The sequence below is a fragment of the Gopherus flavomarginatus genome, chromosome 1, assembly GCF_025201925.1.
Source record: "Gopherus flavomarginatus isolate rGopFla2 chromosome 1, rGopFla2.mat.asm, whole genome shotgun sequence".
In the NCBI taxonomy this organism is placed as follows: Eukaryota; Metazoa; Chordata; order Testudines; family Testudinidae; genus Gopherus; species Gopherus flavomarginatus.
This window is the reverse complement of record NC_066617.1, coordinates 11,957,217-12,101,395: the sequence shown is the minus strand read 5'-3', so window position 1 is coordinate 12,101,395 and position 144,179 is coordinate 11,957,217. Positions and strand designations below refer to the sequence as shown.

Below are 144,179 nucleotides of genomic sequence, written 5' to 3'. Positions count from 1 at the left end.
TGCTGCCTCCCTCTAGGTATCCAGACTCCTAAGACTCAGCTGGCTCCACTAAGCAAAGGAAACTAGGCATGCCACTGTCTATCTCACCTGTGGAGCCCAGTCTGATAGGCAAGCTCCGAAGCGGCCTACCAGCTCAGGTCCCATTTGGCCAGAGGTGGTGCTGGCCACCTTCTAACTTTCCACCCAGTAGTTAGCACATTCACCCAGGATATAAGAGCCCCAGGTTCAATTCCCCCCTCTGCTTGATGGGGAGAAAGAATTTGATCAGGGAACTGCTACTTCTCAGGTGAGTGCCCTAATCATTAAGCTATGGGTTATTAGGACGTGGGGCTCTCCCACAGCTACATATCACATAGTCCACTGTCTAGGGGGTGCTCCTGAGCGAGGGGGGAAACACCTGTTCAAATACTTTCTCTCTGTCAAGCAGAGGGGCAAATTGAACCTCGGTATCCTACATCCTAGGTGAGTGCGCTAACAATGGGGCTATAAGGTGGACAGTGATGGGGCTTGTAAGAACCAGCTTAGATGCTTGATTCCAGGAGACGGGCTCCAGGCTGTAGTTCACAAGCAGAGAGAGGCAGTTTTCTGCAACCTCAATTCAGGGTGCTGAATTCCCCGAGGGGGGCAGGGCTTAGGAGACAACCCTCTCAATCAGCATCTCCCATTGGCTAGTTTAGGTGACTCTCTGCTCAAGGGGCTGGTTTTTGTGAATTCCATTCTTCCAAGCCTCTCTCTCCCTGTTCATTCTATAGGGAGCCTGGGAACTTACCCCCAGTTTGTGACTCCCAGTGATTTTCTGCACATTGCAACAGAGTCAGCACTAGGCATAAGCAGATTAAGCAAGTGCTTAGAGCCCCAAGCAGGTCAAGGGGTCCCCCCATTTGCTTTTTATTGTGTTCTGTGGGGTGAGGGATATTCCTGCTTAGAGCCCCCAGTGGGCTAGCACTGCCCCTACATTGCAACATTGGCTACGTCCATACTATGAGCTAGAGGTGTGTTTTCCCTGCTCATGCACATTCCTTGTACTAGCTTTCATCAAGTTGCACAAATAGCCCTTTGGAGCACATACCCACCAGTGTCAGAATGCCATAGCAGCACTGAAGATGGGAGGGTACAGATGTTACCACGCATCTACCAGCCTCCCAAAAAATCCAGATTGCAAAACTGGAATACTGCCCAGGTGACAAATCTACACATTCCAGGGGTCAAATTGCCCTCAGGAGCCTTGGGCCATGAGGGTCAGGTGTTCAGGTTTGTTTACTTGTAGGTTCTTTTCCAGTAGTTTAAAACGTCTGTAATTACATTATCCCACTGGCTGGCAGAGGTTCTTTCATGGGCTTAGCAACACTAGCAGTGCACAGGAGGTCGTTAAGCAAAGCAATTGCTCTACAGCAGGGCAAGCACAGAGGTTGGGTTTTAGTTTTGCCTGCAGAAAACCTCATTTGTTTATTTGCAGAACCATACCCCGTGGTGGTTCAGAGTGGAGTCCTGAGTTAGCCAACCTCCCAAAGTGCAATGGGGTGGGAAGGGTTGGATAAATGGCTCCAGATGTGATCAGTCACATTGGACAGATCTACAATACAGCTGGGATCCACACTCTGAGATCGATCCACCAACGGTTTATTTAGTGAGTCTAGTGAAGACCCTCCAGATCAACAGCAGATCGCCCTCCAGTCAACCTCTGTACTCTGCCCCCAATGGGAAGAGTAGGGTAAGTCAACGGGAGAGTTTCTCCGATCGACCCCCTGCAGTGTAGACCCCTTGGTAATTCAGCTTAAGGTATGTTGACTCCACCTACGTTATTCACATAGCTGGAATTGCGTAGCATAGGTGGACCTACCTCGGTAGTGTAGACACAGTCTTTGTCAGCAATGCTGAACTGAGCTCACCTAGCATCACAAAAGTCCAGGCAATAGATACCAGTGCTTGGATCACATTGGACCCCTGATATTTCCCTTCAGCATTTTCTCTGGAAACTCCTCTGCAGTGAGCTGTAGCCTGTTCAGGTCTGTGGGACCCATGAGATCTGATGGTGTGCATGTATATCAAGCCTCTGAGAGGGCAGGAGTCTGGCCTGTGAGCTACTCCAGCACTTTGGCTGCTCATGGCCCGCCAACATTGAGACTGAGAGAAAGTTTGCAGCTGTGCAATCTGTGCATTGGCATCTCCATTTTACCCTGACCATAAGCCATGAGGAAGGTATTTAAAGAGAAGTAGATGCATGTTTGCAGAATCAAGGCCTGAGCCACACGTCCCCCCCCCCAGCCCCTTTTTTTGTGTTCACAAACTGATCCTGATTCCTATTGACATATTCGCTGACCATAAGCATTAAATGAATATGAACATATTCCAGCCTACTGGTTTTTGCAAATTACCCATTTTCCCTTCGACTATCCACGAATCCCTTTTGCTGGTGTGTGCTGGTCTGTGCTTGAATAGGTAACTGGGACTTTTTAAACAAGAGGATAATGAATGATACTTCTGGGATTCACAAATATTTTCACTAATACTGGTGGTGATCTCTAAAATAGCTGAGTCCACCCAGGACCGTAAAGTTAAGGACCTAGTGTTGGACTGGAAGCCATTGAAAACAGCAAGGCAGCGGTGTGATGTTCTCAACCATGTGCCCTACCTAGAACGTGTGCCCCAGTATTCTGAACCAGCTGGTCTATCTGCTTGGCCTTCAGGATCATCCTCAGGTAGAGTGAATGGCAATAGCCTAGAGCCAGATCTCCATAGCTACGCCACAGCATGGAGCAGGTGAAACCTGTTGGACAGCTAGAAATGGACACAAGCATTTCCGGCCACCACCCTATCTGAGAGTCCAGGGGTAGAAATTATCCCAGAAAAATCCCCAGGCAGGACACCACCTTCCAGATAAGAGGATGGATGCACCCTATTGTGGGTCATTAGAAAAGTCTTTTCATTGGTAAAATTATATGAGACACAATTTCTTCCTTTCTCAGAGTAGAGCTTCCATGGGTAGGTTTATGAACTATTGAGTAGGACCAAGTTAGACCTACATTTGTTCTGTTTAACTTGAACATAGAGGGCCAGATTCTGCTCTCCCTTATGTGAGTGAAAGTCCAGGGTAACTCCATTGACTTTGGTAGAGCTAATCCATATTTACAGTACTGTAACTGAAAGTAGAATTTGACCCAGAGCTAATGGCTAATCCATTTGCACCACACTTCTTACGTCTTTACTGTTCTTTCTTGAACTTTCCTTTTATTTTTCAGCACATGAAACATTTTGGATCAGATAACAGATTAGCCAATAAACTCAAAAACAAATTACCAATGCTCTGGATATGTATCATCTGGCTCAATTTCCCTCTGACCTTCACTAAATTGTGTGAAATAATGTTGTGCTGACTGAAGGGGCTAGCCTGTAGCCAAAAGTAGATTAGGAAGAATGGAAGCATGGTGGCTAGCAATGTTCTTTTGTCCAGCTTTTATTCATTACCAGACAACAGTATTTCATTCTTCCGATAATTACATTTTCCTTGCCTTTCATTTTCTGTGAATTTCGTAAGGCAAAAGGTGCCAGCTTATGATCCCCAGAGACTCTGGTCCTCCATCCAGAGTATAGGAACAACAGAGCTGCAGCAGTCAGTCAGTACAAGTTATCCTACACATTTTCCTGCCAATGCTTCTTAGCCCTGGAGGTGTTGAGAGAACTGTAGGGCTACATATATGTCAATAAAAACAACAAGGAGTCCGGTGGCACCTTAAAGACTAAAGATTTATTTGGGCATAATTTTTACCCATGAAAGCTTATGCCTGAATAAATCTGTTAGTCTTTCAGGTGCCACCAGACTCCTTGTTGTTTTTGTGGATAAAGGCTAACACGGCTTCCCCGATATATGTCAATAGTGGCTCCAGTAGGGGGTGCTCAAGAATACATTCCCAGGCTGGGTAGGACCAATAAAACTTTTTGTGCCCTGCTCTTTATATGAGCTCTGTGCAGCTCTTTATACGAGCTCTTAAGAGGGAGAACCACCAAGAGGGTGAGGGCGAGTGTACATTCTCCATGGCCCATTTAATTCTTGACCTCTCTGCATTTGTCTTGACTAGGAAGACTGGTTGAGTTATGCTGGGCCTAGCTAAACCCAATCTAAACTCAACTCTTGTCCCTAGGGTAGAGGCAGGATGTAATACTTTGTACAGGGGAGTCGCAGTTTACACAGGGGTTAGGTTCTGAAGTCAGCACGTAAGGCGAAAATTGCGTATAGTCAAACGCTCATTGAGTGGAATGGCGGACGGAATCGCCCACACTACAGATACAGTATTTAAATTGTTTTTTTCTCTCTCTCTTTTTTTTTTTTTGCAGAACATGTATATTTAAAATTGCGTAAGTTAAATGCGCCTATGATGCGACTCCACTGTAATTCCTGCCTAAAGTAGTGCCTGAACCCAGCAAACCATAGACCACAGAACATCAACTGCTTGTCTTCACTTTCAAGGCCTGTCACAGTCAGTCCCCAGCCTACTCTATTATCTCCCATTCTCTGTAGAGCTGTCAACGCTCACCTCTGATTGGCTCACGATGCCGGCCTCCATCACTAACTTGTGACATTTTCAAACAAGCATTTTCGTGCTTTCTTCCATGCTGCCCCACTCTCTTGCGGGACATTCCCCATAAACATCTGCAAAGCTACCTTACTATCCACCTTCAAAGCCCTCCTGAAATGTCTCCTTTGCCATGAACCTTGACAAAGGTGAGGCTGCTGGTGTGGTGAGATCACCGCCTATCAGACTGACTCCTTATACTTCCCTGTTTGCCTGCATCCATCTATTGTCTCTTGTCCTATACTTAGATTGTCCTTAGCTCAATATAAATAATAACCAATCAATGAACAGCCATGTCCTAGTTTTCTATATGGAGGACACATGTACTGCCCACTCCACCTTTTTCTGTATCTCACTCTACCATTTCACTCCTTCAGGACATTTGCTGGAAGGGTTCAATGCTAGCTATAAGGGGGAAATAAGTTAAACTATTCCCCAGTATATTATGTCTATAGCATCATCAGTGTGTCTGGTTCTCCTAGAACTGCAGAGAGCCAGCAGTTCCTGTGAGACTGTGCAGGAGGTAGGTTCAGATTGATAGGAATTTGCAATGACCTGTGTGTAAATGAGGTTTCAGGACTGAGCAGTCAGTCACCTGATTATCTGGCAGGACGTGCTGTAGCTTATCATGAGATCCTGCTGCACTGGGAGAATAACAACCCTGTGCTCAGTAGCTCTGATGGTTTGGGGAACAAAGGGAGGCGGTTTCTACATTGTCCTGTATTATCTACCTGGTGATGGATGCAGCTCAGGGCTGGAGACTTGTTAGAAGCACTGAATTGACAGAACAAGGAGTAATGGTCTTAAGTTGCAGTGGGGGGAGGTTTAGGTTGGATATTAGAAAAACTTTTTCACTAGGAGAGTGGTGAAGCACTGGAATGGGTTACTTAGGGAGGTGGTGGAATCTCCTTCCTTAGAGGTTTTTAAGATCAGGCTTGACAAAGCCTTGGCTGGGATGATTTAGTTGGTGTTGGTCTTTCTTTGAGCAAGGGGTTGGACTAGATGACCTCCTCAGGTCTCTTCCAACCCTGATATTCTATGGTTCTAATTGTGTGGCAGCCTGGCTCTGTGGGTCAGTGGCTGCATAACATGCTTACAACATGAGGATCCAGGTTTGAGTCAATAAGGATATGTCTACTCTGCAGCAAAAAACCCTCAATATGGCCATGTCTGGCCCAGATCAGCTGACTCAGGCTCGTGGGGTTCAGACTGAGTGGCTATAAAAGGAGCTGCAGTATTCTCCGTTGACCTGTCTTCAAATAGATGATGTCTCTCTGGTGTCTGCAAAGTGATCTTAGATGCTTGGAAGTAGACTGCTCTCTTCATGCAAAGTGTTAGCATTATAAACATGATATATGTCTAGTTTAAAGTTGATCTATAAATACTCTCATCATATAACCAAACAATGGCAGATCACTAAGGCCTGGTACCCCAAAAGTCTGAGGAACCATCTGATATCAGCATAGACCCCTATCCACAGCGCTTCTATGGGTAGGGATGACAGCTGTTTTAATGCCTCTTTTTTATGACCTGTGAGCCTGTTATTCCCCCTTTCCTGCCCCGTTACCTTTTCACCCCCTAATCCATGGAAGTAGAGCCACTCTTGTCGCTAGGGATGAGCAAACAGCCCTTGTCCCCCTCAACACTAAGAGCTGATCTACAAGAGAAAACTGCACCAGTGTAGCTTGAATCAGCTTTTTAAATAGATGAAAACCTCTCTGTTGACACTGATTTAATATAAAGGCATGTTAATTTGGGTTAGTTTTAAACCTGTTGCTAATTGGCTGAAACTAAACAGAAGTAAGCCACTCAAACCACGGAGAGTGCCCAGGTGGCCTTCTGAGCCGATCTGACTTACTGGTTTAAATTCATACCTGAGTTATGGGTTTACATTCACACAACGAGTTATACCAGTGCAACTTTCTCAGGGAGATTCGCCCTGAAAGTCCAATCTAAGTTCAAGCTGCGTCTAACTAAGGGCTTGGCTACACTCGAAACTCCAAAGCGCTGTCGCAGGAGCGCTCCCGCGGCAGCGCTTTGAAGTGCGAGTGTGGTCACGGCGCCAGCGCTGGGGGAGAGCTCTCCCAGCGCTGCATGTACTCCACCTCCCCGTGGGGATTAGCTCCCAGCGCTGGGGCACTGTTTACATTGGCGCTTTGCAGCGCTGTAATTTGCTGCGCTCGGGTGTGTTTTTTCACACCCCTGAGCGAGAAAGTTGCAGTGTTGTAAAGCGCCAGTGTAGTCAAGGCCTAAGATACTCGTTCTGTTAAGCCAATAAGGCAGATACAGGTTCACTGAGAAACCCCCTGTCCTCCGTCTTGCATGGCCCTGCAAAGCACCTTCCCCTGTGCATGGTTTATGACCTTCCTTGGCCCTCTGGTAACTCTTTGTCATTCAAGATGTCAAGGGCCATCATTACCAGTTTAAACAGGAGCTCAGACTTCTCACCAAGTTTGCTTATCTAATCACCATTGTCAACATTTTAAATTCAGTTTTCTCAATACAAGGGTGTTCCTCTAAACACTGGAGGGATCAAAGTGTACTAGTTCCTATCTCAAAGGATCTGTGTGTGTCGTTCTCCCAAGTGCTGTTTCACACCTCTGTATTTCATCCGCTGCAGCCTTTTTGAGTAAGGGTCTATTAGCATTTATAGGGCCTATCAGCCCAGGATATGTCCTTTGGTTCCACAGCTGTATCATTAGCCAGCAACAACATTTAATTCCTCTTCTTAGTGATTACAATTAGATGGGTTGATCAGTGTTTAGGCCTGGCACAGATGTAACCATTAGGGGACGACAATGGATGAGAAACTGGATATGAGTCAGCAGAGTATCCTTGTTGCCGAGAAGGCTAACGGCATATTGGACTGCATTAGTAGAAGCATTGCCAACAGATCGAGGGAAGTGATTATTCCCCTCTGTTCGGCACTGGTGAGGCCACATCTGGAGTATTGCGTCCAGTTTTGGAAAAATTGGAGAGACTCCAGCAGAGGGCAATGAAAATGACCAGGGCTGGGGTACATGACTTACGAGAAGAGGCTGAGGGAACTGGGCTTGTTTAGTCTGCAGAACAGAAGAGTGAGGGGGAATTTGATAACAGCCTTCAACTACCTGATGAGGGTTCCAAAGAGGATGGATCTAGGTTGTTCTCAGTGGTCTCAGATGACAGAACAAGAAGCAATGGTCTCAAGTTGCAGTGGGGGAGGTCTAGGTTGGATATTAGGAAACACTTTTTCACGAGGAGGGCGGTGAAGCACTGGAATGGATTACATAGGGAGATGGTGGAATCTCCATCCTTAGAGGTTTTTAAGGCCCAGCTTTACAAAGCGCTGGCTGGGATGATTTAGTTGGTGTTGGTCCTGCTTTGAGCAGGGGGTTGGACTAGATGACCTCCTGAGGTCTCTTCCAACCCTAATATTCTATGTTTCTATGATTAGGGTTGAGCATGTGATTTTTTTTTTTTAACGGTGTAGCTATACTAACACAACCCATTGTGTATGCAGTTATCCCAGTGTAAAGGTGCCTTTCTTTGGGTATGTCTACATCTACAATTTTGCAGCGCTGGTTGTTACAGCTGTATTAGTACAGCTGTATAGGGCCAGCGCTGCAGAGTGGCCACACTTACAGCAACCAGCGCTGCAAGTGGTGTTAGATGTGGCCACGCTGCAGCGCTGTTGCACACCGCGGGGAAGGAGACCTGCTTGGAGGGGGGGTCGGGGAACGCCAGAGCACACCGCGGGGCTGGATACCTGCTTGGAGAGGGGGTCGGGGAACGCCAGAGCACACCACGGGGCTGGATACCTGCTTGGAGGGGGGGTCGGGGAACGCCAGAGCACACCGCGGGGAAGGAGACCTGCTTGGAGGGCAGTGGAGTTTGCCTGATTACCAGAGAGGCTTCCTCAGGTATGCTGAGATACCTGCTTATTCCACGGAGGTCAACAAAAACGCTGGTGAGTGTCTACACCTGATGACCAGCGCTGGTGATCCAGCGCTGGATCCTCTACACCCGAGGCACGACCGGGTGTACGGCCAGCGCTGCAAACAGGGAGTTGCAGCGCTGGTAATGCCCTGCAGGTGTGTACACATCCTAAGTTGCAGCGCTGTAACCCCCTCACCAGCGCTGCAACTTTGTAGTGTAGACAAGGCCCCAGTGTTGTTTATACCAGTTATACAGGTATAACTACACCCATACCAGGAGTTTTACCACTTTAACTATACAGGTAGATTATTATTATTATTATTATTTATTGTATTATTGTAGCACCTAGGAGCCTTCTTCATGGTCCAGGACCCTTTTGTGCTAGGTGCTGTACAAACACACAACAAAGAAGACGGTCCCTACTCCAAAGAACATAACATCTGAGGCCTGGTCTACACTAGAGACCTATAGGAGTATAACTACATCACTCGAGTGTGAAAAATACACACCCCTGAGCGACAGTTATACCGACCTTAACCCCGCATGTAGACAGCACTGTGTCGGCCGGAGAGCTTCTCCAGCTGACAAAGCTACTGCCTCTCGGGGAGGTGGGCTAGCTACGAGCTGTCTCCCCTCGGTGTAGAGCGTCTTCATTACAGCACTACACCGGTGCAGCTGCAGCAGTACAGCTGCGCCAATGCAGTGTTTTAAGTGTAGACACGCCCCCTGTAGTTAAAGCGGTACAACTTTTGTGCGTAGGGAAGGCCTCAGATTGTAGCAGATCCTCTTTCTAAAATATCCCTGATCTAAAGAGATGAGGGCCCTAGAGCCATAGCTAATGCTGGTGCCTAATGCTGTGTGTGTGTGTGTGTGTGTGTGTAATGACAAAGAGAAAAATGTAGGATTTGGGTGGACAAGTAACTCCCTCCATTTACTTCACACCCAGGGCTGCAGCCATATCAAGTGAGCCTCCTTAGCTGTTGCTGGGTTTTTGGATCTTTATCAGCTTCCAGGTTTGTGTCGGGTTGAACATTACAGATCTGTAGGAACTTAGGATCCAAAATCCAGCCTGTGCAATAGCAAAGGCTGCTGCTCTTCCAGCCCTTCCAGGGCAGCTGGGGAGCAATGAAGCAGAACAGATAAATGAGTGATGCAGAGAGAGGGACAAAGGGAAAGTGTTCTACAAATATGGACTGCGTCAGGCTCACCTCTGCAGGAGGAAGAAGAGAGCGTGGGGCAGGCGATCTGAAATAGAAAAGAGGTGTTAACAAGGCTCCACCTGTGTTCTGATACTTACTCAGGGCTGGTCTACACTACGGGGGGAAATCGATCCTAGATACGCAACTTCAACTACGTGGATAACGTAGCTGAAGTCGAATATCTAAGATCGGAATACTCACCCGTCCTCACCGCTCGGGATCGATGTCCGCGGCTCCCTCTGTCTATTCTGCAACTCTGTTGGGGTTGGTGGAGTTCCGGAATTGATATAAGCGCGCTCGGGGATCGATATATCGCGTCTGGATGAGATGCGATATATCGATCCCCGAGCAATCGATTTTAACCCGCCGATACGGCGGGTAGTGTAGACGTAGCCTCAGCTTCCTGGCAGCAGGGGAATAAGCAGAAGCTAAACCTGCAGTAGGTCACGTCCTCCTTTTCTCACCTCCCCCCAGAGCCAAAGCAGCCCTGGAGCAGGAGGGAGAGACAAGGGATGACTGACGGTCCAGTGTCTGACAGCCTGGCTTCTATAGGATTACTAAAGCTCTAGTCTCCCCATAGCTGCTCAAACCAGGGGCAGTGTTCTTTCCCCTTTCACTTAACTCTGTACGCACTGTGTTAACAGGTATCGATGGTCCATTTAATTGTGTAATTTGCGTAACTAAGAGGCACTTCCCTCGAAGAGTTTTACGAGCGTTGGCCCAGATGCATGGCTGGTGCGACTGGCTCAGCAGCACCAAAGTAACTGTGGAGTTGGCCTATTTTATTGTATTGAGATCTTTCCCTATGATTTATAAACATGCCCATTGCAATGTGAGTGGGCACATCCATACAGTAACTGAGGCTGTAAGTTCATTGGGGTAGGGATTTCTGCTTCTCCTTGTTTGTGCCATGCCTGGCATAATGGGGCCCTGATACTGGTTGGACCATAGGCACTGCCATAATAAGCATGGTTAAATATGAGTGGTGGGAGGAGAGCTGGTGGGGGTCCCTTTTGGCCTTGGAATCTATAAATCCCCCTGTTCGTTCCCTCCCTTCCTGGGCCACAGCTGTAAGTGTTGAACATGTTGAGGGCAATGCTGGCAATCCTGTTCTCCCAAAGCCAGCAGTTCTCCTCCCTCTTCCACTCTTTACCCAGTCCATTCATCCCTCCTCCCCTAAACCCTTCACCAGTCCCTCATGCATAAGCCAAGCTCTTCTCTTTGCTTTTGCTGACAAGTGCAGGAAGGGATGCAAAGCTCAGGGATGCAAAGCTTACCCACCCTGCATAAGAAACTGAAGATTTAATTCAGTGAACAAGCCAAGTGGCTCTGAGATACTTTGGCTAAGTTACCTTTGTTCTCAAGGCTTGTTCTGACCCAACTCGCTTATTTGAAAGTAGAATCAGCTCTGTTTACTTTGTATGGAAGTTATTACAAGATAATAAGCCTGCAAGCTTGCAATCAAACAAATTTATCACCAGGCCTAACTACTATGAATATTTACAGAACTAATTAAGAAAACATAATTATCAAATCAAGCTCACAAATTGGAATCGACTCAGTAAATCAGTAGATTAGCAGTGATAATGAATTGAATCACCAATTTGTCAAGTCATCAATTAATATGTTCCATTATCAAAAGCATAGAATTAATACAGCCTATTGTCAGTTCTTACAAATACCAATCCCGGGAATTTAAGGAGGCAGTTGTCTGTTTGGTCTCATTTACAGAAGCTCACTCATGGCAAGGTAATCAATGGGACCAGTGGAAAGTTTTGGATTCAAACCCAAACTGGTTTAAGGGCTTGTCTACACTTAAAATGCTGCAGCGGCTGCAGCGCATCAGTGAAGACACTGCCTATGCTGAGGGGAGGGGTTCTCCCATCGGAATAGACACTCCACCTCCCCAAGAGGCAGTTGCTAGGTCAATGGGAAAATTCTCCCATCCACCTAGCACCTTCTACACCAGGGGTTAGATCAGTTTAACTGTGTCGCTCAGGGGTGTGCATTTTTCACCTCCCTGAGCTACATGGTTATACCAACCTAGTTTGCTAGTATAGACCAGGCCTAACTTTGCTAGGAGGCCTGAGTGGTAGGCTCCTTCTGGAGTTCATGCTTACTGGGGGTATGTCTACGCTACCCGCTGGATCAGTGGGCAGCGATCAATCCAGCAGGGATCAATTTATCGCGTCTAGTCTAACTATTCTGACAGTCAGGAAGTTTTTCGCAATGTCCAACCTACATCTCCCTTGCTGCAATTTAAGACCATTGCTTCTTGTCCTGTCCTCAGAGGCTAAGAAAAACAATTTTTCACCATCCTTGTAACAACCTATTATGTACTTGAAAACTGTTATCATGTCCCCTCTCAGTCTTCTCTTCTCCAGACTAAACAAACCCAAGTTTTTCAATTTTCCCTCATAAGTCACGTTTTCTAGCCCTTTAATCATTTTTGTTGCTCTCCTCTGTACTTTCCCCAATTTTTCTATATATTTCCTGAAATGTGATGCCCAGAACTGGACACAATACTCCAGCTGCGGCTTAATCAGGACGGAGTAGAGAGGGAGAATTACTTCTCGTGACATACTTACAACACTGCCATGCTAATACGTCCCAGAATAAGGCTTGCTTTTTTTTTTGCAACAGCGTTACAGTGTTGACTCTCATTTAGCTTGTGATCCACTATGACCCCCAGATCCCTTTCCACAGTACTTCTTTCTATGCAGATATTTCCCATTTTGTATGTGTGCAACTGATTGTTCCTTCCTAAGTGCAGTATTTTGCATTTGTCCTTATTGAATTTCATCCTATTTACTTCAGACCATTTCTCCAGTTTGTCCAGATCATTTTGAATTTTAATCCTGTCCTCCAAAGCATTTGCAACCCCTCTCAGCTTGGTAACGTCCACAGACTTTATAAGTGTACTCTCTATACCATTATCTAAATCATTGATGAAGATATTGAACAGAACCGATCCCTGTGGGACGCCACTCGATATGCCCTTCCAGCTTGACTGTGAACCACTGATAACTAATCTCTGGGAATGGTTTTCCAAACAGTTATGCACCCACTTTATAGTAGCTCCATCTAGGTTATATGTCCCTTGTTTGTTTATGAGACGGTCATGCGAGACAGTATCAAAAGCCTTACTAAAGTGAAGATATACCACATTTATCTCTACCCCCCATCCATAAGGCTTATTACCCTGTCAAAGAAAGCTATTAGGTTGGTTTTACAAGATTTGTTCTTGACAAATCCCTGCTGACTGTTACTTATCACCTTATTATCTTCTAGATGTTTGCAAATTGATTGCTTGATTATTTGCTCCATTATCTTTCCGGGTACAGAAGTTAAGCTGACTGCTCCATACTTCCCCTGGGCTGTCCTTATTTCCCTTTTTATAGATTAGTACTACGTTTGCCCTCTTCCAGTCCTCTCCCGTCTTCCATGACTTTTCGAAGATAATCGCTAATGACTCAGCTATCTCCTCAGTCAGCTCCTTGAGTATTCCAGGAGGTATTTCATCAGGCCCTGCCGACCTGAAGACATCTTACTTGTTTAAGTAATTTTTAACTTATTCTTTCCCTATTTTAGCCTCAGATCCTACCTCTTGTTCACTGGCATTCACTGTGTTAGATGTCCAATTGCTACTAACCTTTTGGTGAAAACTGAAACAAAAAAAAGGCATTTAGCACTTCTGCTACTTCCACATTTTCCATTATTGGCTTTCCCTCCTCATTGAGTAAAGGGCCTATCCTATCCTTGGTCTTCCTCTTGCTTCTAATGAATTTGTAGAATGTTTTCTTGTTACCCTTTGTGTCTCTAGCTAGTTTAATCTCATTTTGTGTCATGGCCTTGTTAATTTTGTCCCTACAGGCTTGGGGGAGGAGAGGGAGGATTATACTCATCCTTCGTAACTTGATCTAGTTTCCCCTTTTTGTGGGACTCATTTTTGAGTTTCAGACCATTGAAGTGCTCCTGGTTAAGCCAAGGTGTCCTCTTGCCATACTTCCTGTCTTTCCTACAAAGAGAGACAGTTTGCTCTTGTGCCCTTATTAATGTCTCTTTGAAAAACTGCCGACTTTCTCAAACTGTTTTTCCCCTATGGTTATGTCTATTTTACAAAGATAAGTCGACCTATGTTACATCGACTTACGGCCACTGCATTAATTACTACAGAGGCAGTTGTCCACACTACCCTCCTTCCGTTGGTGGCACACATTATGAGCAGGAGCACTTCAAAGGACTGAAGAGGGGCAGTGTGGGGGATTGAGAGCCAGGGCTCTCAGCTCCGTGCAGCTCCCCACCAGGAGCCCAGCTGCTCCGCAGGGCTTCTCGCCTCCTCTCTCCCAGCCGGGAGCAGGGGGGAAGCTGCCTGGGGTTTCTCACCTCCAGAGGGGAAATCCACACCTGCAGTCCGGTTGGCTGCTATGCACCTGGTGGCGAGCAGGGAGCCGGACCCCGGAGGCAGCAGGGTTCTATGTGAGGAGCAGGGAATCTGGACAACAGCCCAAGCCAAAAGCCTGGGTGGCAGCCCGGCTTGGAGTGGATACCCGGCAGCAGCTGCTTTCTTGTCAATTTCACGGCACCTTGGCAGCCATGAAATTGACAAGAATGAAAGCCAACAGCCCATGTAAGGAACAGAGCGTCTCCACAGACACAGCATCACTGTTCACCAGGGCCAGTGCAACCATTTAGGCGGACTAGGCGGTTGCCTAGGGCACTGAGATTTGGGGGCGCCAAAAAGCACCCCCCAATTTTTTTAAATGGTTGAGCAGCCGCTGCTGCTGGGACAGAGAGGGAGTCTGAGCTGCTGGCGGCAGCCAGCAGCCCAGGGTGTCCCCTGGGTCAGGGCGCCTCCGCGGCAGCCCGCAGTCCAGGGTGTCCCCTGGGTCAGGGCGCCACCGGAGGGGCGGCAGGCAGCTCCCGTGGAGCTGCCGCAGTGGTGCCTGCAGACGGTCAGCTGCTCGCGCGGCTCCGGTGGACCACCCGCAGGCACGACTGCGGCAGCTCCAACAGAGCCGCGGGACCAGCGCGCAGGGCGGCGAAATTGCCGTCCGCCTAAGGCGCTCAAAACCCTAGCGCCGGTCCTGCCATTAACTACGCTGATGTAAGCCCTGCGCCTCTCATGGAGGTGGTTTTATGATGTCGGCGTAGCAGGGGAGTTACATTGGTGGGAGGAGCATCTACACCTCCACTGTTTTGTCAACAACAGCTGACTTTTAGTTTTGTCGACAAAACTAGGTAGTGTAGACAAGACCTTGGACACTCTTCCATGAGATCTTACCTACCAACTCCCTGAGTTTGCTAAAGTCTGCCTTCCTGAACAGGGGCGGCTCTAGGGATTTTGCAGCCCCAAGCGCGGCAGGCAGGCTGCCCTCGGCAGTTTCCCTGTGGAGGATCCGCTGGTCCCGCGGCTTCGGAGGACCTCCCGCAGGCGTGCCTCCGAAGCCACGGGACCAGCGGACCCTCTGCAGGCAAGCCGCCGAGGGCAGCCTGCCTGCCACCCTCACGGCGCTGGCAGAGCGCCACCCGCAGTTTGCCGCCCCAAGCACACGCTTGGCATGCTGGGGCCTGGAGCCGCCCCTGTTCCTGAAATGTATCATCTCTATTGTGCTGTTTTCCCTCCTACCATTCCCTTAGTATCATGAACACATCATCTCATGATCACTTTTAGCCAAGCTGCCTTCCACTTTCAAATTCTCAATCAGTTCTTCCCTATTCCTCAAAATCCAGTCTAGAACAGCCTCTCCCCAGTTGCTTTCTTCACTTCCTGAAACAAGAAAACTGTCTCCAATACATTCCAAGAACTTGTTGGCTAATCTGTGCCCTGCTTTACTATTTTTCCAGGAGATGTCTGGGTCGTTGAAGTTCCCCCTCACCACCAACTCCTGTGCTTTGGATGATTTTGTTAGTTGTATAAAAAAAGGCTCATCCACCTGGTTAGGTAGTCTATATCAGATCTCTACCATGACATCATCCTTGGGGGCGTTTTTTAATCCCTTTTATCCTTACCCAGGGCAGGACATCTCCTTGGGAAGGCACAGCTCACATTGCTTTTGCTTGCAGTACAACAGGTTTCTTTTGAGGGAAGCTTTTATTTCCCTGACATTATAAAACAAGCCTTCAAGAACCTCTGTGCAAAATGACGGCCATGTAACCGTGCAGTTTGCCTGCTTCCACTGCAAACCAGATAGTTATGAGTGAATCTGGTTTATGATTTTGCATCAAAACCATGTGAAATTGGCAGTTTCTTGGGCCTCAGACTTTCCAGGCAAAGCTGGGTGAGTCTTGACTGCTATGACCTGGTTTCACTTTGACTCTTGGGGTTGGTCTGAAACTGAAAGTCAGGGCTTGGGTGCGTGTGAATCTGCCTGTACTGAAAGTGAATCAGGCATTAGCCTGAACCTTAGCAAACTGGAATCAATGGCCCTACCCTCCTATGCCAATTCACAGCTTGCTCCCTTTCCCATCTAAATCAGAAGGTGGTTTGTCATTGGCTTATATGGGGCGGGATTGAACCCTCAGCCTGTGATACAGTGACTGACATGCCACTCCCCCTCGGTCTTAGCTGCTTTCTCTTTAGGCTGAAAAGCTATAAAATGTGTATTAGTGTTGGGGCCAGGAAGAATTCTGTAACTGACTAATCCAAGTTAATTTTACTGGATCCTTTGTACATTTTTCATTGACCTCTCATAGAATTAGTTTAAATAAAAAGTGAATGGATTTATTGGGAGTCAGTATGTCTGCCTGTCGTGCAGCCTAATGTCTGTAGAGGTGTAATATCCTCATCCATCTTAACCAGTAATCATGATCGTTGAGATTAGAACCATGCAATTACAGGAAATTCTCCTGAAGTTCAACTAACAGGGACTCAGTTGTAAAATGTATCTAACAGAAAGGAGATGATCAAGGGCCCAATTCTTACCATGCTACTGGCATAGTCTTTACTACTTTCCATCATAAAACATGCATAGTCAACGGAGGACCGTTGCACCAGCCAGAGTGACCACAGTGAATGGCGTCGCACCTGGCATTGTGTAGTGAAGTTCCCAGATTTGACTCAATCCTGCTAATACACAAATCTCTGGGGTAGCCCCGCAAGCAGCGCCAGGTAAGGTCAGGACATACACTGCGTTGTGTGTCAGTTTGAGAGCACAATCTGCTGGGGTAGTTTGCTCCATCTTGGTGACACGCCCGAAAAGCGTGCCATGCTGCTTTTGAATATGATGAGCAATTGGAGGAAGGCCAGATCTCTGCGGAAATTTGACATTTCGTGCAAAGTCAAACCACCCAGGATTTGGTGCTGATAGCACATATGGATAGCCACTCCAAGAGGGTCCAGATTTCAGACCCAGAGAGCAATAGAGGTAGTACACAGGTTGGACAGGTCTCGAACTTTGTCTCAGCACAAAGACATTTTTATATCCAGAAGTAAGACATGGACTTTGTAGTCTTTACAACTGTGAGGGACCCCAGTTTAGTCAAAGGAGCTATCCATGATAGTAAAGCCCTCCACCTGGGAGTAGGGCCCAAATCCTCGAAGGTATTTAGGGGCCTAACTCCCATTGATTTCAGTGGAAGTTTGGCACCTAAATACTTTTACAGCTCTGGGTCTAAGTTTAAAGGACTCAGAGTCTACCTTAGGTCAGTGGATTTGGTGACATTCTTCAATGGCAATACAATTGCTCACAACGTCCAGTTGCTGGGATTGATCACTACCCGATGCCTCAGAGGAAAGGGAAATAATTATCCAAACACAAACGAAGTAAGGGCTCTACCAATACAGCAATTCTGTATTAGGGTTAAAATTCTGTCTTGATCTCTGCAACGATCAGTTTATGCCCTTACAAATACAATTTGATTGTTCATAGAATCATAGAAGATTAGGGTTGGAAGAGACCTCAGGAGGTCATGTAGTCCAACCCCCTGCTCAAAGCAGGATCACCCTCCTAGTGAAATAGTGTTTCCTAATATCCAACCTACACCTCGCTTCCCTGCAACTTGAAACCAATGCTCCTTGTTCTGTCATCTGCCACCACTGAGAACAGCCGAGCTCCATCCTCTTTGGAACCCCCCTTCAGGTAGTTGAAAGCAGCTATCAAATCCCCCCTCACTCTTCTCTTCTGCAGACTAAACAAGCCCAGTTCCCTCAGCCTCTCCTCGTAAGTCATGTGCCCCAACCCTCTAATCATTTTTGTTGCCCTCCGCTGTACTCTCTCCAATTTGTACACATGCTTTCTGTAGTGGAGGCCCCAAAACTGGATTCAATACTACAGATCTGGCCTAACCAGTGCCAAATAGAGGGGAGTGATCATGTCCATCAATATGCTGGCAATGCTCCTACCAATGCACCCCAATATGCACTTAGCCTTCTTAGCAACAAGGGCATACTGCTGACTCATATCCATCTTCTCATCCACTGTAATCCCCAGGTCTTTTTCTTCAGTGCATGGGATTCTTCCATCCTAAGTGCAGGAGTCTGCACTTGTTCTTGCTAAACCTCATCAGATTTCCTTTGGCCCAATCCTCCAATTTGTCTAGGTCACTCTGGACCCTATCCCTACCCTCCAGCATATCTACTTCTCCCCCCAGCTTAATGTCATCCGCAAACTTGCTGAGGGTGCAATCCTTCCTGTCATGCAAATCATTAATGAAGATGTTGAACAAAACCAGCCCCAGAACTAGTCCCTGGGGCACTCTGCTTGATACCTGCTGCCAACTAGACATCAAGTCGTTGATCCCCACCCGTTGAGCCTGACAGTCTAGCCAGATTTCTAATCACCTTATGGGAGCTGACCTTGTCTGTGATGACCAAGGCAAAAAAAACATTGAGTACTTCAGCTTTTTCCACATCATATGTCACTAGGTTGCCTCCTCCATTCAGTAAGGGTCCCACACTTTCCCTGACCACCTTCTTGTTGCTAACATACCTGTAGAAACCCTTCTTGTTACCCTTCACATGCCTTGCTAGCTGCAACTCCAATTGTGCTTTGACCTTCCTGATTACACCCCCGCATGCTCGAGCAATATTTTAATACTCCTTCCTAGTCATCTGTTCAAGTTTCCACTTCTTGTAAGCTTCCTTTTTTGTTTAAACTCATTGAATATTTCTCTGTTAAGCCAAGCTGGTCACCTGCCATATTTGCTATTCTTTGTGCACATCAGAATGGTTTGTTCCTGCACCCTCAATAAGGCTTCTTTAAAATACAGCCAGCTCTCCTGGACTCCTTTCCCCCTTCCAAGGGATCCTGCCCATCAGTTCCCTGAGGGAGTCAAAGTCTGCTTTCCTGAAGTCCAGGGTCCATATTCTGCTGCTTTCCTTTCTTCCTTTTGTCAGGATCCTGAACTCGACCATCTCATGGTCACTGCTGCCCAGGTTGCCACCCACTTCTACTTCCCCAAGCAATTCTTCTCTGTTTGTGAGCAGCAGGTAAGAGGAGCACAGCCCATAGTTGGTTCCTCCAGCACTTGTACCAGGAAGTTGTCCCCAACACTCTCCAAAAACTTCTTGGATTGTCTGTGCACTGCTGTATTGCTCTGCCAGCAGATGTCAGGATGATTGACGTCCCCCATGAGAACTAGGGCCTGTGTTCTGGAAACTTCAGTTAATTGTCCAAAGAAAGCCTTGTCTACCTCATCCACCTGGCCTGGTGGTCTATAGGCTGTTCATATCCAGCATGAATTATTTGCTAATAGTAGAGCTGGTCAGAAAGTGGCATTTCTGTTTCATGGGGAATTTCAGACTTACACAAAAATAATTCCAAATCAAAATTAAAAGTTGAAAGTTTGAAATTCCACATGGTGCAAAAATTCTGATTATTCTTTTTTTAATTTTGAACAGTGTAAATATTTCATTTCAATAATGGTCAATTATTTTGATAATGTCAAAGCATTTCATTTTGTTACAGAAAAAACATTTCATTTCGGTAACATTGATTCATTACATGTAGATTATTATATTATACTATATTATAATGTCTAAATAAAATAAATCGAAACAAAATATTTCAACATTATCAAAACAAAACAAGAAAGTAAAAAAACATTCTGCCTTTTCCCCCATCAAAATCAACATATCCTCAAGAAACATTTTAATTCTGACAAAATTGCATTTTTGATAGAAAACTGTACCGTAGACATTTTTGACCAGCTCTATTATTTGTCATAAAATGATCCTTTCATTTTAAAAATCCTTCCAACTCAGACTCCTGCAGCTGTGAGTCCCACAAGTCTCCAAATAGAACACATTCAAAGAAACAATTGTATGTAAAATGTTTGCATGGTTCTGCTGGATTTTTAACAGTGGTGAAGAAGAAAGGCTACAAGGAGTGGAAGATGTGGGAGATCAGCAAGGAAAGCTCCCTTACTGAGGTCAGAACCTGTAAGGATAAAGAGAGAAAGGCCAAAAGCCATGTAGAATTGGACCTTGCAAAGGGAATTAAAACCAATAGTAAAAGGTTCTATAGCCATATAAATAAGAAGAAAACAAAGAAAGAAGAAGTGGGACCACAAAACACTGAGGATGGAGTGGAGGTTAAGAATAATTTAGGCATGGCCCAATATCTAAACAAATACTTTGTCTCAGTCTTTAATGAGGCTAATGAGGAGCTTAGGGATAATGGTAGGATGACCAATGGGAATTAGGATATGGAGGTAGATATTACCAGGTCTGAGATAGAAGCCAAACTCGGACAGTTTAATGGGACTGAATCAGGGGACCCAGATAATCTTCTTCCAAGAATATTAAAGGAACAGATATATGAAATTGCAAGCCCATTAGCAAGAATTTTTAATGAATCTGTAAATTCAGGGGTTGTACTGTATGACTGGAGAATTGCTAACATAGTTCCTATTTTAAGAAAGGGGAAAAGGGTGATTCGGGTAACTGCAGGCCTGTTAGTTTGACATCTGTAGTATGCAAGGTCTTGGAAAAATTTTTGAAGGAGAAAGTAGTTAAGGACATTGAGGTTAATGATAATTGGGACAAAATACATCATGGTTTTACAAAAGGTCGATCGTGCCAAACCAAACTGATCTCCTTCTTTGAGAAGGTAACAGATTTTTTTAGACAAAGGAAATGCAGTGGATATAATTTACCTTGATTTCAGTAAGGCATTTGATACGGTTCCACACGGGGAATTATAAGCTAAATCAGAAAAGATGGGGATCAATATGAAAACTGAAAGGTGGATAAGGAACTGATTAAAGGGGAGACTACAATGGGTCATACTGAAAGGTGGACTGCCAGGCTGGAGGGAAGTTACTAGTGCAGTTCCTCAGGGATCGGTTTTGGGACCAAACTTATTTAATCTTTTTATTACTGACCTTGGCACAAAAAGCGGGAATGTGTTAATAAAGTTTGTGGATGACACAAAGCTGGGAGGTATTGCTAACACAGAGAGGGACCAGAATATCCTACAGGAAGATCTGGATGACCTTGTAAATTGAAGTAATAGTAACAGGATGAAATTTAATAGTGAAAAGTGCAAGGTCATGCATTTAGGGATTAATAACAAGAATTTTGGTTATAAACTGGGAACGCATCAGTTGGAACTAAGAGAGGAGGAGAAGGACCTCAGAGTATTGGTTGATCACCAGATGACTATGAGCCGCAAATGTGATATGGCCGTGAAAAAAGCTAATGCAGTCTTGGGATGCGTCATGCGAGTTATTTCCAGTAGAGATAAGGAGGTGTTAGTACAATTATACAAGGCACTGGTGAGACCTCATCTGGAATACTGTGTGCAGTTCTGGTTTCCCATGTTTAAGAAGGATGAATTCAAACTGGAACAGATACAGAGAAGGGCTACTAGGATGATCCGAGGAATGGAAAACCTGTCTTATGAAAGGAGACTCAAAGAGCTTGGCTTGTTTAGCCTAACCAAAAGAAGGCTGAGGGGAGATATGATTGCTCTCTATAAATATATCAGAGGGATAAATACCAGGGAGGGAGAGGAATTATTTAAGCTCAGTAGCAATGTGGACACAAGAACAAATGGCTATAAACTGGCCATCAGGAAGTTTAGACTTGAAATTAGATTAAGTTTTTCAACCATCAGAGGAGTGAAGTTCTGGAATAGCCTTCCAAGGGGAGCAGTGGAGGTAAAAGACATAACTGGCTTCAAGACTAAGCTTAATAAGTTTATGGAAAGGACGGTATGATGAGATAGCCTAATTTTGGCAATTAATTGATCTTTGACTATTAGTGGTAAATATGCCCAATGGCCTGTGATGGGACACTAGGTAGGGTGGGATCTGAGTTACGAAAGAGATTTTTTTCCTGGGTGTCTGGCTGGTGAGTCTTGCCCACATGCTCAGGGTTTAGCTGATCACCATATTTGGGGTCAGGAACGAATTTTCCTCCAGGCAGATTGGCAGAGGCCCTGGAGGGTTTTCGCCTTCCTCTGCAGCATGGGGCACAGGTCACTTGCTGGAGGATTCTCTGCACCTTGAAGTCTTTAAACCGCAAGTTGAGGACTTCAATAGCTCAGACATAGGTCAGGGGTTTGTTACAGGAGTCGGTGGGTGAGATTCTGTGGCCTGCGTTGTGCAGGAGGTCAGACTAGAAGATCATAATGGTCCCTTCTCATAGGCTCCGACTCTGTGGAAAAAAATTGGTGAGTGTTCAGCACCTACCAGCAGCTCCCCGTCCCACCACCCTGCTCCAGCTTACCTCCGCCTCCTCTGCGAATGCGCCGCTGCATCCTGCTTCTCCCCCCTCCCTCCCAGTGCTTGCGCCATGAAACATCTGATTTGCAGGGCAGGGAGGGAGGGGGCAGGAGGGGGAAAGCAGCGCGCTGAGGGAAGAGGTGAGGCTAAGGAGGGGATTTGGGGAAGGGATCCAATAGGGGCAGGGAGGGGGCGGAGTTAGGGTGAGGACTTTGAGGATGGGGTTGGAATGGGGCCGGGGCCAGGGACGGGGATAGGGTGGAGTTGGGGCAGGGGGTGCAGGCCGGAGAAAATTGGCACCTATGTCCCTTCTGACCTTAAAATCTATGAGTCTATGAGTCCTGAGCCCAATGTTAAGTGCCTGTAAATTGCATTTCACTTGGAAGTCAGTTTCACTGTTGCACATTAACATTTCAGTGTCTTTTCCTGGATTGTGTTTGTTTATTTGCTGCTCGCACTACTGCTGCTTTCTTGGTTCAAAACCCAGAAGTGATGCGCAGATAGGATGACTCGTTATTATCTGAAGGCAGCTCAGTGGCCTATTCGAAATGAATGCCATAGACTCTGTTTACTCATAGCAGACAGCTAACCACATCACAGAGAGTGTCAGCATTGTGTGCACTAATTGACCCTCTTACTGGGAGTCTGAGCAGAGGTGCCTAGGACAGACTGGGCTGTGGAGACTGAACTGCCCCTCAGATCAGCATGGAAACAGATTGGCAAAACAATGTGGAGGAAGCCAATACCCATGCTGCAGATACGCATCAATAGAAGATTCCAGACTCCAAAGCTGTCAGGCCAGCAGCCTTTGCATGAAAAGAAAAGGTGACTCTACATCAGTGATTCTTAACCTGGGGTTCACGCACCCCCTGGGGGTGCGAGATGCCCTTTCTGGGGGTGTGAGACGTGCCAGATTTTTTAGAAGGTAAATCATCGAAAACACAAATTAAGCACAGGTACACAAGTACAACTACTTTGTTTAATCAGACATATGTATTTATTAACATTATACATTTTTAAATTATTACTTTAATAAACAACCAAAAAATATATCTAGGTTTAAAGAACTGACTGACTTCAACCATTTTTGATAAGGGATGCGAGAACATATTTTGAGAACCAAAGGGGTGCAGGCTGCAGGAAAGGTTAAGAACCACTGCTCTAAATAAACTTGGAATACACACGCTCAGGTTTCCACCACCAAATCAGCTCTTCAAAGTCAGCCCAGCTTTTCAGCTGTGGCGAAGAGCCCAGTTCCTCTGAGGCTGGCTGGCTGGCATCCTTGCAGTTCTTAATCTTCTGCCTATCAGTCATCAGCTGTGGTCCTGTAGCTGACAGACCATGGTGCAATGGGTCTGACGATGTAGCAGAAACTGCACTAGCAGGCTGTGTCATGGAAAGAAAGCAGCAATGGGGTTTTATGCGTGCCTGGCAGGGGCTGGCATCATACAGTGGGGCATCTTTTCCAGCAGTTGGGAAGAAGCAATTAGCATTCATGAGGACCTGGCCGCCCCGGGCATCAAATATTCAGACACTGACATGCAATTGTGTACCGCATTCCAAAGGATGAATAGCATTGGCCTAAATTCCAGACACGGCTACTCAGCACTGACACCCGCTCCCAGAACACACACACACATTTCCCTTACAGCATGAAGAACTGTCAAAATTGTTAAGTCATGCAGCAGACACTCTCTCCCTGTCCTCTCTAACCCTCCCTCCACCACAACTTCACATGCTGAAATGGATTCTTTTTAGAGACTTACACATGCCACCCTCCCCAACCCCTCAGCAATCTATCTAGGGTGCCTAGATGCAGCAGTAAGAGGTGCCTTAGCAATACCATAGATCAGGGGTTCTCAAATGGGGGTCGGGACCCCTCAGGAGTCATGAGGTCATTATATGGAGGAGGTCGCGAGCTGTCAACCTCAACCCCAAACCCCGCTTGCCTCCAGCATTTATAATGGTGTTAAATATATCAAACAGTGTGTTTAACTTATTAGGAGGCGTCGCACTCAGAGGCTTGCAATGTGAAAGGGGTCACCAATAAAAAGGTTTAAGACCCACTGCCATAGTCCTTTATAGCAGGGGTCCCCAACACGGTGCCCGCAGGCACCATGGCGCCCGCCGGGGCATCTATGTGCACCCATGTACTGGCCAGCGGAAAAGCATCCTCCAAAATGCCGCCGAAAAGCGGCATCATCAAGAGGCTCATCGTCTGGCGGCCGCCATCTGGAAAAGGTTGGGGACCACTGCTTTATAGCATGTCCATTATCACCGCATTGGCGGTGCCTGGCATTTCGAAAGCACTTATCTCCTGCAAGAGGGCTAGTGTAGTGTCAAGCGGTCTGCAATGAATTACAGCTGCAGTCAAAGTAAAATCTTCGGGCGAATGTTAATGTGACCTGTTGTGTGGATAAGGGCACCAAAACAGATGAAGATCTTAATGAAACCTTTGTTTACAACAGTAAACAGTGACTTTGTGTGGGCCCCACCCAGCTTTAGTCATAAATGATTTCTGCCTTGCTCCCATTACTTACATCTCACTAGCCCATGACTTTAGGAGGAAACTGGAAGACTCCTTCTTACAGTACTTTTAACTTGCGCAATGCAACTTGTTCTAGTCCATTTGTCGCCTACTACAGCTGCCTTTTTTTACAGACTATTTTATGTGACCGACTGAATCAGACTTTTGTCATCCTGGACAACTTAGAATACAGGCCTGTGCATGACAGCTCAGCCCTGGAGAAAAGAAAGCTGCCTAATGGAAGATCTGAGACTGGCCTCTGTCATAGAACTATAAGGTTAAACGGGACCGCAAGGGTCATCTAGTCTAACCCCCTGCCAAGACGTAGGATTTCTTGTGTCTTTGTCGTGTCCATGCTCATAGGTGCTTGCAGTAAACCCGTGTGCTGGTTAAATAAACCTGGAAAGATGCCCCTGTTATTACAAATTAACAATGATGTTTAATTATTGTCTTATTATTTTATTACGTATTTAAGTAGCTACCAAAGTGTGCTAGACACCTTACAGACAAATGAGATAATAAAGTCCCTTATCTGAGGAGCTAACAATATAAGGGCCAGATTCTGATCACTTTACTCACAGTCATTACATATAACTCTCAGAGTAAAGTACTACTCAATGTGAGTAAGAACCCTAAATAGTGGCATTCCTTTATGGGAAACTCTGACAGAATTTAATCAAGATGAAACCAATAAGGTTGTACAGCAATTTATTAGGGTTCTACAGAAATTACTCTTCAGTGCCGTAGGATCTGATTGCCAGCTGGTGCATGCTTACAGTGCTCCATGGATGGAACCACGACAATTTACACCAGCTGAGGATCTGCCCCATAGGATTCAATAATGCATGAAATCCTTCCTCTAGGTCTTTTTGTACCATTGCCCCACTCCACTGCAGGAATGTAATTCGCTATGAAATCCTGTAGAACTTCACCATAAGGGCTTTGACTCAAGGGCTTTTATGATCTTCAGAAACCTAAAACAGTTTAATTGGCATAGATTTTAGTTCCATCGATTTTGGTCAAATTCACTAGGCGTTTGATTGGAGGGACAAGCTCGCCAAGTGTTGCCAAAGTGTAGTGAAAAGACAGACCTGTGGAGCATCTGTCAGTGGGTATGATACACCCAGGAGAGCATTACATACATTGTGTTTGGGGATTCATCCTCTGTGACATTCCTGCAACAGGCCATCTCTGCCATCACTCTCCTTTCTCCTAGGGTCCAGTATCGTCTTTCATCCTCATTCTTTGAGATGTCCTTTATGATTCCTGATAGTGTATGGGAATCTTTGTCACACTTCCTTGGAGAACATGGCATAGAAAGGATCTCTCTGATTCAATCTCTCCTTTGTCCCACTGGCTGCATAGTCACTCGTCTCTGGGGTTAGGCTGTGCTCTATGCCTCCCAAAATCCACCTCTAGCGTGCAGCCGCTGAGGATACATCTTCACAGCACAGTTAGCTGGGTGTTAGCCCTAACTCAACTCCAGCTAAACTCTAACTAGCTGACCCAAGCGATGCTGATGCTTGAGGCAGTCATGCAACAATTCAGCAGCGGCTAATCCAATCACTCTGTGCTGCTAATCCAATCCCGCTGTGTAACTCAAATGGTTGTTCTGAAATGTCCTTGGTCCCCCCCTTGAACGGGGCTGCAGTGCTGACTGGAGCTACCTGGTGCAGCGAAGACACGCCAGGTTTCTGTACGCATACTCTGCCTCGGAACAGGCAGGGCGACGTCTTTGCAGGTGCGGGAGGCATTTTGTTTGTGTGGGTGTCGATAAGCGAGGTGGGGATGCTACCCTTGTGGACAGAGCTGCGGAGCACTTGCTGGTGGTCTGCAGAGAGCTGGTTTGTCCCACGGTCCTGGGAGATGCTGCTTTGTTTTGATTGTATTGAGAGCAAGAGAACAATACATTCCATTCTGGCCAAATGTTATGGTTCCATGCAGGCAATTGCTGTGTCTGTCCAGGGACACTAGCCAGCTGCCCGTGGGAGCAGGAGGGCTGGAACAATTTGTGTAGTGTGAGTGCTCAGAGCCATTGAACCAAACTGTAAACTCTGTATATGATGGGAACCACTTCAAGCCAGGGGATGCGGCAGCACCCCTCATTCCAGCACCTATGCGTGGGAAGGAAGGAGGTCGGAGCGATTGCAAATCAGCAGGGAAGTGTGGCATCGTTGTTGAGCCAGGGCCTGCCCTAGGAAAATGTCAGGGAATGCCAGCTCTACAGGACCCACGACTGGGACTGACCTGCTCTACAATTAGTCCTACTGGAAAGCGAGACCTCCTGTTAGGAAGGGAATTTTATTTTTGGAAACGCTGGAAATAGTTCTGGTTGTAGCCAGGTAAAGAACCAGAGTGGATTGGAAATACTTTGCAGCAAGCTGAGCTTCAGGCATGTTGAAGAAGCTGCTCTGTAGGATCAGAGGGGCTGGAACAAGGAGTGCTGGGGGTGCGGCTGCACCCCCTGCCTTGAAGTGGCTCCCATCATATACAGAGTTTACAGTTTGGTTCAATGCCTCTCAGCACCCCCACTATACACATTGTTTCAGAGCTCCTGTGTATGATCAGAGGGATTTTTTTTTAACTCTTTCAGTGCCAGCAGGCTTCCACCACTTCCTTGGGGCCCGGGGCAAGCACAGTTCTGTGGGCACGCATGCCAAGCGCCCTTGTGAGGGCTCTGAAGACTTAATGCCATTCATCAAGTCTAAGATGGCCCTTCAAGACTTCCGGGTTGAGAACCGAGACAGTGTGGAGTTATGCCCTCCCTTCCCCCACTGCCCTCCCGTAGTCCATTGACCATGTAACAGGGAGTAAGTGGTGTGATTTAAAACACACTCCTTAGTAAACTAGGGCAGAGCAGGAGCCGGCACGGCTCCATTCTTCGGCCTGTTTCTTTCCTGCATGCAAATCCCCTGTGTCCGTGGTTTCTCTTCTTCACCTCGTGCAGCATCTTGCAGTGAGGCATCGCCTGATCTCTCCCAAGATCCAATTAGAATCCAGGCCCTTCCGCCCCACGCCCCCTTTGCGAAGGCAGGAGTTGTCCTCCTCGCCCTTGCCCGGCCCTTCTGCAGCCAGTCGCCAAGGTAACGGAGCAGAGAAACAAGCGGGCCCAGCTATTTCGGGCCAGCTCCCTGAAGGTTGGTCCAGCATCCATTAACCCTTCCGTGGCTGCACATTAGGTGGGCGGGGGACGCTGATGTTCTCTGGATACATTCCAACCTCTGTATCTGCCAGAGTGGTGGAGAGGGGTGTGAAAAGATACCAAGGACTTCACTTCCCCCTCCTAATTCATCCTGTAGAGCCTGCAGGCTCACTAACGTCCTCCCTATTTTTCCGACCTTTGGAATTTCCTTTTCCTTCCCTGTCTGTACAAAGTCAATATAGATTCGAGCCCATGCAAAAGTGCACCATCCCTGCACAAATGGAACAATCTTCCCTTTGCCTTCAGCAGTCTCGAGCATTAATTTTTTTTAAGTCCCAAGAGAGATCGCAGCATTAATAAACACCACTCAATGCGGTGGGTAAGGCCCCAGGTACTCAGGAAGGATGACCAGACAGCAGATGTGAAAAATTGGGACAAGAGGTGGGGGGGTAAGAAAAAGACCCAAAAATCAGGACTGTCCCTATAAAATCGGGACATCAGGTCACCCTATAACCATGGCAGAGGGGAAACCGTTGCATTATTAGCAGGGGTATGTCTGAGTGACTGACTAAAGGCACATCTATCTATCTAAGGTACTTAGAGCCTCCTAGGCCCACTGTATCTGGGCACTTTACATCCTTTAACAGTGTTCGCCTCACAACACCCCCCTGAAATAGGGCATTTCTAGCAGCCTTATGCCACAGACTTGCTCAGCATCACTCAGGAAATCTGCAGCAGAACCCAGGTCTCCTAAGTGCAACCCCGGGGCCCTGAGCACTAGCCCTCCTTCCTCCTTCTCGATACAGCCTGTGTGTGTTTGAGCACCACCAGCCCTCTAATTCAGTTTTTGTATTCAGCAGAGAGGAATCTGAATCAAAAAATTCAGATGTGGATCTCGGTCAACGTTTCTCAAATGCAGCCACTGTGGCTGCCACAGATGCTTTTTGTGCAGCCGTGACAGCCTCCTGTGTGATGATTGGTGGGGGAAGTGGGGGGCACAAGCCCATCCCCCTCCCTCTTTGTTGCTACTGGATGTGCCACCTCTGCAGAGAGGTGAGGCACAAGGCTGCAGGAGCAAGGTGGGAGGAGGGGGGTTGGGCAGCAGGCTCCAGCAGTGGGACTACAGGAACCTGGCCATAAGGGCCCGAGCTCCAACCGTGGGACAGCGGGTACTGACCCCCCCCCCCCGGCTCTGGCCACTTGGCCCTGGCCTCCAGCTGTGGGGCTTCGGCCTCCTGCCCCTGGTTCCAGCTGCACAGCAGCAGCAGGCACCAACCCAGAGCTCCAGCCACGCAGCCCCAGCCCCTGGCACTGATCCCCTGCCCCAGCTGCATGGCATCAGGCGCTGACCCACAGCTGTGTGCCTGGGCTCTGGCCACGCAGTGGTGGGACCTGGCCCTGGGTGCTGACCTCTGACCCTGGCCGCACAGCAGCGAGCGCTGGCTCTGGCCACGGGCACTGAGGCTTGGTCCTGGCTGCGTGGCAGCAGACATTAGGCCGAGGCTCTAGCCATGCGACAGTGGGTCTCATCCCTCATCCCCATTGTGTCTGGACCCTGTTGCCTCCCCCTGCCCTGTATCCATTCCCCACAACCTCTGGGACCCTGCTGCCTTCCTGGCCTTGCATCCATCACCCCCACTGCCAGGGCCCTCGCTGCCTCCCCCAGCCCCGCATCCATCCCACCATCGCCTCTCACCCCTGCTACCTCCCCCCTTTGACCTCCCCCATCCAGGGATTAAAGGGTTCTGGGGCTTGCTGAGAAACGTGATATTAATAAACATACAAGTATCACTTTTCTCAGCAAAGTGATGCTTGTATGTCTATTAATATCATGTATCACTTTTCAGAGCCTCCCAGGTAGCTACTAAGTATAGTGACCAGATGAGAGGGAGAAAATATTGGGACACATGGGGAGGGAGGGGGTCCACCAGTGGAGCAAAAAGAAAAAGAAAAAAAAAGGCCGAGTGCTGCCGGCGGAGCAAAATATCGGGACAAATTGCGTCCCGACCAAGATCGATTGGGACGTGGGACAAACACCTAGATATTGGGATGGTCCCGATTTGATCAGGATGTCTGGTCACCCAACTACTAAGTGCGCTGTGATATTAACAAATATATGACTATCACTTTTCACAGCAAGCCCCGTGACTCACTAAGCCGTGGATGTGGGGGCTGAAGTGGGAGGCAGCTAGGGTGACCAGAGGTCCTGATTTTATTTTGGGGTCTTTTTCTAATTTAGGCTCCTATTAACCCCCACCGCCTGCCCCGATTTTTCACATTTGCTGTCTGGTCACCCTAGAGGCAGTTTTATTTTTGTTATTGAGTCTGACAAAAACCCTACATATATACATTACAATGATTTGCCCAAATAAATGTGTTAGTCTCTCTAAGGTGCCACAAGGACTCCTTGTTGCTGTTAATGATTTGGATGTGAATCTGTGCATATTTAATTGTTTTTCCTAAAGTTAATTAAGTATTTTATTAAAAAAAGAGTCAGTGTGGCCATTGGTGAGAGTTGGTAGCTGCACTCTGAGGCCACCAAAAAACTTGTTGCGAGAACCCCTGACTGAGGTGCTGGAATGCGGGATGCTGGGTGGTGCTGCACTCCCAGCCTTGAAGTGGTTTCCATCATAAACAGCGTTTATAGTTTGGTTCAAGGCTCTCAGCACCCCCACTATACCCGTTGTACCAGCACCGTTGGATGTGGATTTCCAAGTTGGGGGGCTGGAATTCAAGGCTTTTGTTCTGTCCCTTCTCCAGAAATAAGAACAGAGGAATTGCCACATCAAAGCAGCGGTCTCCTTAGTCCAGTGTCCTATTTCCCACAGCAGCCAGCATCAGAGGACATGCCAGGAACCCTGTAATGAATGAGATGCCCAGAGGAAACTTTTCCTTTATCTCAGGCTATCAGTTGGCTCCTGCTCTGAAGCTTGAAGGTTTCTATCCCTTTTCTAATTGTGGATGTGCTCCTTAGTTGAACCTTTTGTTAATCCTACTAAGCTCCAGGCCTGAGAGCTATCTTGTGAAAATGCCTTTCACAGCCTAGTTAGCAGCTGTTAGCAGTTTGAAATGTGTTGCCTTTTGTTTCATTGCATGGCCCTTGAAAGCCAGGATGGGTTGAATGAAACCACAGCTAGGCCTGCCGGAATCACTTCCTCTACACCACTTAGTCCCTTCCATCAATCTCCCTAAATTAAATGGTCCCAATCGTGTCAATCCCTCCCTCCCTCCAGCAATCTTTCCCTGGCTCTGATCATTTTCACTGCCTGTCTCTGAACTCCTTTCTGTTATGAGGTAGGGAAACCAGTATTGAGATAATGGGCCTAATTCTGCTCTCATAACTGGAGAATTTTTTTTGATGGCAAAGGGTGTTTTTCTCCACTTTTAATTGAAAAATGAAATTTCCTGTCTGCAAATCATTGATTTTTGGAAATTAAAATATTTGGGGGGGAAAAAGCCTTAACATTCTTCAAAATGTTTATAATTTGCTCTAGTGGGAAAATTCCCACTTTCCTCTCTAGTGTATTTGCTTCCCTTCCCTTTTTTTCAAGTCGGAGGTGAGGGGTTAAGGGAAAGTAAAAATATGACAGGGGAGACCCCTGAAAGTTTAAAAAAAAAAATCAAAATTTTTGTCCACAGAGCTGGCTCAACTTGGGCAGGAGTAATCAGGCTCTGGTCCTGGAGCCAGCCTGACCTGGGCCAAGGGAGCCAGGCTCTGGTTCTGGACCCGCACAGAGACAGCCTGACCCAGGCAGAAGGAGCCGGGCTCTGGTCCCGGAGCCAGCCTGACCTGGGCCAAGGGAGCCAGGCTCCGTTCCTGAAGCTGCACCGAGCCAGCCTAACCCAGGCAGGAGGAATCAGGTTCTGGTCCCGGAGCCAGCCTGACCTGGGCTGAGGGAGCTGGGCTCTGTTCCTGGACCCACACAGAGCCAGCCCGAGCCAGGCAGAAAGAATCGGGCTCTGGGCCCAGAGCCCCAAGAAGCCAGCCCAATGTGGGGAGAGGCAGCTATATTTGGGTGGGCCCGTACGCTATGTGCGTGGCTCACAGCCCACCCATGGCTACACCATTGCTGTCTTCCCCTGCTAAAAAAAGTTAAACTGTCCAAACTATCTATCACAGGGCGGCTGTTTGTACTCCTCCAAGCGATGCCTCAGAGGCAGGTGTATTATGAAACACCAGTGGTGTAGGTCTCCGTGTGCTGTTACACGTGGGCAGGTTGTGGGAAGTGTGACGGTACCTGCCAGGACAAGCCGTGCGGGGTGCTCGCTGGCTGTTGCGTTGGCTCAACTCTTCCTGGCCAGGTCTTAGGAGCGGCCAAGGCAGGATTAGAATCCTAATGATTTGTGGGGTAGGATGGCGGTGTGGGGGCATTCAGCAACAGTTATTCCAACTCTCCAGGCTCTCTGGACCCTCCGGGAGAGTCTGGGAAGCGCCAGGGGAGCAGCAAAAGCTGCTCGGTTGTGGCAGTTAGTTTGTCTGGCTGCTCTGTTCTAACCCCTCTGTCTGACTTCATCCTATTTCAGCTGCACTGGCCCACAGCAGAGGTTACCAAAGGTCACGTTCAAAGCTGCTGATCCTGGTATTACAGAGCCACGTGCCTCGCAAACACAGGACAGGGCAGGGACACATACAGCCTAGGACTTGCTGGTTTGTTTTGCTTCTCTCTCTTCGGCCATCCTGTTTATTTTAGGGCCTCAAGAGAAGGGCATTCAGAATCTGTGGTGTAGCCACCCAAGGAGCAAATTTCCTCCAGCCTGTAAGCTGGCTCGGCTTCAACTAGGTATAAGATCTCTCCCTCCCAACTCAGGCATTTCTCACGCAAACGGAATGGATGGGAGTCGATGGTACATGGCGCAAGACCACAGTATCAGGCCCCAATTGAGGCATGAATAGCATCATTACTATTGTGCATTTGTAGCAGTCCCCTCTGCTGGCCAGCAGCAGCACTGCTCAACTGTGTGTCATAGGCCACCTAGTGCTAACAGCTGATGGAGATTCTCCTTTAACTCTCTCTAAATGCCAGGTTTGTATGGCACCTGTCATAATGACAGCTAAGTCCTAGAAGCCTGTGCTTCTGGAGCAGAAGGACTCGAGTGCTAGTCCTGCTGCCATGAAGTTCTGAATGGCCAAACATGCAGCATAGGAACAACTGTGAATCTCTAGGTGGCCACTGATTTGTTGCACTATATGGACCAGATCCTCAGCTGGGTAACTGATGCAGCACCCTTTCCTTTCCGTGGAGCTGAATGTTGATAAATGCAAAGTAATGCACATTGGAAACATAATCCCAACTATACATATGAAATGGTAGGGTCTGAATTAGCTGTTACCACTCAAGAAAGAGATCTTGGAGTCATTGTGGATAGTTTTCTGAAAACATCCACTCAAAGTGCAGCAGCAGTCAAAAAAGTGAACAGAATGTTGGGCATCATTAAGAAAGGGATAGATAATAAAACAGAAAATACCATACTGCCTCTATATAAATCCATGGTGCACCCACATCTTGAATACTGCGTGCAGATGTGGTCATCCCATCTCAGAAAATATATATTGGAATTGGAAAAAGTTCAGAAAAAAGCAACAAAAATGATTAGGGGTATTGAACGGCTTCTGTATGAGAAGAGAATAATAAGACTGGGACTTTTCATCTTGGAAAAGAGTTGACCAAAGGGGGATAGTTTAGAGGGCTATAAAATCAAGCCTGGTGTAGAGAAAGTAAATAAGGAAGTGTTGCTTGCTCCTTCTCATAACAATAGAAGTAGGGGTCACCACATGAAATTAATAGGCAGCAGGTTTAAAACAAACAAAAGGAAGTACTATATTTCTTCACACAACACATAATCAACCTGTGGAACTCTTTGCCAGAGGATGTTGTGAGGGCCAAGACTATAACAGGGTTCAAAAAAGAACTAGATAAATTCATGGAGGATAGGTCCATCACTGGCTATTAGCCAGGATGGGCCGTGTCATAAACAGATAAGTAAGAGTTAATAGAACAAAAGTGCTTCATGTCTCTTTTGCCTGGAAAGGGTTAAGAAGTTCAGTGAGCCTGGCTGTCACCTGACCAGAGGACCAATCAGGGGACAGGATACTTTCAAACCTTGAGGGAGGGAAGTTTTGTGTGTGCTGTTAGAATTTGGTTGTTGTTCATTCTGGGGGCTCAGAGGGATCAGATGTGCAATCAGGTTTCTCTCCAATCTCTCTGATACAGGCTCTTATAAGTTCAGACTAGTGAGAACTAGGTAGATAAGGCGAGTTAGGCTTATGTTTGTTTTCTTTATTTGCAAATGTGTATTTCAGGTCTGCACAACCCGTAAAGCGGCAAGGGCCACATTACTCCAAAGAAAACAGCTGAGGGTCGAAACCCCTCAGCCCCGCGGAAACACCCCCCCACCCCGGCCCAGCGGAAGCACTCCGCCCCAGCACCAACCAGCCCTGCAGAAACAAACCCTCCTTCCCCAGCGCCGCCCCACCAAAACAGCTGTGGGCCAAAAAGGAAGGTTGGGGGTGGGAAGGTGATACTTGATTTTAAATCAACCAGGAGCTCCCAGCTGAAGAGGTGGCTGGGAGCCCTCAGGGTCAAATTAAAGGGCCTAGGGCTCCGGCGGCTGCAGGAACCCGCAGCTTTGTGGGGCTGGGGCAGGGATTTAAAGGGCCCAGAGCTCCTGCTGCTGAGGGGAGCCCGAGCCCTTTAAATACCAGCCCCAGCGCATCCGCTGGAGCCGCCACCGGGATTCAAAGGGCTCTGGGCTGCCCATGGTGGCGAGGAGCCCTGAGCCTTTTAAATCTCAGCCGCAGCCGAGAATCTCTGCGGGCAGCTCAGAGCCCTTTGAATCCTGGCCGCGGCTGGGATTCAAAGGGCTCTGGGCTCCCCGCACCTGCGGGGAGCCCTGAGCCCTTTGAATCTCTGCCACGGCTGAGATTTAAAGGGCTCTGGGCTGCCCACAGCTGTGGGCAGCCCAGAGCCTTTGAATCCCGTCCGCAGCTGGCAGGGCCGGCTTTAGGAAGTGCAAGGCCCAATTCGAACATTTTCAGCGGGGCCCCAGCAGGGATGACTGAAAAAAAAAAACACATGTAAAAAAAAGCCTTTCATTTCTTAGCAACCGGTTCCCTATAAAAAGTTCTGCCACAGTGTGTATTTTTTGTACCAGTAGGGTTACCATATGTCCGTATTTTCCTCCTGGATGGCAATTTAAGATCCAAAAAGCCTAACATGTCCGGGAAAGTACAGATGTATGTTAACCTTACCTAAAGTTTGTTTTTAAAAAGATGTGTCTGAACTAGAAATGAGCTCCGCCATTCCCTGAGGGTGTGCTAGGGTGCAACGTGTGGGTCCCAGCTGCTCCCTGCCCACCTCATTGAAGCAGGTGTGCAGGGTTACTTCCCTGGGAACTACAGGGCACCAGTGCACATGGGGCTGGCTGGAGATGGGGGGGAGGTGGCTGGAGGTAGGGTCTTGTTGCAGGCTGGGCAAGGGGTGTGGAGCAGGCTGGAGACGGCGTGTGGGATGGGTTGGCTGGCTTCAGGCAGGGCCACAGGGGGGTGCGGTCCTGGAGACAAAGGAGTGCAGGACTGGCTGGCTTCAGGCAGGGGGGTGCGGCAAGGGTTGGCTGGAGACAGGGAAGCGGGTGCAGGGCTGGCTGGAGACGGGTTGGTGCAGGGCTGAAGGCAAGGCAGGGGGTGAGGGGCTGGCTGGAGATGGGCTGGTTGTGGGCAGCAGGTGCAGGGCTGGCTGCAGACAGGAACTGGTGCAGGCAGGGCAGGAGGTGCGGCAGGGGTTGGCTGCGGGAAACTGGTGCAGGTACAGGGGGTACAGCCCATCCTGTATGGTGAGTGCCCCCTCCTCGTGCCTCCCCCACCAGGGTAGCAGTAGCAACCCGTGGCTCAGGAGCTATTTAAAGGGCCTGGGGCTCCCCTGCTTCCACTGACCCAGCCCTGTAAATAGCTGCAGGAGCCCTGGGGAAGTGGTGGTGCTCCGGGGGCTATTTAAAGGACCAAGGCAGCAAAGGCATCTGGAGACCCCCCGCCACTACCCCAGGGCTCTGGGGGCTATTTAAAGAGCCCGTGGCTCCCCTGCTTCTACTTCCCCAGCCCTTTAAATAGCCGAGGGAGCCCTGGGGAAGTGGTGTGGCTTCAGCGGCTATTTAAGGACCAGGGCAGCAGAGGCAGCTGGAGCCCCGGCCCTTTAAATAGCCCCCAGAACCCCCCGCTACCCCAGGGCTCTGGGGGTATTTAAAGGGCCCGGGGCTTCCCTTCTTCTACCGCCCCAGCCCTTTAAATAGCCATGGGAACCCTGGGGAAGTGGTGGGGCTCCGGTGACTATTTAAAGGGCCGGGGCGGTAGAAGCGACTGGAACCCTGGACTTTTTAAATAGCCCACATAGACCCACAGCCCTACCCCAGGGCTCCAGCAGTGGTACTCTGGTGGCAATTTAAAGGGCCTAAGAGCCACAGACCTTTTAAATTGCCCCCTGGGGAAGCTGGGCCACCCCGCTACAGCGCACTGGCTTTTGCCGGTACACCGTACTGGGGCTTGGGCATGTGGCCCTCTTAGGGTCGGGCTGATTCAGGGGAATTGGATGAACTGGTATAAAGCTGGCCCTGGTGGCTGAGATTTAAAGGGCTCTGGGCTCTCTGTAGCTGTAGCAGCCCAGAGCCCAGAGCCCTTTGAATCCCGGCTGCCGCTGAGATTTAAAGAGCTCTGAGCTCCCCACCGCTGCGGGCAGCCCAGAGGCCTTTGAATCCGGGCCGGGGCTGAGATTTAAAGAGGTCTGAGCTCCCCGCCGCTGCGGGCAGCCCAGAGCCCTATGAATCCCGGCTGCGGCTGAGATTTAAATGGCTCTGGGCTCCCCACCGCTGGGGGCAGCCCAGAGCCTTTTGAATTCCGGCCGCGGCTGGGATTTAAAGAGCTCTGAGCTCCCTGCCACTGCGAGCAGCCCAGAGCCCTTTGAATCGTGGTCGCGGCTGGGATTTAAAGAGCTCTGAGCTCTCCGCCGCTGCGGGCAGCCCAGAGCCCTATGAATCCCAGCTGCGGCTGAGATTTAAAGAGCTCTGGGCGCACTCAGGGAAATGCGTCTCCATAACTGACGTAAGCCATCATCACTTACCTCATGGCTAATTGCCTTCAAGGGAGAGCAGGCCAGCCCCTGCGCCATACAATATTTCAGAGGCGCAAAGGAAAAGCAGCCGAGTGGCTGATACAGCTTATTGCCCACAAGTTCAGTCACTGACAACTTGCTGCATCAGTGCCGGGCTTCGGGAAACAGCCGATTATGTTTACACGGTTCTTCCAGGGATCATTCCTTTGCAGAGCAGCATAGAAATTAGAGACTGGAAAAAAAGCTACTAGCTCTTCTCATCCATTCCAGTGGGCAATGCAACACTGTGTCCAACAGTTAATTCCCCAGGGCTTTGTTCAACCTAGTTTTAAATGTCCAAAACTCATGGGTCTTCAACCACTCCCTTGGGAGGCTGTTTTACAGGTTAAGACATTTCATGCCAGGAGAGCGTTTTCCTGCTATTCAGTCTGTCTGTCTGTATCCATCTGTTGTCGCTTGTCTTACACTTAGACTGCAAACTCCTTCTGGCAGGGACAGTCTTTCTGTTCAGCATCTTGGACTATGGGGTCCCAGTCCATGAGTATGGATGCTAGGGACTATCACAATGCAAATAATACATTTTTTCCTTTTCTTAATTTCCAATTATATCCCCTTGGTGTACACTAAATAACTCCTTGCTGCACTCTATGTCTATAACACACACAAACACAACGAACAAAACTCTGGATCGCAACACCATGGCCCTGACGTTGGTGAAGGTTTCATCTGGGATCCAAACTTGGATCCAGATTGTGTGGCTGGTCTCCAATCTCTAAGATCAAATCAGTCCTGAACGTTGGGTGGTTAAAACACCAGGTGTGACTGGTAAGTGCAGCCTCTCTTAGTGGGATGCTTAGCTAAGCTCTATCCGTCTCCTAGAATGTTTTTGCTTTTCCCTCAGAAATCAATCCCTTTGGGCCCTCCGTTGACTGGAGCTCTTGTCACTCCCTCCTCCTGTTTGTCTATATCTTGCTGGTATTTGGGTGGCCAGAACTGAAAGCCAGATTCCAAGCACAGTCTCACCAGAGCTGCATAGCAGAGAGGGACTAGCTCATCCTTGCACTAGGTTGCAGGAACCACCTGATGGTAATGTCCATGTTGAGGGCTAATTTTTTTGCTCCTTTACTAGCCAAAAAATTTAGCCAAGTTTACTTTTCCTTGCCACAGAAGTCAAAACCCAAAAACTTGTCCCATGCCCTCAGCCGACAGGTGCAGCGAATCTAGAAACGTGGGGCTGGATGGGATCACAAGAGGTCATCTAGTCCAGCCCCCTGCACTGAGACAGGACCAAGTATCCCTAACAGCTGTTTATCTATCCTATTCTTTAAACTCACTAGTGCCAGGGATTCCACAACCTCCCTTGGAAGCCTGTTCCAGAGCTTAACTACCCTCATAGTTAACAACATTTTTCCTAAGATCTAACCTAAACCTCCCTTGCTACAGATTCAGCCTATTACGTCTTGTCCTGTTGGTCAGCATCCTCTTTATAACAGCCCTTAACATATGAGAGGACTGTTATCAGGTCCCCCATCATTCTTTTCTCAAGACTAAACATGCAGGGCTGCCCGGGGTTAGGGGGAGCAAGTGGGGCAATTTGCCCCAGACCCTGCAGGGGCCCCCATGAGAGTATTCTACAGTATTGCAACTTTTTTTTTATGGAAGGGGCCCCCAAAATTGCTTTGCCCCAGGCCCCCTGAATCCTCTGGACAGCCCTGCAAACATGCCCCCTTTTCTAAACCTTTTCTCATTTTTGTTCTTTCCTCAGGCCTCTCTCCAATTTCTTCAAGTGTGAGGGGTTTGAGTGCCTGTGTTCAGTCTAAGTAATACGTACTTCTGGAGGGTTCACTTGTTACACCATAAAGGTTCACTCCTTTGGTTTCATCCTTTCTCGTGTTACACAAACATAGCTCTACTAGCTGTGACGCCTTGCAGAACTGGCTCAGCTGGGATCTCTGTTGTAGTGGCACCCACAAGTTCCGTGGCTTTGCTACTGCTGGGGCAGCTTGCAGTGACTGGTGAACTGGCGAGGATTAGATTTTAAGAGCAGAGAAAAGAGCCTCCTGTCAGGAGTAACCTTTAAAGCTGCCCTGCCTGGAGGAACATCTCCTCTTTGCAAAGGTACAAAATGTACGTCACAAAGAAGCGAGTTGGGGGAGGGAGGGAGGCTGGATGCTTTGTAACACGTCCGTGTGCTCCACATGTGCAGGAGCTGAGGGCTCTTAGGCCAGACCAAAGCACCTTGGTAAGAGGTCTCTTTTGAGATGACTGTTCTGAACAGAGGTGGGCGAGGACCTCCCCAATACTTCCAACAATATTCAGTCCAGCCCATTGTGATCATGTCCCTTCCACTTCCTGCCAACGTTCGAGGCACCGAGTTAACTGGCAGGACTGGTCCTGGAAACAAGAGTCAATACTGGAGCAATAATCCAGCAAACAATGGAGACCACGCAAGAGAGATTATCAGGAGACTATACTGGCAACCCCCTGCTGCATCCCTGAGTCTTATAAGAAAGAGCAGCCATGACAGTTCCCAGGGGTGGGATTCACAAAGGTACTGTAAGCACCTAACTCCCTTTGATCTCCGAGGCCTCTCTACCCAGTGATGGCAGCAGAAATGCTCGATCTCTATGTGGTGGGGCTGGAGCAACAGGAAAGAGAATGCAGGAAGAATTTATGAGAGACGCAGAAGCCTCCTGAGGGGGCGAGACACTCAGGTGCTATCGCTGCTGTGCGTTCTGTTCTATAGCACAGGTAAGGATCCTAACTGGTAGAGACTTGAGCAAGGATTAGCCCCTTTAAACCAAGTCTGTGCCTCAAAAGTTCTCTCTCCTGCACTTACCACTGTAGATAAATCCCTGTATTAAGCTATTTTCATACAACTTTGTATCAGATCCCTATGTAGAAAAATTTATAGAAAACTTTGTGTTAAGCCTTGGTATAATGTTATAGCCCCTAAGGATAGTTAAAGTAGAAGAAACATGTCTTTTTGCTACGAGTAGAATAAGATCACCCCCCAACTCCCTTAATCAATTGCCCTGTTGAATGAAAAAGGTGTGAATGAGGAAGGTAGGAAGGCAGCACCTCCAGACAGCGGCAACCCTTGCAGAGGGGATGGAAGCCAGACCCAAGGACAATAAAACCTGTCAAGTGGGCTCATTAAAGACGAGCAGGCATATTGACGGCCTCGGGGGTTAGAAGCAAGCACCTTCTTTTGGAAACACCCTCTTTGCAGCATTGGGACAACACCCAGAAGAAAGCAGGACAAAGGACCAATGGACACAGACACAGATTTTGAATCTGGTACAGATTTGCATAAGAGGGAAGCTGCTATAAAGATGAGGTGTCTTGCAGATGAACCCGGGTCTCATCTTGTCAACCTAGGAGCATCGATCTGGATCAGCAGAAGCCTGGCTCCACCCCCACCCCCATCTAACTCACCTGGCCATTGCAGTGGGGAGCAACTAATTGGCAACAACAGGATGAAGTGTGCTTGTGTGTGTGTGAATGCATGAGTGTAATATATATATTATATGCATATGATACAGTGTTAATTACATGTATTACTAATAAATATGGAGTTTTGCCTTATTCTCCCTGAAAAGATCCTGTACAGTACTTTAAGTACAACACCACAGTAGCATGCAAATATCAGAATCTGTTACCCACAGGATGTATCATAGCCTAGATACACTATGAGAAGCTCCGGTGGCCCTCTTCTCCTTCCCAAGTAGATGACTTGCTGTAGAAACAAGAGGGCATGTATCCTCCAGTAGCAGAATTAGATCCTTGCTGGCTGGCACTGGAATCTCCAGCCGAGCCACCATGGGGTTAACACATAGACTTTTCTATGGTGGCTTCGTCATGAGTTGGGCTCTGTTGGAATAACCCCATTGGCACAGGCAGAAATTGGTTGTCGATGCTGTCACACGTGTCTCATTAACCTTAACATGCATGACAGGCAGTGACCAGTGTAACACGGAGAATGATGCACCAGAGACTTCAGGGCAGCAGAAGTTTCCCGATAGCCTTGAAAATACCCTGATCCCAAGTTATGCTTATGCAAGCAAGCTTATCTGGGTAAGCAGAGCAAGGCCAATGCTATCTGGACTTTCTGCACAGCTCCTGCTTGTCTGGTAAACAGGGGAGGCAGCATGCTCATATGTTATGGCTAATGGCTATTATTAGCTTTGGATAACACATACGAGCAAGATTGTTTTTTTTTTTTTTTAGGACAGCTCCATCCCTCCCTCCACTGGTGTCTCAAGCTGGAGACCATGGTCCTATTTAGCCACAGAACAGGTAACAGGCAAGTTCCCCGCCATCTCCACATCACCTTCTGCCCAGGTGCTTCAAACCTGCATGGAGAGTTGGTGTCCACTTGGGAGTTTGGTCTCTGGGCCCGTTTAGGCTTCTATGCAAGAGGCCACAATCCTCTGCTGGGATGTTTTGCAGGAGACCCAGCCCACCCCAGCCAAGCAGTTAGGTTGCTGCTTCCTCTGCTTCTGAGTGGGGACCTTCCTGCTACCCCTCAGGGAGGATCCCTTCCCCCCATGCTGCTGGCCCTACCACCACCACAACTCCAAGGGTGGAGGGAAGGCCCCAGTGCAGGAGTGAAGCCCCAGGTACATCTGTGTTGCAGTGTGCCTAGGACCCTGGATTGCCTTAATCCAGGCCCATGGATGTGGTGTGTTCTGGAGCAGGGATTTATAAAATGCAGAACCCTCCAAAAGTTCAGAGATTTAAACTACAACCAAAGCATCAACATGTTGCAGTTTGGCCCGTTTCAAAGAGCTGCTCTAAACTGGCCCAGTTAGGATGGGGCGGAGGCTGAAGCCTGACTTGGACTAACCCATTCTGCAAAGCCTAGTTATGGGGTGCACCAGCTCAAAAGTATAGCAGCGGTTTGTGCTGCATCAGCCAAAGGGTTAATTAACAGAGATGAACCCGAACCAGCTGGGTCCAAACCCTCCTGGGCTGTGGAGACATTCATAGCCACATCCAACCTTTGCAACTGGCTCCCGTCTGCCCAAAGGCCCAACGCGATGCCCCCACGTTGTGGGGAAGCTGGAACCAGAACTTGGCTGCTCAGGCCTCTCAGTAACAGCAGCTGTGGACTTTAACCTCCCGTTACTTTGAACAGGACAGGTTCACCAATCCACGTCAAAGGGAACAGAACAAAGCCATAGATGGGGAGGTATCTCCTCAGTGAAACTAGGGTGACCAGATGTCCCGATTTTGGGGTCTTTCTTATATAGGCTCCTATTGCCCCCCTCACCCTGTCCTGATTTTTCACACTTGCTATCTGGGCACCCTAAGAGAAAAAAAGTATTCTTTGCTTACTGTTCTGCTGAGCCAGGAAAAGCCCTTGTAGGGGAGGTAACCAACAACTCTCTCCTGCGGTGTTCCTGCTCTCTTTTGTTTTGGCTGATGGTCTCCAAAGAAAACCGCATGACCGTCCTCTGACTGCTTTTAGCGCAGAAAGAGAAAAGAGGGCTCAAGCTCAAAAACGTCAGCCACCTTTGAACACATGCTCTATGGCAACAATTCATCCATTTCACATTCAAACCTGCAGCGCATGGGGTGCGACTGGTCTTAGTGACACCTCTTTAAAGAGGCTGGGGCCACTAAGCCGTGAGTCCTAGATATTCAACTGAGAAATAAACCCAACAGGTCTGACTGTCTCTTAAACCCAAAGTCAGCCACTAGAAAAGCTGCATGACTGAGCTTTCTTCCTGCTCTCCCAGTGCAGAGGGATGTCCATCCAGACTGTGATATTTTTAGGGGCAGAGGCTGTATATTTTTATCTCACACAGCACCAAGCACACACCAGTAGCGGTCCCCCAATAGCAAGACCACTTCCGTTTTACAGGGAGTTTCTATTGCACTTTAAGCTACATAAAAGTGGGCCAATTTACAGTGCTGCTGTGCATCAGTAGCTTCCGTCATAACTCCACTGGAAGTTGCCGCTGTTTAAAAGGTCTTAGACACCGAAGTAGAAGTGGTCTGATTTTTAACATCTGTCTGGATCTGCCTAACTTTAGACGCCCACCTTTGAAAGTTCTGTCCAGTGTGGGTGCTAAGGATTAAAAGTAGTTTTCCACATGGGCTGGATTTGCCCCCTGGCTGTGTCCACTACTCCCACCATTCTGCAGTATGCTGGTTGCCTGCCACTCTCCAAGTGACTCAGGGTATGTCTACACAGCAAAGAAAAAGCTGCACTTGGCCCTTGCCAGCCGACTCGGACTTGGACTGCAGGGCTGTTTCATTTCTGTGTAGACTTCTGGGCTTGGGAGACCCTTCTACCTCATAGGGTCCCACAACTACACAGCAATGAAACAGCCTCGCAGCCTGAGTTGGCTGGCATGGGCCAGCCATGGGTTTCTCTTTGTTGTGTGGACATACCCCTCAGTGACAATCGCCACCATAGCTTGCAAGGCCAGCACCCCTGTGCTAACCACAATGGGGCGCTGTACAGGTCACCCCCTGTGCAGCTCACACTTTGTAAGGCACGGAGTTGATCTGCGCATGTACAGTAAGTCAAACATTATTCGTATTCAAGGGGTGCTTGTCGGTGCGTTAGGCACAGCAGGGAAACCATGAATGAGAAGGATTCCGTTGCCAAAGGAAGGATCACGCCCAGTGTCTATTTCAACAAGGTATTTTATTGGTCCAGCAGCTGCAAAATATACAAATTTCTGAAAGGCATACCCTGTTTTTAAACTGGCACAGCTTTCATCTCAGGCAATTATTCCAGACATATATACAGAATACAAGTAACATACCATAAGTCAAAATAAAATAAATCCCAAAAGACCTACCCTTCTCTCCATGCTCTGCAGCACACATTAAATAAATAAACAGCACTTCGCTATAAAATTATAAAAAATAAATTCAAGTATCACAAAAACAAACAAACAAAAAGTCATTGGTGTGGTTCAGTTAGCCCCTTCTGCCCACCCACCCTGTGTTATAATGGCATGGCCCGTGCCCAGTATTTGCTGTTTATAGAAATAGGAGAATTGGTGTCAAGTTTCCAGGGGAACACGATGGACAGAACCAAGCCCAGAAAGCCCCTTTGCTTGCCTAACTCCTCCTCCAAGCCACCACCTCTCTGCATTGGGCGATTGGTTTGAAGCGATATTGCACCCCTTTCCCTTTCAACTAAACATGCTCCTTTTCAGACAAAGTCCCAGTTTTTGTAGGCCCCACCAATAAGAAGTTATTTTCAGAACGGGAGATAAAGTTTGTTTGGACTTTTGGGTGTGTGTAAAATGGATCCCAGGCCTGAATGTTTGCGTTTGCTGCGTTATCTTTCTGTAGCAGGGGGAGAAAGTTAAACTTCTCGGGAAGCAGTCCAAAAGATAGGTCACTCACTGTCTAAAAACTAGTCTCTCTAAAACAAATGAAACTAAATGGCAGACGTAAAACACGCAGGCAAAAAGGGAACTCTGCATTTATCACAGCTATTCAAAAACAAAAAAATTCTTCCACTTCATCTTTACAAGAATAGCTGTATATAAACAAACCTCACATCGACATGTCACCAAGAAAAATATCTTCAATGGTCAGATATGGGCTGAGAGAGCCACTACTGGCCCTTCCCTGGTGCTGCTTTAAAACGTACAAATGTACAAAGCATTTTCACTGTGCAAGACTAAAGCACTAGGCACTGCGGTTCAACTTTCCAAAGAAGTAACCACATTTCACCAGAGCCTTTCTGCTCCCCTCTGCAGGAACCTCACCTACTAACCGTTACCTGAAGCAAGAGCGAATATAAAGAAATAAAACGAACACGAGTGGAGAACTCTCCAGCACAATGCTGACAGCTCAGCACCCCCGCCCGCTTTGCTAATGGACTGTAGGGTACATCTTTGCAGCATACGATTCAGCTGCACTTTAAACCGTTAAGACAATAATGTATTGCTTGAGCTCCACTCTGCTTTTTGGCTCAGCACTTGTGCATCGGAGAGAGCGTGTGGTGGGATCAAAAGAGAGCACGGGGACTAGCGAAGATTTAGGGCTTGGCAGGCCAAGGAAAAATGAGACACTACTTCAATAGTCTTCTCCTCTCCCCACTTGTGGAGTGAGGCCAGGTGGGAGAAAATGCTGTACAAGGAGAACACAAGCGCACACGAACTTCTGCACAAACGACACAGTAGTGGTTATTCTTGGGCTTAAACCCCAGAACTTGAAACACAGAACAGACGGTCAAGAAGAGACTCACATACAGAACAACAGGAAGTTGACCAGTCCCTACAACTAGTCCATAAATTAGTACCTCACACTCACTCTCTTCCCCTCCCCACTGCTAATACTGTAACTACCCACTGCTTTGCAGTCTTAATCTTTCAGCTCACGCAGTACAACATCCACGTATCTAAGCTTCATCTGTAAGAGGCAGGATTGGAGTGGGAGCGGGGGGGCAGAGGGGGAGTCACACCCCTGCCACATGTAAAGTGCAAAACCAAGCAGTTTATAAAAAGAAACTACTGTTTAAATGCCTCTGAAGGTGGATTTTTCCACACACACAAAAGAACTTGCTCTTCACGGACAGACAGACCTCCATGCATCCCCAAGAGGGTTATGTGTCTGCCAAACCCACCTAGCCTAGTATAGACACCTACTTTAGAACAGCAAATCCTGCTCAAGTGCAGGGTAAAAACCTCGGGGAAGTGGAGGGTGGGGAGATTAATTACAAGGAAATGCCTCTTGGATCACATAGGCCTGTGCTCCGCTCCTCCTCCACCCCCATCCAAACAACAGCAAGGTGGGGCTTCCCCCCCAATCCAAGCCTCGCTGCCACGCCCAGTGGCTCAAACCATCTCTCCTCAGCCAGCGCATCTCAGATCGAGGCTAAAAGCAGATTCCATTTGTCTCAGAAGCAGATGTACACGCCTGGCAGATCCCGTTGATATTTACAGAGCTATAGAATTGTTGTTTTGGTAAATACGGCCGTAGAGTTCTGCTTTAACAGTCAAGGATGTCATCCAACTGCCTCTGCCGTCAGGTCACATGCCGCAAAGAGCCTGGCTGCATGCGTGTGACAGGCCATCGTAGGTACCAATAAGGAGTGCCTGGTTCACGGACGAGTTAAAGACACCCCTCCCCTTTTGTATTTCTCTGCTCACCCTGTCTCCTCCACATATATACATACGAATGAGAGGAGACGGAGCAGTACCAGCCATCCCTGCAAGATCATGTCGCTTACACACAAAAAGAAAGTCCAGCAACTCAGTGCACTAGAAGCACATTACAGCTTGCTAGGATATATCGAACACCCAAGGAGACATAAAAAGGGATGGCCTATGGATTGGCTGTTGAATCCATCTTTTTCAGGTTGATGAGCTCTTCTCTCTCTCTCCTCAACTCAATACAGTCCAGTCGGCAGACGAACAGCTATGGTAGAAGCAGCCAAGGATCGACCTCGAGTCGAATGGAGGAGTACGATACAAGCAAACATCAGAAATGACGATGAAATGGAATCGGCGTCATCCGTAGGCTTCCAACAGCCCTGAAGAAATCATGATTGCTTCTGGGAGCTGTTCATGTTCTTGCAAAGAAAGAAAGCAAAGCAGGGGTTGGATTTGCCCTGTAACTCGGAAACCAAACAGCAAGAAACACAGCAGCATCCTGTACATGCAGATGGGACATGGGGAAGGGAAGGCTAACATAGAGCCATTGTAGGGATCACTGCAAGAACATCTACTAGGGAGGCAAATCAGACAATGCGCACTGAGGGAACAGTCATGATTAAATAAACAAAAAAGCAACAGAGGAGATTTTCATCTGCATGCCGCCTGCCTCTCACCCTCTGCCCTCTATTGTTTGTATCCGTCGCCCTCGCTGGTGTCATGTCTGTATTTAGACAGTAAGTGCCTCGCCGGATTCTATACTGCACAGTAATCAACACCAGTGCAGCGTGGATGTGAAATACTACCCATTTTGCACAGGCATAAATGAATACACAAGGCCCAAGTGGGTGGAGACTAGGGATCTGGGTCTTCCTTTGTTTCTGCAGGCCTCCTAGCACATATTTGAACCCTGAGTAATTTGCACTAGTGAAGTTGAACCTATGCTAAGCACTACCCTGCACGATGGCTGAATGAGACATGCACACACTGGCTGCTCCAGCAGAGCAAGGGAGCTCAGCTTCCTGTAGTCTGCCTCACCGTGAACTACTGATTAAGATCTCCAGACTTTTCACTTGCCCCAATACTGTCTTTAAAAAGCACTAGGGTCTTCCATTGCTGCTCAAGCCTAGACACCATCCAGCTATGGACCTCAACTGTAGTTCTTTAGAACTGCTGATGCAAAGAAATCCACTAAACACCAAGGTCAACTGGAAAAGCATTTTTTAATCCATGCCAAAGAAGTGAAAAGGATGCAAGTCTCAAAAACTAAACACACACTAGTCACAATGCAAGACTGACACCCTCTGCAGTGGTCACAACACTGAGCAGCTCCCACTAGATATGGGATATGAAGGTTTGTTGTGATTGGCAAGTTTTCCACATCACAACATCCCAGGGAAGGGAAAAGAGACCAGTTTCTCAACAGAAATCTCAGTCCTGGCTGGGTTTATAGCATGGACCAAGATGTGGAAGTAGGTTGAGATGCTCTCACTGCTATCCAAAGAGACAGGGTCAACTTAGGGAAGCCAGAGCATGCACTGAGCCATTTACCTTGGAAATATTAGTAAAGAGAAAACTTTAAGGAAGTGATACACAGTCCGTCTTTAAGCATGAAGAGTGAAGGGGAAAGGAGGGGAAGAGACTTTAAATTTGATGTAATAAAAGTTCATTCAGGATCAAAATAAATAAAAAGACCACACACACACACACACACACACACACACACACACATTATAGTCAAAAGGCAACAGCTCTCCTCCCCACTTGCTCCCCAGTGCTTAGATCCTACAGTGATGAGCACTTACTATAGCATCCTCCCAGCAAAGGTGCTAGGCTGCTGGTCTGTGATCTTATTTCCTGCCTGCTTTCTAGGCTACTCGCTATATTGTATACAACCCTATTAACAACAAAGAATCCAATCCATACTAGGATGGTGGTTCCCAGCCACTGATGCTTCAGGTTCTGGGAGCTAGAATCAGAAGGACGGGACATTAGACACTCCGTGATCCTCAGCTGGTGAAAGTGGTCAGAGTTCCACTGACTTCAATGGTGCTACGACAAATTGACATCAGCTGAGCACCTGCCGTCAACCCTGCCGTAGACCTACTTAGACCCATGAACAAAATGAGTCAGGGAGTGTACATTAGCGTAACATATATTCCCAAATAGGGGTAAAAGTCAGAGGCTGACTATGACTGGTGCATGTTGCTCTCTCTTCTAGCTGCTAAGGAGGCCACTTAGATGCTCATAGAGATTTGCATCAGTTAGGAGGCTGTACGATGATAAACATGTGTCTAAGTCAGCCTAAGATGGGATAACATACAGTCAGGAGGGGGTGGGGGAGTTGGAAGAACACGCCAGTTACACATCACCTCTGAATTTGGCCCTAATGCCTTACGTTCCTCTTCTCTACCTTAAATGAGCTAAGCATGAAGGTGCCACCAGTCAGTCAGCAAGGCAAGCTCCAAGCCATAATGGAGTCTGGCCTGCCCTAAGCTTTAGTCTTGCAACTACTGTTAGAACTTGGAGAGCACTGGCTGGGAGCATCGGCTGGTTCAGCAGAGTTCTTGGCCTGGCAAACTGAGATAGCTCTCCCAAAAGGTTTTGAACCTCTGCTTCAGAGGGGGCATTTTCAGTGGCACAGTTAGCAGCAAGCTGTTCAGTGCCTTTTGATTACAAAGTGGACAATATTAAGAAGCAGCCTCACAAGCAGTAAAGAAAGGAAAAAGCAGCCGTGCATGCCATGCTAGACAAATCAAAAACATAAATCAAGACAAGCCTGCGTTTGTTCTTTAAAGTGCAAGAGCTGAGCTCCCCACAAATGAAAATCTTTGCCCAGGTTTGCTAATGTGACCCATTCCCATTCCCAGCAACACAGAGGCTGTTAGATTTAATACTGTAGATAGACGATCACAAGATGAGAGAGAGAGAGGATAAGAATTAATGAGGTTTGTCAGCATGTTCCAGCCGCTGTTTTCAAGCACAACTGAATACTGCTCATTTTAGTTAACAGCAAATCCCAGCATCTTGAAACCAACAAGGACAGAGATGCAACATTAACTGTGACTCAGGCTGATCCAGTCAGTGCGTAAGATGATGAACTGATGCCTTCTCACCATTATGCTGTACCTGTGCCCTGGCAGACTACAGAGCACCAGTATGTGCCCATTAGGATCCCTCTAACTAACATTCTGTTATTCTGCAACTGATCTGTAGATAGCCACACAGTATGGAGTACAAAAGCATCAGGAGTTAGGGGCATTCATTCAAAGCTCAGATATAACACTAGCAAGAAGGGGAGAGGGATAGCTCAGTGGTTTGAGCACTGGCCTGCTAAACCCAGGGTTATGAGTTCAATCCTGCCCCCATTTAGGGATCTGGGGCCAAAAAACCAAACCAACAGTCAGGGACAGTACTTGGCCCTGCTAATGAAGGCAGGAGACTGAACTCAATGACCTTTCAAGGCCCCACCCAGTTCTATGAGATGTGTGTGTGTCTCTCTCTCTCTCTCTCTCTATATATATATATATTAAAGAACCATAATCTTGGCCTTAGCTGAAGGTGTCTACTTTACTGTCTACCATCCCCAAGCCAACATGGATACACTACTCCCAAGAAGCCTCAAATCCTGATTGGCTTGTCACAGTTCTGCAGGTAGATGGATACCATGACCCAACAGCTCTCAGCCCAAGCCTAAACAGCCTCCCTTGAGACAGGAGACAAAATCCTTCTAGGGTGAGGGGAACAACTTGAAGCAGGACCCTCCCCAGGAAGCTCGTTTGGTGCAACCTCTCACTCTGTGTTCCCTCTAAGTTGCACACCTGCATAAGAGGGCATCAAGGGCCATGTCACTAATTAGTGGAGCGGCGCAGTCAGAGGTGGGCCTTGACCTCAAAGAGGATGTGTAAGGTAGAGTGGGGTGGGGAGCATGGGGCATGCAGGGCTAGGGCAGGGAAAGACACTTCTCCCCCAGCCCCGGGGCTGTGGCGGGGAGAGACGCCTCTCCCTACTGCTGCCTGCCCACTCTCTCTGCAGTAGACCCACACCAGTTTGGCTGGGTTATACAGAAGGGTAGCGGGATTTGGTGCTTTGACAGATTCAATATATCTAGATGCCTAGGAAAAGATTCAGCGTTGTCCTGTTCAATTACTGACACAGCCATGCGTTATAATATAATCTTGCAAATTAGAAAACTCTGACCATTCAAATGCTAAATGGCAGTTATCTACATAGCTCTTGTAACAAAGAATGATACAAGGCCCTGCATTACTTTTTAGCAAAAAGTAATACATAATATATAGATTATGAAAATGAATACATAGCAAGGTCAACCGCAGATGCAGCTTCAGCAACCCTTTAGCAGAAGGGTACAGAAAGCTGCGTAAGTCTGATCAGCAATTCAGGTTTTTTGTTCGCACTAGTGGCACACAACCGCACATCACCTCGATACTGGTGTTGCACATACCAAAATTCATTCCACACATGGAAGGAAAAAATTAGAGGGAACATTGCTCCCACTTGTTGCATTCTAAGGAGGTGGAAAAATTGTTGTGTGGAAGCCTCTCCATGAGCCAGAGATACAAGCCATCCCTGGCCAGGAGGGAATAGTACAAACTAGACACGGGTTGGGGAGGGCGGAGGATGATTGCAAGCAGCCCCTCTCTCCACTTTCTAATCAGACACTGCTAAACCACATCTGCTGCAGTAGGAGTGTCACAGCTAACAGGAAGCCAAGTCAGCACCCAGGCAGGAAGGAAGGACAAACCAGAACTACAAACCAGATAAGAGGGTACAAGCACGGATGAGAATCCTTAACAGATTCCAATGTCCTTGACCAAATGGTTGGACAGGGAGCAGGAGGGGGACTAGAAGAAGAGAGATTGGGGTTTAGCAGTAGCAGATCCAAGACCCTTGAGTGTTTGAATACCACTGGTGGCCCCATCTTTCCCCCCATAAAGATGCATGAATTCCCCCCTAATGAAGGAAGACTTGGGAGCCATAGAATTAAAATCCAGAACTCAATCTAGTTTCACAGCAGCAACAACAAAGAAGATAACAACAAAGCCAGCTGGAAGGTAGGAGACATGCAAAGGAAAAACTCACAAGAAGATACTTACAGGCAAGCCTTCCCTAGTAAAGGCTGCAAGGAGACAAAGAGATAGAGAAAATGGAAACAGAGGCATCAGTAACAGCGTGCACGTAGGAAGGGAGTCATTTGAAATCAGCAAGAGGCAATCAACCAAAGAGCAATTCCGGGGTTAATTGGAAGGAGCGCGAGCATGAAGGACACCAAAACTGGAGGCCTTCTTAACCATCCCCTTTAGTGCTAATTGGGAACCAGTTGTCAGTGCAAAGCAGCCACCAACCAGAACCTCCAGAAATTCATCCCAGCCCGGCAGTGTTTGAACTTGCCACCTTACTTTTTGGGACTGGCCTACAAGACAGTGGAGAGGGCAACAGGGAATTAACATGGACCACAGGGCACAGGAAGAGCGGACAGACCAGGCAGCATGCTCTTATTACCCCCTAATGGGGCATGGAGTTCCTCTATAACTAAGGTCTCTAAGGCCTGAACAGACCCACTTTTATGGGTGCTTGTGTAGCCAGCACCCTAGATCTTTAATTGTGGGGGGAACTGACTGGGAGGAAGGAGTTTTACTACTCTATGAAATATCAGACAAGCAATCATGGGGAGAAGTAAGCACTAAGCAGTGCCCCTGGAGGAGCTCTTTCCTCTATAATGGACAGAGCAAGAAAGCCACACGCGTCCCCCTGGGATTTGTGCAACCACACACAGCAGATGGTTCCTGCCAGGCTGTGAATCAAGTCATGGCCAATAGAGTCAAAGCCAGTTTATCAGCTCCGTGACAGCTGGTCATTAGGGCTGCCGTTCAAAAAGGCAACATAGGCTGTTCTCTCGCCCCACATCTACCTAGGCTGGAGTTCTTGGGAGAGCGATGGGAAGGGAAGCAGGTGCGGCCAGGGCATAGGTTCCCAGAGGTCATTATTAAGATAATGTCAAGAATTATTCCCTCTTTGCAGCATCTAGAACTAAACTCCAATCTAGTAAAGGGCAGCTAGATCCCAGAGGAGGAAGGAGTGGAGATCCCAGAGGAGGAAGGAGTGGAGATGCCAATGAATGATCTGGAATGGGAGTGGGCAAACCAGCACCATGCACCCATTTAGAAGCTTGCACAGTAGCTGAGTTCAGAGGCACCAGAATGGCCAGAGAGAAACATTAAATTTCAACACAGTTGCTCAGTTCAGTCTGGATTTGGATTTTCCTGGGCTTCCAAGGGTCCCAAGAAGCAAGAGACTGAACAGCGAGTTAATTTTAGGTGCTTTTAATAGAAGAGACGGCAGGGCGCTGGTGGTGAACTGTAACGAAATTTAGCTCGGAGACAGCAGCATAATTAAAATAATCAAAGGCTCCTCCCTAGATTAATAAGCGACAAGAAGCGAACAACAATAAAGAGAAGAAGGAGGATTCGACTAACTTGTCCAGGCAGCTGCGTGGGCACCTCTTGGGGCATACAGACTGGCAGGGCAGCAGAAGAAGAAGCCACATGCTCGTCAAAGCTGTTGATGCGAGGCTTTTTGGTGGGCTCTGGGCTTGCTAGAGGGGTAACACTATTACGTCTCATGAGCGGGTTAGGTCCCTTCTTTGCTTCCTAAATTAGAGCGAGACAAAGACAAAAAGGAAGAAGGCGAAAGTTATGAAAAAAAGCAGTTTTAAATTCTCTATTTCCCCACCCCCCCAAAAAAAACCCCAACTACATACATGGTGCGTGTTTGATGTATTAATGTCCCTGATCACCAAGTGCAACACAAAAGGTCAGGAGAGACATTTCAAGGGAGAAAACCCTACGCTCTGAACCCTTCTGGGTCTACGCACACAGAAAAGGCCACGACTTGTTGTGACAGTTGACTAGAACAGGAAGGTTCTTCTGTCTCCTTCTCAAGATCTTTCCCGCAGACCCAAACAGATAGGCAAGAGGAGAGCACAAAAGCAAGCAGCACAGGAGAGAGCTAGTCTAGCCAATGAGAGTGACTGATTTGGCAATTGAACAGAGCAGCCAGGGAAGTTCCACTGCAAAGGGCTTATGCTCCCCTATGGGGTGTTCTGCTTCCTGGAACTGCCCGCAATTCCCAGGTGAAAGGGAGCGACAGCTATCCTGCAGCATGTTCGGAGAACAACCAGAGCAATTTGTGCTTGTCCAGCTTTATTTTCTCACCACAGCCTAGCTCTTGCTATTGCTGCAGAACCCATTGCTACAATACAGCAGCTGTCAAAGGATTCAGAAGCACTTGATCTATGCTACCCAGCCAGGAATTGCTTCACCTATTGCCGACTACACAGCCACCTCTAGGCGGGAGAGGCTGACTTCTAGCAACACTACGATGCAGTTTAGGACGGGAAGTGAAGAAGAAAGAAATAGCCACCTGAAAGGGGGACAATTTAAATTGGATCTGTGAGCACAGCACCAGTGAACACTGTGCTGGAGCACGCCTTCAGTGCCAACACCGTGGAAGTATGCCATCTCCTAAATCATCAGCACCACTGCTCGTAGTACCTACATGTTCCTATCCATGTACTGACCAGGCTTAACTCTGCTTAGCTTACAAGCCCACAGCACCAGATGTTACACCACAGCACATTCATCTCACTCCCCAAAGGAGACTGCCAACATTTTCCCTTCCTCTCCCCTAGCCCTCCACAAGCATACAGCACACTCACCCCTTCTGCTTAACAAGGAAGGTGGCCTGATGGCTCTGTCCCTAACTACGGCACTGCAGAAATCATTCCCTGCCTCCTCCTCAGGCATTTATCAGCCTAGGCTCATTGATTGTCAGATGGTCTGATCCAAAGCCCGATGAAAGCCTGTCCATTGATTTCAGTGGGCTTTGGATCAAGCCCCTAGCATGTAGAAGCACCTGAAGGCAGGTGGGGGGGTCAGAGTCTTTAATTTCTGACGCCTCCTCATCTGCCTGCAACACCTGAAGCCAGTTCTAAAATGGCTGCTCATGGTGCCCAGCCAAGCGATCTCCCACTCCCTCTTGAAGTCCTTGTTGCCAGCTAACATTAGGAGGAAGGAGAGAGAGTGACTGAAAGATCTAAAGCAAAGCACAAGTCACCTCTGACTGGTCTCTGTGAGTGTTCACCGCTTCGACATTCAGATAGATGGACTCCACTCGGCAACCTGCAGTGAAGAGCGAGAGACTGTCAGCAATTTATGGTTCTGCATTACTTTAGGGTGGAGCCCAAAGGCCTCAGTCAGGCTCAGGGACCCCCTGGGCTAGGTAGTGCACAAACACACAGGAAGAGAGCTCCAGTCCTGCCCAGAGGAGCCTACAATCTATCCTGAACCGAGGTGCAACCATCAGCAAACACTTTACCCAACCACCCGAGCCAGCCCGTCAAGGAAAAACGTTCCACTTACCATAGGCCACAGGTGTCAGCTTCAGCACCGTGTGAAGGGGGCATTTCAGGTAGGGCATTTCAGCTGGAGGAATGGCAAACAAGGCAGGGGAGAGGAGGTTAGTGACAACACAGGTGGCAGAATCCATTCTGCAAATGCGTTTGCATATGTATGGACTGACTCTACCCCTCTGTAGAGGCCGGTGGGAGCTCCCCTCCCCGTGTATAACTCAGCACACTGCTTAGGTCACCTGAAGCACAGACAAAACAAGTGTCCACCCAGGGCCCCACTCTACAGCTGGCCCAACACCCCTAGCTAGTTCCAATCTCCCACTTCAGCAGTAGGATCGGACTGGGAGACTAAATGCCCCCTTCTCAGCAACTCGGGGACTCCTCAGGCCAACCCTGGAGCTCACTTAGCGGTGTCAGAGTTCCAACAGAGGTTCAAAGGAATGACACTGCAGCAGCCCAGAAGCTGGAGCAGGGGCCAGCAGCATAGGAGAGGACCTACACTCTCAGTGACCAGCCTACCCATGATACAGCAGCGGTTCAGGCTGGTGCAATGCCACTTAAAATACTGCGAGCGTCACATGGCCCAGTCTTTGCAGACACAGAACTATGTGCACCAAGCAGCACTTCCAACACCATCCAACTTCGAGAACTCCTTCAACGAGTATGTGCAAGGAGTTCCTTTCTCTCTGAGCTTCTGTACAACACTCACCTCCCCTTGCATCTCAATGTAGAACAGCTGGAAGCAACATGGGACCCAACTGCCTCCTGCTAAGACTGCCGGGTGGGGATCACATACCTGCACTCTTGTCTAGGAAATAAGCCAGAAGGCACCGCATCACAGCCTGGTGACAGATCACAAGGACGTTCTCCTGCCTCTCCAGCTCCATGATGACTGGCTCCAGGCGCTGCACCAGATCTTGGTATGACTGCAAAATAAACAGAGCTAGAGATAAATTCACAGAGCACAGTCAGGAGTTACAAGGAGTCAAAATCAAAGCCACCGTTTTGGTCCATCTTTAAACCAAGTGAAACCCACAACATTCCTGGAGTTTGGAGTTGTATCCATGACTTACAGGACAAAAGCAACTGGAACACTGTTGAAATGATGCTTTACGTGGGGTTGGTAACAGGAGATGTTTCCTTCTCCTACTGAATTCTTTTAAACTGGACATATATTCACAACCTCCCTCTCCTACTACATAGAAGAATCACCGCCACCATTTGAGATCCACCCAACCTTTCCACAATGCCAGCAAGAGTTTGCCTGGAACTGATGCCCTTCTGCTTAAGCAGATCTGTTCTGAACCACGAACATCTCTCAGCTCAAAAATGAATTTAGCGTTGGTGAAAGGTTCTAAATCAATCAGCCTTACAGACTGAGGTCTTCCATCTAGTCAGAGTACAGGAGGCAGAGGCGGTGCGAGATCTCCCACACCACCAACCTGTTTTAACTCTGAATAATGGAGACCACCCTCTACAAATCAGGAGGTAGTTTTGGCTCAGTGGAACATCTGGCCCTTAGCTTCTCTGCAGAGACTTTCAGCAAGGATGCCAAGCATGGTGGCCATCTACCCCCTAGGAATTGACTTTAAGTCACAAGTAACATGGATTTGAACTGATGAACTTGTGGCAAAAGGCTCTATGGTCCATTAGCCAACCCTTCCAAGTAATTTCAGCAATTGTCTAAAATGAACACACCACATCTCATGACAGAACACTAAACACAAAGTCACTTCTCTGCTCTGGTACTGGGAGGAGAAAACCTCAGCAACAGACAATTCTGCTTTCATATCTGTACTGGAAACCAGAAGGGTTTATTAAGCTACACGGAGTTTTTGAGGATAATAATATCTGGTTCAGAAGCTCGTTTTTCTACGAGAGCCATAAACTCTGGAGGACTGGCATACAGAAACAAGAGCGGTAGCTGGTGGGAATTTTAGCCCCTACGGTCAATATTACGCTTATCAATATTCCATAACTTTGAAATCCACAAGCCTGTATTTTTCCAGGAGCTGGTGGATATTCCTCATACATCTTTGTCTTTATTCCATAGCACTGAACTAAACTCCCATGTTAATGGACACATACCACTTCATCACCCCCTAAAAATGTACCATCAGCTCACTCCCCTAGCCAGCAGAGAGCACTGGAGAGATGTTACCATCAGCCTCAGGAGGGTGCCTTAGGGCAGGGGAGTAAAGAGAACTCCTTTGGGATGAAAGATGCTATTTTACATTAAATATAGGGCCAGATTCAGATACCTTTACTTGGGTTAAGCAGCACCTTATGCCTCGAGTGGTCTTCATGAAATCGACGGGATCCATCAACTTGACTAAGGTATCAGAACCAGCCCGTAATAATTTGACAAGCGCCCAAAGAGATCAGCACTCACATCTAGTTATCACCTTGACTCAAAAGTACTCAGAGATCCTATACTGACCCATTTATTTTCTGCCCTCTTGGCTGGATACAGAGCAGAAGGGTATATGGGGATGACAGGAAAGTATGTGGCGTTTTAGACCAGTCACTTCCCAGAGGGTTTCTCTGCAGACATACCTCTCCAGAAGGGTAGCGGTAATAGTATTTGTCCTGATCGCGTAAAGCAAATTCCTCTGGGTGCTTCTCCTTGATCTCTTCGTAAGTCATCTCTTCGCATACACCCTGCGAGAACAGACATCCCCTGAGGTTATTTACTGGGCTCCAGACAAGAGAGCTGCAGATGCCAACCAATGCAGGTACCAGGCTGCCTTATGGCAAACCCTTCTCCTGCACATAGAGAATAACCTGCATTTGAGCCCCTAAGAATTTACCTGTGCAGTGGCCCTGGGCGGCAGCAATTATAAACCAGCAGGTTAGAGACAAAAGCTAACAAGCTCTTTGGCAGCACCGCATGCGCTACCAAAAACAGGCCGGGAAACACTATTGCCTCTTTACATCTCTGGAGAGGTTCAACGTCACTGCTGAGGAAACGTCAGCACTGGCAGTCAGAGCAAGGCACTGAGTCAGCTTCCCCCTACTCAGCACTTCCACAGCACCTCAGTCCTGGCCCTCCCCTTCCCATGCTCGTTATTACAGCGCCAGGCCTCTCTTGGACAAAACCGGCCGTGCTGACCAGGTCACAATGTGTTGGAGTGGTCAAGCCTTGCTTCCACTGTGACATCTGGGCAGAGGTGGAAGGCCAGTGCCCTCACCGCTCCGCTCACCCAGACAGTGAGAGTCGGTAATTAGTAATCCAGTTAAGATGCTTACGGCATCGATTTCATTGAGCGCCTTCCACTGTTCATAGGGCAGTTTGAGGGCTTCTGCTGTTTGGATTGTCCTCTTGAGTTGGCTGGTCCAGATTTTGAGGTCCTTCAGGTTCTGCTCCTCAACAAATTTGTTCAATGCACTGGCAAACTAAAGGATATAAAACAAAGAGTGTGGTTACTGAACCTACACTACCCCGGGCTTCCAGGTGGTCCTGCTTACCCTGGATTTCAGAGGTGCTCATTTAGGTGCCAGTAGTGCACTGAAATGTTGCCAATTCAGAAGACACATTCAGGCCAACACCAAGTATATATATCTGCCACCTTTTCTCATACATGGCATATTACAGAACCAGGGACTTGCTCCCCCCTGCCCAAATACAAGAGGGATATTGTTCCCCTACCTTCTTGCCCCTATTGGAGAGTCCAGAGTCACCTCCAATCTTCCCTTTGAGGTTGAATTCACTCTCACCATGTCGACACAGATAAATGGTGCGCGGCTGGACATGGATGTTCATTAGGTAATAGACAATCCTGCTCTGGATGTGATCCTGGACCCTGTTCACCAGGAACCTCCGGCCAACATCGATCACTTTGATCAGAGACACGTCCCTGTGGAAACCATGGCAAGGAGCAGTGGAAACATGAAGCAAAGTCAACTCTCGAGAATAAATGTCAAGGGGATATAATCCCCATGTTAAAAGGATTTGCTGCAGGGGTATTTCATGGTAGCTTTAAGGCTTTCCTTTAAAATCACTGCTACATTGAGACTGGCCAGATAATCTCCATTTTCCATGTTCCATTAAAAAAAGATTAAATAAGATTCTTCTGACTCCAGGCCCATTGCTAGTATCTAGCACAAGCCTCCATTGTACGAGATATCTGGGATAAGGCAGCATCCTGCATGTGGCTTTCACACCTCGGGACAGCTGGGATTGACACCACACACTGAATGACTGACTACACTGAAACCCTGAAAGCCACCTGCTGCCCCACACCCATGCCAGGTGCAGAAAGTCACAGAGTGATGGAGGAGTTACTCATGGTAAAAAAGTGTTCCCAAATGGAGAAGCAGAGGAGAGAAATATTGCAGCACTGCAGACTAAAACTGACTCCATCCAGAGTCACTTAGGGTGGCCAGGGCCTCTTAGGTGTCTGCATGTAAAAGTTACCGCAGGATGCTCTGGTACTCTGGCTCCAGGCTGGAGCCACAAGGCATAAAGGACAGTGAAAAAGCCAGATCTTTTGGTTCTTGAGTTTAGAACAAGAGCTTGGGGCTCGCTCTTAGGATACGTCTATACTACCCGCCGGATTGGCAGGTAGTAATCGATCTCTCGGGGATCAATTTATCATGTCTTGTCTAGACGCGATAAATCGATCTGCGAATAGATGCCCGTACTCCACCTCGATAGGAGGAGCAAGCAGCGTCGACAGGGGAGCTGCAGCAGTTGACTCGCCACCATGAGGGCCAGGTAAGTCAAACTAAGAAACCTCAGCATAGCTGAAGTTGCATATCTTAGATCGATCCCCTCCCCCCCCAGTGTAGACCAGCCCTTATTTTATTCTAATACATTCACTTTTTCAAACAGAAACTGAAATACAGATCTGTATTTTATTACCCTTTTCTTCGAAGACAAAACACCTCGAAGCCAAGCTATTTCAAAGCAAAACCCCTTACCTGTCATAGTTATCTGGGTCGAGCGGCTGGTAGCTGGCCTGGTAACAATTGATTCTCTTCATAAAGTCTTCCATGGCATCAGTTGAGTTGCAGTCCCTATAATCCGGGCTGGACAATTTAACTTCCTGCAGCAACAGAGAAAGCAAATCAAAGAGTCATCAGAAAGCTTTCTGTACAGACAAAAGCTAGCACCTCAGTCAATGACAGTGCAAACACGATGTCTCGGAGCAATCAGGCTTGTCTAATATCAGGTGTCAAAGCTCTTCCAAGAGTCACGTACAAAGAGTCCACTTACAGCTGGAATTTTGGAATTATAAAAGAAGTAAAGTAAGAATGAATGGTAAGTGTAAGATGGGTAAACACATGGCTGCAGCACGTATCTTGGGTTACCATTTCCACTCTGAATCAAAGGTTACCTAGCTCAAGTGTTTCTCAGTGATTTAGCCTCAACATTTTGTTGCCAAGAAAAGAGAAGTGAGTCCGGTAACAGTCTCAGCTCCCTAACGAGTCGGCTCAGAACACTCACACCAAGGGAAAAAAAATACACCATCCAACTACTTGTAAAGAGAACCAGTGATGTCTACGCAGTTAGAGTGGAACATGGGAAGCACGTGACCTTAGGCAAGATAGTCGTACAGGACGTAGCAGAATGGGGTCCTTGTCCATGAATACCTACTGCATTATAAATAATTTAAATGTTCTGTGCCTCAGTTTCCCCATCTGTGTAATGGAGGTAATAGTACTTTACTTCCTCCCACTGGCCTCATTTATTAGCATTTGTGAATTGCTTTAGATCCCTGAATGACATATGCTGTAAAGGTACAACGTTATCATCCAACATTTACTCTAAGTTTCTGATGCTGCAGCCCCAAGCTTTGGCATTGCAGCTAACGATGTTGGTGTTGCAATTACATCAAACACGCTGACCTTACAATGGATTACCCCTGTCAGTAATATGGAAGCCAATGCAACAACTCGTGCGAGGGAAGCTACCTAAGTGTGTGCAGAACTGTTTGCAGGATCAGGGCCTTGTGTCGTTGCTGTCATTTTTATAATTTATTTTCTTATATTGCATCTGAGCACTAACACACTGTTACTCGGTAACGTCCGGCAAAGCAGAACCTTATACACAATTTTATCTCCAATCACATATTTTCGCATTAACTAACTTGAAGGGAAGTTATTGATTTGTGTAAAATAAGGCGTAAGCTATCCACAGAAATCAGAAGGGAAATAATCAAATCCAGGATAGACAGAAATCTGGTCAGCTCCAAGGTTTTGCTTTCAGTTCTTTTGGGGGCCTGCCCATGGAAGCCAAACTCCCATTGAACTTCACAGGAACTGTGCTTGTATGAGGGTGACAAGATGGACCCCATTCAAGTGTAGGATGTTCCCAGGTGCACCCTTATCTGTCTGAATGTAACTCAAAGCTATGTAGGTTAATAGTACCATTAAGGGAATTCTATGGAAAGGGGAGCAATGAGTCAGCTTCATATGTGGTGACACCAGACAGCAATACAAGACAAACCCATGCCATAAAACCTTGTCACCTAAGGACAAACACCATTTGAACTCTGGGCATCAAGCCAATGGAGTTTGAGGTGCTGTAAAATGACTTGGAAAGTTGTGATGCAGAACTGGAGATAAGATTGTCAGTTGGAACAGTGCCTGGTAACAGGTTAGCGAGGAAAGTGAATTTTCACTAAAGAAATAAAAAAAAGCCCCTCTCCTCTCTGGCCAACCCTAAGGCAGGGGGTCACCTCTTCTGACACATGCACAGGCAGGGCAGGCCACCAAAAAGACAGCTTCTCAAGAAGGAAGTTGCATGCCCCATTAATGTTTCTTCCCTAGCTAAGACTTCATCTACCAAGGGAAAAAGCGTGTAGTGAGGTCCGGTTACTGTCTTTTCTTGTGCATCTGTTTAATAGCAGACAGTAACAGGGTGCTGGCTTAAGAGGCACTGAACCAGCCCGTTAGCTCAGAACCTGCTAGCACAGCTCCCATCAAGGGAAACTAGCTGGAGCTGGCAGGGTGTAGCTCATTAAAGGAGCCTTTCGAGCAATCATCTGTGAGCTTGCTGAGAGGAAGGCCTATAAAGCTAACAGGAAGGAAGTAGGAGGAGGGGAAGAGGAAAGTGAGGTGAGTCTGTTGCTCCCAGCTGCTGTAAGAGCAAGCTGTTCCCTAAGGGCCTACCTGACGGGTACTGAATTGTATATAGTTGTATATACCTGGTGGTGGGAAAATACTGGGAAATAAAAGCGCACTGGTGTGTGAAAGAGTGGTCTCCAGCAAATTTGTACCGCTAGCAATGAAGCACTTGTCTACACAGACCTTGAGTCAAGTTTTCAAAAAGCACAGAAATGACTTAGGAGCCTAAGTCCTATTGACTTGCACTAAGACAGGGCTGGCTCCAGGCCCCAGCGCGCCAAGCACGGGCATGCCATGGGGGGCGCTCTCCTGGTTGCCGGGAGGGCGGCAGGCGGCTCTGGTAGACCTCCCGCAGGTGTGCCTGTGGAGGGTACGCTGGTCCCACGGCTCCGGTGGAGCATCCGCAGGCATGCTTGCGGGAGGTCCACCGGAGCCGCGGGACCAGCGGACCCTCCGCAGGCACATCTGCAGGATGTCCACCGGAGCCGCGGGACTGGCGAGCGGCAGAGCACCCCCCACGGCGTGCCGCCGTGCTTGGGGCGGCGAAATGGCTAGAGCCGGCCCTGTACTGAGATTTAGGCTTCAAGGTCATTTTTGAAAACGGGATTTATACTCCAGCCACTTAAGAACTTTTGAAAAAATTGCCCCTTGTTATGAAGTTATATTGTGACAGAGGGGGAATATTTTGTAATATTTTTATGAGTCATATGCGTGCCTCAGCTTCCCCCATACTTTGGATTGCTACCAAGTGGCGGGAAAAGGATTACGTTTGCTTTCAGGACAGACTACAAAATATAGATGTGTGTCACCTCTGTCTGAGTGAAACAATTAGAGTCATTAAGAAACTGGCTGAAACTAGCCCAGATCAACAAGGGGTCCAGAGACACAATGCAAGCCCCAGTGACCCATAACTTGAGTCTCACCAGCAGGAAGCTCTGGCCACGGGGTCTGTGAACTCAGCATGGTCCTGCCTTGAGAACAAAGGACAGACATGACCAACAGGGGATAAGAGATGGCTTCTGGAAGAAGCTCGGGGCTCTCTTACCTTGGAATAGACTAAGGAAGGAAGTCAGGGAGAGAGAGAGCGCTTGCAAATGGAGTCCAACACAGCTTGGCTGATGAACTGTGTCCTGACCAGAAAGGACTACGCTATAACCTTCATTTCTCTGTGCTAACCTAAGAACTTCTCACTTGACCAATAAACTCTACTCTGTTTTGAAAATGCTGTTTGGGGGTGACAGTGCAAATACCGGTTGGGGCGCGTTAGTCCTTGAAGAGAATACACATTTCTACCAGGAGTCTCCCTCAGTTGGACTTGCTGAGCAGAGCAGGCTGGAGCCCAGTAGCTCAGTCTAGGAGGCCGTGAAGCAGCATGGCCTACCCTGAAAGAAGAGTGAAATCCCCGTGGTGGGGAGGGGGCTGTCCTGGCACACTGCAGGGCTTCCTCCAAGAGACTGTTCAAAAGCTGGGGTGTAGCACAGATCCTGTGGATCCCTGGCAGTTACATATTAAAAGAATGGGGACTGGGGAGCTCAGAAAAGATTGCAAGTGATGGCTGTATTCAAATGCATTTGCCTAATCCTGAAGGGGCTGGTGCCAGACAGTCTTTACACACTTTCTGCCCTGAGACAGGTCAAAATTAAATATCCTCAGCTGGTGTAAATTATCCCAGTGCCGCTGAAGTACAATAAGCTAATCACCAGCTACGGTCAGATACAATCTGTGCAAAATACAGGATTTAGAAATAGATAACAGCTTTCCATTCTCACCATAACATTGGTGGCAACCACGGATGGGTCATTGCAAACAGATTCGATGAAGAACACCTGGAAGGCAAAGCAAATGCCGGTTGAAGATTGGCAGTGAAACAGAGAGTTTATTATATCCAGCCTGATGTCTGCTCTAACCACTCCATGCCATTCTGAGTAGAATGTTTCAAAGCTATTTCCTAATCCACCATATGGCAGAAAGTTTCCTCTCTCACCAGCTCATCTACTTCATTCTCCTTGGCTTGGAGATCTTAGGGGGTAGGAGGGTGGAAATGTTCTGTGTGTTTGGTTCCCACTAACCTGGGCTCTGGAAACCCAGGTCAATTCCCTGCTTCACCACAGACCTTGGGCATGTCACATAGGCCCAGATCCTCAAAGGTATTTAGACTCCTCACTCCCAAGTTAGGCAACTAATTACCTTTTAGGACCTGGACCTAAGTCTCTCTGTGCCTCTGTTTTCCCATCTGTAAAACAGCACTTCCCCACCTCAAAGGGGTGTTGTGTGGCCTGAGAGATACTCAGATACTATGACAACTCCCACCTTTTCATGCTCTCTGTGTGTGTGTATATATATATATATATATCCTCAATATATGTTCCATTCTATGCATCTGAAGAAGTGGGCTGTAGCCCATGAAAGCTTATGCTCAAATAAATTTGTTAGTCTCTAAGGTGCCACAAGGACTCCTGTTCTTTTTGTGAATACATACTAACGTGGCTGCTACTCTGAAACCTGTCAGATACTATGGTAATGCAGGCCATATAAGTACCTTAGATAGATTTTTTTTGTGTGTATGTGGAGATGTACCAACCTCCTAGGACTGGAAGAGACCTTGAAAGGTCATGGAGTCCAGCCCCCTGCCTTTGCTAGCAGGACCAATTTTTGCCCCAGATCCTTAAGTGGCCCCCTCAAGGATTGAACTCACAACCCTGGGTTCAGCAGGCCAATGCTCAAACCACTGAGCTATTCCTCTCACCCATAAAAATTCTGGTGTATACTGACCTTGAACCCATTTTCTTTGGCAAAGTTTAAGACCATTCCTCTTCTCTCCCTTGTTGTATTGGTAGCATCAAAAACCTATACAATAAAAATGTCAGGGCAGTCACCTTCAGGGGACATTTAAATAGCTCTTGGGGGAGGGGGACAGGGAGTATTGTTTGACAATATATTTGCTGGGGTTCAGAATCAGAAAAAGAAAGTAATAAATTGATCACTTAAAGCAGTTTTCAGTTATGAGCCTTTGCATCTTACAACAAATACATGGCAGTAAAAACCTCCAGAAGGCAAGTAAGGGAGCAAAAGGGATCCTGTGGATTTAATGGCCTGTGCAAGGAAGGATGGTTTTAAGGCACTGAAGTTGTGGGTTCAGTTCCTGGCTCTCCCACCACAAGCTTCCTTTGTAGCCTTGGGCAAGTCACTTAATTCCTCAGCCTCTTTTCAGCCCTGCAAGCGCAGGTAGAATACTCCTAGGGAGGCTGTGAGGAAGACTGCGTTCATGTTTGTGAGGTTCCCGATACTGTGGAGATGGGACCAATCTGGAGTCCTGTAATGACGGGAACGGCCTCTTCCCCAAGGCGCTGTTCCAGTGTGTAGAACACAGACCGCAGGATGCAGTTTCACTGGGGGACTGTCTCAGCACTGACAAGGGAGTATTTTGAGGATGGAAAGAGGCCTCTTGTTTCAACTAGCAGCCCTCTATCTGAACTTACCGCAATCTGGCCACCTTCCTCCGACAGGTACAATTTGACGTCTCTCAAGGCGGCTAAGGCACATTGTCTGCAGCAGAGGAACAAAGAGATGTTTCTTAAGTAACTAGAAATGCTTCCAAGTCCTCCTAACCGTCCCACAACCCACGATTCCTGGTACATGCAAGGACTGACATCCCCTGATCGACGGTCCGGAGCTGTGTGACCAAAAGCCCCCATTCGAGCATTTACCGTGAGGCCACCGGCTTCACATCCATGAGGTTTACTCACTTTGCAGATGGGAATCCCAATCCTGACCGCCTGTGAGTGACTGATTAGATAACAGCTATAGCGTTCTGTGAACATGAAGCCACTCTGCAGGTTATTCAACACCTCAGTGGACAGCAGGCAGCCTTGCACCTTCTGGTGGCTCTGATAAGCTAAAAGGGAGCTGCACTCCACTTTCTCACCACAGAACCCCAAACCAGGAATGTCAATAGCCTGGCCCGGAACTCGGGAGTCCCTGGGCTCCAAGGACAATACTCTCAGGGCTCGCTTTTCAGAAATGCTAAGCACCCTCAAAAGTTCAGCTAACATCAGTGGGAGCTGCAGGTGCTCAGCACTTCTGAAAAATCTAAGGCTTAGATCCTCAAAGGGAATTGGTGCCTAAATCCCTTTCAGGGTCTGGGCCTAAGCTCTGACTGGGAAACCAAACAACAGAAGCTGGGTGGGGGTGAGGCAGCAGGGGAAATCTTAAGAGACTGGGTCAGAGCATGTTTCCAGTTACACTGTTCTAGCTCCAGAGTAATTCCCTTGAAATCAGGAGGAAGGGTTACCTCCAATTTACAGCAGATTTTGGCTCAAAGAGAGCAGGCGGGTTAACAAAATAAGGCGACAGCGAACTTACTTCCGGACATTCATGCCCTCCTCGTTGTCAGGGCGGAAGAAGTCGTAGGAGCTGTAATGCTTCACCGCCTCCCGGCGATACTCTCCCACGTTGAAAACTGCAAGGTGAAGGCGGGTAGTGAGAACAGCATTGGAAAGGGGCCAGCTAGTATGTCCCATACACAGCACAGTAGGCTCTAGGAGCATGACAGGATGTACAGAGACCCATCCAGGGATTGGCAGGAAAAGGCTTAACCCTCTCCCTCGCAACACCCCCACTACGAAACTAGCATCTCCTGCAGATATTCTCCAGGGATCCCAGCCGCCAGGGTGTCAAACATGGCTGGGCTCAGCAGTCCACTGCTCCACCGCAAGGTGCTTCTGGCAAGTGCCCACACTCTCCAGACAGATCTGAGAGCCAGATTCGCCCTGGGAGGAGGTAGAGCAAATGGTTTTGGGAAATCCCTCACACACTGAACTCTGCTGCAAGAAACCTTTTTGATAAACAAACCAAATGGGCTTGGCCCCCTTGGCGAAAAAGGAACATCTCTGTAGTCAGTCATCAGTGGAAGGGTCTGGGGGAAGGCAGAAGCCACCAAGTAGTCAGGAACCTCTCTCAAGGATCTCTCTCCCCAATGGATGCGGAAGAGGGAGATCTTGCCAGGCTCAATCCATTGGAGTGTTTAACTGCACAGGCACCTTCCCAGTGGACCAGGGCACATCTCTTCTAGCAGGAACGGCTGGTTGGGGCCTCACCTTTTGTTGGGACACCAATCCAGTTGAGGTAGCGAGTCAGCTTCTTGGAGATGTAGGTCTTCCCCCGAGCTGGAAGGCCAACCATAACGATCACAGTGGGGGAATTGGTAAGCTGCGGCCCACAGGCTAGAATGAAGAGAGAAAACACACAAGAAGCCATTATAATCTCTCAGCATCATCCCTGCAAGGTTTGACAAAGCAGGCATCAGGGTGCTTACTACTGCTCCAACATCCCCGCAGTGCATCCACAGCTGGAGGAAATCTAATATCTCCCTCTTTAGTCTTCCCTCTCCGAACAACTGGCGTCAGGCACTGCAGCCTTGAGTCTGCAAATTTGCTGACTCATTTTTGCAACAGGATCTGCTGAATGAACACGTGTCAGACTGAGCAAAGATGGGTAGCAGACAGCTCTGGGGTTGCCGGGTAACGAAGCCTGATGCAATAGCCTGACGAAACCAAGCAATACCTCTTCTCATAAGCACTGATGTACTGGAAGGGAAGGCAGACAGTCTTACAGCTGAAGCTCAGGATTAGGAGACATGGTTCTACATCCAGCTCTACCACAGACTTCCTGCATGACCTTGGGCAAGTCACGTCATCCCTCTGTGCCTTGGTTTCCCCATTTATAAAATGAGGACAATAATACATCCCCCACCTCACAGGGACAAGGGGGGACCTCCCCCACCTCACAGGGACAAGGGGGGACTACTTCAATAAAAAGCTAGTGGAATGCAGGCGACAATGGCATGATTCATTATGTTTGGTTTGAAACACAAGATACTTCTCCTCAGAACCTGGTTCCCAGAAGAGTTACTCAGTATCCAAGCTCTTTGGAACTCTAACGGGTCGCCTCCTGCATATGACTTTCCAGCAACCTAGACCTTCTTCTATACAAGTGAGTAGTTCATTGGGATTCAAAAGGCACTGACTGAAGCTGGTCCAACTTAGCAGCAAGGCATTTACGGATCACACATGCCCGAGCAGAACTGGCTCCTGGCTAATGCTCTCTGCAGTTGCCACTGCCGAGATGGCATTCTGGAGTTGCAGGCAGATGGAGTCAAGTTAAATCATGCCCAGTCCCCACTTTGTGACTTTGCTTTGTACACCATTCCCAGAGGACTCAAGTGTTCTTGAAGTCCATTCACAACAACGTGCTTGGGAGCACGGTGTCCTGAACATCCCAGGGACATGGGAAGTGTAACCGTGCTTCACTGCAAGTGACTTCTCACTGAAACGGCCTTTAGTTACTTGGCTCCTGTAACAGAGTGCAACACAAATGTAAGCCACGGCAACGCTAGCCAGACCTAGGCATAGGGCAGGCCTTGTTCAGACTTCTTTCCCCACTCAGCAAATACACCTCCACTGGGTCCTGCAGAACGGCCCTGCCCATTCTAGTCCTGTCTGTGCTCAGGAAGAGATCCAAATGAGCTACTGGATTTATGATGCAGAAAAAAAAAAATCCATGAAAGACTGTGATGCGACTGCTGCATTCAAAAACTTGCAGACATGACTGCAGGTCTCTAAAGCCCTGAAAGAGAAGGCTATAAATCCACTGGACAGTCCCTTCCAACCAGCTTTCTTAGAATGAGTAACAGTTTTTAAAGTGAACACAAACATGCAACTGACCACCCTCTTGTGCTTGAAAAAGGACAGAAATAGAAAGATGCACATTAGCAGCAGAGCTGTGGTCATTCAGAAAGTGACGTTTAAGAATGAAACAGTCCATTACAGCTTCTGCCGCTTAGCACATGTATCTAACGCTATTTTGAAGCAGGTACTTCTTAAAATTTAAAGCCCAATCTGTGTCAATGGATTGAAATTCAGTTCCGAGATGATAGCAGAAAAGCACTATTTGACATGGCGACAGGTTAGCTGTTAAAATAAAGATTCCCTCCTCGTTTAACCTAATTACATGACCAAAAAATAGCAAGATTTCTGAGCCAAATTTCTCTCGTACTTAAACATCTCCACCCCCAACAAGGAAGAGTCCCACTGCTCCACTAGGGAAGAGAAAGCCATATGACATGCTCTTGATCCTCAAGGAAAGGACTGGCACTTCCACCAAGTACAGAAAAATGCAAGAAAGGATGACAGCTGTCATTGATGGCACAGCAGAATCTGGATTATAGTTGAGTTCCTTAATGTTACTTGGCATCCCATATGCAAAACCTACTGCTAAGCATAAAAAGAGCCTTAAATAAGAGTCACCTATGGACAACTCAGAGTGAAGTTATCGCCAGATCTCATTTTATTCACAAGCCTTTCAAGGACATTTTCCCTCCATTCCTTACACACTGATAGTTCTGTATGGTTTGTCAGCCTCATCACAATGGCATGCAAGGAGTGAATGTCTTTTGTTATTACAGCAAGAAAAATAAACGTCATAACCGCATAGAATGAAGCTGAGCTTTGGGCACGCAATAAACAGGACTCTCATTCGGCTGCATCAGATCAATCTGGATCATGTGATTTGCTGAGCTCCGCCAATATTTTTGGATGGTGCAAGCAAGAGACAGATTGCTGAAAGGGAAAGGGGATAGGACTTTTCTCAAACTAGATTTGGGAGTCACAGTCAATGTAAGGGGTGTAGATTCCTTTCAATGTCTATGGAAATTCCTGTGCATCGAGATCAGGACAGATTTCTACCACCTTGCCTCCAAAAAAAAAAAAAAATCCTAAAGCTACTGGAAAAAGGACAGCCTGGTACAAAATTATAGCAACAGTGAAAAGGACCAATTAGATCCTCGAGTAATTTCTCTTGCCAGTGCCTGATATAGCTGACTAACAGAGGACTGGATCTTAGCCAACGGGGGGTCAACACTGAAAAATCAAAGAATGATAGAATGGTTAAGTTAAAAAAAAATGCACACAAGTTTTTGTGGCACTAATGAAAAAAAAGGAAGCCAGTCTTGAAACACTCCAGTAAAAGTCATGGTTGGGTCTGTTCAGCCTTGCTCTCCTGAGTTACCATCTCGCCTCCGGGCCCTGTGGGGCGAGATTAAAGGAGCGTTCCCCCAACTTTCCACTTGAGCCCACCAAATCAGAGCTGGGCTGCAGCTATTACAAGAGATCCCCAATCCCAGACCTCAGGGCAGCACTGCAGGTGTTTCCCCATCTCTACACTCACACCAGCACTGCTGAAGTCTCACCATTGGCCAGGGAGGGTGAGAAGTGAAAGAAATTGAATTTGCTCCCTTTCCCCACAGCAGAAAAAAGATCCACAACATTGAGCCAAGAGGAATTTTGCCAAGTGTGCTCGACATTAAAAATAAATAGATACTTGAACAGAGAAGGGAATCGGACGGTTCGCTCCACTGAATATTTCGTTATTCTTATGCTCCAGTCAATTAAATCTGACCCTGCAAAGATGAGCATGCACATACACCCAGGCAAATCTGCAGATCTTAGGGTCTGATCCTCAGAGGTGCTGGGCACACACACTGCTCCCACTGACTTTAACGGGAGTTGCAGGAGTTGAGCATCTTCATTTGGAAATTTTTCAGCAGATGCATTTTAAGGAAGGTTCATAAACTCAGGGTTGAGGAGAGTCATTGGAATAAAGGTACCTCCTAAAGAGAAGAGGCAGGTGAGAATTGCATGTGCACTACCTTGTTAAGAACCGGATCTAAAGCCCACCAAAGTCAGTGGGAGTCTTTCAATGACATTTACAAGAACTAAATGAAAAACCTGGAAAGGTGCAGAGCTTGGAGCACATAAAATGAACCAAAGATTCGGTTAATCCTTTCTGGCCTCCACTAAAAATAATACAGATTTCAGTGTAACCAAAACAAGTTCCAACTGTAAAAGAGGATTCAGCTAGGATCTTCAGAAGCACAAAAATCAGTGCAAACAATTCCCAATGGGCCATGATAGTCATCAAAGCGCCTGTGAGGGGGATTTCCTGCTGCTACCAACCTGAGCTTAAAATAGAAAATCCCCCCAATCAATGTTTATTTTTACTATCTAAATAAAATCTGTTTGGCATAGACTAACAGACAGCAAGAATACGAAGCCGCAAGATCAGGACAAACAACAGAATGACCCTGGGTTAGCAGGGGCTGCAAAACAGATGTGTGTAATATACCTGTCTAGACTTTTCTACAATGCATACACTTTATAAAAATATACATGCACATGTGCACATTCACATTTATATAAAAACACTTTGGTAAATTAGTACATAAAGCATTTCTATAGTGTGTGTGTGTGTCTGTGTGTGTGCGCGCGCGCGCACACTCTGGTAGCTGACTCCACAGAATTGCTTGCCTGTACACAGCGCACACAGGATACATATATATTAGGTATATAATTGTATAATAATACACACACACAGGTACACATGCAAGTTGAGCAAGGATGAAGGAAGAGAAAAGTACCAGCCCTGCATCCTCAAATATTCCATGCACACACACCCCTCCCTCTTGTAAAGCGAGTGGCTCTGCCCATTAGCCGCCTGCAATAACTTGGCTTCACAGACTACGTGAGAGACGTGCAACTTGACAGAAATTTAATGGATCACCATCCAAAGGCGGGAGGGAGGCATCATTTCACATCCATTCAATCTCCCCTAACAAGAAGTCAGCCAATCCGACTAATGATTTCACATACACACACGCAGAAAAATTCAAGCTGTTGGCCCGGGAATTTCGATGATGCTTAAAAGAGACGCTATCGCTCCCTGCTTTCCCTGGGATTTCAGGCTATTTGCATTAGATACCAATCTCGATTGTAGCTCAGTATTAGCTCTGCAGTCCGGAGTGATGTTTGTGCTCCTTCTTTTATTTGCATGGAGCAGCTGCGGGCAGGGGCGAGGGGGTCGGTCCTTGATGCCCAAATGAATAACATTAAGGAAGTAGAGTAGGAATCACCCCCGAGGGGACCCATTCCATGTTAAGGGAGAGTAATAAAAGCTCCATTATCACATCAACTAGCACTGCCACAGAAGTCTTGATAAACCAAAATACATCACAAGCTCTCTCTCCCTCAGCGTTTTACGTTGATGACTGTGGAGTACCGAGTATAGGGCCATATCTGTTTTATAAGGATTTCTTTAAGAAGCCAAACACCTAAGCGGAGTACCCTGGAAAAGTCCCATCTGCTATTAGATAATGTTTTCACCTCTTAGCTTAGAGAGCCGAGAAGTGCTGGAGAATGTGGGCTCTGGCAGTGGTGTGGTGCGGGGGTGGGGGGCACCTGGTGGGCAGCCCTCTACCCCCAGCACCCAGATAGTACAGCTGCTGCCAAGTCCAGTGCCACCCCCAAAGGAACCGCCCTCCATCCAGATTGTTTCAACCCTCCGGCTAATTCCCCAGACAGGAGACCTGTTATCCTGTAGAAATCAAGGTCCTGCTGCCACACAGATCTGCAGCCTTCTCCATAAAGCTAGTTCCTACTCAGTTTACTCTACCCAGCTGACCGACAAAGGAACGCAGGGGGTAGCAAATCCCACATGTAGCCCTGTTCTGGGCAGACTGTGCCATCTCTGACAGAAACCCCAGGGGTCGGGCTTTTTCTTACGCTTTGGCAACACTAGTATAGTTTCTCCAGCTAATAAAATCTCATTTAATTTGACTGGCAAATCCATTAGGAAAATAGCGTATATAGTTTTCTCTATAGGACCAGAGACCACATTTGTTTTCCTTATTTGTTGTAAAATCGTATTTGCATTCAACACACACACACACACACACACACACTCTCTCTTACATATTTCATAGGCAAGAGAGCCAGCAGAATCAGTGGCTGGTTTTTAGTCCCAGCTGTTTAAAAGGGCAATGTTTCTGGTGGAGGGGCACATATCTACAAGCTATTTTAAAATATAACGCTTAGCTAAAAAGACAAGATTAGTATCGCTGACTGCCCAAATTACTTCTGTATATTCCTTGCCTTCAGAGCACAAATAATCCTCACCTCACAACAGCAATATTTGTGCAAAGGTTTCTAGACTGCTTATTTAGGAGTGGTCCAAGTTATGTGACTTGCATCTTTACAGCTTTGCTTACATATAAACTGACCAACTCCGGAACGGGCAAAATGTATTTTGATGCTTTGTACAGCAGTAGCACCTATATGATCCTGGTATTTGCGTTTTTGTTTTAATTGAATGGTTCCATTTTTTTGACCACGAGGCTTTCTGTTCATGCCAGTTTAAAAAAAAACACAACAAATTATGAAGCTAATGTTTCAGCTTTATTATTCACTCCCTTACCCCTTTCACCTCCCTGCTAGGGGATCATAAGCAAAATCTAGTCACTCACGCAGCTCATTTTGCACATGGAAGCAAAAGGTGAGAGACTTTCCAACCCTAAGTCTGCTCCCATTGAAGTCAATGGTAAAACTCCAAGCAGAATCAGGCTTTTGATAATCCCAGCCGAAATAACGAGTGATGTATGTAACTTAACAAAATTAGGCGGGTTTGCCAGGCCATGGCTCTGAAAGTGGGTTAGAGAGATCAGCATCCCCTGATAGGGTGGGTTGTCCCTCCAGACTTCTCTGTATCGGAGGAGCCTATCCAAAGCCAGGGGAAGGCAAATAACCAGGTGACCCACAACTATGACAGCACCCAGCCACCACCACTTGTCTCATCCTGGCAGAGCTAAAAGTGAATCACAAGATGGGGGCGGGGAGAAGAGGGGGAATGCTACAGACTTTACTTCTTTTTCAAGGCAATGGGACTTTTCAATATACTACACCAGGGGAGAAACACTTTAATCAGCTCTTATGGGGAAAGATGGGGATGGTAGGATGCAGTGCTGTTGCACCCCTGTGGGTCCCAGGATATTAGAGACAAGGTGGATGAGGTAATATCTTTTATTGGACCAACTTCGGCAGGTGAGAAAGACACTTTGGCACGCACCCAGAGAGCTCCTCTTCAGGGGATAATATATGAGACTTAATTAATGTTTATAAAGAACGTGGAGATCCCTGGGTACAAGACGCTACACAGATGCAGTTTGGCACTGCATTCTCTGCAGCTCCTTAACGAAGAGGAGAATTAGGTGCAGGGATTTCTTTTGGAGGGAGGTGGCACTGCACCGGGCTCCGATCTCCCGTACAGGGGAAAAAAGGGGCCCTGGGAACAATGTAGCCGGGAAAAATGCAGCAGCCATGCTTCCCCTCTCCCACCCAATTCAGCAACGCTACACGTGGGGAAGCCACATCGGTCATCTCCCAGCACGACAGATCCCTGGTCCCCTCCCTCCAGCAGCCCCAGGGTCAAAGAATGGGAAGGCGGCGGGTCTGGATCCTGCCCGCCCAGCCGAGGAGCGATGCGCGCTGTCGGATGCGCCAAACCCATCGCCATTTCCAGCTTGTGCCCCACCCCGCACGGAGGAGTCACACGCGCCCGCAGCAGTCCCCGCCTCCAGCCATGCGTGCGGCCGGAGGAGGCGCGCTGCGGCTAGACCAGGGCTAGGGAGCATCTCAGGTCACCCCCCGCCGCCCATGCCGGCTGCATTAAGGACACGCAAACGCGGAGCTACAGGCCACTTAGACGCCCATTCGGGCGCAGAGCTCGCCAGGGGCATCGGCCCACCGCGTGCAGCAACCCCCACCCCTCCCTGCTCAGCTCAAGGTAAACCCGTCAGTGCAGACGTGGGAGTCTGTTCCTCCCACCCACGCGGCTGGAGCCCCAGCCATGACCAAGACCGGACAACGCTCGATTTCTAGGGAAACACCATTCCCGAGCCTGCCCGGTACTCTCCTCTCCGGGGTACATGTCCACCGCTCCCCGGTGCAATCCTCCTACGTGTCCAGGCTATGCTGCAAGCGGCGCCCATGATCCCTTTAAAAATACAGGGCGATGCTCAACCGAAGGGATAAATCAATGGCAGAAGGGGCGGCCCCTTGGACAAAGGGAGGGGCAGCCCCCACCCAGCATCCCACTCACATCTTTTGGGAAGGTGTGTGGAACACGCAGCTCCCCCCACTCGCGGCATCCCACGCCCACCCAGCGCGGGGACCCGCAGCTCCCGGAAATACACCGCAAGTGAAACAGACCGTGTCCCACCCCGCCTGTGCATTAGCGCCTCTGCGTAGGTGCGGGCACCGCTCAGGCTTATCATCCATCCCCTCCCCGCCCTATTCCCACACATCTGTCCGCCCCCCGCCCCCGCTGTGCTATACTCACATCTGCGGGGCAGCGCAGGGTGGTTATCATTGGGGAGCCAAATTTTCTGGATCCGGCTTTGAGTCAGCTCCATGGGCATTTTTACAACCAAGGTCGGTTTGCGCTCCGTGTCCGGCTTGGTGGATGGATGCACGGGAAAGAGAGTAAAAAGGGCCTTTTTTGTTTGCTTTTTAAACACGCGGGCCCGGACGCTGCAGCACCCGATGTCTTTACACCCTAGTCCTAAGGCTTCTGATCATGCAATGATTGCAAAGTTAAGGCTGGGACACTGCCTTGAGGGGACAGAGCCAAAAGCAGCGGCGAGGAGCACGTGTTCCCCGGGACAGGAGGGCTGGATTCTCGCCGACCACTCAGCCTCACGCCCCTGCAACGCTGCTCCGCGGGTGGAATTTCCCCGGGGGGCTTCCCTCTGCAGGAGCCGTTCGGGGAATGCCACTGAGACAGATTCCCCGGAGCCTGCCTCCACCTCCTGCCTCTCTCGTGTGAATGCCCCGGCTCCCACCTCGCCGCAGCTATTTCTACAGCAAAAGACCGGCCGGCAAACCCTGCGTCACCCGCAGCCCGCCCCTAGCCGGCAAGGGTGGGGGAGAGTCTTTGCAGGGAGCAGCCGGCATTGGAGACGCCAGCGCGTGCTGCCGTCGCGTGGCGGCTAGGCGAGCTGCAGCCACCCTGGGGGGATTTACGATCAACTTTTTCTTAGACAAAGGACTCACGTTGGTGAGACAAGCGTGCAAAAAATCCATGCATGGCACGGATAATCCACGCGACTCTAGAATAATGTTAAGAGCGCACCGTGTCGCTCCAATTTGTATGTTTACATTCTCTGTCTAGCATTATATACTAGTCTGGGTGCAATACCCACTGGTAAATACCGGTGCATGCATATTTTATACATACACTAAGTGTATAATATATAGACACATTTATTGCACAGATATAAACATCTTGAAACTATAAGGGTATAGTTCTCATATGCATAAGAAAAGGGGGAATTATGTACTTTATAGCAGCTCTAAAATATAGACAAATATTTTCACTGAACTGTATTGAGAATACACTAAATCCCAACTGGATTATTTCCCTGAGATATACACCAAATATCAATGGATTATTTCCCTGTATATTGTGTATACACAATGCACGGGGATGACCTCCGCTCCATTAAGAGGTGAAATATAAATACAAACATTTTGTATTAAAACCAACAAAGAAAAGTCCCTGGCTCTATCCTATTTCTGCCTGCCCCATTCAGGCTCCTGTAACCTTTATGCAACAGATCGGAGATCAGGAGCTTATTTTTATAGTACAATTATATTTTAGGTTTAATATCGATCATTTCCCGTCCTCATTGAAAGCTAGGCTGTATTTCAGCGCGCGAACTGATTTTTACACACACACACACACACACAAGCGACACAAAAGGCAAAACGCAGACAGGGGTGTGGGCTGCCGGGTGCAGGCACGTCCCTCACGTTCCGCATGACTCTGCAGGGAAGCCTCAGCCCTGGCTACAGACGCTCCTTTCATCGCAGCTGGATGCACTTGCTGCGGCAGGGAGATGCAGCCTCCAGCGGGGGCTGATCGTTACCTTCTCCTGCAGTTCTTCAGAGAGGGGCTTGCTGACTGCCAGGCGGCTGGGAAACTCCAGCACCCAAGATTTCATTTAGCTTGATTATTAGGCCATGGCTACACTCACACTTTACAGCGCGGCAACATTCGCGCTCAACCTACTGACCTGATGCTTTTATTAACAAGCATAGTCATTTACACACTACAATAGTAAGATTAATGGGGGAAGTCACTAGTCTCTAATATCCAGGTATTAAGGACACAGAACCTGCGGGGACCCAGGACCTATGCCCTGTGAAGGGCTCAGCACCCTTCATACTCACTAAAATCAGCAGAAATTTGGGGTCTCCTCTCTCTCCAAATGGACATAGAGGCTTACCCCAAAACCCATGGAAGGGGATCCTTCTATGGACTTTGGATCAGGCCCAGAATGACAAAGGCAAGAGAGAGCTCTTGTGCACAAGAATAAATCATGAGGCTGACGGGGGAGGGGAAGGATAAACGCTTAATATTGTCCTTGGCAAAGTTAATTCCCTGCAGGATTAATGACTGATCATGCTTAGATTCCAGGGAATGACCTATTGGGCCCATTAGCTTGGTGCTGCCAGGTCATTATTTCACAGGGAAGGCAATGCACCAGACTGCTTAAGGTTTAATTTTTAAATTGACAGATTTTTATCTGATGGCCAGCTACCTTTCCAGTTTAAAACACTGCTTCCAGGCCAGCGGCACTGCCTTAATGAAATCAATCCCAGGGTGGCGGAAATAAATGAGCATAGCAAATAAAGATGTAAAGATAAAATTATGGAAGAGCCAGAAAAATATACCCCAAGCTTGTATGGGGCATGCCCCCAGCATTCCCAAAGCTGCTTCATTTAGATATGATGAGGCAGATCCTTGGTTGGAGTAAAGTGTCATAACTCCATTAATTGCAATGGAGCTATGACAACTTACACCAGGTGAGGGTCTGCCCCCACGCAGTTACTTCATTTATGTAGAAAGTTTAGAAGCGGTGAGGAACTCAAGACTGGTGCTGAGCACAATGTAAACACCAACAGACAATCACACCACAAGTGTTAGATGCTGTAGGCCCTTATGCAATACTGGGAGTCATGAGTCTGCTTTAATCATTTTTAACATACCTATCATGCTTGAAAACGAAGCCATTCCAACAAATTGGCACAACAACATTTAGAGTGTTAACTAGTTTTTAACACTATATATTGTACCCTTGATTTCTGGAAGTAAATCTGTATATTTTTGTTACAAACATATAGCGAGAACATATAATTGGCCACAATTTTACTTTGCAATAAATATACAATCACCCATGTAAAGGTAGCCTTGATTGAGGAGATTAAAATGCAAGGTCCCAAAAAACACTCCGGGGTAGGGGGGAGGGAATCTAATAAGGAAGTTGGGGAAAAAATCCAAAAGGGCTTGGCTGGTAAAAAAAAAAACAAAACTGTATGTCAAGAGCAGAGAGAGTTGTTACAAAATCAAGAAGTGGGGGACCCTGTAGATCAAACAGTTAGACACTACAATATACAAGTACCAATCATCCTTGCTATAGCCACAGCAGACAGGCAGAATTATAGAATCATAGGTTTAGAAGGGACCGCACAGGTCAGTCTACCCCCTTTCAAGGTACAGTACAGCTGTACAGCCTCTGATTTGGCTGTATCCACAGAGGCAAAGGCATTCAGTTTTCTCCATTCCATCAGTGAAAGAATTTCTCAGGTCAACTTTCTCCAAGGAGTCACAATGAGTTTCAAGGAAGAGTTTAGTTGTGTCTGAATTGCAATGGGCTGAGATGCTGCTGCTAACATACAGCAGCACCAGGTCCACTAAAGTCTGTAATTTCACTCCTGATTTAAAGGTGACCTGAGAAGGCAGGAAAACGTTTTCATGTCCTTATCGGATGATGTGTAAACTTTTTCCTCCTGCTTGTTTCTTTGCACGAAAAATTAAGATCTTGCAATGCCACACTACCCCAGAAAAGGATTCAGGTGGGTGCTGGAGAGAGGGAGGTGTTAAGTAACCTGACTATCCACAGCTAAACGATAGTTAAGCTTGATAGGCAAGCACCTCCTGAAGATGGAGTCCAGCTGGGCAGGAGAAGGCAGGACTGGTATAAGGTCAGAAGAGAGAGCAGAAGGAGGTTGCAATGTGGAAGCCTGCAATCAGTCTCTGGGCTTAGAGTAGGAAAAGGAGGAAACTCAGGGAGGGAGTAGAAGTCCTGGACTCCTGGCCCTGGGGGAAGGGCCCACCCAGAGGGATGATAGAGGAGGAAGTCTGACAGAGATGGAATAGGAAGCAGTCCAGGAAAACAACAGCAGGATTTTGGGATGGAGCTGACCTTGGCTGCTGATTGTAGGGTCCCTAGGCAGAAACCTGGAATAGTGGGTGCTCACCACTGGGGAAGTGGCATAAGCTTGAACTGGAGGACTGCTGGGAATGATGCCCAGTCAGCCAGTCCTGAGAGACTTTGGAAGGGAGAAACCATATAGTGACTCGGCTGGAGGGCCGAGTCCCACAGAGGAAGTATCACAACTCCTGGCGCATGAACAGGGCCGCAGCCCACGAGAGATGGAAAAGGGGTCTCAGATCAGGCAAAGCTCTTTCCCAGATACAGCCACAAGCAGGCACCCCAGTGGTGAGCAGAGAATACTGTGACACCGGACATTTCCATTACATGTGTCTGACGAAGTGAGTATTCACACATGAAAGCTTATGCTCCAATACATCTGTTAGTCTTTAATGTGCCACAGGACTCTTTGTTGCTTTTTTGCAGATCCAGACTAACATGGCTACCCCTCTGATACTGTAACACTTGTATATCCTGGAAGACTTGTGGATGACTGGAGAACTGGTAGGGTAGTGACATCACAAGTACCAAGGAAGTGAAACCTGACTGAATTAAAATCAGAACCCCTTTCAATTAGGCTACATAATAATTATTGGCCAAGATTCCCCAAAACAGGAGCCTAAAGTTAGGTTAATCCTTAGGCACGTAAGTGACTTGATTTTCAAAGGTGTGAGCACCCAGTTACACCCGCTGAGTCAAATTGAGGCTATGTTCATTGGAGTTCGTGCAGCACTCAGATGCTACAGTGGTGGGGTTATCTAAGCTGTAAAACAGCTTCTGTCTAAAGTGCAGTGGTAAAAAGCACGGCTTCTCATACACCAACTTGCTTATCACACTTGTAAGTAAACTTCACATGCTGCTTCCCCAATTCCGGGGCCATGAGTTGTTTAGTTAATTCCCTTTTATGAGGGCGCGAGACTGGAAGTCACTTAGCAGTGGCCATCTGTGTATTACTCAGGACTACGTGTCAGGCGGCCCATCACACAGCGTTCCCTGCATGTCACCCAAGGTGAGGGACGCCTCCATCAAACAAAAAGGAAAAAAGCCAGTTCTCTGTGGACCACAGAGCCAGAGGGAATGGACAGGCTCTGGCTGTAAAGAAAGATGCAGAGGGAGGAATACAAACAACAAAAGTCATTATGGGATATTCAGGAAAGAGAGAATCCTGTGATTTGGACCCAAAAGGCTTCCTGTCCATTGGTCAGCCAAATCCCACCATTTAAAACATGGTGCTACTAAAGGACCTAGATAGAGATTGATCTAGGTGGCACTTTATCTGCAAGGAGGCTTCGTCCCTTTAGGATTTGCCATGCTGCTGCTGCAAAAATAAAGTTACCCTGCACAGGGTTCTTATCCTTCTTCAGTTCACATACAACACTACAGCCCCTTCTGTACTGCAGCAGCTAAGGCCCTGTACCTTGGAAATCCCATCCAGGGGTGTGTACAGCCTTCATCATGAAAGCACTGAGTGCTTCCAAGATCAGGACTAGAGGTACGTGGGCAGAGCTGTGCAGGGTCCGAAATTGGAGTAGCAGGGGGTGTTGCAGGTGAAGCTATATGTGCCTTGGCAGAGTTTGGGGAGTAGATGGGATACTTGCATAGCATCTGCACATAGCACGGCTCACTCTAGTCTAATGTATGCTAGTTCCTTGCTTGCTATCAGGAGACCCAAATGTACCTCCTTTTAAAATTAAACAAGCACATTTGCATTTAAAAAGTAGCCTAAACAAGGCAAGACTCAAAAGGAAGAAAATGTGTAGAATTTGAGAGAAAAACAAGGACCTTTTGTCAACTACAGACAGCAGGACCTGGAAATACAGTACACTACTATTTCCATTATACACCTCCCTTTGCTGGCTTCAGGAATTTAGAAGTCAGCATTTGAAATTGGCTTTTTGGCTGCAAAGTCTACATGGGAGAACTTCCCGTGTTATTTTTTGTGGGGGGGAGGAGGGAGTCATTTTGGTCCATTTTCACTTAAGAGGGGGAATTCTGTGCATGATATTTTGGTGGATTTCAGATGCTTTTTAGTTACTATCAGATTCTACCAACATAACTCACATTGAGTAATACCATCTCCTTCCAATAGCCCCAATGAAATTGGCACAGTTAAGCATGGCAGAATTAGACCCTGGATAAACCAGGGCTTCTAGCCCCGTTGGAGAGAGAGGGAATTGAAAATGCCTTTAAATAGCTCTGGGCCAGTAACCTTTTAGTTCTGATCTCCTCAGTAATAATCTCTCTCCTTCTTTCTCTTTTTATTTATCTATTTTCTATTTTTATTTATTGTCCTTAAATAACATACAGTAAAATGTTCTGTGCTTGAGATTTTTTCAATCCCTATGGCAGCTCTGGACAACAATTCACATTAAAATTAACGGAAACTGAATGTCAAATGCCCTTTTGGCCATTTTGAAGATCTCAGCAAAATCAGGAAGAGCTACTTGACTGCTCAGCACTTTTGATAATCAAGCCACTTATTTAGGTGCCTAAATATGCTCTTAGATGGCTTTGATTTAGGTGCCAAACTCCCACTGAATTTCAGTCCCCTGGGCTCCTTTAAAAACTGGGGCTTGTGATTTCAAAGTCTTGGCCTGTGTGTTTAATTCTTTTTTGTTTCTCTGCTGTTAGAAACATGAGCGTCTGACACCAAACTCCACATGTACGTGTGCCCCAAGCCTTCTGGACGCACGAGTCAGTCTCTGAACATAGCAGCTGCCGGGCCTTGTGTCTCTGATGGGTCAACCCAAAGCCCCAGAGCTAAAAGCTCCAGACCTTTGGAAGAACCTGAACCTGAATTTGGCAGTTTGGGTCCATCTTCAGTAAAATCTCTCCTATTAATATCCACTGTACAGAAATAAAGATTAACAGTGATTTATTTTTGAGAATGCTGACTCCCAAAGGACATGACTCCTATTCTTATTCCCAAGGAAGCTTAAGTGGAAAGCCTATATCACATCCATGTTTCATGGTCTGAAGTCTGGAGAGGAAACCAGATTCACTGCTCCATGATGTGGCACAATAAGTGCAGCCTATAGACTGCACAGGAACAGACTGGATCTGTCAGAGAAAACTGATGATAATATGCAAAATCTTACTGACTCAGAGAGGGACTTTACATATTTGTCATTACAATGTCTCTGGACTTAGCGTGCATGCCAGATAACGTCAGTGTGTATTGAGATTATTATGCAAAAGATGCCCAAAGCTGAATGGCCCATATCACACTCCAAAGAGAGCTACTTCCAGGCCAATGAGGAGAGTTATATGAAAAATAGTGAGCATTCACTGGTAACTATCCTGGGATAGCAGCAAAGAGTCCTGTGGCACCTTATAGACTAACAGACGTTTTGGAGCATGAGCTTTCGTGGGTGAATACCCACTTCGTCAGATGCATGTAGTGGAAATTTCCAGGGGCAGGTATATATATATATATGCAGGCAAGCTAGAGATAATGAGGTAGTTCAATCAGGGAGGATGAGGCCCTGTTCTAGCAGTTGAGGTGTGAAAACCAAGGGAGGAGAAACTGGTTTTGTAATTCGCAAGCCATTCACAGTCTTTGTTTAATCCTGAGCTGATGGTGTCAAATTTACAGATGAACTGAAGCTCAGCAGTTTCTCTTTGAAGTCTGGTCCTGAAGTTTTTTTGCTGCAGGATGGCCACCTTAAGGTCTGCTATAGTGTGGCCAGGGAGGTTGAAGTGTTCTCCTACAGGTTTTTGTATATTGCCATTCCTAATATCTGATTTGTGTCCATTTATCCTTTTTCGTAGCGACTGTCCAGTTTGGCCGACGTACATAGCAGAGGGGCATTGCTGGCATATGATAGCGTATATTACATTGGTGGAGGTGCAGGTTGTCATCATGAACAGATCTGACTACCAAAAGGAGGCTGCCAGACAACTTTCCAACACCAAATTCTACAGGCCACTTCCCTCAGATCCCACTGAGGAATACACTAAGAAACTACAACATCTACTCAGGACACTCACTACACTAACACCGGAACAAATCAACATACCCTTAGAGCCCCGACCAGGGTTATTCTATCTACTACCCAATATCTACAAACCCGGAAATCCTGGACGCCCCATCATCTCGGGCATTGGCACTCTCACTGAAGGACTGTCTGGATATGTGGACTCTCCACTCAGACCCTATGCCACCAGCACTCCCAGCTATCTCCGTGACACCGATTTCCTGAGGAAACTACAAAGCATTGGTGACCTTCCAGAAAACACCATCCTAGCCACCATGGATGTAGAGGCTCTCTACATGAACATCCCACACACAGATGGAATACAAGCTGTCAGGAACACTATCCCTGATGATGCCACAGCACAACTGGCTGCTGAGCTCTGTGCCTTTATCCTCACACACAACTATTTCAAATTTGATGACAATATATATCTCCAGATCAGTGGCACCGCTATGGGCACCCGCATGGCCCCACAATATGCCAATATTTTTATGGCCGACCTGGAACAACGCTTCCTCAGCTCTCATCCACTCACGCCCCTTCTCTACCTACGCTACATTGATGACATCTTCATCATCTGGACCCATGGGAAGGAGTCTCTGGAAAAATTCCACCACAATTTCAACAGCTTCCACCCCACCATCAACCTCAGTCTGGACCAGTCTACACAGGAGGTCCACTTCCTAGACACCACAGTGCAAATAAGTGATGGTCACATTACCACCACCCTATACTGAAAACCTACGGACCGCTATGCCTACCTTCATGCCTCCAGCTTCCATCCCGGGCACATCACACGATCCATTGTCTACAGCCAAGCACTGAGGTACAACCGCATCTGCTCTAACCCCTCAGACAGAGACCAACACCTACAAAATCTCCATCAAGCATTCTCAAAACTACAATACCCGCACGAGGAAATAAGGAAACAGATCAACAGAGCCAGACATGTACCCAGAAGCCTCCTACTGCAAGATAAACCCAAGAAAGAAACCAACAGGACTCCACTGGCCATCACATACAGTCCCCAGCTAAAACCTCTCCAACGCATCATCAGGGATCTACAACCCATCCTGGACAATGATCCCGCACTTTCACAGGCCTTGGGTGGCAGGCCAGTCCTTGCCCACAGACAACCTGCCAACCTGAAACATATTCTCACCAGCAACTGCACACTGCACCATAGTAACTCTAGCTCAGGAACCAATCCATGCCACAAACCTTGATGCCAACTCTGCCCACATATCTACACCAGCGACACCATCACAGGACCTAACCAGATCAGCCACACCATCACTGGTTCATTCACCTGCACATCCACCAATGTAATATACGCCATCATATGCCAGCAATGCCCCTCTGCTATGTACATCGGCCAAACTGGACAGTCGCTACGAAAAAGGATAAATGGACACAAATCAGATATTAGGAATGGCAATATACAAAAACCTGTAGGAGAACACTTCAACCTCCCTGGCCACACTATAGCAGACCTTAAGGTGGCCATCCTGCAGCAAAAAAACTTCAGGACCAGACTTCAAAGAGAAACTGCTGAGCTTCAGTTCATCTGCAAATTTGACACCATCAGCTCAGGATTAAACAAAGACTGTGAATGGCTTGCCAATTACAAAACCAGTTTCTCCTCCCTTGGTTTTCACACCTCAACTGCTAGAACAGGGCCTCATCCTCCCTGATTGAACTACCTCATTATCTCTAGCTTGCCTGCATATATATATATATACCTGCCCCTGGAAATTTCCACTACATGCATCTGACGAAGTGGGTATTCACCCACAAAAGCTCATGCTCCAAAACGTCGGTTAGTCTATACGGTGCCACAGGACTCTTTGCTGCTTTTACAGATCCAGACTAACACGGCTACCCCTCTGATACTATCCTGGGATAGAACAATAGATTCAGTACATGGATCATTTAATGGTTACCTGTTCTGTTAATTTCCTCTGAAGCACTTGGCATTGGCCACTATGAGAAGACAGGATACTGGGCTAGATGGACCTTTGGTCTGACCTAGTATGGCCTTATGTTGTTCTTATTGGGAATTACGTCAGATTCTGTTACAAAATACTGTACCCAAAACCACTGTACTTTTCCCCGGGACACACAGGAAATGACTGAAAGCCATATAATGAGGTTGCAGGAAAAGAAGGCAGGGTTTCTGTTTTTTAAAGTTGATGACAAAGGCATGATCTGAATACAGGCCCAGGAGCCAGGACTTGAGGCCTAGATTCAACAAAGTACTTAAAAGTGTGCTTAAAATTAAGCACACACTTATGCACTACTGAAGTCTTAAGCAGCTACTTAGGCGCTTGGCTGAATTGGTGTCCAAGGCCCAACTCCTCAAAGCTATTTAGGTACTTAAATACTTTTGAAGATCTGGGCCCAAATTCCTGAGCTCCACTAACAACTCACTGTGTGGCTTTGGAGAGTCACCCATCCTCTGTAGGGCCTGAGTCCGCTGAGGTCAATGGGAGTTTTGCCACTGACCTCAGTGGGAAGAGGATGGGGTGGTTGAGTGTGCCTCAGTTTCCCTATATATAAAAAGAGCATAACTTATTACCTATCAGCTAATGTCCATAAATAACCAATCGAGGTGCTAAATGTTTTATATCACAATAGTAGCAAAGGTGTCTTTTGTTCCATTTGTATAACAAATGGACCAGTGTTTCCAGTATTTACATACATATATGCGTGGCTCGGTTTCTTAAAAAAAAATAAAAAGCCAGACCCTTTGGAAACGCAGAACTTGTCTGCTACTTCCTGGGAGAACCTGGGGCTTTCAAAAGCACAATGAGACACTATGGCCATTTCATTCTCTTGGGACCTGGCTACGAAGCTATTTTCACTGCCAACAATTCTCTCTTGCTGGACTTTGGAAAAACTTGTGAAAAATCACTGATGGGAAAAGTTTGTGGAGTGGGAGGTTTTGTGAACATTGGGACGTATTTGCATTAGGGTTTGAAAAACTAGTGGAAGTCCACAAGGAAACGAGAACTCTGCATTAGTGAATCATACCCCATCCCACAAGCCAGGCTGATACAAGTGGATGGCATGTATAGGAGATATAAATGGTCTCCTCTCAGAGTCCTTCTTTTTCCCTGCCACACCTTCATGTTTCTCTGTCTTGTTTGTTTCTCCATCCTCCCCAGATTTTAAGGCCAGAAGGGACTGTTACATCATTCAGTCTGACCTCATCCATCACACTGCCCAGATAAATTCACTCAGTGAGTCCTACGTGGAGGTAATTGTTCTGTCCTCTTCTCCATTTTTAACCCTATTACTACGACTGGATTTCTCTCTCTCCCTTATCCCTTGCCTTCCCCCTCTCAGCCTTTGCTCTTTTTAGCCCAGGCTCTATTAAATAGATGTTGAGCCCATTAACTTTTGAACTGCAGTCAAACCCACCAAGCTTAAGTTGGCACAAAATCAGACAAAAATGATTTTTCATAGATTTCATGGAGTTTAAGGCCAGAAGGGACTATCGATCATCCAGTCTGACCTCCTGCATATCATAGGCCACTCAATTTACCTAGTTACCTCTGTGTTGAGCCCAGTAACTGGGGTTACAATAAAGCATTTCAGTCCTCGGGAGCCTGACTGGTTGTGTGCCACACACAGAGAACATAGAAACCAATAGTGTCAGTTATTTAAAGAGGATGACAAAATTCTAATTAGACAGGCCAAAAAAAAATCTGAAGAGCAACTAGGAAAAGACACAAAAACCAACAGTGATTTTTTTTTAAGTACATCAGAAACAGGAAGCCTGCCAGGCAGTCAGTGGGGCTGCTGGACAATTGAGGTGCTAAAGGAGCACTCAAGGAAGGTAAGGCTGTTGAAGAGAAGCTAAAATCAATGAGTTCTTTGTATCAGTCTTCACTGCAGAAGTTGTGAGGGAGATTCCCAGACCTGAGCCATTCTTTTTAGGTAACAAATCGAAGGCGTCAGTAGAGGAGGTTTTGATATAAGTTGATAAACGTAAAATCACCAGGACCAGATGGTGTTCACCAAGAGTTCTGCAGAAACGCAAACATGAAATTGCAAAACTAACTGTGGTATGTATCAGAGGGGTAGCCGTGTTAGTCTGGATCTGTAAAAGCAGCAAAGAGTCCTGTGGCACCTTATAGACTAACCGACGTTTTGGAGCATGAGCTTTCGTGGGTGAATACCCACTTCGTCAGATGCATGTAGTGGAAATTTCCAGGGGCAGGTATATATATGCAGGCAAGCTAGAGATAATGAGGTAGTTCAATCAGGGAGGATGAGGCCCTGTTCTAGCAGTTGAGGTGTGAAAACCAAGGAAGGCGAACCAGTTTCTCCTCCCTTGATTTTCACACCTCAACTGCTAGAACAGGGGCTCATCCTCCCTGATTGAACTAACCTCATTATCTCTAGCTTGCTTGCATATATATACCTGCCCCTGGAAATTTCCACTACATGCATCTGACAAAGTGGGTATTCATCCACGAAAGCTCATGCTCCAAAACGTCTGTTAGTCTATAAGGTGCCACAGGACTCTTTGCTGCTTTAACTGTGGTATGTAACTTATCACTTAAATCAGCCTCTGTGCCATGATATTAAAAAGACTGGCACTGTTCATCTTAGAAAAGAGAGGACTAAGGGGGAATATGATAGAGGTCGATAAAATCATGAATGGTGTGGAGAAAGTGAATAGGGACGTGTTATTTACCTTTTCTCATAACACAAAAACTAGGAGTCACCCAATGAAATTAATAGGTAGCGGGTTTAAAACAAACATAAGAAAGTACTTCCTCACACAACGCACAGTCAATGCGTGGAACTCATTGCCAGAGGATGTTCTGAAGGCCAACAGTCTAAATGGGTTAAAAGAGAATTAGATAAGTTCATGGAGGACAGGTCCATCAATGGCTATTAGCCGGGATGATTAGGGCTGTAACCCAATGCTCTGGGTGTCCCTAAACCTCTGACTGCCAGAAGCTGAGACTGGATAACAAGGGATGGATCTTGATAATTGCCCTGTTCTGTTCATTTCCTCTGAAGTATCTGGCACTGGCTGCTGTTGGAAGACAAGATACTGGGCTAGATGGACCATTGGTCTGATCCAGTATGGCTGGTCTTATGAGATTCCACCAATGCCAGAGGCCTCTGCAGTGGCAGGGAAATTGATTAGGTTAGATATGCTCAAATGATTCTAGCAAACCACCTGCTCCCCATGCAACAGAAGAAGATGAAAAAAACCCAAGATCTCTGTCAATCTGACTTATAGGAAAATTCCTTCTTGACCCCACATCTGGCAGAATTTTCCCAGACCTCAAACAAACTAATTTTAAAAGAAATACTAAAACAGAACATACAGTTGAGCCTGACAGAGTCCAGCCACAAATTCAGAGTAAAATTATGTTCTCCTGCCAGGGGTCTCTGCAGATGAGTGCTGTCACTTGACAGGTCACTACAGATAAGCACTGCCGTTAAACTACCCCTGATTTTTAAAGTCAGTAAATACGGATACTTGACATAAAAGGAATATTTCCAACTCTAAAATACTTGGGGTCTATTTTCATGGTGCTGCAGTCCAGCCATCGCAATGCTACAAAGTGTGAGTGTGCATAGGTGACAGCAAATGGCAAACAAAGATCATGAGCCAGATCCTTTGTTATGGCCAAAATGCACCACAGTGGGTGCTGTGCAAAGCTAGCCTAAACCTCCCCTTGGTCCTGACTCTGGTGCTCTGTGCATGTCGTTCCCTGTATACTGTGACACAGTAACTCAGGGGATACATTGGCCTTTAACTGCCACATGGGCCTGAAAACCATGCTCCCCCTTCACAACAATGCCTCCTTCTGCCGCTCTGCGCTGGATGAGCAAAGACATACAAGCCTCTGATTTGGATCTATGACCTTGCACTGGTGTGATCTCCCCTCGGCCAGGCTATGCTGGACTCTGGAAGTAATTCTATGGATTTCAGTGGGACTGCTTGAGGATGAAGGGGCTTTCCTCAGTAAGTAAGGGTGACCGATATGGGACCCTGAGAGAGGCAAAGAAGGACACCATGAAACACACGATTGCAGCACCAAAGCACCCGCTGTTCCAGTTTTGTAACGCACATCAGGGTGAATGACGAATCTGACCAAGGAAACTCCTTCCTTCCCCATTAAAAAAAAAATAATTCTACCCGTTATGAGAAATGATGAGACACTAAAATAGCAACCGAGTAGTTGGCCCTGTCATAAACAGATAGCTAAGGGTTAATGTTCTTTTACCTGTAAAGGGGTAACACCAGTAACCTGAAACACCTGACCAGAGGACCAATCAGGAAACAAGACTTTTTCAAATCTGAGTGGAGGGAAGTTTTGGGTGTGAGTTCTTTGTTCTTTGTCTTGGGTCTGACTCTCTCAGCTCTGAGAGTGATTTTTCTATCTCCTGGCTTTCTAATCTTCTGTTTCCAAGTTGTAAGTACAAGGATAGTAAGACAATAGTTTTATATTGTTTTTTTTTGTATTTACATGTATGTAGTTGCTGGAATGTGTTAAATTGTATTCTTTTTGGATAAGGCTGTTTATTCACTTTTTTTTCTTAAGCAATTGACCCTGTATATTGTCATCTTATTACAGAACCTATTTTTAATGTCTTTTTCTTTCTTTTTTAAAATAAAGCTTTCTTTTTAAGACCTGTTGGAGTTTTTCTTTAGTGGGGACTCCAGGGAATTGAGTCTGCAGCTCACCAGGGAATTGGTGGGAGGAAGAAGTCAGGGGGAAAATCTCTTTGTGTTAGAATTACTAAGCCTGACTTTGCATACCCTCTGGGTGAGGGGGGAGAGATTAGATCTCTCGGTACTTGTGTTTCCAGGACTGGAAGCAGGGAATCTCCTAGGGTTGTCCAGGAAGGGGAGCCTGGGAGGAAGTAACCAGGAAACAAGGGGAGGGGGTTATTTCCCTTTGTTGTAGGACTCAAGGCATCTGAGTCTGGGGGTCCCCCAGGGAAGGTTTTGGGGAGACCACAGTGAGCTAGGCACTGTATAATTCCTGGCTGGTGGCAGCTTTACCAGGTCCAAGCTGGTAACTAAGCTTGGAGGTTTGCATGCTAACACCCATATTTTGGACGCTAAGGTCCAGATCTGGGAAAAAATGTTATGACAGGCCCACTGCTGAGCAATACGTTCGGAGTCAAACTTTAGCCTTCCTTAAAGCTGCTGCCGATTTATTGGGCTCAGAGGCAGAGTAACTTCTGCTGCTAAGGGAAGTCCCTGTGCACTAGTGGTTGCCATAACAGTACAAGCAGCTTGGTTCAAACACTGCCTTAGGAAGCTTGTCCTTCAATTTTTAAATAGTCCAAATCTGCCACTTCACTGTTGAGAAACAGGGAAAAGTCACTAACTGCACAGGACCCACAAAAACTGGGATGTGAAATTTTCCTACCAACTCTGTGAGCAGCAGCTAATAGCTGCCTCTCTCCAGGGAATAGCTTGGGGGTCTAAGAATCAGATCTGGAGTATCTAATCTCAGCTGGAACTGCAGGTTCTGTTCCTGGCAAGAGCTGCTCAGCACTACATCATTCAGTGGCAGAGAAGTTGAGCTCCCTGCAGTTTATTCTGGGTGTAGTTTTCAGATGAGATGCTCAAAAACAGGGGCCCTGCCTGTACATTAAATGTCATGGTCTATTTTGTAAGCATGGGGAGTTCGCACCAGTGTCTTCAATCTAAACTTCCACCGTCCCTACTCTCTGCACTGATGAATAGTGTGTAGTTGGCCACTGTCCTCCCTACTAAGAGCCAGAAACATTTTAGGGGTTTGTGGGGCCTGGGCCAGAGCAAGTGGGGGCTCCTCCCCACCACTTCTGCCTGAAGTCCCTCTCCCTCCTCCCCCCGCACTCCTGCCAGGGAGGGGGGTCAGGGCGCAGGGGCTTCCCCTGCTCTCCAGCAAGCACCTGTGCCCAGACCCCGCTCCGCGGCAGGAGTGCTGGGTGGGTGGGAGGAGCAGGTCGGGGCGCAGGGGTGCCCCAATTGGCCAGGGCCCCTGGGCATGGGCCCCATTGGCTCAGTGGCTAATCCGCCACAGCTAAGAGCAGCTGTATTTCAGTGGCACGGGCTGTGTACTGAAATTAACTGCTGCTGTGTGTACCAGTGAGGTCTACTGGATGGAGTCAGTGCTATTCAACTCTAGGGCATCAGCTTTTTACTCACTAAGCGCAAGTTTCCTTTAGCTCAAGGGGTCCTGAAGCAGAAGGATTTGGGTTTTAATTTGTAGCTGGCCGTCGATTTATTACAATGTACTTCGTTAAGCACTTCGGGATCCCTTGGGATGAAAGGGGCTATACGAAGATCATGATATTCCCCAGAGCTACACCAACACCAGTGCTGCCAACCTCACGAGATCAAAAATCACGAGTCAGACCCCCCCATAAAACTATTTTTTTAACGAAAAAAGATCATCTTGTGTTTTTTCAGTCTCCCGTTTGATTTTTGAACTCTCTCTGCCCAACCCCAGTGTGTGTGTGACAGTTAGTGTTGCCCACTCACCATCCTTCACACATTTTAAGGCCAGACTCTCACTACAGACACTCTCACCCCAATATCTGCCCATCCCTTCCCCAGAAATTATCCTGTCCCCCAGTCCTCCCATCAATTCTATCCTGTCCTGCCAGTTGCCAGTTCAGCTCCCCATCAACTCTCAGCGCCCCGCCCCATGCTCACTTCTGCTCCTCCTGGGGTTCTTTACCTTCCTTTCCTGCACCTGGGGGGGGGTGAGCTGCAGTGGGGTCCCTTCCAGGCCGTGTGCTGCAGGGGGAGGAACAGATGCACCATTCTGTCCCATTGTTCACAGGAGGGGAGGGCTGAGGAGGGAACAGAGCCCAGCTGAGCTCCAGGGCTCTTTGCTGTCCTCTCCCCAGCTCCCCTCTCACCGTCCCCTTCTGTGAGAATAGTGAGTGAAGGGGAGGGACTTGCGGCAAAGCTGAACTTCACAAGGGACTGGAGCTTCTTGCGTTCTCACAAGCTGAGCTCCAGCATCCTCTGAAATCCCGTTACTTGAGAGAAAATGGCAGGAGTTGGCAATACTGGGATACCAACGATACTGAGACAAAGAGGTGTGTTGACTTCAGTGCCATGAAAAGAAATACAGCACGGAGGGGCTAAGCGGTGTTTGGGACAGAGGAAAAATCAACATCCAGTGTGTGGAGAACATCACTTATGAGCTACGGGGATGGTACTAACGGAGAATCAAATAGTACAAAAACACTTTTTAAAATAAGCTATGGCATCCTTTCTGATCTGTCACTTAACTAAATGTATTTGGTCCCAATTAACGCACTTAAACAAGAGATATAATTAAACGCCAGTCAGAAAAGGAAGTAGAAATTCTTTTACAAACACGGGGGAGGGGAGGTATGTATGAACAGTGCAGAAAAGTGATCACAAACAATCAATAAGGCATCTGAACACAGATAGGAGATTTGATTATTTCAGAACTCAGTCAAACAGTAACAGAAGCAGTCTGAACAGCAGAAGTCTAAACCTACTATACACAAAGAGGATTCAAATCTACGTCTAGGTAAAATATTTAACTCTGGGGACTAAATATCGGGGTATTTTTTCCAGCATGAGGGTTCGTTTAGTAATAGTCTCCTGGTGGCCTGCAGTAGAAGCCAACATTTTCAAGACTGGGAGCCTAAAATGGGCATCTTCGTCCATATTTTAGGCACCAAATTATAGGGCCCAATTTGCAGAGGTCCCAGTGATTATACGCTCCTGGCCAGGTGTCCATGGGAGCTGTAGGGCTCAACGTCAGGCCATTTATTTATGTGCTTAACTTGAGGCACCTCTATTTGAAAATGAAGGACTTAGAGAGTTGTCCAAGGTTGTTGGGTCTCAGCACTTTGCTAAACCCACTAGAGTATTTAGAGGCATCTTTCCATTTAAGAAACATGATTGTTGACAGTTGTGAAGAGAATATGCATTTGTCATTGCATTTAAAAGAAATGACTCAGTCTGAGGTACTCAACCACAGCTCTGTGGAAGCCTTCCAGATAGCAGGCTTATGAACCACAGATTTAACCCATTGACTACTGGTCCTCCAAGCTGACATAATTCCATAGAAATCAGTCGAATGCTGGGACATCACTGGCCCATTTGGCCATCTGACAAATGTGCTTCACTGGATAGAATGAGCCCCTGGCACCAGTTAAGCCGTTTAAAGGTACACGCTGAGTCTTGCCTCAATTTTTGTGGAAAGGGTCTTAAATGATGCAGGGTCAGCTGCACGCATCCATCTGAAGCCAGCATTTAGAGTATTAGAACAGGAATATTTCTTAACACCAAAAGGTGGCAAAGGCCTCTAGGAAGCATATGCAAGTGGCTTACGCAATGTACTCTCAAAGTTCCTGCACGCACAAATCTAACACTGGGCAAAACCAAAGCATGTGAGGCCATGTAACAAACTGCTACATCGTGAAGTAACTGACTGTGACTCTCTAACCCGCAAGCATAGTTCTTCAGTCTCACATGCATAGAAGGTAAAGATGGGGCCTCAACATGATTTAAGCTGGGGAATCTGACCCAGTCCTTTATAGAAATGGAAGCTGGATGCGAAGTTCAAGCCTGGATCCAAACATCAATATTCAGGAAGCATTCAGCTCAATCTTTGATAGACACAGTCTTACACCTGCAGTTCTCAGGCACCTGTAGCTGTACCAGCATGGATTGGGCCTTCAAGATTTTGTAACTAGATTCTATTCTCAGGTCCGCCATTCACTCACTGTGACCTTAGCCAGGTCACTTAATCACTATTAGATTTATAACCTCTTCACTGGAAGGATGGGAACAATACTCCTTTACCTCGTACGGGTACATTTGGAGAATTAGAGTTTATAAAGCAATCTGAGATCTCAGATGGCAGATGTGATGATCCAGATTCACAGCTGGTGAAAATGACCATTTAAGTCAAGGGTGCTACTCAGATTTACATCAGTTAAGAACCTGGCCCTTTAAGAGGGTATTGTTATTAGTCATACAGTTTTAATAACAGGGCCCCAGTGGCTTCTTTTAGAGTCAGATTCTTGTACCTTTAAACTCAGCCTAACTAAGAACCTGATCCACAGCCCACTGAAGTTAAGTGGACTACCTCACACTGTTATTAGTCCCATTCATTTTAATGGGGCTAATTGTGCTACTCAGCTAGAAAGGGTGGCAGAAGGCCATGGCTACGCTGGCACTTTACAGCGCTGCAACTTTCGCGCTCAGGGGGGTGAAAAAACACCCCCCCTGAGCGCTGCAAGATACAGCGCTGTAAAGCCTCAGTGTAATCACTGCCGCAGCGCTGGGAGCGCGGCTCCCAGCGCTGCAAGCTACACCCGTAAGGGATGTGGTTTACATGCAGTGCTGAGAGAGCTCTCTCCCAGCGCTGGCGCTCAGACCACACTCACACTTCAAAGCACTGCCGCGGCAGCGCTCCCGCAGCGCTGCCACGGCAGCGCTTTGAAATGGCAAGTGTAGCCATACAAGCAAGTTACTTCATTATCCAATGGTCCTCACTGGTAGGAAGCATTTCTGCTCTCATTTACATTTACCTTTCATTCAGCTCAAGTTCCATTTCCCCAGTTATCCCATCAGTGCCATGTGGGAAAGCTGAGGCTGTCTTTTTCAACCCAGCCACCTTCTTGGGCCTAATTTATCCAGTGATGTCACAAGCCAATGGCAGTGACAGCCCCACTGCTACCATGGGAACTAATATGACCCCCTCACTCCTACATGAACATAGCTTGGGGGCTTCATAGAGTAGCAAAGTTACAGAGGCAAGAGCTTCTCTTTAGACTAAAACCACTTCAATAATCAACGAAGATGCAAAAGGAAATAGATATTTTAGTAAAATTAACTGTGGTTTAAAGTTTGCCTGCAAGCAGCTGGTTTAAGCAAGGAAGCAAACAAGAAAAAGTGGTGTTTGTTATTATTATTGATTGGTGATGCTGGGCTTTTAGGCAGCACAGTACCTCGAACCAATTTTAAGTCTAGAAACCAGGAACTCCCGAGTTCTAAATCCAGCATCACCTCTGGCTGTGTATGCATAACCTCAGGCAAGTTACTTAAACTCTCTGGGCCTGATTTTCCATTGAACTGGAATGGTGAGATTTACACCCGAGGGTGCAACACACTGGCAAAGCAGATGTGTGCCTCAGTTTCCCTACTCATAAAATGGGTGTAATACTTAGCTAATGGAATCACTCAGTTAAAATCAGTGTTTGCACAAGGCTTTGAAATAGAAAGCACTATGTAAGTGCTAGGGATTACAAAGCTGCTATGCTGATGGGACTTTAGGACAGTGTGTAATTCTACAATATACCTATGAACTGAGAATTCCTATCATTCTGAAGGATCAGACTAAACTCTTTATTCCCAGACTTTAAGGCCAGAAGGGACTGTTTTGATCAACTGTTCTGACTTGCATAATGCAAGCCAAAGATCTCACCCGGTGCTTCCTGCCTAGAGCACATCACTTCTGTTTGAAGTCTGGTTCAGTCTAAACTGAACTGACTCTCTCCAAACAATAGTCCCTAACTCTGTAATGGTGACATCTGCTAGAAATAACAGAGGGGAACACAAGTCCAAATAATCAGAGATCACACACAGCACCTTGTGTCTCTGAATTGGCTCTAGCCATCCTGTGCCATTCCATTTTACAAAATGCTGGCGCATTTAGGGAGGCAAAGTAAATCATTTCTCACCATTTGCATTTCAAAACAAAGTAGGTGCTCGCTGATCTCCTGGCAACCAGTTACTCCCCAGCCCCTTGTATTCACAGAGGAAAAGCGCTGGTACCACATTCACAATGCCAGAGCCTGAACTCCTGAGTCTACCCCCCAGAACAGGTACAACCCAGGCAGCGGCAGGGTTGGCTTCCCCCACCCCAGTCCAATGTGCCTCAGCCCTGACCTGGAGGCGCCACTTCCATACATGAAAGGGAAGTCCATTTCCACTGTCCAATTCAATCCTTGGCCTCTCTTTTGTAAGCTGTGTTCACCGGGAACTGGACTGAGACAGAGAGCTGGTTTTACAAGGATTCCTAACAGCCCTGAACCTTCCTAGTCTACCCAAGGGCCCCTGTCATGCCGTGTTCTCCAGGCAGGTAACATTCATTAATTACACCTCACAACAGCTTAAGGTTACTATTCCCTTTTTTCAGATGGGCAGGTCTGAGGCCAGGCCCCCCACCCTCCACACACATGCACACACCCTTTTTATCGGCCACAAAGGCCAATGACTGGGGTGGGGGAGAGGAGCGAACAGGGGGAAGAGGTTTGGGGGATGAGGTGGTGCAGGAGCGGGACCTTAGGGAAGGGGGCAGGGCCTCAGGGAGAAGGAGTGGAACAGGGGGCAGGGCCACAGTTCACCCACTTGTGCCCCCCCCCATTTTAAAGGAATTTATGCTGCCCCTGTACAGGTAAGTGAACCAGCCTGCCCAAGTCCACAGTGCAAGTGAATGTCAGAGCTGGGCATAAAATCCAAGATTAAAATGTCAGAACCACTTGCTCATACTCCCACTCTCCTTACCAGGTGGCAATGACTTTCGGATACTACTGGCTAGGGCTAGATGGATCAAAAAGCTAGAGATGAAAAGCTCCATATGCCAGTATCTCTCACACAATTGAGATCCCAATCAACTTCTCTTAGAAGTGGAGATGGGATTGAATCTAGATGCCATTGGATGTTAACATAGCTATGAAGTCTGTTTCCCACACCAGTGGCTGCTTGAATTTTCCTTACTGTAGGGCAAGGATTTAAAGTAATCCCATTGAAACTCCAACTGAACCAGCTGTTTTTAATTTGTGGGTAGGGTTCTGTGGCCTGCCTTGTGCAGGAGGTCAGACTGGATGATCATAGTGGTCCCTTCTGACCTATGAGTCTATGTAATGAATTTACTCCATTCACTAAAGGGAGAGCTGGCTGGAAAATAAGGAGAAAACTGTACAAAAATATTCATACAATTTTATTTCCACTTTTCACATTTTCCAACCCACCCTAATTAACATTAACAGGAAATTTCTCTGAAATTATGAGACAAGATAAACAATATTTAGTGCTTATTGTTAATTTTTTTTTCCAAAGGCATTTACATTGCCCATCCTGTAATGACATACTTAATAGCTATTTGGGAAAAAATTCATTTGGATGTTTACCTACTATGTTCTGGGGTTTATTATGTAACAGTGAGTCAGAACCTTGAGTATCCTACTTTGAAACTTCAGTTGTTGTCAGTACGCTGCACAATATATTACGTGGCATTTCAGAGCAATAGAGGGGATAGAACTCCCGTTCCCTTCCTTCAAAAGCAAAGACCCCTGTCACTTGAGCTAAAGACATGTCCTTTTTAGAAGATTAGCTGTATCAGGTCTATAACATGTAATTGAGCAGAGCAGATTCCATAACATATATGGCAGTGGTGCATCCACATGCTGCTCAGTTCATTACAATATTTACTGATATCCTGTTAAGATGGACTGGGAAAATGTACACTATTTTTATTGCTGTGGTTCCAGTCTGGCTGACTATAAAACTGACCAGGTAACTCATAGAACTGGAAGGGACCTCGAGTGGTCATCTAGTCCAGTCCCCTGCATTCAAGGCAGGACTAAGTATTATCTAGACCATCCCTGACAGGTGTTTGTCCAACCTGCTCTTAAAAAGCCCCTATGATGAAGATTCCACCACCTCCCAAGGCAATTTATTCCAGGGCTTAACCACTCTGATGGTTAGGAAGTTTTTCCTAATGTCCAACCTAAACCGCCCTTGCTGCAATTTAAGCCCATTGCTTCTTGTCCTAGCCTCAGAGGTTAAGAAAAGCAATTTTTCCTTCTCCTTGTAACAACATTTTATGTACTTGAAAACTGTTATCATGTCCCCTCTCAGTCTTCTCTTCTCCAGGCTAAACAAACCCAGTTTTTTCAATCTCCTCTCAGAGGTCATGTTTTCTAGAACTTTAAACATTTTTATTGCTCTTCTCTGGAGACTCTCTCCAATTTGTCCACATCTTTCCTGAAATGTGGCACCCAGAACTGGACACAATACTCCAGCTGAGGCCTAATCAGTGCGGAGTAGAGTGAAAGAATTACTTCTCGGGTCTTGCTTACAACACTCCTGCTAATACCTCCCAGAATGATGTTCGTTTTTCTTGCAATAGCGTTACACTGTTGCCTCATATTTAGCTTGTGATCCACTATGACCTCCCCAGATCCCTTTCCGCAGCACTTCTTCCTAGGCAGTCATTTCCCATTTTGTATGTGTGCAACTGATTGGTCCTTCCTAAGTGGTGTACTTTGCATTCGTCCTTATTGAATTTCACCCTATTTACTTCAGACCATTTCTCCAGTTCATTTTGAATTTTAATCCTATCTTCCAAAGCACTTGCATTGCTATATCATGCATTGATATACTGATTGCACCCAGGAAGGCTGAAAGTTTCTCTTCCCCATCCCTCAAAACAAAACCTTAGATTTCAGAGGGTACAGCACAGTCTGCACCTTCATTTCCATGAAAGCTGATGTCACCGTTGCAGTTTACTAGTTTTGGTCTCATGGCTTTGCTCCCATGAATGCCACCGCAAGAGCAACTGTTTCACATTTCAGAGTCCTACGATTTGCCCAGAACGCTTGCTGACTCAAAACAACTGTTACAGAACAGTCTGAGTCAACAGGAGATCTGAAGATCCTTACACAGTGTCCCATTCAGTGTCTGCTGGCAATTCCCTAATAAACAATTCCCAGGGTCAGACCCAGGGCAGGACATTCCTTAGCTTGATCAGTGTGATGATCAGTTCTTGGGCAAAGATTTTCCAAGGCACCTAAGGGACGGGAGTTGGGCATTTAACTTTCACTGAGAGCCAGTGGGGATTTGCTGCTTATCTGCTTTAGGCACCTTGGACAATCTCAGCCCTTTATGCCATAGAGATTTTCCGGAGCAAAGCATGGAGCATTTCCCGCTAACATATAGCTGGGATTTTGGCTGAGCTCAGACTTTCTATGCAGAGCTGCACTCTACATGGCAGGGTGGAGGCTGTTGTTCAGATTGACACCTGAGCCACATTGGATGTTCTATGAATTCAGCTTCAGCAGATGTGGCACTGTGATGTCATCCCAACACCACTGTTCCAATATTACCCCCGAGGGCCCATGCCCAGAGTTTGGGTGGCAGGGTAGAGATGGCAGCTTTCCCCTTGCTCTTGCCGCCAGGACTCTGGGAGCAGACTCCTGGAACATGGGTTCGCGTCATGCCACTAGCAATACAGCCCAGGGTGGGGTCATTGAACTTAATGACTACAGCCAGACCCCATTCTCTTCCCCTAGCCCCAGTGTGAAAGCTGATCTCAGCAAGGACCTTTGTCTTCACATGTGAGAAAGAGAAGCTCACAAATGGTGTAGCTGGGACTTTTGCAGAGGCTGTCATACATGCATCTGAGTCACACACATGGTGCATACATGCCACGGCCTTTGCAAAAGAAATGGAGTAAGGCTAGCAGAGCCCGTGCTCTCATTTGCCAGGACTCAGACATTATAAAGGCTCGTGTGCAACTCCTGGGGGAATTCTGCGCCACTGCGCAATGCAGAATTTTGCAGAATTCCCTGTTTCCCTTGCAGAATTTCTGGCTATCAGTAAGGGTAGTTGGACTCTGCAGAGCCCAGCTTGCAGTGAGCAGGGTGCCCAGCCTGGCAGGGCTGGAGGCTGCACACTCTTTGATCCTCATTCTCCCGGAGATGGGACAGGGCCTGGGAGATAGAGCTCTGGCAAAGGGTGAAGATGGGCAGGGCCACACCACACCATGTCCCCTGATGGGACAGTAAAAAAGTTGGAGGGAGTAAAGGCTGGGGGGGGGTGTCTGGGCAGGGGCTGCCCTGTGGCTGGGGTCTGTGGGGAGGGGGGTTCTGGTGTCTGCCCCACGGCTGGGCTCTGTGGGGAGGGAGATGTTGGTGTCTTGGGGGCGGGGGTGCCTCGTAGCATTGTCCAGCAAACCAGCCCTCACGAGGACCCTGCAACAACAAATCAGCATGTGCCTAGGATTCAGGGAATCATGTGACTAAAACAGATTCCATTTCAATAGATCGAACACTTGTGCTAAGGAGCACTGAGTAAACAGGAGTACTTGTAAGAATCAAAAATCTCTCTGCTGCATCCTCTAAAGCACAGCCAAGATCATGGAAGATTTTCACTAGCATCAAACCCAAAAGTGAAAGGAGGGGCACCTTTAAGGAACACTTTACCTCTGATAGTATGGCAGTCTTTTCTAAAATGAATTTTGCGCTGTGCAAAGTGCTGACCTGACATCCTCGACTCATCTCCAGAATTAGACCCGCCCGGCAGCAACAGAGCCAGCTTCCCCCATACTGTCCCCTCCTGATGCATGTCTGACCCCTGCCCCAGTGGGAGCATCTCCAGAGGGGAGAGGATAATCAGCCTCCACAGCCCAAACAAGTCCTTGACTCTTTTGACAAGGCTGCCAACTAGTGTCATGCTTTGTCCGAGGAACTGGACTGACAGGCAACTCATTTCACATAAGCCTCTGTGATACAGAATGACTGTCTGTCACTACCAGCACCAGGGCTGGATTCAAACTAGCAACCAAGCGATTAAAACTATTAGTTATAACTTCTGCTTATACAAGATACAGGAAGTTAGGCAGCCACAGCAGCCTCAGCTATGCAGGATCAGCACGAAAACACCAGGGCTGATGTACTCTTTACTCTCCAAGGTTTTGTCTATGCCCAGCAATAGCTCCAATTCAGCAATCAGCAGTCAGCCATTGCTGCAGCTATACCCATGCTGACAGTTTATTTTAGATACCGTACTTATATGGCCCCCTATGACCCTAGTATCTGTCTCACCATCTTCAACTGATTTGTCCTCACAACACCCCTGAAAGGCAATGCAATGCTGTTATACCCATTGCCCAGATGGGCAACCGGGGCCCATAGAAGCTAAGTGATTTGTCAAAGGCCACACAGAAAGTCTGTGACGGAGAAGGAAATTAAACCCAGCTCTCCTGAGTTGCAAGTTAGTGCTCTAACCCCTCGGCAAACCTTCCTCGAAGCACAGAAAATGGCAAGCCAGAGTTTGCACCAACTGAACTAATCAGGCCTTACCCCGGCTTCAGACAGAAGTAAAGCCCTGATGAGCTCAGGGTCAAGGCTTGAAAAATATATTTCTGTTGTCTCCCTCAAGCGCTCAGCAAAACATTAATGCACCAGGGAGTTCATTCTCCTCTTGTTTACCATCCTCAGCTGTTCCCAAGTTTCTTGGAAATCAGTTTTCAAGCAGAAGAGGCAGGGAAGCAGCAACAGTAACTGTTCATGCCCCTTTCACATGTCCAGGGAGGAGAACAGCTATTAACAGAGCTAGGGGTGGGAGGGAGATGAGAGCCCAACAGCACTTCCTCCAGTGTTGCACATGTGAAGAGGGCATGCACACCCAGTGCTGTGGCTGGAGTGCTCACATGGCCGAGGGGGAGGAGAGCTCCTCAAACAGCCCTGGCTGTTTACCTACATACTCCAACGATTGTGTTTCTCAGGATACAGATGCAAGGTCCTGCCAGGCGCCAAGCAGAATTTTCCCAGAACTGTCAGGCTTTCACCTGCCTCGCTGCTGCAAAAATCCCCTATTAAGGGCTCACTCTGGTTCCAGTTTGATAAACAAGTTTACAACAAGCTACCCAGAGTGTGGGGAGGAAAGTGTTGACTAAAGGGTGGGTTTCACATTTCAGCTGCTGAATGGCCATTCCAGTGGAATATAGGAACCTCTTAACCCCTTCAGTGCTGCCTCCAGGGCATGCTGCAGCCCAGATAGGGCCCTGCATCCAGGGAGCTTGCCCCACGCTCACCTTTAAAAGGCCTGGCATATGCCAAGGATCAGAGGTCACCTGAGCAGAACATATCTGGTCCTGGTTTCTATCAGAGATTTGATTTTTGAAGCTCTGCGTTGCAGTATTCATTAGTAATGGGACAAGCCGTATGGGGTTGCGGTTTGGGCAGGAGACTGCAAGCCCCAGGTCTGGGCTCTCCACGTGGCTAAGGTGCTGTAGGGACTTCAGAACGGTGCTTGGTCTGTACACTTCCCATCCCACACAAACAGGAAAGTGTTTTTTCTTCCCTCTTGTCTTGACATTAGCGGTATGTCTCCACTGCATTGTAAAGATGGGTCTGTGGGACCTGGGCTTGTGGTCTCAGGCATTTCCAAGCCCAGGCTTGGTCATCTACACTGCATTGTAAAACCCAGGTTTACAATTGCTGGACCTGGCCCTCAGAACTGTGCTAACATCCATACTGCAGTAAGCAGACCTTCTGACACAGGTCTGCGGCATGGCCTGTGTCCACACTGCAAAGTGACAGCACTTGGACCAGATCTAAGCATGACTTGGGATCTCACCCACCCTCCCAGTAGGGTCCGCAGGCCTGAGTCCAGAGGGATTCCTGGCCCGAGTCAGACTGATTTCTGTGTGGACAGAAGGGGTTTGGGGGCTCAAACCTGAGTCTGAGCCCAGGTTCACAGTGCAGTGGAGACATACCCTAGCAATTCAGAGTTGCCCATCCCCGGAAGGATCCCATGTAAGAGCGGCGGAATGAGGAAACTACATATGCGAGGGATCAGCAACCTTTGGGACGTGGCTCACCAGGGAAAGCCCCTGGTGGGGCAGGCTGGTTTGTTTACCTGCCACATCCTCAGGTTCAGCCGATCGTGGCTCCCACGGGCCACGGTTCGCCGTCCCAGGCCAATGGGGGTTGCGGGAAGGGCAGCCAGCACATCCCTTGGCCTGCGCCACTTCCTGCAGCCCCCATTAGCCTGGGGTGGCGAACCATGGCCAGTGGGAGCTGCGATCGGCAGAACTTGTGGATGCGGCAGGTAAACAAACCGTCCTGGCCCGCCAGCAGATTCCCCTGACGGGCCGCGTGCCAAAGGTTGCCGATCCCTGACATATGCCATGGAAGTGAAACAGCATTCAGTGAGGGGGAGGAGATTTGGAGTCAAACCGCTTAAAATGCTTGGATTCCATTTGCTTGTTTTCACCAGTTCCACTATCACCCCGAAGGAAAGCTCTCCCTGTGAAAGAGTCAGCACGGCCTCTGCAATGAAGGTGGGAGAGCGTTAAGAGCGCTTCTCCCCAAATCAACCACAAAGGCCTCTGAAAAGCAAAACGCCACACACAAAAACGGAAGACTTGGCATTTGAACAGCCTAAGTGCTGCCGATCGCGGCTTTTTTTTTTTTTCCCCACCGCTTGCGGTGCTTGTACTCCCCAGACGGCACCCACTGCCAAAGTGCCGCGAAAACCCAGAGCAGCTCACGGGGCCCCTGTGGGGCCCGGGGCAAATTGCCCCACTTGCCACCCCCCACCCCCCGGGCAGCCCTGCTCAGCACACATGGCATCACCACTACCTGGCCAGTCAGTGCAACACATGGTACAAAGAAGATGATGCCCAGAAAGCAGTGCTGCTCCCTGACTCAGGCAGGCAACCGGGAACTCCATTGTGCAGTGTGACAGACCTGCTATGGGGAGTTAGGCAGCAGGGGCCTCATGGTGATGGGAGGTGAGACAAGGCAATGGGAGATGTTGGAGCTGGGGAGCAAGATGGAGCTTCCCAGCAGCCGTGCCAGGCTGGAGCCTCATGGACTGAGTGGTGCTGGAAAACCAAGGGACTGAAGTTAACTGGCACCCCCTGCAGGCCATTCACCCACCCCCTCAGCCAACACTGGGGAAGCAGCCATTGTGTGAGTAGCTGGTTTCTCCCTGCCAAGGCTGCTGTGAATTTCCACACCACCTGTGTGGTTATTTTCTGCCAGGTTAAGACACTCAGCGGCCACACTGAACAACAGCATCTTCCAACTGGCTCCCGCTTTCCAGCTGAAGTAAGGCAAGGAGGGGACTCCGGAGCCGACCTGGACGGCATGTGCAGAGGTACTGTACATCTGCTACAAAAGGGCAGCAATCAGCAAGGTAAAGTGAGTCTGACGGGACAGCGATGCGTTGACATGCAGTATCAAATCCCCCTGTTTGTGCCCTGTCTGCACATGGCAGTGCATTCACCAGGTCTGGAATGTGTGTGGGTCTGCGGGAAGCCTGGATCAGAGGCGTGACAGAGCGATCCCATCCATCAGTGGCTCACTCCATTCCTGTCAGCAGCAGGAAACCCAGCCAGCAAGAACCACCAACAGCAGCAGCCGGAAATAAACAGAGCAACAGCCAGCAGCACTTGTTGCTGACGGTAGCAGGGAGGGAGAAGCTGCAGAAAACAAGTACAATTGTGAAGGTGAAAAGAGGGATTGGATGTTTACATGGATAGCCAGAATATCCGGCGTTACAATAGCTATTGCTAACAAAAAGAGGGAGAGAAAACCTCATGCTTTTGGGTTTAAACCAAACTCTGTTAGAGATTAGGATTAGACCTTCATGGAGGGCAGATTATCCCATATCTGCTTGCACCTTCCTCTGAAGCAGCCGGGGTTGGCCACTGTCAGAGACACTGGACTGTGGGTCTGGCACACCCATTGGTAAGAACTGCTAGGCTAAGTTTCCACCCACTAGCTTCAGAAGCAGCTGCTGGAGATTCAGGAGAAGAGTGGTAAATCCACACAGGGACACAAAGGAAAGGAAGCCAAGAGAGGGAGAGGGAATGGACATGAACTGCCCAGAGAAAGAAGAAATCTAAAGAAGGCAAGAGGGTGACGAAAGAAAGGAGAAGGAAAAGAACTCAAAGATGTGGTGAAGGGAGAAAGGGAAACCACCACTAGAGGGAGATAATCACTAAAGGAGGCCCCAATGCCGCTCCACAGGGAGAGACATCCATCCATCTCTCTGCCACAGAAACATACCACCTCGGCCCCCTTCTTGGCAGTCTCAGAGAAGTTTAGGATGGAATGGACCAAGGACAATGGGCCCCAATTGTTGGGCTGCAGGAAGTAGTGGGGGGAGTTTATCTGCGCTGCCCCATCTGCGCATAAACAGAAGTTTCAGAGTCTAGAGTTTCACATCTAAATTATCATGGGAAAAAACAAAGGAAAGTGAGAAAAGAAGATAATTAAAAAACCGCTTCAGGGTCAGAAAGGAGAAGAGGTTTATTGCTCCCAAGTGAGCAGTGCTGGGAAGGCCAGAATAGCATTTGCATCTTCATGTTCCATCTTCAACTCAGCAACACTGAAAAAAAAACCCAGCTCAACAGTTAAGATCCATCTCTTCAGTGCCAGCAATTTCTGAAATACAGATGCCAGACCTATCAGATTGCACACACTGAACATAACAGGATAGACAGAGAAAAAAAGGCAGCAGAATTTAGTAACTGTGGGCTAGTGGTTAGAATAGGGGGGTGGGAGCCAGGAATTCCCGAGTCCTGATCCTGGATAAGCAGCAAAGATCCAGACTAACACGGCTACCCTCTGATACCTGATCCTGGATGTTACTGACTTCTGTGGCCTTGGGCAAGTTACTTAAACTCTCTGTGCCTCATGTTTCCTTCATCTGTAAACTCAGGCTAATAATCCTTCCCTTCCTCACAGGGGATTTGTAAGACTAATTTAACTAATGTTTGTAAAAAATTTGAAGATGAGAAATGCAAAGTACTATTACATATTTAAAATTACCGTCCAGGGACTTAGCAACTCAAACATACCATCTATGAAATCTACCAATGCTGATCTGCTAGACTGAGTGCCTAGCACTCCTCGGGGGCGGAAGGAAAGGTAGGGGGAGAGAGGGACCAAAAACTACTCACTGTTTTGTGATAAGCCCACAGTCTGGTCACTGGTGCATGTCAGACAGATGCCATAGGGATAGAAATACCATAGATAGCTAAAATAGAGCTGTAGTGTCTGTCTATGTAGATTACACAGTCACCATCTTTCCTGTATATTCTGACCATAGGACACTCATTTCATAAATGAATAAGCTAACTGAGGCCTCAAACCATTCAAATCATACCTCTTAAGGGTGCTGAATGGGATATGACAGGGGTAGGCAACCTATGGCACGCATGCCAAAGGCAGCACACGAGCTGATTTTCAGTGGCACTCACACTGCTCAGGTCCTGGCCACTGGTCTGGGGGCTCTGCATTTTAATTTAATTTTAAATGAAGCTTCTTAAACATTTGAAAAACCTTATTTACTTTACATACAAAAATAGTTTGTTTATATATTATAGACTTATAGAAAGAGACCTTCTAAAAACATTAAAATGTATTACTGGCACAAAAAACCTTAAATCAGAGTGAATAAATGAAGACTCAGCACACCACTTCTGAAAGGTTGCCGACCCCCGGATATGACATCCCTGTAAATAACTATCTGCTCAGAATCAAACATGTCCTCTGCGCATCTTGGCCTGTCCTGAATTTTACATCCAATAGCTTTGCTGGAAAAACAAAGACAGCTATGATGAAGCAGCAGGTAGAACCCTGCAGATGTTCCCAGTGTTTGTAGCACAAAGAGTTGAGACGCCCAGATTCTGTAACTAGTGTGGCTGGCTCCAGCTGGGCGGGGCGGATTTACCAATGAACACAGGGTGCCCTGGCACGGGCTCCCCCAACAACAGGGGGCCCCAGGGCCAGGCACTTGGGCAGCTCAGCACCAGCGCACCCCCCCAAGGGTGGGAAGGGCAGTGAGGGAGGCTCACCCGCAGCCTCAGGGGAGCAGGCAGGAGGTGCGGGTGGCGGGAACGCTGTGAATGTGGGTGGAGGACTCAGGAGAAGCAGCAGGCGGCCGCAGAGCCAGTCAGAGAGAAGCGGCCCTTTGAAGAGGAAACTGCTGCTTCTCTCTGGCTACATGGCTGCCCCTGCTCCTCCTGAGTCCTCCACTCATGTTCGCAGGGACGGATTCAGAAAGGGGCTTTAGCAGGGGAGGTGGGTTGGATGAGGGTGGTGTCCCACAGGGGCAGTGGGTCCCAGGAGGGGGCATTCAGAGGACAAGGAATAGATGAGGTGGATGGGTCAGGGGTTCTGAGGGGGGCAGGAAGTGGGGGGATAGATAGGAGGTGAGGGACAGGCTGTTTGGGGAGACACAGCCTTCCCTACCTGGCCCTCCATACAGTTTTGGAACTCCAATGTGGTCCTCAGGCCAAAAAGTTTGCCCACCCCTGTGCTAGAGGCTGTACACACACACATTGTTAGTGACAGTCCTGGCCTGGCAAGCTTACAGTCTAGACAGACAAGGCAAACAACCAAAGGGTGAGAGGAGCAAGTGAGGCCCGGGGAGGTGAAGGGACATGCCTAAGGTTCCATGGCACAGCCATGAACAGAATCCAGGGTCTCTGGGTTCCAATCCAGTGCTCTACCCACTACACCACACTGCCTTTCTACTTAAACCACCGCAGGTGTCCCATGGCAGACAGCACACTCAGTGAGGCTAGCATGGGATTAGACAAGGCAACAAACTATTCTGAGAGGCGTCAGTGACTGAGATTCAGTGGGGTGGCTCAAGCTCAGGGCTTTCGAGATGGCATCGTTTAAATGAGCGAGATTAAACCAGAGGCTTTCTGACCTCCCTCTTGTGAGGCATGCTGGGGTTGGGAGGGGGAAGCCAGCAGAGCAGGACCAGCCCAGGAAAGGTGCTTGACCCACACAGCAGGCTGGCTCAAGGGAGGCCCTGTCTCAAAGCACTCCTCATCACCACTCTTCCAGTCTGTGCTGCCCCCTAGTGACTGCTGCCAACAGCAGCTGAGGTCTTTCCTCCCTCCTTTGGGAGGGCAGAGTGCTGCTGGGCCTGAATCCTAGCACTCCAGGGGTTCCCCCAGACTCTCCAGCCCTTTTCCTGCTTTGGTGGGATGAGGAGGAAGCAGCTCCCTGAGTCACCTTCTTCTTGTAGCTCACCTGAGCCAGGCAGGCCAGAGTTTTACCCCAAATATCTCAAGGAAGGCCAGCTGCAAAGTCCTTCCATAGAACCCCCAAATAAACCCCAAACGAGGGAGCAAAATGTGGCCGGTCTGAGCACCTCCAAGGCGTGAAGGGGGATCTGAATGCAAAGGGAGCGTGCGTCACCCGAATGTGATACAGCAGGGGCACCAGCGACATGATCAAGCACTGACAGCTGCTGTCTTTGAAATCTTCCCCCCATACTCCCTCTAAAATCATGTGCTCCTTTTCTTTTCTGCTAATCCACCTCTGGAGGCATGCTGTAGGTGAAGAGGCGTGGGAGCCTTCCCTTTGTGAGGCTCCTTTACAGGTTGGCTGCATATCTGCTCACGAGGCAAGGATGAATCAGAGCCCAAATGTTTACATGACAACCATCTGCCTTTAGGGACTCATGCCGGATTTCCAGCCCCCTCTCTGCAGCAGCAGCAAATGCTAAGGGAGAAGCCTCTTATCTCTGGACCTGCGGTGTGGTTTAATATAAGTTTAAAAACAGATATTTCAACAGATCCATCTTCCAAATGAATTCATGCAAGTAAATCACCATCCAGCTATCAAGCCACAAAGCCGCCGTCTACCCTGTAATCACAGGGTATCTGCAGCGCGGGTAGCCATCCCTCAGCTTGCTTTCGCCTCGTGAAGCCATGACAGCATGCGCTTCAGCACGAGCTGTACAAACTCACCCAGAACCTGGGATAGTTACTCACAGGGCTAGCCCACGCTGCCCCCATCACTGCTCCTTACCAGAGCTAGCTAGAGTAAAGCTACCTTGGGGATAGTAGCTACTGAGCTGTAGCACGCTCTTCACGTTTATTGGGGGACTCTTTCAGACAGGCTGCTCACAACTGCACAAGACTCCCCCACAGGGGCTAGGCTAGGGAAAAACAAGCATGTCTTGTAAATGCTCAGCTCACCTCTCCCTTCAGTGATAACCAGATTCCAAGACAGCACAAGGCACAGCTAAGAAACATAAGATTTTAATGGTCCATAAAGTTCGGCAGAGGGTAGGGGGGGCAGGGGCAGACATGGGACATAAAACTGCTTTGGCCACACTTTACGTTAAAGGTTAATTTGCAAATAACTTCTAAGTGGTTAATTAATAGTTAGAAATATTATGTGTGTTATACATGGTTATGGAAGATGCTATAGAAGATGGATAGAAGCAACCCATTGCTCTGTAAGAATCTATATTAAAACATCCTAATTCATTTACCCTTTATAACCACCCTTGATATAAAGGGTGACTGCTACTTTTAATTCTCTCTTTTTTTTTTTTAAATGGACTTGCTTTCCATTTGATGGTGTCCCTTTCATTCATGGTGTCTTCCCAACGACCTTCTCGGGGTACATATACACACAGCTATCACTTCAGCAGTTACTGAAATGCAGCCACGTCTGTGATGGAACACAGAAGCACTACACGACAATCTGCAAGGGCCTGCTAACAGCCACGGCATGGTACTGCCTCTGGACAAGCGACCTAAAGGACCAGTGTTGTGCTACCAAGACCCTGAGTTATCCAGCTCATTCCCCATGTCTCCTTAACATCTCATAGCCCAAGACACTGATGAATGTAACCAGCGTAGACTGAGCCCCCTCTTACTACAGCAAGGCAGGCAGCCTATGGAAGTTAGCAGCACTCAGCACATTGAGATCAGGCCTTGAATAACTGGTGCCCTGCCCCTTCTCCAGAGCTGGTCTGACGCAGACTTAACCCCACAGCAGCACTCTCACAGAAGGGGGCTGCAGAGGGCTGTGTGTGTGCAGACCTTCCCAAGGAAGACTCGGGGGAGAAGGCGGTGGATGAGAGGGAATGCAATCCTCCTCCCTGGGCTGCCCACTTAGTCATGCTTCCACACTGGGAAAAATAAGGCCTCCCCTGAAAGGGGTGAGGGTAGGCAGGGTGTTACTTGCTACCTGTCACCAAGCAAACAGCTGCAAGGAAGTAAGTGGCACAATCGGGGGGGGAGGACTTTCCAGCCTGTGAGCACTGAGTTCGGCAGATAATCTTTCAGGGTACGTATTTACTGAAGGCAAGATGATGCTGAGGTGCTTAGGAGAGCTGGGATACATGTCTGGCTTTACCACAGGTTTCCTGTATCCTGTGAGATGCTCAGCAGTCACCACTCATCCCACTCCTGGGAGGGTGCCACTCATGGCACGATCACATCCCAGGATCCTGCCCTTATGGGACTCAGTTTCCCCACCTGTAAGACACTAACCTCACAGGGGTGTTAGGAGCTTAATTCATTAGCTTTTGTACACCCCTTTGAGCTCCCTCGATGGAAAATGCAAAATATTATTAAAACCTGACATCCGAAGCAAAAGATGATCCAGATATTTAACACAATGGCATAGGAATCTACACAGGGTCATGTCCTGTGGAGCTTTACAACCAAACAAAACATCAAACTGGATTATAGCCAAGACATATCTGGCCATTGTAGTCAGGGCTGGCACTTCCATTTAGGACACCAGGATTTGGGAGGGCGGCATTTTGCCGCCCTCGGCGGCAGGGGGTCCTTCCGCGCTCCGGATCTTCGGCGGCAATTCTGCAGCGGGTCCTTCACTCGCTGCGGGACCCACCGCCGAAGTGCCTCAAAGACTGGGAGTGAGGAAGGACCCATCCGCCACAGAATTGCCGCCAATGACCAGGAGCGCGGAAGGACCCCTGCCAAGGGTGCCAAAAACCCTGGCATCGCTCCTGATTATAGTAGTGAAGATCTAAAGAAGGGCAAATTCTACCCTCAGATTTCATCACCCTGTTGCAATACACAGTTTCCCAACAGGGATGCTGTAGCGCAATTCTGTCTAAGAACTTGGAGAGTACTCGACTTGATGAGAGAGGACAGCGTAGATGGAGGAAGGACCTGAGTGTTGCACTGGCCTGGCCCTGTCTCCTCATGAGCATTGCCAACCTCGACACGCTGGATCAAGACGGGATGTTTTCCTACAAAAACCTGCTCTAGGAATTTGGGGCAGTTCTCTGGCCCGTGTTACACAGGAGGTGAGACTCGATGACCACAATGGTTCCTTCTGACCTTGGACTCTATGAAGAGATCAAAAGCCATGAGTCAGGCCCCCAAAATCTTGAGATTATTATTATTATTATTATTTACGAAGCCAATAATGTGTTTCTTTGGTCTGGCAGTTGATTTGGGCCTATCACCACGTGGGTGCCGCCCACCCGCCCACTTGTATGGAGCAAGGGGATATTGGCGCCCGCTGCAGGAGCTCTCGCCCCAACATCCATCCCTCCCCTCCCCAGCTATTAATTCTGCCCCCACAAGTGCAAATCCTGCCAGCTGGTTTTGCCCCCTCTCAGCCCCCACCCTCACAATTCATCCCCCATAGTCTCACCTCTGCTCCTGGGGCTCTTCACCCCACTCTCCGGGCCTGGGGGGGGCTTCAGTGGGGCCCCCTCCCTGCCTTCCAGGCTGGGGGGCAGCTCCAAAGACTCTTCACCCCTCCCCCCACCCTTCGGGGGAGGGGGGGAAGCAGAGGCACTGTCCTGTCCCCCCCCCCGTTGCTCACAGGAGGGGGGACAAGGGGCCAGAGCCACCCTGCTCTGGTGGGCTCTTTAGCACCCTGCTCCCCTCCTGTGAGGATGACTTCAAAGTTGCCATAGGGTGAGCGGGAGCCCGCTCTGCCAGCGGCAGCTCTGATTGGTTGTTCTGCCCCAGGAGGTGGGCAAAGGGGGTGGGCAGCCAATCAGAGGGCTCCAAATGACTAAGGGTCTGGGGCATCTCACGTTCCAGCCCCATTGGCCACGCTGCTTCACGCTCACCCACAGCATCCCCCACGCTCCCGCAGCCGGGGTACACGTGCATTTCAGAGAGCAGAATTTGGGTTAACGAGCATTCAGCTCCAACAGGACAAGATGTTCTAGCAACAGGAGCATTGTTGTAAAGGCAAATCTATCTTCCTGCCCTTCCCCACAAACACCTACAAATCGGGGCCTGAACCACCCCAGAAATCACCCCTCGAAGATTACGCACTATTCCCTAGACAGTTGGGGAGGGTAGCTGTGGGGGGCAGGGAATGGGAGAACCTCTCAGAGAACAAAGGTTTGGTCCAATTTAGCAGAAGCAGCTTTTTGTTAACACACAGGCAGCTTTTGGGCGATGCTTCCCCGAGGGCAACCCTCTGGCAGCAAAGCAGCAGCACCTGAGGCAGAGCGAAAGGAGGGAGCCAGGGACATTTTGGGTGGCAAAGTGGCTTATCGGCTCATTTTGTTGAGCTCTAATAGTTCTATGTGCCTCTATCTAGGATTTTCTCTTCTGCACAGCACTGTAGTACCCGAGCACCTATATTACACCTTCTGTGCAAAGATCTCAAAACGATTTGCAAATCAATGAATCAATCCTTAAAGCACCCCCAGAAAGTAGATATTATCACTGCCTTTGATATGGGAAAACCGAGTCTGGGACTTTCAATGGCCTTATGGGAGTTAGGAACCCCTTATCTTTCAGTGGGAGTTGGATACCCGGCTTCTTTAGGCTCCTGAAAATACCAATGTAAGTGACTTATCCGAGGATACACATCAACTCACTAGCAGAGCCAGCCCTCCTGATTCCCTGCCCTGTGCTTTAGCCACTAGACAGTAAAGAAGTGCTACAGAAATTGAAACCATTCCATTTGTCTTCCTAAGGAAACACACTTTGCCACTCGGTATAAGCCTGCTTGGCTCCCTGTGTGGAACTGTGATGACATACAGTGGTTGTTCGGTGTAGCACAGCATGCACTGATTTGTGGGCATCCCAGAAAATGTACAAGCATTTGGCATCTTTCATTGGATGAGATAGACCCCTACATGCTTGAGCAGTAGCTAAAGGCATCACCTTGTCCAGCACTAAAAAGGAGCCATCTCAACAGTGAAAACACAACATCGGTTTTGCACCTGCCTCATTACACAGGAGAGGGGCTAAAAATAACTTCTCCAGTTTAAACTGCAAGGGGAATTACCCTAGTCTTCGAGGCTGGAAGGGATCATTACAATCATCTAGTGTGACCTTCTGCACAACACAGGCCAGAAAAACCTCACTCAGGAACTCCTGCATCAAGCCCATAAGTTCTCTGTTAGACACTCAGCCAGTCTTAAAACACTTCAAGTGATGGACAAACCTTAGATCAGCTCAAATGAGTAATTAGGGGCTCAGATACTATGGTGGCGAGCACAGCTAATGTAATGCCTGAACAGAGGGGGGAAACAGCCTTAGGATCTTGGCTACATTCTATCCCCACTCACTACTCTCTGGTTTTGTTTGCCTGTATTTTGTTTTCAGCTGTTCAGGTCTTTCCATCCCATGGAAATGGTGCACATCAGCCAAGCTGGACGATCCCGACGTAAAAGGATAAATGGACACAAGTCAGATATTAGGAATGGCAATATACAAAAACCTGTAGGAGAACACTTCAACCTCTCTGGACACACAATAGCAGATTTAAAGATAGCCATCCTGCAGCAAAAAACTTCAGGACCAGACTTCAAAGAGAAACTGCTGAACTTTAGTTCATTTGCAAATTTGACACCATCAGCTCAGGATTAAACAAAGGCTGGTCAGCTCACGTTCCAAACTTTGACTGGTACAGGTTTCCCTCCTGTAGGACCTGATCCAGCTCTTACTGAGTTCAACAGGAGACTTTCCATTGACCACAGTGGCAATTGACTAGGGCTCTTAAAAAGAATGCAGCCAACTGGATCCCCCGCAATGGCTCACCCAATACCCCTTCTGCTCGATGCCAGAAGCAGAGAAGAGAAGCGTAATCCCAATTATGACCCAAGGCTCATACTCAGACATGGGTGGAAGGAAGAAATTTCAGACGTTTCCAGAGCTGCCTCAAAAACCTCCAGATTTTCATGATGCTAGAGCTGTGGGTGCTGTAGGTATATCTGATCTTATAGGGATATGGCACATAAGCATGGACACGTATCACTACCATAGACAGACAGGCTGGGGTGTGGGGAGGAGGAGGAAGGGACACACCTGCTACACAACAGCTAACTTGAACCTCACTACTGTCTGGGGAGGGGGGGGTGTCTGGTGGGGGAAAGGGGAAATGACATTAGTTTTGTACGCATTTTATTGGATGCCAGTATTTTTCTCTGATGGCAAAAGGAAACCTGGGGTAAGACCTCTGGCTGGTCTATATCCCCCGCCCACAAGCAGCTCTCTGCACCCATGCTGAAAACTACATCGACATCTTGCCAGAAAAACCATGCCTAAAAAGGCTGGGCAGGCACTTTGCTGCCAGGGGAGGATACTGGAGCCAGCTTCCCTGCCCTGTCGCTGAAGGAAGAAAGGGCTTATTGCTCTGCTCCAAGCTTTCAGGTATCACCATCTTCCTCTTGTTGGAACTTCCTTACCGGAGCAGACGTGCATCCTGCAGTGACTAATGCCTTCGTAATGGAGGATTGTGCAATAACATGGCCACAGGGAGAACATCGGACTAACCCAGGGCACTTAGCAGCTGGCTTATGTCCTGACTCTTAAAAGTTGATCTACCTTAGAGATACATCCTGGCAGCTAGAAGGCCATGTTACAAAGCTCTGGCCCTCTTCTTAAGAGAGAGGTTGTGACTTTCCTCCCATCTCCCTCTGCAACAAAAAGAAAAAAAGGCAGGAAGGCTCCTACTGGGCCCTAAATCCTGCAGAGATGATCATGGAGCCCTGTGCCACTGATCATCATTATCCTGCAAAACCAGAATATAATCCCCTGCTTCCCACAGGAGACAGTGTTGATATTCCACTGCTGTGAAACACAAGTTTGGCTTGGCACATAAAATTTGCAAAAAGTCCAAATAAAGCCAGTCAACGTGAGAGACAAAAAGTCAGCAATGTTGTGGCATGCTTTCTTTTAACTGTACTCCGGCAAAGCTCTGCAACCTCATAGGGTGATGGAGGGCACAGATCAGCATTCATGTCCGGCTCCCCAGCAGTACCCAACCTGGGCCAGGGAAGCTAATGATCCAACCAGTGGACCAGATTCGGTGATGAATCCTGGTCACGTGCCACCTGAGGCACATGCTGAGTGTCAGGGATTGACACTTATGTTGCACGTATGCTAAGAGGAAGAAGGGGTTGGTTGGGAGGAGTTTTAGTTGTTTTTCTGCAGTGATGTAACCAACCTGCAGCAGTTTCTCCCTCACAGGGTTGGGTTTCTCGAGGACTGTGCATGCCAGGCTTAAATATGTGCGTGGAAGTAGGTTTCTTATAAAACACAATCAAGGTGTGTACTCTTTCACTGTTCCAGTACAGGAGATTGCAAGACTGGCTGATCCTTGGGCCAAGGTCCCTTTGTATAGAGGCTGCTCTGTGATCAAAGCCCCCCCACCCCCCACCAGCGACCTGATTGTCACAGAGTTCAGTCCCCATTTAGGCACCTGAACGAAAAGCCCAGATTAACACAAGAGCTCAAGCCCCATCATTCTCCACGGGAGCCGCTGGGTGCTGAGCACTTTTGAATGTCCAGTCTCTGCCCCGCTGGTCTTTGCTCCCTGCAGGCTCATGTGTTTCTCATATGTCTGTTACAAATGGTTCCGTCCTTCACCTGACACTACACAGACAAATCTGAAATTGGCTGCCCAATCCAGCCACAAAGATCTAAACCAGGACAGACTGCTCCGAGTCTCAGAAAGGAACAGAAGTACATTCCTAGGCTGGGATCACGTTCTGTATTAACAAGCCTGCACACACCCTGATCACCCTGACACTCAGAACCAGTTCTCTTCTCCCCACGTTTCCCATTCCCGCGGGATTACCTTCATCTTTCCTCAGGCCTCCTCTGGTCCTCCCCTCATATGTTTGGACTCAGTATTTACTGCAGTTTTTCAGGCCTCTCCTCTCTTGCCAGCAGTTGTCCTGCCCTGTCTCACTCTTACCACACTACGTCATCATTTCTGTTCAATGCGCCTCCTGTCAAACAACCCAGCTGTGCAGAGCTGGTGGAGTGAGAAAGAGACCAGCTGCTTAGAAGGCTGGGGAGGAAAGAGATCACAGCAGGGATAGGATGGAGGCTCATAAACTTTAAATCCTAGGCCCCAGCGCTGCTGCCTTTTCACACCCTGGATCACCTACTGGATTTAAAGGAAGTGTGCGAGCCAGGAAAGCGGCAGGATTCTCATGGCCAGGACAAGAGAAGGAGAACTACAGAGAGCTTCTCAGCTGGTTCAGTCCTTTACCCGGTCCACTTTCTTGATAAGATTCAGACGACCCATGCCTGCTGATAGTAGAGGGCAGAGTCAGGGCCGGCTCTAGCCATTTCGCCACCCCAAGCACGGTGGCACTCCGCCAGGGTCCCTCTGCAGCTTGCTGGTCCCACGGCTCTGGTGGACCTCCCGCAGGCATCCCTGGTCCCGCAGCTCCGGTGGAGCATCCGCAGGCACGCTTGCGGGAGGTCCACTGGAGCCGTGGGACCAGCGGACCCTCCGCAGGGATGCCTGCGGGAGGTCCACCAGAGCTGCCTGCCGCCCTCCTGGCAACCGGCAGAGCGCCCCCCGCGGCATGCCACCCCAAGCATGTGCTTGGCGCGCTGGGGCCTGGAGCCGGCCCTGGGCAGAGTGAGGGCAGCCGGCTTCAGCAGTGTTACTGAGCATGCTCAGTACAAGCTGCACAGCAAATCTGGGGGGGGCACATGACCCCACATGCCCTCACCACACATCGCCCCTGGAGCCAGAGCTGGCATATTGTTCACCGCAGAATCTAGAGGGTGAAAAGACCTACGAGATCATCCAGCCTATCCTCCCACCCAAAGAGCTTGTTTCACACAGTCCATTGTACGGTGCTTTGTCCAACCTAGTTTTAAATGTCCAGAGCTGTGAGAGTGACCTCAGCTTTCACTGGGAGGCTGTTTCACGTTCTAACAGATCTGTCTCACTTTCAGAAAGTCCCAACTCTTCCCCTCCGCCTCCCTCCCTCCTTCCCTCACACACACACACACACCCACCCACCATCCAGTCTGAAACTCCCCTCTCTGAATTTCATCCCTTAATTCCTACTTATGCCCCCTTAAACAGTCCCTTCTCTGAGCAATGCTGCAGGGTTAGATACTACTCATGCTTGAAGGGACTATTTCACCCAGGGCTATCACTCAATCAAACTTTATGTATTCAACTCAACCTTTCCTTATCAGTCAACCCCTCCAACCCTCTAGATCGTTTTGGGTGAACTCTGCACGCCGATCTAACCAGCACACTGTTTTGGCCCAGCAGGAAAACCAGAAAAGAGCCCTCTCCTCCCAGAGAAGCTTATGCCACAAGTGTTTTGATGTACTAATCCTTTAAATGAGCATGTGCAGTATTCATAGCCACAGGCTAATCCTACTTCCTTGAAACCACGAGCCCAATTCTTCTCTCACACCAGTTTCACCCCACTTCACTGGTGTTACTCCTGATATACACCAGTTTAAGTGAAAGGGGAACGTGGTCCTTGATTTTTAAAAGGTGACCGGTAACTGGAAAGACGAAGCCATTGTGGGATTATATGCCCCGCTGCGGCTGCTCAGAGAGGGGCAGTACACAATGTTCATTTGAAATGTACTGGGGTTTTCTTCCTTTTGGTTTCCCACAGATGTCCTGTCCGATTCCCATTCTGCATCCGGGCACGCACCATGCTGGGATGTCACAGCGGTCACAGAGCCTTGCTGGCACACGGAACCAACATGTGTGTACATGGGAAGGGAATTACTAACAATAATATCTAGCTTTTATATAACCCTCTTCATTGCTAGATCTCAAAGCACTTTGCAAAGAAGGTCAGTAGTCATTATTCCCGTTTTATGATGGGAAAACTGAGGCACCGGGCAGTGAAGTGACTTGCCCAAGGTCGCTCAGCAGGCCACTGGCAGAGCCAGAAATTGAACGCAGGTCTCCAGAGTTCCGGCCTGCTTCCCTTAAAGTAAAGACACTGCATCGCAGCAGCTCGAGGAGGATGAGAATCTATCCTTCTGCAGCACTCACCACTCCTACACTTATCTGCAGGTGGCTCACTAGACAGCTGGCAGGTGCCTTTGTCCCCTGTAAACTGCGTACGTTGCCCTGTAGCACTTTCACCCCACACTGGCCTGTGGCGCTTTGGGCCAAGTGGACAAGACTGACCTCAGTCAATCACTGAAGTGGAACCTCACAGAAATGAGGGATGGATTCAACCTTGTAATAAATCCATGACCACCTAGGAATTCCAGGCTGCCACGTTATGACAATTTCACTGGGGCTTCTAGGATAGAACTCAGCTCCTCAGGCTCCAAAAGCCCAATCCCCTACATCTGCAGTTAGAAGAGAATCTCTGTTAGCAGTCTAGGTCCTTTGACACATAGTTGAGCAGTTCCAGTTCTATCCAGCAGAGAGCAACACACACACTAGCCAGGTCCTCTCAGCCTAAGTGGCCAAAGTCCATCCCACAACAACGCAGGACTGGTCTCTACCGTGTATTTTCCCATTGCTTTGTCCAGCCTGTACCATTTTCAAATGACTCCTTCACCCATTTCGGTGGGAGATGTACTTCAACACTCCAACAGCAGTTATGTAAATCAAGGCGACCAATGCAGTGAAAAATGTGCCTTTCAAATAACCGAAAAATAAATCCCAGGTCCTTGTTCTAAGCCAATTAAACCCGTGATCGGTTTATGTACCTCTTATTAGCCGACGGGGTGCGTGTGACTAACACACAGCGCACCTACACGCACCATAGCCCAGGGCAAGGAGGACTCTTAAATCCGAGCCCAAGCAAACAGGAAGCCAACCAGCTTCTCTAACGCCCCAGTGATAATAAACCGCCCTCTAAGCACAACGCGGAAACCACCAGGCACCCAGCGCAGCAGCAGACCGGCCCCCGACCCCCAGATCAGCGGCACCCTGTGTCCCCGCAGCCCCGGCCTTGAGCTGGGAATGGGGTCACCCCAAAACCCACCGTCCTCCTCTTTGCCATTCAGCTCTCCTGCAGCCCACCCGCTGCCCCCGGGCCCGGACAGGGGCAGCCACCCCTCGCCTGCCAACCCACTCCGGGGTGCAGCAGCGCCTTTACCTCTCCGGAAGGGCATGATGAGCCGCGGCAGGAGGGCTCGCTTGGAGCCGGACGCCTGGGTTCCGCAGCTTCCCCCGGCAGGCGAGGCTTGTCTGTCTATCTCAGAAGGAAACTGACATGCTGGGTCAATTCCCGGCGCACAGCGGCGTCTCTCGAGCGAGGCAGGAACTGTGACAAAGGAGGAAGTTAAGAGCTGGCTGCACTGTCGGGGCTGGGAGCCTTAACCCGCCTCTCCTCGCAGCGGGCACAGCGCCGAGCTACCAGGGGGGCAGAGCTCGCGGCTGGGGTTGGGGCGGCTCTGGGCTGCGACAGGGGGTTGGGGTGCAGGAGGAGGTCAGAGCTCTGGGCTGGGGGTGCAGGCTCTGGGGTGGGGCCGGGGTTGAGGGGTTTGGGGGGGCTCTGGGCTGTGGCAGGGGGTTGGGCTGCAGGAGGGGGTCAGAGCTCTGAACTGGGGGTGCAGGCTCTGGGGTGGGGCCGGGGTTGAGGGGTTTGGGGTGCAGGAGGTTGCTCTGGGTTTGGGGAGGGGCTCTGGGCTGCGGCAGGGGGTTGGGCTGCAGGAGGGGGTCAGAGCTCTGGGGTGGGGCCGGGGATGAAGGGTTTGGAGTGCAGGAGGGGGCTCTATGTTTGGAGGGGCTGGGGCAGGGGATTGGGGCATGGGCTTACCTCCGGCAGCTCCTGGTCAGGGCGCAGCCGGGGTGCAGAGGCAGGCTTCCTGCCTGTCACTGCACTGCGCTGCTCCCTGGAAGCGGCCAGCAGCAGGTCCAGCTCCTAGGCGGAGGCATGCAAGTGGCTCCACGTGGCTCTCACCCGCAGGCACCATTCCCCCACCCCCAGCTCCCAGCCAAACCCAGGGGCGCCCGGGCTGCGGAGCTCCGGAGGGCAGGGACGGGTGTGGGCAGGTGCTGAGCTTGCTGCAGCACCGGGGACAATTGCACGGGACGGAGGGTACAGGGTGGGCATGTTTCCAAGGCGGCGCTGGGACAGGGATATTTACCAGGGGCGGCTCTAGACATTTCGCTGCCCCAAGCACGGCGGCAAGGCGCGGGGGCCGCCCCCCCCAGGCATGCCGCCCCAAGCAGCGCTTGGCGTGCTGGGGCCTGGAGCCACCCCCGATATTTACAATGAAACAGGCGGGGGAGCACGAAGGGAGGCTGTGGAAGAGCCACTAGAGAGGGGATAGACCCAGTCTCCTTCTTATTTAATATTTTCCTGGGTTCAGCAGAGGTGGGTTTAGGTTGATTGATTTACTCTGGGCACAGAGGACAGTGGGGCCCCCTGCTCCCCAGGGGCCAAAGAACTGGGGAAGTCAGGAGCCATGTGCCCCACTTTTAAAGGAGAGAGGGCCATGCTTGCTGCCCACTCTTTAACATGCCTTAGGCCAGCACCAGCCTCTTCCCAGTAGGGGCCTTAGTCCTTCCCTCTCAGCACAGGGCCTCACCTCCTGCTTCTCCTCGACCTCTTCCCCCCAAGGCCCCACCCGCTGGAGCCAGGCCAGAAGCTGGAGCCAGGCCACAGTAAGAGCCACCCAGCCTGGGTCCCTGTGGGAGCCCTGGACACTCCACCTGCCCTGGGTGATGCGCCCTGGGGGAAGGGGACACAGTCCAGGGGCTGTTCCGACACTGTGCTGCACCCCAGAAGTGGCCAGCAGGTCTGGCTTCTAGATGGGCAGGGGGCACGTGCTCCGCATGCTGCCTGTGCCCCGAACACTGGCTCCACAATCCCATTGGCCGGGATCTGGGGGTGGGGGGACGGTGCCTGCAGGCGAGAGCCACGTGGAGCCACTTGCATGCCTCCGCCTAGGAGTCGGACCTGCTGCTGGCCACTTCCAGGGTGCAGTGCAGTGCGCGGTGCCTGGACAGGCAGGAAGCCTGCCTCTGCACCCCGGCTGCGCCGCTGACCAGGACCCGCCGGAGGTAAGCCCATGCCCCAGTCCTGATCCCCCCCCCAACCTGGAGCCCCTTCCTGCACCCCAAACCCCTCATCCCTGGCCCCACTCCAGAGCCTGCACCCCCAGCCCAGAGCTCTGACCCCCTCCTGCACCCCACCCCCCTGCCACAGCCCAGAGCCCCTCCCACATGCTGAAGCCCTTACCCCTGCACCCTAACCCTCTGCCCCAGCCCTGAGCCCCTCCCAAACCCCTCACCCCCAACTCTGTTGGGTTACGGGCATCAACAATTTTCTTCAACTGGGTTGCCAAAAAGAAAAGTTTGAAAACCACTGATGTACATAACACATAATAGGAACCAGGAACTCCATATTCTAATCCTGATTTGCTGTGGGGCACTGCAGTGGATGGGGCTCAGCACAGATGCCAGGGTGGGTCCTCCTGGGCGGTGATCATTACACGATCAGGGCCCAAGTCAGTAATGAGCCAATAACTGAGCATGGTGCTATGAAGCAGTATGTTGTTGTTGTTACAAGTGTCATGGCAGTTTTGGAGAGGGTTTGTCAACCCCAGTGCTCAAATTCCCTATCTGAATGCTTCCATCCTGCCTAAATTTCCTCTGTGGGTTCAGTTGGTTACATGCTGCTTACCTTCCGGCCCTAAAGCTTGCAACATTTCTGCATGCTGTGAAGACAGCAACCCAGCCCAACTCAAAGAGTAAGAGTTGCAAAGCATTTGGGGATGCTTTGGGATGAAGATTATTTATTTGACCTAGACTGGGGTTTTCCATGAGCTAGGAGCCTGAGTCCACTTTCTCCATAACTGGACCCAGAGGGGAAAGGATATTATTCATGGCTGTAGACCTGCATCTCTATTTTAAATTCCCTTTATCAGGGATTTTCATCATACCCCATCCATTGAAAGATTGGGAGTAGTTTTATTGTTCTTTCTCCCTCCCCCTTCCCCAACATCTTCACAGGTGTTTAATTCACTCTGAGCCAGGTTCTGAGTAGCACCTCATTCCACAGTTAGCCCAGTTTCCATCAGGGAGGCCACTCACGAAATAAGGTGCTACCAGTGGGATGAAGGGTATCTAAATCCAGCTCTCTGTGTATACATGCACCAGGAAGAGTGAATGTGAACAATTAATTTCTCACAGCATATTCTCATCATAGGCCAACAGAACTTAATAGAGACATGTAAAGAGAAACCGTTACCCATGGACCTCTCCAGGCCAACTGGCAAGGGGGATACAAGAATACCTTGATGCGAGTATGTACGTTCTGGCTCACCAAAGAATTTCATGTGAGGTCTTAAATGAAAGTCAGGGTCACACTGATCATTAACATCATTGGGAAATGTACATACTGATAATATATAAGGAGTTATTTATCTGTATTGAAAATACTTTCTTAGATTCTCTGTCACCGCAGAGGTGGATAATTGTAAGTGTAGGACTGGAAGGGACCTCGATAGGTCACTAGTCCAGTCCCTTGCACTGAAGGGAATAAGTACTATCTAGACCATCCCTGACAGGTGTTTGTCTAACCTGCTCTTAAAAACCTCCAGTGATGGTGATTCCAGAACCTTCCTAGGTAATTTAACTGCTTAATTACCCTGAAAGGAAGTTTTTCCCAATGTTTTAGCTAAATCTCCCTTGCTGCAATTTAAGCCCATTACTTCTTGTCCTAGCTTCAGTGGATAAGGAAATCACCTCCTCTTTTTAATAACCTTTTATGTACTTGAAGACTTATGTCTCACCTTGGTCTTCTCTTCTCCAGACTAAACAAACCCAGTGTTTTCAATCTTTCCTCACAGGTCATATTTTCTAGACCTTGGATCATTTTTGTTCCTCTCCTCTGAACCTTCTCCAATTTGTCCATGTCTTTCCTGAAGTATGGTGCCCAGAACCGACCACAATACTCCAGTTGAGGCCTTATAAGTGTTGAGTAGAATGGAAGAATTATTTCTCGTGTCTTGCTTACAACACTGGCTAATACACCCCAGAATGATTTATAGATTCATAGACTCTAGGACTGGAAGGGACCTCGAGAGGTCATCGAGTCCAGTACGCTGCCCTCATGGCAGGACCAAATACTGTCTAGACCATCCCTGAAAGACATTTATCTAATCTACTCTTAAATATCTCCAGAGATGGAGATTCCACAACCTCCCTAGGCAATTTATTCCAGTGTTTAACTACCCTGACAGTTAGGAACTTTTTCCTAATGTCCAACCTAAATCTCCCTTGCTGTTTGGTTTTTTTGCAATGCTATTGCAGTGTTGATGTATTTAGTTTGCGATCCACTATAATCCCTAGATCCCTTTATGCAGTAATTTCATTTCCCATTTTGTATTTGTGCAACTGATTATTCCTTCCTAAGTGGAGTACTTTGCATTTGTCTTTATTGAATTTCATTCTATTTATTTCAGACCATTTTCCCTGTTTTTCAAGATCATTTTGAAATCCAATCCTTTCCTCCAAAGTGCTTGCAACCCCTCCCAGCTTGCTGTTTTCTGCAAATTTTATAATTGTACTCTCTGTGATGCCAGCAGACAAGTGCCCGCTCATGCCAAAGTCCCCATATGTCAGTTGAACACTGACAAATACGTAGCTGGAATCAGTCTGGTTTACCTGTGTGTTAGTATTGTTACAATGGTATCAGAATTATAAGAATATGTTTAGACTTTATTGAATGCTCATGAGTTGCTGGATGCATTAATCTCACTTATAACATCTGTATCCCATATTGCAAGGTAATAGTTGAGTGGTCATATTTCAGCCTCAAGGACTGTGTAAATCACCAGACAGGAGAGTGGCATTAACCATCATGAAGTGCTGATCTCCAGCAGCACCAGGAAAGGTCCATTGATACACACTTGACTATTGTGGGATGTTAAAGAGGACAAAAGACATTGGTTGTTCTGCCCTCTGCCCCCATAAAGATGAGTCATGGGAAATGGATTCCTCTCATCAGCTGAGTTTGCAGCTCAGAGCACATAGCAAGAGGGGGATAAAAACCCAAAATAGAAGAAACAGGATCTTATGCTGCTTGCACTCTGGGGAAGGGGGCAAGGTTTACTAGGCATAAGCATGAGATTCCCAGCTGCTTAGCCTGGGTTAGCCCTAAAGAGCATATGAACTTACTTGTTATAGATGTTTCTATTACCTTTTGAAAACTAAGATTGTACCTCATTTGTGCATATATGTTTACCTGCTTTAACTCAGTAAATAACTCTAATTTCCTTTTCCTATTTAATAAATCTTTAGATACTTTATTGTAGACTTGGCTACAAGCATTGCCTTTGTGTGAGATCTAAGGTGCAACTGTAAATCAAAGTCTGAAACTCACTTCCCTCTTTAGCTCACCTGAGCCCAGCTTTGTTAATCTTCCAGGCAGACTGTAAAACCCACTTTCCCCCCAGGCATTGAGGAGGTTGATGTGCTGTAGCAGAGTCATTACATTTTGATCACTTAGCTGACTTGGGGAATAGACACATCTTCATTTTTTATGTATTGAATACTGTTGTTTTAATCCATGGAAAGTACCTAGGGTGTAAGATGGGAACTAAAAAGTTTAAATAGGTAAATAAAGGAGTTGGGGAGAGCTGACACTCATAGCTTTGGGTTTCTTGATCATTGTACTTTGAATCTCACCCACAGTAAAGCTACAACACTGAGGAGCAGAGAAAGCAGATGTGTTTTGTACTGAAGAAAATAATACTGTTCATCAATCAATCTCAAACAGCTCTACAACAGAGGTCAGACCCATTAGCCCCATTTTACAGATGGGGAAAATGAGAAACAGAAGTGACTTGACCAAGCCCACCCAGAAGGCCAATAGTAGAGCCAAAATTAGACCACAGAGCTCCCAAGTCACAGCCTAGTGTGCTGTCCACTAGGCTATACTGCATCATGAGTAAAAGAATGGCCATGCTGGCTCAGACCAATGGCCCTTCTAGCCCAGTATCCTGTCTTCTGACCATGACTGGTGTCAGATGCTTCAGAGGGAATGAACAGAAGAGGGCAATTATCAAGTGATCCATCCTATCATCCAGGCCCAGCTTCTGGCAGTCAGAGGTTCAGGAACTCCGAGAGCATGGGATTGCAACCCTGACCATCTTAGTTAATAGCCACTGATACACCTATTCTCCATTAATTTATCCTGGTATCACACCCTCCAATTACCAGTATTCTTTGGTTCCTTTGGCTTTCACCCTCTCTAAGTTTCTATTTCAGTCGTCCAATCTTTGTACCCATTATTTGTTCTCCTTATCCATGTAAAACCTTGCTCACTTGTTTAGAAGGGCTGTTAGCATTTTAGCCCCTGCATGATAAAAGATGCAAGAGATGAACTCCTCTGAGCGTCACCCGCATTCTAATTGTGAGACACTCTCACTTGACATGGAGTTGGTAAGAAAATAAGATCAGGATTAGCTTAGGTATGCTAATGCGCAGGGCCGGCTTTAGGAAGTGCGGGGCCCAATTCAAACACTTTCAGCGGGGCCCTGGCAGGAATGACTTAAAAAGAAAAAAGTGTAAAAAAAAAAGCCTTCCATTTCTTCCACGTATTATTTACTTTCCATAACTATATAAATAATAAAATTGTATATTATGTACATTGCATCATATATGCTGTTGATTGGTTATTAATGACTGCCGTTTCACGTGTGTAGGTCCACACCACTCCCTGGAGGTGTGCACATGTGTGGGTCCCCGCTGCTTCCTGCCCCCCTCATTGAAGCAGGTGTGCAGGTTACTGGCCTGGGAACTGCAGGGCAGCAGTGGACATGGGGCTGGTTCGAGGCAGGGCAGGGGCTGACTGGAGGTAGGGTCTGGCTGCAGGCAGGGAAAAGGGTGTGGGGCAGGCTGGAGACAGGGGAGTGTGGGGCGGCCTGGCTTCAGGCAGGGCCACAGGGGGGTGCAGCAGGGGTTGGCAGGGCTGGAGACAGGAGTATGGGACTGGCTGGCTTCAGGTAGGGGGGTGCAGCAGGGGTTGGCTGGAGACAGGGCAGGGTGGGCAGTGCAGGGCTAGTGCGGGCAGGGGTGTGTGGCAGGGGTTGGCTGGAGACAGGGCAGGGGGTTTGGTAGGGGCTGGGTGTGGGCAGGGGGTGCAGAGCTGGCTGCAGGCAGCGGGGGGGTGGGGCTGGTGCGGGCAGGGCAGGGGGTGCAGCAGAGGCAGCTGGAGCCCCGGCCCTTTAAAAAGCCCCCAGAGCCCCCCGCTATCCCAGGGCTCTGGGGGCTATTTAAAGGGCCCGGGACTCCCCTGCTTCTACCCCGCCCCGGACCTTTTAAATAGCCGTGGGAGCCCTGGGGAATGCATGGGAGCGGCGGGGCTCCGGCGGCTATTTAAAGGTCCGGGGTGGCAGAGGCAGCTGGAGCCCTGGCCTTTTAAATAGCCCCAGAGCCCCCTGCTACCCCAGGGCTCTGGGGGCTATTTAAAGGGCCCGGAGCTCCAGCCGGGGGCACGGGGCTTGCCACGCTCCAGCCAGAGCTCCAGCCGGGGGCACGGGGCTTGTCGCGCTCTGGCCGAAGCTCCAGCTGAGAGAGTGGGGCTGTGGGGCAGCCGCGCTCCCGCCGGCGCTTTGGTCAGGGGAGCGGGGCCATGGAAGGCCCCGGAGCAGACCGCAGCCAGGGTAAGTAAAAAAATTTAAAAGGCACCTAAAGCGCGGGGCCCTCTTAGGCGCGGGGCCCGATTCCCAGGAATCGGGCGAATCGGCCTAAAGCCAGCCCTGCTAATGCGCATGACTCACCCCAGAAAGCTGTCTGCAGCACTGAGTGGCACGATCAAGTGTGTTATAAGATCTTGCCACTGTGAGCTTGGAGAATCCATAAAGGCTGTTTCTATGGAGAGCGAAGGCTGCAATCAGGTGTATCTGTGGAGAGCTGAGAGCTGTCAGATTCACCCGCATTTTTAATAGAGCAAAACGCCCTGCCCAACATTCATGAATTTCCCTCATATTATCGTGCTCACAGGGCTGTGATTATAGTGACTCAAAGACTTGATAAATGGTGTATAAAATCATCTCATTAAAATGAATAATAAAATGTTTTTGTCTTTATCTAGTCCAGCAGGAAGTGGGGACTGTGGAAAGAGAAAGAGGACGGTGACCTTACAAGAGTTACTTTTTGATTAGAGAGAATTTCAGAGTTTATGGAGACTTTGGTGGGGGGCAGGGCCATGCTTGGGGCGGCAGATTCGACGGGGGCGGCTTCCGCCCAAACCTAGGGCAGCACGGCAGCTTTTTTTTTCTGTTGTTCGCTGCTCTGGGTGCCCTGTAGGGGGCGGCGGCGCAGAGGAGGGGCGCGCCCTACAGCAAATTCGGCAGGGCGCCCGCGTCCTTCCCTCTCCGCCGACCGGAGCGGCGCGGAGCAGTCCCTGCAGGTGGCGCGGCGGTCGGGGCTGCGGGAGCAGTGCCCCGCTGAAGCACTGGCCACCACCTTCTCTCTCTCATCCCGCTCTCTCCCTCTCCCCTCCACTAGACAGGTGCGCACTCTGCAGCACAGAGGCCCATGGCTCCGGCCGCCCTGAAGGGTTCTTCGTTTTGTTTTTTTCCCCGCTTTGCCGGCCGTGCTGTTTATGTTTAGTTCACCCCCCACCACACTTTGCCCCTCCAGCTGCGCTGGTTTTTTTGTCCCCCACCCCACCCCCGCTTTGCCGCTCCACCCCCCCCCTTTTTTTTTTTGCTTGGGGCTGCAAAAAAGCCAGAGCCAGCCCTGGTGAGGGGGGGCGGGGAAGAGGGGCGGTTGAATTAATCTTTAGGATACAAATAGTTTTCCTGACTACCTGATAAATAAATAGATGCGTGCACATGCATGTGTACAAAAGTCATCAAAGGGGTTAAAATTTTCAGCATCACTGCAGGAGATTGTTATAACAAACATAATTACACACAATTTCATCATTCATCTAAGAAGCACAAACTCCTTTGAAGTCAATGTTTATTAAGCTCATTTTACAGAGAAGTATAAAGATTTCCCAGAGATTATGTGCTCACAGCAGGTCAGTAACAGAGCCAGGAACAGAACCTAGGAGTCCTACCTCCCTCACCACAGCTCTAAACTCCCTCCCCATGTTAGGAGATGCTCCTCAGCCATCCAGTTGTCCCTTGCAAAATAATGCACCTGCTCTTTCCAGGCCAACATCAGAAAACTGGGAAAGCAAATGTATTTTTCAAATAAATTGCTTTGCAAGCAGAGCCATCTCCAGGGTTTTTGCTGCCCCAAGCAGGAAAAAAAAAAAAGCCACGATCGCAATCAGCTCTATCACCGCCGCTTCAGTCTTCGGCGGCAATTTGGCAGCTGGTCCTTCGCCGCCCCTCTCTGTTGGCCACCCCAAGCACCTGCTTGCTGAGCTGGTGCTTGGAGCCAGCCCTGTTTGCAAGTAAAAGAAACAGGAAACTACCACCCCTTGAAGACATTCAATATTTCAAAGGTGAAATTCACCTTCTGCTGAGGGGCAGGATAGAAGTTGATTTCCTCCAGTATCTGTGCAACCGTTTGATAGAAACTGCAACCTGACTTAAGTTGGTTTAATGCTGGATTCTCTGTAATTCAATGGCCGTATGGTCCTTCAAAGCAAATTGATTACCAAAGTGTCTGTTGTTGAGCACTTTGGGGCAGGGACTGTCTTTTTGTTGCGTGTTTGTATAGCACAGGGGTCAGCAACCTATGGCACATGTGCCAATTTTTAATGGCACACTGCTGCCTGCAACCATTAAAAATCCTGCCTAGCCTGGCCCAGCCCAGCCCGCTCTTCTCTGCCCTCTGCTTCCTGCCTCCCCCGGGGGGGGGGGGGCAGAAGCATAGGTGTGCGCACGGGGTGTGCCCAGGCACACCCCAATGCAGGGCTCGGCAAATGGTCCCACTCTCCCAGTGCAGCAAGCTGTGGGATCCTGGGTGGGAGCACAGCAAGCCGCCGGCCCCCTCTCCCCGCTTCCCTCCCTCCCCTGCACGCACAGTACTCTGAGGGGCAGGGCTGCCTGCTCCCACAGGGCAGCATGTCTGGCTCTGTGCAGAGCAGAACATGCTGCTAGGAGCCTCATGGTAAGGGGTCTGGGGCCAGGGGTTGGATAAGGGGTGGGGGCAGTCAGGGGACAGGTAGAAGGGTGGGTTGGATAGGGGGTAGGATCCCGGGTGGGTTAGCTAGGGGCGGGGGGTCTCTGGAGGGGGCAGTCAGGGAGCATGGGAGGTTGGATGGAGCATGGGAGTCCTGGGGTGTGTCAGGGGGTGGGGGGTGGATAGGGATCAGGGCAGTCAGGGGACAGGGAGTGAGGAGGGGCCTGGGGGGCAGTTAGGGTAGGGGGTCTCTGGAGGGGGTGGTCGGGACAAGGAGCTGCGGGGGTTGGATGAGTCGGGAGTTCTGGAGGGGGGCTGTCAGGAGGCAGAGGAGTGGGGAGGGGTTGGGGCTGGGGCAGGCAAGGAGCAGGGGTGGGTTGTATGGGTCCAGAGTTCTGGGGGTCCTGTCAGGAAGTGGAGAGTGGTTAGATAGGCATGGGAGTCCCGGGGGTCTGTCTGGGAGTGGGAGTGTGGACAAGGGTGAGGCCAATCAGGAGACAGGTAGGGTGCTAAGGGGCAGTCAGGGGACAAGGAGCAGGGAGGCTTAGATAGGGGGTGAGGTCCTGGGGGGCAGTTAGGGGCAGGGGTCCCAGGAGGAGGTCGTCAGGGGACAAGAAGAGGGGAGTTGGGGGTTTTGAGGGGGGCAATCAGGGGGTGGGAAGTAGGAGGGAGTAGATGGGGGCAGCACGGGGGCGGGGCTTCCTGGGTGCACACCCTAATGCAATGGGCTGCGCATGCCTATGGGCAGAAACTTGGTCCTGCCGGCCCCGTAGTGTGTTGGGTTCCTGACCCTCCTCGTCTCTCCGCTCCCTCCCTCCCGGCCGGCCGATCAGCTGATGGCCCGAGAGAGGGAAGGGTCGGGAAGGAGCAGAGCCAGTGTGCTCGCTCCCAGTGGAGGCAGAGCAGCAGGGGCAGGGCCTTGGAGCAGGGGGGTGGGTAGAATAGGGGCATATCCCCTCCAGACCCCTCCCCTAATCCCCCCCTCGCACACACCCAGCCCTGAGCCCTGACACCCACTTTACATACACTCAGCCCTCTGCCCTGATCCCCCCCCCCACACCCACCCAGCCTTCTGCCCGCCCCCCAGGCCTGTGCCCTGTACCCCCCTCATACACACCCAGCCCTCTGCTTGACTCCATCCCCACAACCCCAACCCTGATTCTGGCACCCCCACACATACCCAGCTCCCGCCCCCGCCCTGACACCTGCATCCCTCACATGCCCCGAGCCCCCCCCACACACAGCCCTCTGCCCTACCCCTCACACACACACCCAGCCCTTTGCCCCACACATACCCCAGGCCCGTGCCCTGTACCCTCCCTCATACACACCCAGCCCTCTGCTTGACTCCACCCCCCCAACAACCCCAGCCCTGATTCTGGCACCACCACACATACCCAGCTGCCCCCACCCCCGCCCTGACACCTGCACCCCTCACATGCCCCCAGCCCTCTGCCCTGACTCTTGCACCCCACACACACACTCAGCCCCCCCACACCCCATGCACCCCCCACATCCTGACTCTTGTACCCCCCACATCCTCACCCTCACCCTGAACACCAAATGGGAGCTCCTGCACCCCCCACACACATTCCCACCTGCATCCCTCACATCAAATGGGAGCTGCCCAGGTAAGTGCCCCACACCCAAACCTCCTGCCCCAACCCTGAGCTCCCTCCATCATTCTAGCTCCTGGCCAGATCCTTGCCAGCCGAGGTCCCGGCCGCAGGCCCCGCTCAGCCCACTGTCGGTCTGAGGTCCCAGCCACCGGCCCCGCACAGCCTGCTGCCAGTCTGGGGTTCTGACTGCCGGACCCTTATCAGCCAGGGTCCCAGCTGCAGGCCTCGCTCAGCCCACTGCCAGTCTGAGGTCCCGGCCGCCAGCCTCACACAGCCTGCAGCCAGTCTGGGGTTCTGGCTGCCGGACCCTTACCAGCTGGGGTCCCAGCCATAGGCCCCGCTCAGCCCGTTGCGGGCCTAGGTGAACAGAACCGCAGACCAGCAGCAGGCTGGCAGCGTAAGATTAACATTTTAATTTAATTTTAAATGAAGCTTCTTAAACATTTTGAAAACCTTGTTATTTTACAATACAACACTAGTTTAGTTATATAATATATAGACTTATAGAGAGAGACCTTCTAAAAAACATTAAAATGTATGACTGGCATGTGAAACCTTAAATTAAAGTGAATAAATGAAGACTCGGCACCTCACTGCTGAAGGTTGCCAAAGCCTGGTATAACACCTAGTACAATGAGGGGGCCGGTCCATGACTCCTAGATGCTACTGCATATAAATAATAAATATTTACACTGGAAAGCAATGAGCCAAGATTTGTGGGCCAAATGGAGCATAGCCTTTCCATAATACTGTCGTTACAGAATGTTCACGGTGAATTCAGTACTGGTGCCACCCTTGCAGATTAAATCCTCTCTCCACAGACTAGATACAGCTCAGGAAGCTTAGTACAAGCTTCCCGGTTACTGCCACCAAACTGATCTGGAGTGACCACCTCTAGGCATAATGATGAAGTGGATTCTCCACGTTCTTTCAGACCCGGGCCTCTTGGCTGAGATTTCCAGCCAAGGTGTCAATGGAGATGTAGTTTCCGTGACACAGATACAGCGACCGAAGAACTGAACTGAAACCAATGTCATTTCACATAAGCCACGAAGCTGATCAGATGGTAAAGGATTCTGAACATACCATTTCTGAACTCTGGTTTTGAACCATTCATGAGTAGGTGACTAGAATCATATCGTTAGCATCACTGATCAACATGGGGGCTAGTGTTATTTTCAGGACTGTTCACAGCCACAACCACCAAAGCTGTTTCTTTAAACAAGGAGTAAATTTATCACAAGCTCTTGGCTACATGAATCAGCAAAAAAAGGGGTTTACTATTCTCCATCCCAGCTGTGGGGAATCCATCTCTTACACAGGCTCATCTAATGTCCTGCCAGCATCAGGCAAAACCAAATCCCTTTTCCAGAAGCTGTAACATGGGTAATTAAAGTGTTTAGAAAATAGAAGGCATTTGCTTTGGCACAGTGGAAACCCCTAATTTTGATGCTGAGAGCTGCCAAGGAGGAAAATGGAGATTGGCGGTATCAAAAGACAACCTCGGTCACTCAGCTAATCTGTGGCACTGCCTGCCTGGCCTGCAGAAGACTGCACTTTTATGTGAAATTGCAGACAGCTGGTTTATAAATCGAAACATTGCATGACAAACTGCAGGAATTTTCAAAGCAAAAATAGTACATCAATAAAACCCTCAAGTCAGAAATAGGCTGTACATACAAGCCTTAGACAATGTCAAATTAACGTCATGAGTATATACTCTACTAGCATCAGTCCGCAAGGCTCACGTAGTGAAAGCCAAAGGCACGGCCTCACGACAGAAAACAGACTTTCTCGTTAAGAGTCCAATCCACTAATGCACTCTGATAAGCATCTGCACTGATTTATATTTCACTCTCTTCCAATATATTATCAAACCTCCTATTCATTTGTTTGTAATGTTTATGTGAATTAAGTGTACGAGAAAAGTGCTGGTTTGACAGCAAGTCCTCTATTCAGTAGTGCATGAACAGCGGATACTTTCCCACGCTGCCCCACAACCCTGACCGGGAGGAAGCTGATTCTCTATGGCAAAGAAGCCAGTTTGGCCTCCATGGTCCACTCAACCCTCAGCCTTCCAATAAGGGAGCCAATTGTGAGGCTATTTTACGTGCTGTGGATTATGAACGTCAGCCCAATATATTAGTAGGCCTTTAGGTCCACTGTACAAATTGGGAAAGAGGCAGCAAAACTATTCTTCCTCCACCTTCTCTATATACTTGGTGCAAAGAGCTACACATCCATTCCCACAGATTGCTGAACCATATGATCAAAACAGCATGAGCTCTGAGCATTCGTACAGCAGCAGCATTATTAATGGCATGAAATTGTCTCAAGTTGGAAGCCAGGGGCTAGACCCCAGGAAGCCCTAAGATACAGATTCCAGTCCTAACTGCCAAGATTCTATGGACATGTCACTTAACTTCTCCGCCTGTTGTCCCCATTGTAAAATCAGCTCCTACACACACCCCTCCTGAGTAAAGGAGGAAAGCTCTACAGAAGTACAAAGTGTTACTCTGATGAACTAAAAAAAGGAAATAAAAAAGGAATTAGAAATAGGCTTTTTTTAATTTCCCTCTCAGTGGGTTTTAGAGTTGCAGCATCATCTTGTTTTACTGCTCCTAATTTACCATCTGGCAGCATCCAGAGGCCTCAAGCAGGACCTAGATTTCAAATGCGCTAGCTGCTGAACAAACACAGGAAGAAAGAAACCCCTTGCGGTTCTCTTGCTTGGGATAATTCATTCAATTCCAGAACCACATTCAACACTAAAGCATTGATTTCATTTCCATAAAGCTTTTGAAAGAAAGAGAACATGGAAGCCTTCATGAAGGTGCACACTAGCCTTATGGAAACATGGATTTTCTTTTAGTGGCACATTCTCTATTGTACCTCTTCTGGTAAATTGGCCTGGGCACTCACACCCAGAGCAAACATAGGAGTTTGATTTCAAGTTATAAGTGAGTCAGGCATGGCTAGCATTCATGCAGAGCGCAGCACAAAAATCGCACCCACCTCTTTCTTATTTTAGAAGATTATGCAGAGAATCCAACATTTTTGGCAGTTATTAAAAAACAGAAACTCTGCCAGCAGTGGGTTCTTTTGTTTCTATTGAATTTCAACGCTTTTACCCCAGGGCGCTGGGTAACAGTTCCAGCTCTGCCGCTGGTCTGTTTGGAGATCTTAGGCAATTTACTTCCTGTCCCTGCGCCTCTCTTTCTCTTTGCCCTGGTCTACACTACGAGTTTATCTCGAATTTAGCAGAATTAAATGGAATTAACCCTGCACCCGTCCACACAACGAAGCCCTTTACTTCGATATAAAGGGCTCTTAATATCGATGTCTGTACCCCCCTCGACGGGAGTAGCGCTGAAATCGACACTGCCATTTCACATTAGGGTTAGTGTGGCCGCAATTCAACGGTATTGGCCTCTGGGAGCTATCCCACAGTGCATCATTGTGACCGCTCTGGACAGCAATCTGAACTCGGATGCACTGGCCTGGTAGACAAGAAAAGCCCCATGAACTTTTGAATTTTATTTCCTGTTTGCCCAGCGTGGAGTGCTGATCAGCAGAGGTGACCATGCAGTCCCAGAATCAAACAAGAGCTCCAGCATGGACCATATGGGAGATGCTGAAGCTGATCTCTGTATGGGGAGATGAATCTGTTCTATCAGAACTCTGTTCCAAAAGACGAAATGCAAAATCATTTGAAAAAAATCTCCAAGGCCATGATGGACAGAGGCCACAACAGGGACTCAGCACAGTGCTGCGTGAAACTTAAGGAGCTGAGACAAGCATACCAGAAAGCCAAAGAATCAAATGGACGCTTATGGAGGGAGGGGCGACTGACGACTGTAGCTATCCCACAGTTCCCGCACTCTCTGAAAACCATTTGAATTCTGGACTGAGCTCCCAAAGCCTGAAGGGTCAAAAACATTGTCGCGGGTGGTTCAGGTTATATGTCGTCAGCCCCCCCGTGAAAGCAAAGGGAAAAAAATTGTTTCTCGCCTTTTTTCAACGTCACTGTATGTCTACTGGATGCTGCTGGCAGACACGGTGCTGCTGCGCTACACAGCAGCATCCCCTTGCCTTGCCTTGCGGACGGCAGACGGTACAGTACGACTGATATCCATCATCATCCCATGGATGCTCCTGGCTGGCCTCAGTGAGATCAGCCGGGGGTGCCTGGGCAAAAATGGGAATGACTCCAAGTCATTCTCTTCTTTAAGTTTTGTCTAATGGAGATTCAGTCCTGCCTGGAATATCATGGCAGGTAGAGGCTTCTGCCTCAGGCTGCTCTCCCAGTCAGCAGCACCACGCGGTCGCGCCTACACCTGCCTACCCCTTGCTACCAGTCAGATACTTAGACTTCTACATTTTGCTGCAAATAAAAAAATTAAGCTGCTGTTTAGAACTGGCCCCCAACATTCATATCCTGGGACATTTTGTATTTTTCCAGTGTCAACCAAAGGCCCACACACAAATGGAGATTCAGTCCTGCCTGTTTCTATCCCTAGTGCTTGTCACAGATTCCCATTTTCAGCTATAGGCTGAGCAAGTGCAGAATGGTGGTTCACTCTACTTTGCTGTAAGCTAACCGCCCTACCCTCCCCACTTTGATCTCTGCTTGCAGAGGCAATAAAGTCAGTGTTGTTTCTTATTCCTGCATTCTTTATTACTTCATCACACAAATGGGGGGACACTGCCACGGTAACCCAGAAGGGGTGAGGAAGATGGGAAGCAACGGGTGGGGTTGTTGCAGGGGCAGCCCCTAGAATGGCATGCAGCTCATCATTTCTGCAGGATCTCTAAGGCTCTCACCCAGAACGGCCGTTTGCCTCTCTGGTTCTTTAGTAGGCTTGCCTGATATTCTAGGCAGGACTGACTCTCCATTAGACAAAAACTTGAAGAGAATGACCTAGGAAGTCATTCCCATTTTTGTCCAGGCACCCCCGACAGACCTCACCGAGGCGGCCAGGAGCACCCATGACAGCAGCAGATGGTACAGTATGACAGGTAACTGTCTTTCAACTTGCAAAGCAGCAGACAGTACAGTAGGGCTGGTAACTGTCTTTGCTAACTTGCAAAAGGCAAGGGGATGCTGCTGTGTAGCGCTGCAGTACCGCGTCTGTTAGCAACATCCAGTAGACATACAATGACAGTGAAAAAAGGCTGAACAGGCTCCATGGTTGCCGTGCTATGGCGTCTGCCCGGGCAATACAGGGAAAAGGGCGTGAAATGATTGTCTGCCATTACTTTCACGGAGGGAGGATTGACTGACAACATTTACCCATAACCACCCACAACAAATTTTTGGCCCCATCGTGCATTGTGATCTCAACCCAGAAATTCAATGGGCGGGAGAGACTGCAGGAACTATGGGATAGCTACCCACAGTGCAATGCTCCGGAAGTCGATGCTAGCCTCGGTACATGGACGCACACCGCTGAATTAATGTGCTTAGTGTGGCCGCATGCACTCGACTTTATACAGTCTGTTTCCAAAAATCGGTTTCTGTAAAATCGGAATAATCCCATAATGTAGACATTCCCTTTGTCTGTTATGCTTATTTAGATTCAGTTCTTTGAGGTGGGGACTGTTTCTTCCTATTTGTACAATGCCTCGCAAAATGGAGGCCTGAGCAGTTTGAGTCTCTGGGTGCTATCAATACAAATAATGCAAAACATTTTTGCTTTCCTGGCTGGTCTGGATGTAGGTTTGCAAGATTGATATTGAGCCTGGAGTATTTTTCTTTTCCTGCCTGGCTACCACATCACAGCCATGCATATCTTATTCTGGATTATCTCTTATCTTATCTCTAACCACATCTTTCTAAAGTTAAGCATTGAAGCCCCATTCCCAGAGGTACCAAACAGCCGAAGCGTCTACTGACTGACAGGAGCTACACCTGTCCAGCACCTCTGAAAATCAGGCCCCTTAAATATAGAGTTAAATGCCTAACTTTGGGCAGCCAAGATTGAAAATGCAGGCCTCAACACTTCATGCTGTAAAACCTGGACTCTTCCTTGGCAAGCGGATACATAATAGAAACATGTTCATTTTCTTCTTAATTAATGCTACTTTCCTCTCTGGTTTTAATGGTTGCCCATTTAAGGCATCAGGAGCATTAAAGAAACAAAGGGCTGGTCTACACTGATACGCAACTTCAGCTACGTGAATAACTTAGCTGAAGTCGAATATCTAAGATCGGAATACTCTCCCGTCCTCACCGCGCGGGATCGATGTCCGCGGCTCCCCCTGTCGATTCCGCAACTCCGTTGGGGTTGGTGGAGTTCTGGAATTGATATAAGTGCGCTCGGGGATCAATATATCGTGTCTAGATGAGACGCGATATATCGATCCCCGAGTAATCGATTTTAACCCGCCGATACGGCGGGTAGTCTAGACGTAGCCAAAGTAACACATTCAAGCCCCCCACTAATCAGATTAAGAGACAGAGATCTGTGTGCGTGGAATGTGTCAATCACTTGTCACTGTTTACTTGAAGATAAGTAAAACTTTAAAAAAAGAGCGAGGGATGATTGGATCCTGTGGGCGATGTGCATTTGCAGAAGGCGATGAACAGCTGAGAGAATAAGAAATGATAGATTTGAGAATGTAGCGGTTTAAGGTGTAGGTGTGGAAAGTAATTTCAGGGGTTAAAGGGAACATAAGCAGGCACTCACAATAAGAGCTTTTAATGTTGGAGGGAAAAAAATACAGATAATTAAAGTGAGGTGGTTGCACAAATTACCTGGGGGGCGAGATCCACCAAGGGACTTAGGCATTGCAACACTGAGCATTGAAGCACCTAATTTTAAGACACCTAGAAAATCTAGGAACATTGGAATCCACAAAGTTAGCTGCCCAGGCTTCCTGTACAATGAACGGGGAGAGGTGCTTAAGAATGCGATCCACAAAAGCCACCACCCCAGGCAGACAGCCACCTAAGCTAGCCAGTGGGAGATGCTAAGGAGTGGTGTGTGCACTAACTCATGCCTCTCTCAGAAATAAGTGCCTAGGTCCAGGCTGCAGGGAGGTGCCTGTCTCTGCTAGGCAAACCATGAATGGGCATCTGCTACCTGGAGCCAGGTAGCTCCAGCACCCAAAGCATTTTTTGCAGAAACGAATTAATCACCTGTCTCACTCCACATAAACAGGAGAACGCGGTGGTGGTGTCAGTGTCCACCTTAGAACTTTTAGCCCAGTTGTTGGAGTACTCACCTGGGATGTGGGAGACCCAGGTTCAATTCCCCCCAAAGGATTTGGGCAGAGACCACTCACCTCTCAGGAGTGTACTCTAACCGCTGAGCTGGAGGATAGTCTGATGCGGCACTCCCTCGCTTTCTCCCGTTGAACCTGTTCCACCGTGGATCATTGATGAGTGACTGGATCAGGGGTGACCACAGCTGGGGTCTTCCATTTCCCTGGTGGGGGCCCTGACCAGTGGACAGTTGTTCTGACACTCACAAGAAGAGTAATTTTAGTTTTGTTTCTTGGTCACAAACACAGGCCGCACCCCTTCACTCAGGAAATGCTTAAAGGCAGTAAATTAGGGCATCCATATTTGATGAAGCAAGTGCCATTAATAAGTGACACAGCTTAAAGGACATTTTAGGGCAGGCTTGAGTAGATTGGGATGCTCAGGTCAGGGTATTTCAACAGTGCCTTTGTTCGAATGATCCGACTTTTACAAACAAGTTAAGCCTCATCCTTATTACAGGCATTTCCTCATCTTAAACATGGGAAACCTAAAACCCAAAGAGGTTGTTCTAGCTCACAAAGCAAATCGATCTCAGAGCTGAAAATAGAACCCGGATCCCGTGCCCCTAATCCTGTGCTTTATCCATAGGCCATACTGCTGCTCATTCAGGAATAACTCCTTCCTGTCTGCAGTCAAGGTTTTGTAAGAGCAGATCCCAACCATCGCCATCAAGAGACTGTGTGCTTAACAGTCCAAAACACAATGTGCAGGTGACTGATTTGGAGGTTATGTCCTGAAGGACAGGAAAAGCCGCATTTAAAATAGCGAAGCAGCAGACACACTAGGTAGACTACAAGGGTTTGGTTTTTTTTAAAAAGCTTGTACATCAGGACACAAAGTTCATACAGAGATTGCTGGAAAGTAAACAGACAAAAATATCATAAGCAAAAACAACCCAGCAAGATCAAGATGTTTGTTTTTTAAGGGATCAGCTAAAAAAATGCAGCAATACAAGATATTCACAGCCCTGATCAACTACTGGCCTACACCCATAAAAATACATTTATACACGGGGAAAAGACATTCAAGTATCTTACCATCCAGCAAGCTAAAGGCTCTTGAGGCTCGTATCCATTTTCAACCTCTGTATGATTACTGGCACTTATACTGTGATCCAGGTGCCCTCTCCCCTCACTCAGTCTCTCTCTCTCTCTCTCTCACATACACACACACACAGCCCCGAGCCCAAGGCATTAGTTATTTCACAAAACATTGGAGTAAGCTTTTATGTACAAGTCAATGTGAGACAGAAGAGTTTTAGTGTTCCTTGTATCCAACTCTTCCCAGTCTTTTGGATTGTTACACATGGATTCTTTACGGATACAGCTCACATAATATTGCAAGATGAGTTCAAATGCTCGGTCCTTAAAAAATGTTTACTAGATTTAATGAGACTTAAACAGAGCTACAAGTGCCATAACCATGCTACTTTAAAAAAACAATTAGCGGACAGATTTGGTGTTCAGCAGAAGTGAAAACACAGATGACTCTGGCTAGAACCAAGCATGAAGAAGACAGCTTTCCCCAGCTTTACACGCCCCTCACTACTGACCTGTAACTCTCCTAATATATCAGTCCTTTCAAGCAAAGACGGCCAACAATAACTGATAGCATGGCAGTTTGATGAAGTGTCCACTTGGAGACCTTCAAGCCAAATGTAAACTGGGGTTCATACATAGGTCTCCAGCTCTGGATGGCTAGCTGCATACAGTTCTCTCTCCCAGCTCTCATGGGTTTAATGTATGTGTTTTTTCTAGGGGGAGAAATAAGAATTTCAAATTCTTTTCTTGGTACTTTTCTCTGCATTCTGGTATGCAAAGGATTTCCCCTAAAACAAGTCCTTAATGAGTCAGAAGAGAACAGAGAAGCTACTGCCTGTCCGGAGTCCCCAAATTACTTTGGATTGGGGAAACTGGAGGTGTATGAGCTGAGTAGATATTCTGCCACGAAGCACCAGAAAAGAAAAATATCCCAGCCCACAGTTCTTTTCCAAAGCTTGCTGCTCACAGCCAATGTCACATGATGCGCTCCATATTACAGCACTAGAACAAGGAAGCCAGAAAAGAAAACAGCTCAGCAGCGGTGTTTCAAGAGAGTGCAATTGAACGCTACAAAAAAAAAAAAAAAAAAAAAACAAAAAACCAGGATTCCAGACCAATAAACAGAACTTGTGCAATCAAAACACACAGATGTGAATCTTTCAAAGGATTTATATGTAAAAAACAAAATAAAATAAACGTCAGTCACAATGAATGTGAAAAAAACATTCATGGGGGCTTGTTTCCAGTTTGCTAGGAATGCTGCCGTCTCCTCTCTACTCCCAGCCTCCAGCTGAAAACACGATCACTGGCATGGTGACAACACGACCTAGGTCCTTAAATCAGACTAGCTCTGCCAGATCCAGTACTCTGAACTTATCCAGGTTGTAGAAACAAGCCTTCACCACTCGTCCACCAAAATATCTTCCATTCAGATCCACCACAGCTGGAATCCAAGCCAAAAACAGGTCATTAAACACCGAGTAAGATAAGCAATTCTCAAGCTAAAGACGCTTCTGCTTAAAAAAAAACCAAACAAAAACTATTTTTAAAAATCAACTTTTGAAAATTAGCAGGGAATTACAGTGCAACTCTGACCTTTAATTGCTGATTCGACCCTCTCAAACTCTAAAAATATTCTCACTGCTTCATCATCAGGGGCACCAGGAATCTGACAAAAGAGACAGTTGATCAGAATGGTCAAAATACAGCTATGAACTGTCGGGCTTTATAGGAAAATCAGGTAGGATTAAAAACACACAGCCACCAGGTGTGGTCCCCTCGAGTTGCGTGTGGTGCTCAGTATAACCAAGGCTGAGTCCCACTTCTCTGTAGGGAAAGGCTGTTGATTGGAGCAGGTCTATAGCCATACACTGCTAGATGCCAAACTTTACAATAACATGATGTACAAGACGTGGCTATCACAGCAAGAACCAAACAGTCTCGAGCACACCCAGCTCAGAGTTTTTGCCTACTTCCTGATCTGAAAAGTTAAGCATTTATAGATGTGGTGGAGAAAGAGGTAAATTAATTCCTACCTCAAAGATGACGCATTTCCCAACCTTGCCATATTTTTCACATTCTTCCTTGGTTTCACCTTCTAGATCTTCATCAACCTCTCCAGCACCTACCATGTTCTGCAAATAAAAGGAGGAAAACCAATTCAACAGATAGATGCTAAACAAAGGGTGCATCATGCCACCAGGGCGAGCATCATAGTGAAACTATGAATGAGTTATAAGTAAGTGTCAGTTCATCAAATCATAGGCCACCCATTCTAGAATCATATGGTGCTAGTCAACTCCGTGGCACTAATAAGATATCCTTGAGTTACTGTTTCCTTTATATGGCCCAAAGTCATACTAATTGGTTAAAACAGCACAGATCAGCTGTGTTATCACAAGTTATTGAACAAAATTTTGTACTTTCAATGTACTCTGAAACGGCAAAAACACAAAACTTCTCTTCAGTCCCCACGCTAGACACATTAAGACTAATAATCACAGGTATTATGGCAACTGTCAGGTGTTTTCCAACAACACAGCAGGACAAGAGTGTGACCAGAGTGCACCATGTGGCAGGAAAAGTAGTTTGTATCTCATGGCGCTTTTGTAACAGGAGGAAGGGGTTTGAGCACTAAAATTGAAACACACAGCATATATTACAAGATGTGAAGTTAAATGTCCCCGACTCACCCTCAGTAAGACCACTTTTGTTGGGCACTTTAGTATCTCTGTTAATGGATTCGAATCGGATTTCTTGGAGGCATCGACTATAAAAAGAGTAAATCATGGTACATGTTAAAAAATTTTAAAACATGTTCATTGGGGGGTGTACAGTGAACTGTTCCAATAGCCACATTCAGTGACAAACTACTAAATGTAGTCTCTAAGTAACAGCCTTTCACTGAACTAAGTCACTTCATGGCTACTTGTAATTACTCAAACAACTGGCTCCGTTTTAACAGGCTGTTCAGATCACTATGACAGCACAAATACCAAGCTGAAATACAGGCAATATATTTGCCAATAATCCTCAGTGAATTTTAACAGATACTCGATCTTCTAAGGTTCACCAGACTTCAGATCAGGGGACGCTGCTCGGAAAGCATGATTTCAACCATGACTATAAAGCAGAGGTGGGCAAGCTACCACCCGCGGGACCGTCCTGCCCAGCCCTTGAGCTCCCAGCCAGGGAGGCTAGCCCCTGCCCCGCAGCCGTGCCACCAGCACTCTGGGCAGCGAGGCTGCAAGCTCCTACTGAGCAGCTCGGCTGCCAGTCCTGCTGCTCTGAGCGGCATGTAAGGGGGCGGGGAGTGGGGGGGTTGGATAAGGGGCAGGGGGTCCCAGGGGGCAGTCAGGGGACAGGGGGCGGTTGGATGGGGGGGACAGTCAGGGGATGGGGAACAGTGGGGGTTGGATAGGTGTGGGAGTCCCAGGGGGCCTGTCAGAGGGCGGGGGTGTGAATAGGGGTTGGGGCAGTCAGGGAACAGGGAGCGGGTTTGGATAGAGGGTGGGGTCTTGGAGGGGCAGTTACATGGGGGGGGGTCCTGGAAGTGGGCAGGCAGGGGACAGGGCGCGGGGTGGTGGGGATGGACAGGGGGTGGTATCCCAGGGGCAGTTAGGGGTGGGGGGGTTCTAGGAGGGGGAGGGGTCAGGGGACAAGGAGCGGGGGGGTTGGATGGGTCAGGGGTTCTGAGGGGGGCAGAAAGTGGGAGAGGGTGGATAGGGGGCAGGGGCCAGGCTGTTTGGGGAGGCATGGCCTTCCCTACCCAGCCCTCCATACAGTTTTGGAACCCTGATGCGGCCCTCAGGCCAAAAAGTTTGCCCACCCCTGCTATAAAGTGTTACCAGGAAACAACGGAAGGAGAAGGAAATCAGAACAAAAAGCAGCATTTACAAATGTGCAGTAGCTTTTGGACATTACAGTTACCTCATAATAAATAATGTACAGAGATATAACTATCTCACAGAACTGGAAGGGACCCCAAAGGTTCATTGAGTCCAGCCCCCTGCCTTCACTAGCAGGACCAAGTACTGATTTTGCCCCAGATCCCTAAGTGGCCCCCTCAAGGACTGAACTCACAACCCTGGGTTTAGGAGGCCAATGCTCAAGCCACCGAGCTATCCCTCCCTCCAAGAACTTAGTGAATAGCTCATCACTGAACCAGGGACTTGAACCCTGGACCCTCATATTAAAAGTCTAATACTCTACCAACTGAGCGAGCCAGGCTCTTAATTTCCCAGTGGTGATAACTCAGAAGATGGCTGTTTTTAAGGGCTAAGTGAGGATGTTACTGCAGAGAGGAGGATGACTTTTACATGGCATGTGTCCCAACTCACTCCACCCCTCCTCCATGCTTGGGCTGTGCTCTTGACCTGAGCTTTGGGCTGGAAAGCAGCAGCAAAAAAGAGGGCTGCATCAAAGATGCCTGTTGAGAAGGAAACCTGCTTTTGCAGGGAGCACATTTTAACAGGGAGATGAAATGGGGAAAGGGGAGGTGCCTGACTACACCGAGGAAAGGCACAGGATGGAGCTGGAGAGGGTGGTGGGGAAGAGAATGAAGAGCTCAAAATTTAAAGCAGTAGGGCCCAGTGCAATTGTTAACACTTAAATTCTTCAACATCCACAAAGAAAAGTGTCACCAGCCATCATGTTCCACAACTAGTCGACACTGTGTACAAAGATATAGGGTAAACAAAACAAGATAAGCCACCACTGAGCCAGATCCCTAACTCAACTCCTGTTCCCTTCTCAGAAACTGTCAAGGTGTACAGCTTCCCAGTTCCAACAGAATGGAATCAAGTTACCTTTATCTGCAGCATCACCAACAATGATCTTTCCACCTCTCTTGCTTGTTTTCTCTACTGACAGTGCTGTGCTTAGCCCTTGTTCGTGCTTCCCCAGCCCCTGGCCCTCTCTGAAACCATACTTCTGCATGATTTTATGAGCTACGGTGCCTCTGTTGAGAGAAAAAGGACTGGTTGTCATCCACTCATTTCATTTCTTAAGCAGCACTGTTAACACATTTCATCTTAGTGCTCAAGGAACTCAGCATAGGCCCTCACGATAAGCAAGTTCCAGATACCTCCCTGCAATACCAACTGTTGTGTGCAGATGGTATCTACAGCTGCTCTGCCAAGGAGCTTACAACCCATGTCTTAGTTTAGTGTTGCCATAATATTTAAGAGAACATAGAAAATACTCTAACTCCTAAAATCTTATTACATGCAGATCGACTATAAGAGCTTATAACACCTATAAATTTACAGCACTTTACAAAGCTGACTATTATCATCCCCGTATTCCAGGCAGAGACACAGACACTTCAGTCACTGAATAAAGCTGCCTGCATTTGTTAGGTATAGCATGATTTTCATTAGCAACGAATATCAGTGTCACAGATTCCACAGGACCACAAGAACTGCCAGAATGGATCAGACTCAAGGTCCAGCTACTCCAGTATCTTGTCTCTGACAGTGCCCAGCATGAGAAGCTTCAGAGTAAAACTTAAGAACTCTGCAATAGCAGATGTGGG

At 48.2% G+C, this 144,179-nt stretch overlaps 2 protein-coding genes and 1 long non-coding RNA gene across 9 annotated transcripts in view; 1 reads left to right on the top strand and 2 right to left on the bottom strand.

Annotated features, from left to right (window-relative positions):
• Nucleotides 1-43,766: 43,766 nt before the first annotated feature.
• PFKFB3 (6-phosphofructo-2-kinase/fructose-2,6-biphosphatase 3) lies at nt 43,767-119,812 on the bottom strand. Of its 6 annotated transcripts, XM_050936899.1 has the most exons (17): nt 119,768-119,812; nt 118,774-118,941; nt 66,854-66,979; nt 66,120-66,216; nt 65,237-65,303; nt 64,530-64,604; nt 63,527-63,583; nt 59,610-59,734; nt 58,336-58,543; nt 57,936-58,082; nt 57,243-57,347; nt 55,483-55,612; nt 54,697-54,759; nt 54,392-54,456; nt 52,753-52,926; nt 51,373-51,395; nt 43,767-46,674 (listed from the first exon to the last, which is right to left on the bottom strand). In XM_050936899.1, exons 1-17 carry the CDS (start codon nt 119,784-119,786, stop codon nt 46,668-46,670), a joined length of 1,656 nt encoding a protein of 551 aa, XP_050792856.1. In that variant the 5' UTR covers nt 119,787-119,812; the 3' UTR covers nt 43,767-46,667. The 6 variants fall into 6 exon arrangements, with proteins under 6 accessions (XP_050792856.1, XP_050792855.1, XP_050792860.1 ...); XM_050936898.1 differs by lacking the exon at nt 51,373-51,395; XM_050936903.1 differs by lacking the exons at nt 118,774-118,941; nt 119,768-119,812 and adding an exon at nt 74,982-75,447.
• Nucleotides 74,037-81,806, top strand: LOC127043210 (uncharacterized). Its single transcript, XR_007772175.1, has 3 exons — nt 74,037-74,426; nt 79,345-79,422; nt 81,550-81,806. It is a non-coding gene; the product is annotated as an uncharacterized LOC127043210 (long non-coding RNA).
• Nucleotides 119,813-139,795: 19,983 nt separating the features above from the next.
• RBM17 (RNA binding motif protein 17) overlaps nt 139,796-144,179 on the bottom strand; it is a 21,425-nt gene continuing 17,041 nt past the window's right edge. For both annotated transcript variants that reach the window (XM_050936951.1, XM_050936952.1), the window contains exons 8-12: nt 143,452-143,603; nt 141,337-141,413; nt 140,680-140,778; nt 140,240-140,312; nt 139,796-140,087 (exon numbers count right to left, since the gene is read on the bottom strand). In XM_050936951.1, coding sequence (XP_050792908.1) covers nt 139,984-140,087; nt 140,240-140,312; nt 140,680-140,778; nt 141,337-141,413; nt 143,452-143,603 — 505 coding nt within the window. In that variant the 3' untranslated portion in view covers nt 139,796-139,983. The remainder of the gene's footprint in view (nt 140,088-140,239; nt 140,313-140,679; nt 140,779-141,336; nt 141,414-143,451; nt 143,604-144,179) is intronic.

Bases quoted from the DNA above. Each gene is read 5' to 3' on its own strand.
- PFKFB3 (XM_050936899.1), bottom strand. The intron at 66,217-66,853 runs GTGAGGCCCCAA...TTCACCTTGCAG, and splicing joins GATTGGTGTCCCAACAAAAG to TTTTCAACGTGGGAGAGTAT. The intron at 52,927-54,391 runs GTGACTTGTGCT...GCTCTAATTTAG, and splicing joins CTCACAGAGACCAGTCAGAG to GAAGCAAAGAAGGGACCTAA.